Raw genomic sequence first — 144179 nt, 5'->3', positions numbered from 1 at the left:
AGGGCCGAATTTAAATGTTGGTTGTAGACTCTACAGTCATAAACATTTATTTCACTTTTAAATGGAATGTAACATCCTTCATAAAATTGTTTCCGATCTAAAAGTGCCTTGGGTCTCACAGGCATTAGGAAAGCGCTATTGAAATGAAAATAACAACACAATGTAACTATCATGCTCATTTACATCTTAAAGGAACCCTATGTTATCTACCCTTTTTAGAAGTTAGGCTGTGCCAAGGTACTACTGCAGTGTATTTGTCACTGGGGAGAGATATTCTAATGGAGTGAATCAATTGAGAACAGGGTTTTTACAGTGAGGGAAATGCTGGGCGCACTGCTCACAGTTGATGCGCAGGATGTTTAGGTATTGTTGTGTTTGACAGTAGGTGCATGCAGGTGAGGGGAAAAAGCCCTATAACCCCTCCAAGAGTGTGTGGCGGAACACACACTGTACATACTAAACAAAAACCTGTTGCACACTAAATTAAGCAAGTACAGAAAATAGATGTCTCAATGGACATTTAAAAGTTCAAGTTTCCACCGTTGAAGAAAGGGGACAACCAGTATTTCGGCTCCTCTTTTATTGCTTATGAATAGCCAGACACGTGTTTCGTCGCAAAGAAAATAAAATAATTCCGCGACTCCTCAGGGCTTGGGAGGATTCAAAATGAAAGGTGGAGTGCATGATAACATTACAATGAACATTAGGGTTTCTTTAGTGACTGCATTTAGTGCAAGTGTTGGGTGAAAGTGAATTCTGTGACAATGAACAGCAAAAATGTAGTGGATGCACATAACACCGTCCCCTGTTTCCAGTGTGGGTATAGAAATGTGTAGACGCAAGCAGGATGGTGGTTCGACAGTGGGTACATCTGTGACATGGTATATTGTTGTCTCTTCATGATTAAAACATCCTATCGAAGTGACGGAAAAAGTGTAGGTAAAGGTACGGATGTGTTAGGTAGAAAAGTAAGAGAAGGGGTAGAAAAGTCCCTGTTCTGATGGAGCGTAAATGTCAAGATTTCATGACATATGAAGAAGTTGTTTAGCGGGTGACATGTGTTTGTTCAGAACAGTTCCTTAAGTGTGCCAAAAGGTATGCATCCTACCTGTAGTAAACGGGTGCTGAACCACAGGTCTGTAGCGTTACCAGAAAGAAGAAAGCAAAAGGGAAAAGAAAGTAAAACTATGGGGTCTTCGAGAGAAGAGTCAACATCAGAGACTCGAATAGAGATCGTGTCTGCAATTCGGTGTTTACAGAGTAAATGTTAAAAAAGACCTCACCGCTGTGCCGGTGATAATTCCGACCCGGCCCCGCTCGAGACCAGGTTAAATGATTTCAAATCGTCGTACGTGGTCCAGTACTAATCATGTCCAATGAAAATTGGGAGATGCTAGAGGGGGAAATTAAAGGGTCAAAATCAGGGGACTGTATAAAATTTGCCTCTCTGATAATTATGTCTTGATCTTTGATAAGGGTATTTAGGGCGGCCCGTTCTCCTGTTGTTCAGTTATCATTATATCTAAAGGTACGTAGGTTTCTCTTATTATCTAGTTTTTCTGTATCCTCCAGTACCCGTTTGTGGAAGTTATTTATAGAGTTACCCCCTGGTAAGGTAGGGATCCATTTGGATTTAGACTTCAGCCCACTTACGTTGCTTTAGTCTGATTCGATGTTGAGTTCCTCTAGTAATTTCTCCATGTCATATGGAGTTTGTTCTTGGTCAGTTAAAGAGAGTAGGAGTTGTGTGGTTTGAATATCGTTAATAGTTAAAACACCAGGTTCAAACTGAGTCGGGATGTTCGTAGAAGTTTTATTAGACATATTCCGGTTGAAAAAATGCTTTTTCAGTTTTAAACTGCGTACAAACTTAAACAAATCAATCTTTAATCTACAGATGTCAGTGTTAGCGAAAGGGTTGAAGTTCAGACCTTTACTTAGAAGGGAGCTTATGTTGGGGGTCAGAGTTTTGGATGATAGATTAATAACCTGTACCTCCCCCTCTTGTGTGTCAATTATTTCTGGTTGTTCCCAGATCTGAGTTTCCTCCTGTAGTCTTCTACGTTTCCCCCTCCTGCCCCTACGGGTTTTGGATCTTGGATGCGATTGCCTCTCCTGATCCGTTGTATCTCGCATAAAAAAGGTGTGGTTTCGCTATCTGTTCTGTTGGCATCGTCCTCACTGACACTGACTGTGCTAAGTGATGTGTTGCTCGAGGAGATTGAGCTGGCGTCAGTTTCATTGGGTTTGCCTTTTCTTTTTTGTGATGGTTTGTTTATCATGTAATCATATTTCTTGGCATATGTGAATATCCTACCCTCAGTGTAGTCAGCCTCATCTCTTTTTAACTGTCTGGCTTTACGGCTTTTTATCTTGTTCTGATGTTCTAGTAGAACTTCATCTAATATCGTATAGTTTTTGACAGTGGATTCAGGAAGATTTAAATCTTTTATCTCCTGTTCTAAAATGGCAATTTCGGCTCGAAATTTGGTCACTTTACGGTCAGAACTCTCAATGAGAATGTCCATGAGGATGTTGGAATTGTTGGTGAGAGCTTCTTCCCACTTGCCTAAGAGATCGGTGTCTAGATCATCATAAGTGGGGAAGATCTGTGCCCTTAGACCTCTGGGTATACGTCTTAATCTTGCATATTGCTTCAAAGTGGTGCCGTCCCACCACTTTGAGTTCTCTTGTTTTTTAAGTTTCTCAAGTCTTATGAATTTATCCCTAAGACCTTCATATAAGGATAACTTAACAACAGGAGAACAGGCCGCCTTAAATACCCTTATCAAAGATCAAGACATAATTATCAGAGAGGCGGATAAGGGGGGTAATGTTGTCATTATGAACAAGAAAGATTACCAAGACGAAATACTAGGTCAACTACAAGACACTACATGTTATGAGTGCCTCGACCACAACCCCATAGCATCTCTGACTACTATCATCAATAGATTTCTTCTAACTTGGAAGGAAGATGGCCTAATCAATGAAGATGAATATCTCTATTTGAAAATATTCAAACCTACATACCCTTGGCTTTATACCTTGCCCAAGGTACACAAACACCTCACTTTCCCCCCTGGAAGTCCCATTATATCGGGTATGGGTGGACCGACAGAGACTAGCGGAGTATGTAGACCTATTCTTAGGGCCCCTGGTACGCAACCTTCCATCATTTATTCAAGACACGAAACATATATTAAGCATACTCTCTGATCTACAGTGGCAACCAGGCAACATTCTAGTAACTATGGATGTGGTAGCACTGTACACTAGCATCAAACCAGATCTAGGATTAGAAGTAGTAACCAAGACTTTACAGAATCGACCAGCTACGATGTGGCAACATACAAATATGCTGGTATCTATGATGGAACTCATTCTGAAGAACAATGTGTTCATGTTTAACAACTCATGGTACAGACAAATAAAAGGTGTCGCCATGGGTTCTAAATTTTCCCCTTCTTTCGCGAATTTGTTTATGGGTGCACTTGAAAAGGACCTGATTTAGGGTACAAAAGGAGCTACATTTATGGACTCTATAGTATTTTGGGGAAGATACATAGACGATTGTCTATTAATCTGGTCCGGTACACATGAACATTTGATGGATTTTCACAAACATTTGAACCATAACACATGGGATATGAGTTTCACCATTGAAGCCAGCTTGGACAGAGTAGAATTCCTGGACTTGTAAATCTACATTTCCGACAACAAATTAAACAGCAAACTTTTCAGAAAAAGTACTGCCTTCAATGCGATTCTTCACGCTAGCAGTGCCCATCCACCCCACCAGATCAGTACCATTCCATTCGGTGAATTCTTAAGAGCACGTAGAAACTGTAGTGATGACAAAGACTTTAACGAAAATCTGAGGGAAATGCAGGTACGTTTAAAAAAAAGAGGCTACCCAGATGATTTACTGGACAGAGCAACCGCTCAGGTCAAGAAAATCAAAAGAGTAGACACACTTAAGAAGAAACATAAAGACACAAAAAACGATTCTACAACAATTCGAATGATCACTGATTTCACTAGCCAACACTGATCACTTCGTAAGAGCTTCACTAAACACTGGAATATTCTCAGGGCAGACAAGAGCATCCAAGACTACATAGGAGAATTTTCACAGATAACTTTCAGATGGGGCAGAACCCTAAGAAACAGACTTAGTCCCACTATTCCATGAAGTATTACAACTGACACCTGGCTAACGGTACGCAATACAGGTTTCTTTAAGTGTGGGTTTTGTTCAATGTGTCGGTGGGCCAAACACAAAACAAACACATTTTATGACACAAAGGGAGAAAAATATATTATCAAGACCAACATCAATTGCACCACATGCTTTGTAGTATACATTATCAAGTGTGTTTGTAAGAAACTCTATGTGGGAAGCACCATCTGCCCTCTCAAAGAAAGAATAGCCGAACACATTAGAGCCATCCATAAACAGGACCCCAGGTATCCGGTAGCTTTGCATGCTGCTGCATGCTATGACCAAAGTATGGATAAACAAATTTCCTTTTTTGGGATTGAAACGGTACCACCTGGAATACGGGACGGAAACAGAGAACTGAAACTGAGACGTCTGGAAGCAATGTGGATTCTCCGTCTCCGTACGGTGGATCATGGTTTGAATTTTGACCAGGAGATGCAATACTTCCTAGGGGACTAATGTAACATGTTTTCCTGTCATCTCCTTCAGTAACATTAACCATGTGATTATTTAACTCTGCTCCGATCACACACATTAGCATTTGTCATCCACATTTTGTGTGAAGCAATTACCATGTAAACAACAAATGTACCACGAAACTGTAACCAAACTTTCCTTCCTACTTTTATTTGCACCCTCAATGAGTCATACGTGAGGTAATGTTCTGATAACTATATAGAGTGGTCTCCTAAGGGTGACCATCACAATAGAACTTCATCTTAATACTTACAATTTTTATAAATAATGGTTGAGCATCCACAATCTGCACACAATACGATCGACAATTGTGGTTTTGAAATGCCATCTATAAGAATTGTTTTGCTGAATTTTGTTAACGTCCAACAAATGACCTAAAGGATTTTTTATCAAAGATGACCTTATAATGAAAATGTAAACTTATGTATTATTCATTAACAGAATCGTTAGGATAATTGACATGAATGCATAACTGTAGATCTGATGCATGATCGTTTTTTTCTCTTTGCATGGGATGTGTGCCATGCACTATACGTAGTATAATGCATGCAACTGTTTCTCCTTTTGATGACAGTTCCCTTTCTTTCACTTTCATGGCTCGCCACCATCTATACTTTCACCATGAGATCACCATAATGATTAGGGAACTTGTACTCAACTCCGGGAGAAGTGACGCTCTAGTCATTTCAATCCGGGACTTTCTTCTGGCTATTTAACCATTTCCGGGTCGGTTATCACGTGTCCGTACCCGGAACCATTCTACAGGAGCACTCGTCCTGCCGGCTTTTCCCTGCATTACGGGTAAGAGATGATCGAACTTTTACTTTCCATTGCTAGTTCAATACTTAGATTCAAGTACAAACTTAGCGCTTAGCAAACTCTACAAACTATGGACACCAAGTAGAGAGAGTTAAAGGTCATGATCGATCTTACGATCTGATACACACACAAATGTATTATCATGACCAGTGAGAGCCTTTAAACTTACGCTCTTGCTCTTTTCTTCCCCACTCTTTGTTGCATTCCGGTCCTGGATTAACCCACTACGTATCCAGGGAATCTAATATTGAGGAGTCTCCACACTCCCCATGATTGATCAAGTGGACGCCTATACCATTCCAAGCAATCCATTACAGAAGTCAACCCACTGCACTAATACCCTTACTCGAAGGTGAGATGCTAGAAAATCACTCTTTCGAAATTGTGGCGTTTTTGGGCACTACACACATGTAATCCTCGAATTTGATACAGTCCCCTGATTTTGACCCTTTAATTTCCCCCTCTAGCATCTCCCAATTCTCATTGGACATGATTAGTACTGGACCACGTACGACGACGATTTGAAATCATTTAACCTGGTCTCGAGCGGGGCTGGGTCGGAATTATCACTGGCACAGCGGTGAGGTCCTTTTTAACATTTACTCTGTAAACACCGAATTGCAGACACGATCTCTATTCGAGTCTCCGATGTTGACTCTTCTCTCGAAGACCCCATAGTTTTACTTTCTTCTCCCTTTTGCTTTCTTCTTTCTGGTAACGCTACAGACCTGTGGTTCAGCACCCGTTTACTACAGGTAGGATGCATACCTTTTGGCACACTTAAGGAACTGTTCTGAACAAACACATGTCACCCGCTAAACTTCCTCTTCATATGTCATGAAATCTTGACATTTACGCTCCATCAGAACAGGGACTTTTCTACCTAACACATCCGTACCTTTACCTACACTCCCCCCCCTTTTTCGTCACTTCGATAGGATGTTTTAATCATGAAGAGACAACAATATACCATGTCACAGACGTACCCACTGTCGAACCACCATCCTGTTTGCGTCTACACATTTCTATACCCACACTGGAATCAGGGGACGGTGTTGTGTGCATCCACTACATTTTTGCTGTTCATTGTCACAGAATTCACTTTCACCCAGCACTTGCACTAAATGCAGTCACTAAAGAAACAGTAATGTTCATTGTAATGTTATCATGCACTCCACCTTTCATTTTGTATCCTCCCCAGCCCTGAGGAGTCGCGGAATACTTGTATTTTCTTTGTGACGAAACACGTGTCGGCTGGCTATTCTTAAGCAATAAAAGAGGAGCCAAAATACTGGTTGTCCCCTTTCTTCAACGGTGGAAACTTGAACTTTTAAATGTCCATTGAGACATCTATTTTCTGTACTTGCTTAATTTAGTGTGCAACAGGTTTTTGTTTAGATATTCTAATGGAGCTTTTCATCCCCGTTTATCTGCCCCCATCAAGTAATTGATGTGTTGCAAGTGGGCTGAAGAAAGAGGGACCACCGGGGGAGCAAGAAGAAATGTAAAAAACATAGCTCCTCCACTCTTTAAAGTTGTTTGGATGGTCTGAAATGCACAATAGCCCAGGGCACATTTCAGCAAAAAGAATCGTGTGTGTCCTGGAAGCTGCAGCAGCCAGGGCTACTGCACACAACAGGGGTGTGGAGCTGAAGCCCTTTAGCCCAGTGAGTCTTGCGCGCCTGGGAGGCGGCCCTGGAAGCAGCAAGGAACCTTAGAGCAAACCCAGCAGGGAACTCTGAATCTAACCCTGGAGTCAGTCCACCAGGGAAGGTAGAAAATGGAAGGTTAAGTTTACACAGGAAGAGGTGACTTTATTAATCCCCTAGGTGACAATACATGACACTACTGTATCTCATATCAAAGCTTGCTCTAACAAGGAAAGCTTTCTTGCAGTAAGACATCCTGAGCAAGAGTAATGAAGTGGCACCAACACAGGCTGTGGAGAGCTTAAAAAAGGAGAACGATTGCAAATACCAAACACAGACGTTAGCACACAGTAGACCGGCTGCCATGGAAAGGGAAGTAGACAAGAGCCACAAATGCAGCTGGCACACATAGAACAGCATATGGCAGGAGTGATTGGGTCCAAGCTTGTTTCTAGACTTGAAGGACCAAACACCAGTGAAATGAAAGACATCACAGCTCAAAGATAAGCTAACTCACAAAGCAATACACATGAATAAATAAACAAATGTGTAATGACATCAGTGCAAAAAAGACCACAAACTGTAACGTCTGTACTCAGTTCAGACTGGCAATGTGCCATCAGAGGGTAAACTTATCTATCTATGCATGAGGTGTGGCCTTTTAAGGACTGCTGAAGGTGAAGTGATGCATCTAGAATTTCAGTCATCCATTAGTTCCCAACAATGTATTCAATAATGGTCATGGTAACTAGCCTTTACTGTACTGGCATGGACATTTGCTTTACGATCATTTCCTTATTAAACTCAACTCATCCACAATTTCTTTATGAACAGTATCAGTCACTGATTCAGACTGCAGGTTTTGGATTACAGATCCTGTTCTAGAGGTCCATGCTTTAGAAGGACAGTCTTGGAGTATAAATGTCCATTGACATACTCCTCAATAAACAGTGTCTACATAGTGCGTTTCAACCCCTCAGAGGAAGTCTGGAGGCCTTTCTCAGGATTGGGATCCTATAAACTTTACCCAGGTCAATAGATACAGTAGAAAAAAATGTGCTTGTTTGACAGTAATGGTACACAAGTCATTTTAATAACATAGTTATTTACATTTTTATTTGAAATATATTTTTATTAATTATTCAGTTCATGTTTTTTTATAGTATTGTTAATTCTGTGAGACATTACCCTGTGAAAAACCATGGTATGATTATCTTACAGACAGTTAATTATGAGCCAGTTCTCCTCTTTGTAGCCTGTAAAATATAGAGTATAGAATAGTAAATCCATTATTGCAGTTTGTCAGGCTCCACATATGTAGTTTCTGAGAAAGAGAGGTGTACCTTACAAATGTTTCTCTGAAAGACTCACACTTCTTTTATAAGCCAGAACCACACATATTTACGCAATGCTCGGTGTTGTTCTTTCATCTGTTATTGTGCCTCTGGCTCGATTCATCAGGTGAAACGTCTGACGAGTCAAAACTGAGCCTTTGAAAGATTCACAAGCCTCTTATGCTGCATTGAGGTATTAGAGTTTTTGATAGCTTGCTGAAAGATAAATTGTTTTTGATGTGTATGTTTGAGATCCCTCTCAAAATAAAATAAAAAAATGCAGGTACTCGGTACTTAACCGCAACAGCCCAACTGAGTGTGGTATCCAATGATATAACTTAATTTTGTTTAGCTGCTCTTGTGTTAGCAGGATAGCCTCTTGTGCTGCATTCTGGAGAAAAATAAGTTTCGGCTTGTGTCTAGTGAAGTTCAGTGGTGCTTTCTTTGTTAGGTTTCCGTCCATTAAAATGTACCCAAAATAATATTTATTTCAGAAAGTTCTTTCAGTCCATTTTGAACCACGCATAGCTTGAATAGCCTCGGTGCTTCCCTTTTCAATAATGTTTTTTTGCAAGCCTTCCACACTAGGACATGAGGATACGTCTACCAAAATGCTTCCCTTTAGATCTTTCGTCCAGCGATTTTCATTCACAGTTGGTTTACTAGACGGGGCAGCTGTGCACCTAATTCTAAATTTCTACTGTACAATCCTTATGCCGATTTTGTGATTCGTCTTCTCTACTTAAAACCGCATGCGCGCTAGTGGAATTCCGCTAGCGCGCTGGGTTTTTCAAAATCGCACTTTGCGTGACGAGCTGGGCTCGTCATCAGCGTGCGAGCGGGCTACGCCATGACGAGCCCAGCTCGTCATGAGCGTCGAAGGGGTTAAGCCAACTCACAAGGACATAAGATGATATACACCATGTTTTGGAATTACACTCAGTAAAGTCTTGATTGGCTATTTTAATTCCCTGATGAAAAATAATTCAGCCCCCTTCAGTATTTGAACATACATCATACAGTTCCTGAACATTTGGTATCACTTTATTGAGTGTAGATTTGATATAGTAGTCACAGCCTGATCTTTTGAGTTCTATTCCAAGTTGGATCCAAAAATAAATGTATTCCAATTTTGTTTTAGAGAAAACATTGTTTGTGATAGAGTCAGAACCAGACTTTCCAGAATGATGCAATTCTTCATTATTTTTTTATTGTGTTAGTGTTATTGTTAAGGTTATGCATTCGTTTTCTTCTTGGGGACCAATCGGCTTTCTCTTGGAGTATACAATGTTCTGTTCAATGATCTGTTTAGAAGCCTTTAATTATATTGTTTTATTTCACTTTATCAAACAAGAGATCAGAGTTTTTGAAGTATTCCTCTTTTGTTAGAATAATTCTACCTCATCTCTAGAATTTGGTCATGTGGCAAGTTGACTCAAGTTTTTCGGGGAGACCTGTAATAATGCAAAACGTTCCTTTCAGTTTTTGATATGCAAGGATGTGTAGATATTTTTGTATTCATGCTTTAATATCAGATTCAGAAAATGGAATTCATCCGTACGGAGTACAAATGTTAAATTTGGAGCATGTACATTAAGCCAAGTGTGAAAATTTGTCAAACCTTGATGCATTAATTTCCAAATAAATAGGATGTCATTGTCCTCTTTGAAAGGACGATGTTTTGTTTATATGGCCTACTGTTACATTCCCATATTTCTTTGTGCTGAACAAGTGGGAAAAGGCAATTTCCTGGTCCAAGAAACAGTCCATTACTTTTTCTTTAAGTTGAAAGTATTCATATACAGGCACATTATGGTCAATTCAAGAATGAATTCCGTGGGGACATTGTGTGGTCTTTCACATTTATGAAAATAAAATACCAAAATCTCGCTTGCTGTATCTTGAGATATGTTAATAGAACAGATTTGCTATGTCCACTGCAGGCATAATCTGATCTGAATAGCTTACTCTGTACCTTCTAGTTTGTGGATTATATTGCTAGGTCCTGTGCTGCAGGTTTTCTTCACTTTTATGTTGCAAACCCAGTGCAAAGTGTAAGGGTGGGATATATTATTCAATACTAATTAGAATTTGCATCGAACCGTATCCCAAATTAATGCAAAGTTACGCTATGTGCTGCTTTAAGTGACTTTGCGCCATGGATGGTGTAAGGGCGGCCCTCATGGAGCCATCGATGGGTTTTGATACAAAACCCTTCGTACATACATTGATGGATAGGGATTGGAGCCAAAATCTTATGCCTTCTGGAGGCAGGCGTAATGAGACAAAATGTTTTGATTTCTAATTTTTCAAAATTTACATGTGTACTGCATTGTACAGCATGCACATAAAGTGTGGAAAACTTTGAAGCATAGTTTTTGTACTGTAATGGACCCCTTCTAGTATAAAACCTATACTTCCCAGAACGCACACACCCTTGCACTATAGCTAAAGGGAGTGTGCAATAGCGCAATGCTGCCAAAATTGCGCCAGCGCTGGGGCACAGAAAAAGTGTTCCATATCTTGGCTGATAGTGCATTTTTTTTCTATCCCTTTGACGCAAGGCAGAGCACCAATTTTGGCGCTGCATTACCTTGCACCAAAGAATAGTGATTCTGAGCCCTAGTATCTTACTTAGGTGTAGCATATCATCTTCACAATGAATGGTTTCATGAAGAAATATAGATTTTCACAGCTTAATGGGCAAAAAAATTAGATTTTTGATTGCACTTACAGGAGCAACAATAAAAAAGGATTTGGAACTTTTAAAACTTTTTGTGAGAGTATAAAACAATGAGTATTCTAGCATACTTCTTCTCCTCCCTGTGTACATTCACTTTTCTATATATATAAAAACGAAAGTATGTCTGTTTGTCCTTTATGAATTACTACACCATTCATTTGATCGCCATGAAACTTTGGGAAGTTGTTGAGTACACTTCCGCGAAGGTTTCTGGCAAATTTTTTTTATTAATAATTAAAAAATTGTTAAATATCGGAACCCCCGGAACCCAAGGTCCCTCATAATCTCTCCAATACTGAACGTTTACAGTTTACGGTGCGACTTGCTTTTGCAATGACTATCAACAAAGCACAAGGACAATCGCTGCAAGTGTGTGGACTACATTTGGAGAATCCGTGCTTCTCACATTACCAACTGTATGTGGCCAGCTCACGCGTCGGAAAACCTTCTGATTTATTTATGAACGCACCAGACGGAAAAACAAAAAATACTGTGTATCCAAAAGCACTCGAATAAATAAACAGAATTAAAACAACACTTTAAAATGTTTTCCATATTAAAATGATTAAGTTTCAATAAAAATGACACAATGTAAATTGAATGTTATCATAACAAGTTTCCTTAAATTTCCTTTCTTCTGAGATCGCAGCAACTTGCGACGGGTAAGCTAGTCCCATATTAAAAGTGACGCACCGGCGGCGCAAGGGGGTTGTAAATAAGTCACAGAATCTACAAATACAAGTGCACAGATTGGTGTGTTTTCACTTATTTTTTGTATTCCCACATTCTGTATTGTGCAATTTAAACAGGCTATATCATTCTCTTTGGAACATTCATCTGAGTCAGCGTTGCAAAGTCTTTCATCTCTACTCAATGACGTGTATTCACGTTCTTGCATGCGAGGTCACTTACACTAATTCGGTCACACATTGTAACATACTGCCATTTTGAATTGGTTTTGATCTCAAAGAAAATTATTGACGGGGGAAGTTGGAGCTAAGCAAGTTATTTGAGATTGCCCAGGTTTTGGAGTCAACCAATAGACCGATTGCTGAAGCACTCATTCCTGGTAATTCTGAGAGAAGTTCTACAGTGAGACATCAAAGACTTAAGATTACAAACTTATTAAGGACATGCCGTTTTCGAACTTGGAGTATGATCAGAATCAGAAGATTGGTTAAAATATGTCAAAAAGTTTGATATCATTCTAATGCAGGAAACGGGGACTACGAATGTGATGGAGATATTGGTTATAGTTTACCTGGATTTTTTGTCACTTCAGGCAGGGCAAGAGGAGGTCTTGCGTCATGGTTTTAGGTTACCATTGACTGTTGCATTAAGATAATCACTGTGGGGAAGAGGGTGATTTGGGATTCCCTTTTATTCAGGCAAACACATTTATATTTGTAGTTTTGAATTTTTCTAACAACAAATTCTATATTAAGGATAATCAAAACTAGCCTCATCTTTTTGGTTTTGTGGATCATGTTGTTAGTAGATATGCCAAACTGAGCATAAGATGTAACCTTTTGTTAGTGGGGGATTTCAATGCCAAGCTGGGCAATACATTGTCACTGCCTTATTCAATTTTATCTTCCATGAATTATGAGCAGAATTTCATCCACTTTCAGGATTCCAAGGGACACGCTAAATAATTACCTACAGCTATATGACCTGCACAGGTTTATGATCCAGCCAGACTGTTCAAACTTACTTACAAATGATGCTGTACCACTATTGCCCCAATCACCTCTATGTTCCCAGGCTCATCCTGGTGATACCGCTCTTCCCATTGAACATTCTAATGATCAGAATATGAGGCAGATGTAGAAGGTTCAGTAGATACATACCCTGCGGACTAAAAGATTATCTCTAGAAGTAAGGTCTTCCTGTAATGCAGATTTGTAGAGCTACTATCACCTGGGAGGATATCCTGGTGCTGAGCAGGTGTGGTGTGAGTCTAGTCAAACATAAGGCCTAGTGGGACTGCTCAAAAAGCCAGGTCTTCATCTTCTTGTGGAATTCAAGTGAGGAGGAGGATCTTATGTGTAGTGACAGGTCGTTCAACGCTTTAGAAGCGATGTAGGAGAACGCTCCACTTCCAGATCTGGTTTTCCGTATGCTTGGGATTTGTGTGAGCAAGAGCCCAGATGATGGGAGGGGTCTGGAAGATTTGTAAAAGCAGATGTGATTGTTAAGGTATGCTGGGTTAGTGTTATGTAGGGACTTGAAAGTGTGGGTGCGGTGAGGAGGTTGATTTATGCTGGTTTGTGTATGGGAAGTCAATGGACCTCCTTCAGGTGTGGTTGATGGGAGTGCAGGGTGGGAGGTTAAGAGTGATTATGGCCGCCAAGTACTGAATAATCTGCAGCCTTCCGGTTATTTTTTTGTTGATCCCGTAATCCAGCTTGCTTATGGTGAGGGCATGTGTGATGGTTTTCCAGATGATAATTTTCAGACATTCATAAATCTTCCTCAGTATCTTCAGGGTATGTAAGCATGAGGCGGTGACAGTGTTAACTTTGGCAGTCATATCGAGTTTGCTGTCAATGATTATTTTGAGGTTCTTGCTGTGGATGGTGGTCTTAGGTCTGCTGGCCCATGGTGAAGTACTCTTCCCAAAGATCACGATTTTGGTCTGGTTGGTGTACAGCTATAGACAGTTGGTCTTCATCGAGTGGGCGATTTCCGTCATGCAGGCATTTAACTTGACCTGTTACTGGGCATCTTGTCTGTGAAGGAGAAAATGAATTGCATATTGTCGATCTAGGAGAGGACATTGATGTCATGAGAGCGAATGATGCAGACCAGAGGGATCATGTATGTATTGAAGAGTTTCGGGCTAAGGGAGGATTCTTCTGGAACTCGGGACATGGGGTCATGGGTATCCGAGGTATATGGTGCAATCCTGGCTAATTGGGGAGTGCATGTCTATTAGAATGTCATGAAGACATTGGATAAGAATGGGGTAGAAGACTATAAACTGCTACAGAGAGGTCCTGGAGGATGGGGGTCGTTATGTCCCCTCTGCCCAGAGTCTTGTGGATGTCATCCTTGGTGGTGATGAGGGCTGTTTCCCTGCTGTGGTTGGGTCTAAAGCCAGACTACGTGGTGTTGAGAAGTTTGTTGTTGTTGAGGTATTCAGTGAGGTATCTGTTGATGATTTGTTCTTAAACCTTGGCCAGGAATAGTAGCAGGGAGATTGGTTCATAGTTGGCAAGCCCTAAAGGGTCTGCAGAGGGTTTCTTCAGCAATGTGAGAACAGTTTCATGTTTCCAAGCATTGGGAAATGTCGGCAAAGAAGTGGAGGCACTCAGGATGGGTTAGAGCTTGGCACTAATCAGCAGTAGTCCTTTGGAGTAGGAGTGGTGGTGACAGGCGTCCAATGGGACCCTGGAGTGGATGGACTTCTTGATGGTAGCGGCTTCTTCTGGGATGATGATGATGAGCCATGTGGTTAGTATTGTTTCTTTAGATGAGATAGAAACGTGTTTGGCGAGGTCTGTCGGGTCCGGTTACGGGTCAAAGTAGCTGCAAGTAATTTTGTTGCTGAAGAATTGAGAGAGATTGTGGCAGAAGTCTTGCAAAGAAGTGGTTGAGTTGGAGGCGGCCGCTGGTGTGGTGAAATCCTTCATAATGGCAAAGATCTTTCGACTTGTGTGGGTGCTGGCATCAGTTTGTTCTGCCAAAGCAGCCTGTTTAGTGGTTATGATCATTTGGTGTAGTGTCTTAGAGCATATTTGAACGAGTTCCTCTGTGTACCAACTGGCATGGGGTATATATATTGCTATGGTTGAAGGAGTGCAAGAGGTGATCCAATTGTTGAAATTCTTGATTGCTTTGGGAAGGCTGTTGCTGTGTTCGGGTCAGTGTGTTCCAGTGCTGGTCAGTGATGATGTTCCAGTTGCAGGCAGGTTGGCCTGGTGGTGGTGCCGATTGCTGTGGAGGGCCAGGTCGGGCGCCATCTTTGGTGAGTCCCGGACCCCGGCTGGTCTCGAGTTAGCGGTCCAGCTCGAGGAGGGGCTTGGGCCTCAAATAGGATCAGAAGTTGCGGGCCTTCGCGAATAATCAGGGTGGCGGCAGCACCTTGAGAGTTTGTTTGGGAAAGGTGAGCAGACTGCGAGAATCTCTCTTCTGCTTACTTACTCCGCGCTGCATTGTGCTCACTGATAATTTTTAATACTTCATTTTACATCCAATTGATTCGAGAATTGTGTTGTGTGTTGTATTTTAAACTGTACCTTTTATACTCCCTGCGCGCTGCCTCCCGGTCTCCCTGTGCCCCGTTCCACCGCGGCTTACCAGTGCCGATTGCTGTGGAGGGCCAGGTCGGGCGCCATCTTTGGTGAGTCCCGGACCCCGGCTGGTCTCGAGTTAGCGGTCCAGCTCGGTGAGGGTCTTGGGCCTCAAATAGCGATGCCTCATCGGACGCGCAGCGGCTGCGCGCAGCGGGCGCGCCGTCTGCGCGCCGAAAGAGCACCAAAGGAGGGCCCGTCTGTGCCCGTCCCTGCCCCGGATGGGCCCAGGGGCAGCCACTCTGCCCGACTACCTCCGGGTCCGGCCAGCTCAGAGAAGATCAGGTATTCTCGTCATGACCTCCTGAGACTTGCTCTCCCAGTTAGAAGAAGGACTTGCTTGCGCGCGGGTCTGGATTGCGCGATGGTGAAGTGCCCCAGTTGCGGTTTTCTTCCCCAGCCATCCTTACCCCCACGTTTAGTCAGTGGCACCGGCTGTGCGACCATTAGGGCTGGGCTGATTAATACCAGATCCGTGGTGAAACATGCCGCCGATATTTTTGAACTACTGGTGGATGGCCAGTTGGAGGCGCTGTTCATAACGGAGACGTGGATGACCAGCTCGTCCGCCCCGAGTGTGGAACTTGCCGTCCCCAGAGGTTTCAACATTGCCAGGGTAGATAGGCCTTTGGGTAGAGGGGGCGGACTAGCCGTCATTTATAAGGAGGGGTGGTGCTTCGCCTCTGAGCAGCCCGCTGCGGATGCTGAGGGCGAGGTTCTCCACTTTTCCCTTATCATCTCCCCTCATTTTACCTTAGGAGGGTCTTTGATTTACAGGCCCCCAGGCCAGGCTAGTCATTTTATTGACTCTCTAGAGGAATATATAGTGCTGCGGGCCTTAAGTTTTCCAAAATTTCTTTTGGTCGGCGACCTAAATATTCATGCTGATGCTCTTGACTCACCTGAAGCCCGTAGGCTGGGGGAAGTCCTCGACCTTGCACGACTCAAGCAATGGGTGACTTCTCCGACGCATGTGGGAGGTCACCTTCTTGACTTGGTCTGCTCAAACTTCCCCATTAAGACTGTGAGCGTAGAAAAAGTAACGTCTGATCATGACCTGGTCAGGTTCGCGTGGGAGATGGTGGAAATTGGCCGAGCACCCCCCACGAGCCACACCCAAAAGGTCAACCTGCCCGCGTCAGTAAGGCCCTATCTGGAGCCCGCCCGAAACCCACTGCGGTATTGGATGAAGCAGTCAGCGGGTTCAATGAGTGGGTGCTGCAGGCGGCTAATGTATCCACTAAACATACTACCGTGTCTAGACTCCGACGCTCTCCCTCCCAACCCTGGTTCTCCCCTGAGCTGAGGGAGCTGAAACTAGGCTGCAAAAAGCTGGAACGAGCATGGAGATGTGGGTATAGCTCAGAGGCCAAGTCCATCCTGCGCACAGCCCAAAAAGATTATTATGCCGCCATTAAGGTAGCTAAAGGGAATTATTATGCAGGGCGTATCGCCAAAGCAGAAAATAATAGTAGAGAGATTTTCTCTATTGTTAAAAGTTTTGTATCCCCTGTTGCTGATGCTGCTATTCTCCCTTCCTCTGCGCAATGGTGAGAGGATTTGTCCACTTTTTTCATCAGCAAAATAACTAGGATTCAACAGGACCTACTCTCTGCGCTGCCAATGGACTGTTCAGCGGCTGACTCCTGTTCCACACAATGCCCGTGCACTGGGCAACAGCTTATGAACTTTGCGCAAGTTGCTGAGTGTGATGTACTGCCTCTCCTTCAGTCTCTGAAATCCGGCTCTCCCGCTGACCCGTGCCCAGCCCGGGTGCTCTCGGAGGTGGCGGAAATTGTCTGTAGTGAGGCCACTCAGATAGTGAATCTTTCCCTAGCTTCAGGTGTGGTTCCTCTTAGCTGGAAATGAGCCAAACTTCTGCCGCTTCTGAAAAAACCGGGACTGGACGCTACGGTCCTTGGGAACTATCGTCCCATATCCCTTTTGCCAGCACTCGCAAAAATCTGTGAGAAAGTTGTCCTTCATCAACTGGAGAGTTTTGTTGAAACCTCCAATGCTCTTCATCCAGCTCAATCTGGTTTCAGGGCGACCTATAGCACTGAGACTGCGCTGGTGGAGAAGACGGAGTCTATCCGGGAATGTCTAGACGGAGGCGGCAGAGCGGTCCTGATTTTATTGGACCTCTCTGCCGCATTAGACACCGTTCCCTACGAGCTACTCCTCGCCAGGCTGTCTGCTATTGGTGGGGTTGTTCTGGCCTGGTTGTCCTCATTTTTATCAGACAGGACACAGCAGGTCTGGATGCCGCCCCACGCCTCGGAGCCTAAACCACTCCTCACAGGGGTCCCTCAGGGATCCACTCTTAGTCCCCTACTGTTCAACATTTACATCACCCCCTTGGTTTATTTAGCGGAACTGTATGGGGCTAAGATTATAGGGTATGCAGATGATACTCAGCTGCTGTTCACCTGGCCAGACGACAATCTGGATACTACAGCAGTTCATCTGTGTTTGTCCTCAGTTTTTCGCTGGTTAACCATGGCCCAGCTGAAATGTAATGAGGACAAATCCGAGGTGCTCTTCTATGGTTCCCCCCCCCCCTGTTCAGGAATACGCTGTGGCCCCCGAACATTCCCAGCCCCAAAGAGATGGGGAGCCCCGCGAAAAATCTTGGCATCTGGTTTGGGGAGGACCTAAGATTCGAGGACCATATAAAGAAGCTCTCGGGAACCTGCTTTGCCACGTTGAGAATGCTTCGCAAATTCTTCCCATTGCTCCCCAGGGATGCCAAGGAGACTGTGGCTCGGGCTCTCATACTGGCAAGGCTGGACTATGCGAATGCTCTGTTCAGTGGCATTCCGGCGTACCTGGTTAAACGCCTGCAAATCATTCAGAATGCTGCTGTCCGTCTCTTATTTAACGTCCCAAGATGGAAGAGTGTGCGCTCTGATTTGCGTACTCTTCATTGGCTGCCTGTTTCACAGCGCATCCTGTTCAAATCCTTGGTGCTCGCGTTTAGAGCAATCCATGATCAAGGCCCTGCGTATTTGAAAAAGAGATTTGCCTTCTATGCCCCCGCCCGAACCCTTAGCTCATCTACTCTGTTTAAAATGTCTTTTCCCCGCTTTAAGCGAGCCAGACTAGGCGGTCAGTCGATTGCTGTAGTCGCTACTCGGGCCTGGAACGCTCTCCCTCTTCATCTGCGCTCTTTGCAATCTGTTGCTCAATTCAAGAAAAACCTGAAAACCCAGATGTTCAGGAGTGTAACCTAAGATGTTTTCTTGTCTTTCTTTTCTCTGCCTCCTCCCATTCGCGCCAGGATACTCCCAAGTAATGGAGCGCGTTACAAAATGGTTTATACATATACATGTGTGTACATTGAACTGGAATTAGAATGCTGAAATTGGCGAGTCTGTCCACGAGACTGGTGTAAACTTGTTGACTCTGATGTTATTGAAGCTGGAGAAAATATGGTCCAGGAAATGTCCGATGAAGTGGGTAGATTCTTCTACTCGCTGAATGTGCGCCAGGTTCCTAAGGTCTTCAATAAATGCTTTTGAGTTGAGATCCATGGGGTCTACCAGATGGAAGTTCAGGTCTTCAAGAAGGATGGAATTGCTAGCAATGATGGCAATTGGTGCAATAAAGACAGTGGTGGTGCTGGTGAAGTTGGTGTGCTATTACAGTGGTCTGTGGATGAGAATGCTGCTTAGGGTGAAGTTGGTTGTGACATGGAACTTGAACAACAAGTTTTCCATGTTGGAGAAGGATGTGTCCGTGGAGGAGGTGCAGCTGCTGGTGTTTTTGTGGACGATGGAGATTCTGTCTCCAAGCTTATGAAGTTTGTCTTGCCTGGTGATCTCGTATCCAGGGGGGAGGACTGTGGGGATGTCACATGCCACTGCATGGTTCACCTATGTTTCCGTGAGCAAAATTAGGTCCAAGGCATTGTAGTACAGCAGGTCCCAGGTCTCTGTTGAATGAACGAGTGTTGAGGAGCATGCATGTGAGAGGGGAGTGTTGTCTGGGTGGTATCAGTACTATGCGAGTGCCGGAGAGTGGGATGTAGGGTGCGGTCACTGCAGTGAGTGTAGGGTGTAAGTGCATGAAAACTTGCTGGAAGCACAGGAGAATGCTTACTTGGTGTTGTGGCTAGGCAGCAGCGTGTAGAGTGAGGGTGGAGGGCATGGAGGGTCACAGTGGGGCAGCGGCAGGCAATCTTATAGACAGGGGAGATGGCTGTGGTGATGTAAGGCCCTTATGCAAGGTTCAGCCAGGTTTCCATGAAGAAAAGTAGGTCTGAGGCGTTGCAGTGCAACAGGCCCCAGATCACTGTGGCGTGTTTCCGGAGTGAGCTGGTGTTGAGGAGCATGAGAGTGTGGAGTGTTGTGTGGGTAGTTTCAGGACTGTGTGAGTGTAAGAGAATGGGGTGTTGGGTGCTCTGGTGAGAGTTGGGTGTGGGTAAGTGCATGAAAACTTGCTGGAAGCTTAGGAGAACACTCTCTCTGTTTTGTGGTGGGGTGAGGCAGAAGCATGTGGAGTGGTGGCCAGGGTTGAGGGCATGGAAGGTTGCAGTGGGGTTGCGGCAGGAGGTCCAGAGTTCCTGACACTGGGAGCAGACGTGTTTGCCAGTGGAGTGCCCGATGTGCATGCCGCTGCACCCACCATTAAGTAGGTCCTTGGAGGGGGAGGAGGGATGTCAATTCCTATGGAAACGGATGATGGGAAATCCTGAGATAACACTTCCTGTGTACATGGATAATGGGAAATGCGGTGGCATCACTTTCTGTGCAGATGGATGTCGGAAAAACAAGTGGTGTTGCTTCCTGTGTAGGTGGATGATGGAAATCCAGCGATGTTGCTTCCTGTGTAGATGGATGATAGGTTGCTGATTATTAACACTTTGTTCAGAAATTAAGGATTTTTAAAGCATGATTATATATATATATATATATATCAGGAACACTCCAAACTTCACCATACAAGAAAGGCACTGACTCCGTGAAATTTTGAATTCCAAATAAGTTTTATTCACTTATTGGCTGCTTGACGCGTTTCGGCGGTTAGCTCCCGCCTTGTTCACTACATCTCTGCATTTTTCACTTTAATTTATACCCCTGTGACACTACATTACATCATGTATGTTTAACTCTTTTTTCATGGTAGGATACAGCTTGTTTTACATTTCTGTCGCCCTGTTGCCATGGTTACAATAGCAACGCTTGGTTACAGCAGACATAGAAAAGTTCCTGAGGCATGCACATTCCTGAATAACGTCATCATCGCTTTCACGTTTCCCCGTTACTATAGAAACCTCCCAGCAGTAGCAGCCTAGTGAATCCTTCATTTCTGCAGCGCGCTTGGCAAGTGCAGTGCGGCAGTCCATGTCTGCGATGGTGTTTTTTTTAATAAGGTGAGTAATGCCGTGTTTGTATGACACGTTAAGTTCAGAACTCTATTTACGAGTTGAAATGATGTATTTAAGGCCAGCCGTTCTTCGTGAGTGTTCGCTGTCGGAGGGATAATAATTAATGGTACGGTTACTGTGTAGCATATGTAGGTGAGATTAGTGTGCTTGTGTTTAGAAATGGGGCCGGTTCAACATAATCCGAGACCAACCCTCAAGGGGCCCTGGTGTATTCCGTGTGCAGTCGGGTGCCTGAAATATGTGTATCGCACGGCTGTGGTGTTCGGCAATTATTTCAACTACCGCATGCGCCTCAAAAACGTCTTCTCCAAGTGGAATAGTGTCATGCCTACGGTTCGTGAAGTTTGTAAACAAAGTCAAATTATTTATGTCTACACACGCAATCTTTCTGTACAAACCCATGCACTGTGTATACAAATACATACATTTCGTGTTCCATGTAAATATACGATAATCTCCCCACAAACAAATTAAAATTTGGGGACATACAGCAATTGCAATGATGGAATTGAGACGACATGCCTATTAACACAGGCTAAGCTACCAATAGAAATTCTTCAGAGTCTAGGGGCCAGATTGTGCTCTTATGTACATTGTGACGTGAGGTTAAAATTATGAACAGCAGATGTTTCTAGGAAGGGGAAGGGGGGGGAAACGGAGATCGGACAAGGATAGGCATTCCAGTATTGGATCCTGCTGTGACTTACAGGTGTACACTAAGAGCCTCATCAGCGTTTAGGCCATTGGGTTTTTTGGAGTTTAGGAGGATTATATACCTCGATTCTAATCTCCTAAGTGTTAGGAGACGGTTTCCCCCCCTGATGTTTTTGGGGACACTATCGATGACATAGTACGACAGTACTCGAATGTCACCTGCATGGACCGTGTTGATGTGTCTGGCCACTGGGTAGGCCGGGTCAACATTAGTCACTGCTCGGAGGTGTTGGAGAACTCTAACATGTACTGGGTGAATGGTGCTCCCTACGTACCGTTTGCCACAAATACAGACCAAAACGTATACTGCGTAGTCCGTTTTATAGGTGTATTTGTCTGGGATGGAATATGGTTTAAGTCTGAAAGGTAACTCCACTTTAGTAGTATTAATCCCATGCTTACATGCCTTGCATTTAACACATTTTCTGAAACCCTTCTGGTTAGTTAACCAATCAGCAGGTTCTTTAAGGATTGGGGCATTGCATAACAGATGATTTCTCATAGATTTGGCCTTCCTGAATGCAATAGAGGGTCTGTTCCCACACATTTCTCCGATAGTAGGATCATTTCTTACCAACGACCAGTGTTTAGTCAGTATTTTCCTGACCTGGGTGTGGTAGGCATTGAACCCTGTAATACGTTTAGGGGGTTCTCTGATAGGTGTATGCGTGACAGGGACTTGTTTCTGAGTAAACAGAAGATCTTTTCTGTTAAGTGTTCTGCATTTGGTATCTGCCTTTTTACAAGTTTTTTGGCTGTACCCTCTTTTTACCAATCTGGAAAACAGATTTTCTTTAGCCTCAGTGAGCCCGGTTTTTGTACTACAATTTCTAGTCATGGTAGGCATTCTGCATATGGGATGGATTCCTTGAGGTTGTGCGGGTGAAAACTTTGTGCGTGTAGCACTGAGTTTCCAGCAGTGGGTTTGCGGCAAGTTCTCGTTTGGATTTTGTTGAGTTCAGTGTAGAGTTCTAGGTCCAGGAATTGTATAGAGGTGGTGTTAGTGGTACATGTGAATTTTAAATTAAGTGCATTGTCATTTAGCTGTTCAGCAAATGATTCTGCCTCTTCTTTGGGTCCTTGCCATAATATAAAAATGTCGTCAATGTAGCTTTTGTACATGACTACATGTTTGGTTAATGTGGCAGCGTGTTTGACTCCATATATATATATACATATATATATATATATTTTTTTTTTGATAATCAAATTTAATTGTTTTCGAACACATGAAACAAATCAGCAAATGCACAGAGGTCATTAAATCAATTACATTATTGTAAGCAATGCATCCCTCGGTCACAAGCCCCATATGACTTACACAGGTAAAGTATGAAATAGAGTTAATCAGAACCCTCCACAGTACCCAACCACTTCCCCCACACCCTGCGGTATTTTTTGCTGCACCCCCTTGCCATGTAAAGGGCTTTCTCCTGGGGCACGCACCAGTCCACCCCTCTACGCCACCTCCCAAGGTCAGGCGGATCAGGACTTTTCCAAGCCGCCGCTATGTCACGCTTGGCCACAATCCTAGTTGTATTAAGAAATAACCTTTAATTTCTGGACCCATCAAGCCCACCCGTGATCCCCAATATTGAGTGACGTGGCTCGTGAGGGACCCCCCAACCCAGTACCTCTGTAAGCTCCTCCTCAATAGCCCCCGAAATTGCTCCAGGCGGGGGCAAGACTAAACCACGTGGAAGAAGTCTGCTGGGACTTGATTACATCATGCACATGACGCGTACGGGCGCAAGCCTGCTCGGTGAAGGCGCTGGGGAGTGAGGTACGCCGCTTGCAGGTAGTAGAGCAGAATCAGCTTAAGTTTGGCAAAGCCGGTGACTGCCCTGGGGGCCATGAGAGCGTCGCGCAAGTCCACCTTGTCGAGAGGGCCCACCCATTCCACCTATTGTTCCCTCAATTTATCTAAGGAGGTGGGGGTGTTGTTAACTAAGGTGTGATATATGTGGGAGATCTTGCCTAAATCTCTCATCATTGTCTGCACTTCAGTAGGGCTATATTCCGGGAACCTCGTGTCGTCCATGAAGTGCTTCTGGAGGGCATGCCGCATCTGAAGATATTTATAAAATTGGGACGAATGTTAAGGGCTAGCAGGTTTGGAGCTCCTGGAAGGAAAGCATATGGCCTTTAGCCCATACGTCCCCTAGTTGTGAGATGCCAATGAGGGCCCATGTTTTGAACCTCTGCAGCCCACTAACCTCCCGGAGCCAGGCCCCATTCCAGAGGGGTGTACATTAGGTCAGCTTACGCGTCCAGCCGGTTTGACGCAACGAAGCCCGCCAGGCCATTAACACGGAGCGTGTCACATCAGGCAGTCGGGATGGAATGTGTCCCCCGTACATCATAGCCTGGATTTTAGGTAGTCCCAGCTCACTCAGCTCAAGACTATAGGCTGGATCAGACCAGCCCCCATTGAACCAGTCGTGGACCACCAGGAGACGTACAGCCAGAAAATAAAGATATAAATGGGTCATCCCCATACCCCCGTCGAAGGAGGGAATCCGGCATGCAGACACAGCCAGGCGCTCCCTCCCTCCGTCCAGATAAACTTGATAGCTAGACTGTCCAGTTCCCGAAACCAGGTCCTGTGAAAGCAGAAGGGGGCATTTTGAAGTACATAAAGACATCTGGGGAAGATCATCATTTTAAACAGGGCAACCCTCCCCAGGGGGTTCAGAGGTAGTGTTTTCCATTTATGGAGGTCCTCCTTGGCCTTCTTAAACAATAGGGCTACATTGAGGGACCAGCTCAGATCGGGAATAAGGGTAATCCATATCCCGAAATATTTAAAGGATTGTTGCCGAAGTGGTATGTTGGATTACCAGTCGTAGCAATCACTAGAGAGATGCAGGGGGACCAAAACTGATTTCCCAGGGTTCAGCCGCAGACCTGAGGCCTGCTCGAAAGATTGCAAGATCTGGAGGCAATATGGCCCAGAGGAGGCTGGTTCAGCCAGGAAGACCAGGACATCATACGCATATAGTTCAATCTTTTCCGTTTTGGTATTAGGCCACTCCCAGCCACAGATACGATCCTCAGCCCACATTAGGAAAGCCAAGGGCTCCATCGCCAGCGCGAAATGCAAGGGGGAGAAGGGGCAGCCTTGCCTAGTGCCCCTGGCAATGGGAAAGGCCTCCGATAGTACCCTTTTGACCAACACTCGCGCACTCGGTGGGCGTAAAGAACCTGAACCAGAGCTCTAAATTGGGGTCCCAACCCCATCTCGGCCAGCACGCCCTGCAAATATGTCCAATCCACTGAGTCGAATGCTTTTTCAAAATGTTATAGACAGGAGTGCTAAGTACGGATTAAGCAAGTGCCGGTGGGCTAGAACCAGCTGCAGCCTCCGGAGGCAATAGCGGGTCCCACATTGAGGCATGAACCCACATTGGTCTGGGTGGACCAGCAGGGTTAAGTAGGGCTTTAATAGTTGAGCCAGAATGGTGGCATACATCTGGAGTTCCGTATTGAGGAGGGAAATGGGACGATAGTCCACACATCTACGGGAAGGAGGCTGGGATTTCGGGAGAACCACAATGGTGGCGATCCCATTTCTGGCGGAAAGGAACCTCTCTCCACGGCCTCATGAAATAAGTCAGGCAGGTGGGGCATTAGTTTTGTGGTATGCCGCATAATACTCCTGAGGAAGGCCATAGGGGCCCGGGGTCTTACCCGAGGAGGTGAGGGTGATCGCTTCTTCAATTTCTTTTCGAGAGATGGGGCAGTCCAGATCCTTCTGGGCGGCCATTTCTAGCTTAGGGAGACAGACCCTACCTTGTTCAAGGAGAATTGGGAGCGATAGCTTAGGGGTGTGTGCTGTGTATAATTGTGGGTAATAGGCGGGGAAGGTGTTGGCCATCGCCACAGGGACACAGAGTACCGTTCCAGCCTCGTCCACCACCTCTGGGATAATGCGTTTCGCCCTAGGGTATGTCGCCAGCCTGTGCAGGATCGTACCATTTTTGTCCCCCCAACCAAAGATTCTCGCCACCGATGACCTCCAAAGGAGCTTAGCAGCGTCCAGGAATAATTGTTTAATGTTGTCCCGAAGGTGGGCAAGTTGTCGGGCCTGGGCATCATCGTATGATGGGGACAATAGCGGTTCCAAGCAGAGCACCTGCGCTTCCTTCGAGGAGCTCTCACGCAACTCTGCCTGCCTCTGGGTCTTGAGCTGCCCTTTAGCGTCGCCCCGTATGGTCGCCTTTGATATTTACGTTTTACAGCTTATTTTGCATATAGTAATATTTATAAATACTTTTTTTGTAGTGGGGTGTTGTATTTATAGTAGCATGTTATAGAGTTTACACCTCACATCATGCTGTTGATCGGAAACTAGGGGCTGAAATAATAATAAGGGAATCTTGTAAAGCGCTTGGTTACGCTAAGAAGCGTGTCCCTGCGCTACAACTGAAAACTCAGAGCAGAAGTGAGGAATGAGCCCGATTATCTTGAAAATAGGTATGTTTTTAATTTCTTTCGGAAGCTGGATTCAGATGAGTCCAGACGGAGACTAAGAGGCAGGGCGTTCCAGCTCTTCGCTACTAAATGGCGAAAAGAGCGTCCTCCCATGCGGGCCCTTTTAACCCTAGGGACCTTTAAAAGGCCTCCGTGTGAGGAGCGCAGAGCGCGTGATGGAACATACCTGGTAACTAGGTTCTGAAGAGGTGTTGGCGCTTTCCTAGCAAGAATACGGTGACAGGTACAGAGGGCTTTAAATTCCACTTTGCTTCTCACTGGCAACCAATGGAGGGTCTGAAGGGCAGCTTTGGAATCCGATCTTTTTGGGATTTTTAGGATGAGGCGGGCTGCCACATTCTGTAATACCTGGAGTCGGTTTATTGCCTTGCAGGTGGCTCCCAGGTACAGTACGTTGCCGTAGTCTAGGCGCGATGTAACAAGGGCATGTACCAGCGTTCTCCAAGCGGACATAGGAAGGAGGACAAGGACCTTCCGTAGGGTTTTTAAGACGCTGAAACAGACACCCGCCACCCGGTCTATTTGGGGACCAAAAGACAGGTCAGCATCGAGCCAGACACCAAGGTTTTTGACTTCCTGACGAGGCATAGGAGCCTCACCTAGGCATGGAGGCCACCACGCCGATGACCAGACAGATGGATTCCTCCCCACCACGAGCACCTCGGTCTTGTTGCCCTTTAATTTAAGGCAGTTGGTGGACATCCAGGTTGCAAGATCTTGCATGCAAGCCCTGAAATTGTCCATAGCAAGTCCGGGTGCACGGGAGAGGGAGATAACCAGCTGCGTGTCATTGGCGTATGACACAATGTTCAATCCATGGCTCATGGCAATCGGAGCCACTGGAGAGACAAAGATTAAACAGGGTTGGGCTCAGGGACGATCCCTGGGGAACGCCCTGGCCCAATCCTATGTCTCTAGAGTAGTAATCACCCTGGCGGACTTGAAAGCTTCTCCCAGTCAGGAAGGATTGGATCCATTGGAGTGCAGCTTCAGATATTCTTCCATTATTCAGACACTGTAGCAAGGTGGCGTGAGCTACAGTGTCGAATGCTGCACTCAGGTCCAATAGGATGAGGGCCATGGTGTGACCCTCATCCGCCCCCTGACGTAGGGTCTCCACCGCCGTTAGGAGCGCAGACTCCGTAGAATGGCGGGGACGGAAGCCAAATTGAGTATCGTGTAATAAGGCAGCCTTTTCCACGAAGTCCATCAATTGCATATTGACCGTTTTTTCGGCTACTTTGGCCAGGTAGGGTAGGAGTGAAATTGGACGGAGGTTCTCTAGTTTCTCAAAACTGATAGTTGGTTTCTTCCTTAGGGGTAGAACCACCGCCTTTTTCCAATCTTTAGGTACGGTCTTGGTGCTAAAAGACACGTCTAATAGAGGTCTGATGTAAGGTTCCAATACCACCAGACTATCTGCCAGACGTTTAGGTGTGGTAGGGTCCCGTGGAGAACCGGACCTCACAGATCTGCAGATTTTTAGGAGATCTTCTGGAGGCGGGGTAACAAAGTTGGTCAGTCTATGTCTGTCCCCCCATTCTCTGGGGCTTTCCACAAATTGTCCCATTTATGGGCTGCGTTGGAAATGCTGAGTAGATTTTGGATATTTTTTCTGCAAAAAAGTCTGCGATTTTATCGCACGATTCGGGCGAACAATCGTCTGGGACAGTGGCCGGTATTCCGCTCGAAAGAGTTTTGTAGAGCGAAAACAGCTTTCATTGAATTACCAGCTTCACTGATTCTGGACGTATAATATGCTGTTTTGGACTTTCTAATTAGGCCACGGTAAAGTCGCCTCTCAGTCAAGTAGGCGTTTCTGGTTTCTTTGGAGAAGGTCCTACGCCATTCTCTTTCGGCTCTCTTCAGTGCGGTTTTCAAGACTCTTAGATCATCATTGAACCATGGGACAGTTTTTTTAATACGGCCACCAGATTTGGCTTTTAGAAGAGGAGCTGTGTAATCCAGTGCCTCATTGATGCGCTTGCAAAGATTAGTGTTGGCCGTGTCGGAGGCATCCCCCCTAGGGCTCCCCCCTTTAGTCAGCGCCTCGCAGAATTTAAGCTGAGAGAAGGTAGCCCATTTTCGCCTGAGGTGATACAGTGCTGTTGGCTGCGGGGGTCAAATCCAGGAGTTCGTATAGAAAAAGGGACTAAATAATGATCAGACCAGGGGATGGGTATGGGGGGTCATGGCTTCTACTTCCCCCCAGTTGACAAATATGGGATCCAGCAGGTGACCCAACTGATGAGTTGGACCGCTAACAATTTGATTCAGTTGGAGGGCTCCTAGTGCCTGACTGAAATTCTTACTAACGCTGTCTAAGGGGTTATTGAGATGTAAATTAAGGTCTCCAAGTACCAAAAATGTATCTTTGCATAGTGCTGTCTCCATAATGCCTTCAACCAGACTCTCCTCAAACTTGGCTATAGGGCCTGGGAGTCTATAGATTAGCATGCCCTTTAGCGTATAGCTATTGTTCACTTTAATAGTGAAGCTCCATGCCTCACTGTCCAGGATGGGAAAGCAGTCTAGTTGGCATCGCAAGCTTTCCCGGACTACAATTGCAATGCCCCCTCCTCTGCCTATGGGTCTATCTTGTCTGTGTATTAAGTATCCTACTGGAAGTGCCTCAAGGACGTCAGATGTAGAATCATTATCTAACCATGTCTCTGTTAGAAACACAAGATCCCACTGTTTCTCAGTGAGTAGATCATATAGGTCTAACTTGTGTTTCCGTAACGATCGTACATTAAGCAGTCCGCAGTGCATGATGTAGTCCGTACTGGTCGTATTCTTACCAAGGTCATAGGAGAAGTGACAGTATTCGCAGCCTATGTTGTCCTCCACTCGTAAATTATGCTTGCAGGACTCATCGATATTGCAGCGTAAGGTAAGTAATTCCTGCTTGCTCCACCGTATGTGGTCATCCCGAGGGGCATGGGGTATGGCCCTGGACCGCGTACGATCGCGGACGGACGGGCGCAGACGGGCTTGACTTAGGCGCGACTTCGGCGCGATGACGGCGCGCCCGCTGCGCTCGTCCGCTGCGCGCCCGGGGAGGGCACATTGATGTGGAGGTGGAGGGCGTGGCCTCAAAGTGGGCGTGGCTTAAGGGTAGAGCGCGCGATGGCGGCAGTGCGGTTCCCCACCTGCAACAGCGCTGAAATCCGCTGTGCTAGTGCTTCCCCTGCTACTACCAGGTCAGAAAAGTGCTCAAAGTTGGTGCAAGGTGAATTAAAATACACGAAATACAAATTACACAGTTTTAAAATATCGAGCAGATTCTCCCGGCTTTCCGCCTCAGGAGTGCTTTGAGATTGTGGGATTGGCCCATGGTCAGTTGCTATCCGGATTTGCGCTGTGACAGGGCATACTACAATAATGGCAATACCCTTCCCACATAAGGTGAACAGCAAAACACACAAGATGATGGTCGGAATGTTGCACAATGGCAAAACACTCACCCCCAGTCACAGGTCTAGGTTGAATCCATTGTTATTTTGCTCACCATGCCACCCCAGTTCAGACATGGCCATTTGCAAATCAGTCTGGACCCTGTGCCTCATGGGAACAGTCCACCCTGAACTGCCAAGCCATGTCTTCTCTGGATTGGAATCAAGCATCCTAGGACCGGTTTCTGGCTATCCGCCGTCTTCAGCCAGGATAGCTTGACTCCAGTGGCTTAGTGAGCACAGGACCCACGTCTGGGCATGCCCTTCCCACATAGGGTGAACAGCAAAACACACAAGATGATGGACGGAATGTTGTACAATGGCATAACACTCACCCCCAGTGTGTTTTGCTGTTCACCCTATGTAGGAAGGGTATGCCCAGACGTGGGTCCCGTGCTCACTACGCCACTGGAGTCAAGCTATCCTGGCTGAAGAAGGCGAAAGACGGCTGAAGACGGCTGATAGCCAGAAACCGGTCCTAGGATGCTTGATTCCAGGCCAGGGAAGACATGGCTTGGCAGTTCGGGCTGGACTATTCCCATGAGGCAAAGGGTCAAGGCTGAACTGGGGTGGCTTGGTGAGCAAAATAACGATGGATTAAACCCAGATCTGTGACTGGGGGTGAATGTTTTACCATTGTGCAACATTCCGTCCATCATCTTGTGTGTTTTGCTGTTACAATGCATCAGGCATACGAAGTTAGGTAGATGAGGAAAAATGAAAACATTTCTCATTACACCTGCCACGAGGAGACATAGGATTTTGGCCCAAAAATCCCTGTATACCTATATAAATTGATAAGGATTTGCATCAAAACCAAAGGGTGGTTGCATGGGTTCACCTATGCACCACCCAGGGTGGTGCATCAAGCTTGCGTTACTTTTGCATATCTGGGCCGTGGTGTCCAGAGGCCTGCCAAAGTTCAGTGGGTCTACCACTGCTCCCGATGAGGTGACAGAAAATGTTGCTCTCTGAACACATTGCATAATAGAAAACCATATTCTACCATTCATACCCAAGCCATTACAAGCCTCTCTCCAAATCGGAGCATCTTCGGAGAATCCATCCAGAGCAACACCGTGCTACTAGCTTATTTTAGGGGCTCAGAAATTTGCTTTAGTGTCATCTCCGCTTATCCACTTGCCCTAATGTTCTCTAGCTGTCAATATTCAGTTCACCGTCCTGGGTATTAAAACAAGGCATTTAGTGTATTAGCCAACAAGTTTTGACAACCGGCTTCACACACTACTTTACTCATTGTAAGATGACAGTCCCCCATTTAAAAAAGATTTTCTTATACAGGCTCCTTCACTCTGGACTAATCTCTGTGCTCCCATAAAGCATACTTTTGATTTGTTGACCTGCTACAAATTCCTCGAGACCTGGCTCTTTGCCTGTGAAACGTGATTGGTGTTTAAGTATGTATTCCCTTTTATTCTAAGATAGCACTCATCGGTTTTGGTCCTGGCAGCATATAGGCATGCTAGAGTACTTCTACTATGTTTATGATCCCAGATTCGGACTCTTTTCCGGTTAAATACATGGCGGCATAATTGTATTTGTAATCGACTTCATTGAACTTACGAGCGGGACAACGCACTGAGTCGGTAAGCAGGCAATTATAAACTCTTTTCGGCTTGACGAAATTTAGCGCAAAGCATTTTATTAGCTCCACGTAATTCCCAGTGCTTTGAAGGACGAGAAATGCAGGCACCAGACTATTGGAATGGCTATGTTAGGCTGTTTTCTATGTGTTGGATGCGACGGCGGACACCCGTTTTTGTAATGGATTGTATCCGTTTTGGTCTTTGTGAGAGTTTGACAAACTTGGACCCATAGACATGTATGCCATTGCAGCAACATATTAAAATACTGCTATTGCGCAGGTCTCTTTGTAGGTTTCGCAAAATTTTGCTGACAGTAACTGCTGTATACATAATTGGACAGTATCTCCCCTTTCTTTAAAAAAAAAAAAAAAAAATGTATGCGCTGGTACTCTAAAAGAATTGTATCTATGATTTGATGAAGCTGTTTTTTGGCACATTTATAGTTGGGATCTTGTCATTAGTATCGATTACATTGATGGAATTACTCATGTAGTATGTATACACTGACGGATTATAGCTTCCAGATATTGATACTGCTGAGGCCAGGAGTCTGTTTTTCTTTTATTTCATTTCTGGGCAAAAAGACTTTGGTGATTTGATCTCCGTAACTTTGAATTCTACCCCCTGATGTGATGGATAGATACAATTGTTTGTCTATCCAACAGTGAGACCTGTTCAAACCAACACTTGCCACTGTTTGTAAGTTTCTCTACCTTTGGATTGTTTCAAATATAGTGCCGATGTAAACTGCGGTTATTTTTGATGATAGTTTTTCTTTTTTTCAGTAACCTTAAATTTCTTTTGGATCACCTTCAATGAAAGTTGATGGGATTGTTTTTATACAGGTGATGTTTATCTTGTGACTTCACAGCTTGGTGGTGGCATGTATACTTTTTCTCGTTCCACTAGGTGTGGAGAAGGAGTTTCTTCGTTTCTCAGTCTGTAGTTCTTCGGTTGCTGCTTTGTCACTTGAAGGTTCCTCTTCAATTCTTTTCGTCTTTTGAAGCCTTTTCTTTCGAAGAAGCCTACTTCTAGGAATTGTACCACATATGTATATTTTTTTACCATACAGATTTGTCTTCACCGCTCAAGTGAAATGAGAGTCCTGATGATGACCGTGTAATTATACAGTGGTCGAAACGCCGTTGACGCTTATGTGGCCAAAAATATAGGACCCATTATTTTTGTTTATGTTGTTCCTTTATTGTAATGTGTATTTCTTTGTTTGCCACTTGTCTGGTTTGTGATAGGTTTTGATTGTATACCAGCACTTGGTCTGGAGCGTAACTGTTCCAGTTGCTTTTACTATATGTAATAAATAATAACTTTTGATACATGATTTTTTTTGATTTAGGGGCTTCTACTGCTTCTCTTTCTGATTAATATTTGTATATTGATATGTTGAACTGTATGTTTCAAGTGATTATCTTCTGCTTATAAAACAAGCTGAAATGCCTTTAGAAACAAAGCCCATAATCAGAAAACAAGAAAAAAGATGTTACATTTGTTTGTGGTATTGGCTGTGTTTCTACTTCTAGTTCAGCTTGTATTGTCAGCAAGGCAACCCTGCTCATAGATGAAACTTTAGCTGGGCAGAGTGGAAGTGCACTGAAGTATGGGAACTATGAACACAGGTACAACAGGGCAGGGTAAGCGAGAGCAGGGGAGGGTCAGCAGATAGCTAAAATGAACAAAATGTTTTGTAAATACTTTCGTGGCATTTACCTACATGTAACTGCAAATAAAATGTAATGCACATACCTTGTATAATGAATGTAAGTTTAACTAATATCTGGAAATAACCTTGTTTTGATAGGAAAGAACAGTTTGATCACTACAGACTTCGATGTACATGGAGGGTCGTTACTTGAATCCTGGCCGATGTCATGTGTATTTATAGTGCTATTGGGTCCCATCCTATGACAGTAAGCACTGTGAATATGCAGTTTATTTAAAAATGTATTACACAGTGTACCATAGGCAACAAACCTTTTTTTTAAATATATGGCTTACACACAGTATGAGATAAGCTGCTGCAAACAGTGCAAAATAGACTTTTTCTACTATTCTTTAGAAAAGGTGCAGGTTTTCCTTCTGTCCCATTAAATCCCCACCTCGCTCTATCTCCCGCAGCATGCACTAGCATAGATGTGGCCCTCGGCACTCACCAGACTTTACTTCTTGGCCCCTGAGAAAACGTTTGTGAGTACCTATGCACTAGAATGAGGCAAACAGTCTGTCAACTGCTAGAGAAATGCTTCAGGAAGGACAGCTGATCTGATGGACGCATATGGGGACAAAAGACAACTTTCTGCTGTGATCAGAGGAAGCAGTAACCACATGATATAAGAACATAAGACTATGTAAGGTAAATTTATGGTCATAGAAAAGTCGATTCTTAAACGTCCGGGGTGGATGTTCACTACTGAAGTTTGGGTCACAATATTGAAAAGAAAAGTAGGCCCATTATGTATGCCTATGCTTTATCATGGCACAAGATTGGGGTGAGGACAGCCTCCAGAGACAGTGGACGTGCACTGCCTACATTCCTGTGGCTTGGGGATAGAAGCAAGTCACTGAAGTGTGGTAGGGTGAAGACGGCTCCACTTAGAAATTCACTGATGGCACTGAAGGTACTGGTGAATACATTTTTTTTCTCCCTGAACACTGCATGTTTGGTAGCTGGTATGTGAGAGGGACGAGACTGCAGTTTTATTTGTTCCAGGTGTGGAGGTTTCTAGCCAGGGTCTTTCCTTCTGTGTCTTATATTACAGCGAATGGAAGGCTGAAGACTGTCAGATTTAAGTACCGACAGATAGCTTGTCCCTTTTTCACACCTCTAGGCTTCTAGTAAAGCAGTATGCCTGAACCCAAAACAGATGCTCTACTTAAATTAGTACTTACGAAAAAGACTTATACAGTTTACTAACTGTTACCATCTGGGAGGATCGATAATAGTGGCGCTTGTTACCATCACCTAGCCAGTGCTCCGTAGGGTTTTGAGGACCTTAAATTAAATCCTGATTTCATGCAATGGGGGGCCACCACAGAGGCAACACCAATATTAGTATGGTAGTGAAACTCTGGTTGCGTTACAGTGTTTATTTGTTGCTGTACCTAGAAAATAAGTCATTATGATTTGGTCTAGAGCACCCCAGGGCAACCCTGACTGAGTGGCCAGAAGAGCAGTCAGTCTCTTTTATAAATTAGACAGTAAGGGCCTTTAGAAATTACAGGTCTGCTAACCATTTGGTTTTTAACAAAAGCCTTTGGACATGGATGTTTGGAGCGGGGCAAACCGGAAACATCTCATCAGGTGAAGATGACTTGAACATTCCACTTGTGGTCTGCCATCCTGAGAGCCAAACTACTTCGAGCTGCAGCTCCTTCCCAGTCAGGACTCGCAACCTCACACTGCCCTGATTATTGAGGTACCATATAGCGGTTGAGTTCTCGGTCATGACATAAAATAGTCCCCATGTACGGAAGGCAGGCCTTCAGAGTTAATGTCACGGAGCTGCAGCAGCTTGATGTGATGCATCTGCTCTGCTGGGGACCAAAGGCCCAAGATCTCCACCTCTCCATGAGGACTACCCCAACCCAGAGATGATGCAACAATGTTTACCGTGAGCTCCAGGTGGAGAAGGCAGAAAGGTCTGCCATAGGTAAGTTTTGAGTCTAACTGCCACACCTAGCATTCCTTGGCTGCTGCCTCCAAAATATAGACGTTGCTCTACAGGCAGTTCCACTGAAGGACTTGCATATGCCACGGGGGACCAGCAGGATTCATGAAGCCATGAAGCTGTAGAATTTTGAGTGATGAAACACGGGGAATCAAAACCTGAATGACCCAGATTTGTAGGAGGTGTGGAAAAAACTTTGCCTACCACCATGTCCAAGTTGGTCCCTATGAAATGGATCCTCCATGTAGACTGCAGGTGAAACCGCAACTCAGTGATGGAAGCTCCCAGGGAGGACAGAAGGGCGAAAGTTGTCTGCAGGTGCCCGTTCATAGCGAGTCCGTTTTCTGCATCAAGGTATGGGAATATATGAATACCTGACCTGTGAAGGTGGGTCACTACCACTGTAATCACCATTGTAAAGAAAGGGCTGATGTGAGGCCAAACGGCAGGACAATGAACTGAAAATAATCAAACCTCACTAGCGAACTTAAAGAAGAGTGTGGGACTGAGGAACAGGTACATGAAAATATGCACCCTGCAAGTCCAAGGACAGCATTCAGATCCCAGGGCAAGGGTCAAATATTGAACTTGGCCTTCCTAAGGAAAATGATCAGAGGTTGAAGGTTTACATTTGCTGAGTCCTCCATAATTTTTGGGCACCAAGAAAAGCAGAAACCCCACTCCTGGACTTTATCAGTCTCTAGGGCACTCTATGGTCCCAGTAGCACTGGCTGAACTTCCTGTGCCAGAACAGGGGCATAATCTTGTGAAGCCAGTATATAAACAAGTGGAACAGGAGAAGAGGCAGATGTGAACGGAAAGGCACCATGATTAACGATCGGCAGCAGTCACAGGTCTTAAGTAAAGCGCATCAGTTCGGAAGGGGTTGATGGAGTCAGAGGACTGCTATCCATGAAAGAGCCCACAGTCTCTGCTACCACCAAGCCCCCTTGAACCACAAAAAGGTTGTCCTGTCAGATGTATGGACATCAATTTACTCTGACCGCAAATTAGGGGAATGAGTTAGCATTTACCTTGCCGTGGAGAACTGAACCGCAAGGCTCTCAAAAATCACCTACAGATCAGACTTATCGGTTAAAGTAAACAACAAGCATTTACAATGCAATGGTCTCGGCAATATTATAGGTAGAGTTATTGGCATTGCTCATTATTTTTTTTGTATCCCTAAATAAATGGCATTGTCATTTATATTGGCAATAGCTTAAATGCTTGCATATGCAAGACCTATTGCATTAGCAGAGAGAGAGTGAGATAGAGAGAGGGAGAGGGAGGTAGTGAGAGAGCTTGAGGTAGATAGAGAGTGAGGTAGTGAAAGACTGAGGTAGTGATGGAGAGGGATGTCTGAGGTAGTGATGCATGATTGCTGATGCATAATCCGGTAAAGGCTGTAAACTTTAAATTGACCTATCAAGTGTTTATTGTGCGCAGACCTTTTCCTCAAAATAATTTCAGTTGAGGTTTTCAAACTATGCATAAAATGAGGGTGTGGGACTGGCTGAATTTACACGTTTCTTACTGGTGTAAGAAACTCGCCCATCTATCTCTACCTGTCTGTCTGACTGTTGTTCTCCGAGTCTCTCCCGGTCTGTTATCTATGTGGATCACTGCATCCGTGTTTATCTCATATTCTGACTTTGTCTGTTCTTTTGTGTAGCTGATGTTGCTGCTTCTCCATCAATCTGTCCTCTCTATTCCATCTAGCCTCACTCCATTGTATTCCCATCTATCTTTCTGCATCTCTGGTTCTGGCCATCAGCCTATCGATCTGTTTGTTCTATTTATTTTTCTATTTGACTCAGGATGCCTCTCTTCTTGACTCAGGATCTGTATTTTCAACATATGTGCTCAGATGAGGATCTGTTGGTGATTTTTCTCGTATTTTTCTGGACCACGTGACCAGCAGGGCTAACCCATTCACTAGGCCAGTCTGTGTGACTGTTCATGCATATCTCCATTTTGCGGAGTAGGGGCCAGCATATAGTATTGTTCCTCTCCCAGGTGCAAGTCCCTTCACAGCACCTTCTAAGATTCTATCACTTTCAGCTGCACAGCAGCCCTCTTCATAATGTGTGCAAGAAGGAATGCGTTACTTACCTGTAACTGCAGTTATCCAGTATTAGTGTCTTTCATAGATTCACATGCCTGAATCATTCCCCGTCGTCGAGACGGGAGCCTCCGGTATATAAAAAAGTAATGTCCTGAGACATACATATAAAAGAATAGGCCTAAGGGTCTCACCTTAGTGTCCTACCTAGGTCCTTATGCAGGAAGGACCAAACAGAGTAGGCCCAAGGGTCCCACCTTGGTGGCCTATCTGTGTCCTTTTGTAAAAAGGACCAAAGTAAAGAGAAACAACCAATCAGCTACTCCCTCCTTCCAGAACCTTCCTGTCAGGAGCCTCAGTCTCTCAGATTTTCGTACGCACCAAGGTATTTAGGCGTAAACTTGTTAGAGAGATAGGTGAGGCCTTCCAGGGGAGGCGGGAGGGTGCATGTGAATCTATGAAAGACACTAATACTGGATAACTGCAGTTACAGGTAAGTAACGCATTCCTTATCCAGTATTTGGGTATCTTTCATAGATTCACATGCCTGAATCAGAGTAGCAAGCAATACAATATGCACATTCTGTGTTGGTACAGCATATATAAGTCTGCAGATAATACATATCTGCGACTAACTCAACAACATACAATGTCATGTAGTAACTAGTAATAAAGAGATGTGCATACCAGTCAAGGATGGTGGGAAGCAAGAAGGCTCACCTTACTGGAATAGATGGCGAAGCACCGCTCTGCCCACTGCTGCATCTTTCGTCAGCTCAGCATCCAAGCAGTAGTGCCTGGTGAAGGTATGCAGGGACTTCCAGGTCGCCGCTCTACAGATGTCCAGGAGTGGCACTCCAGCAAACAGTGCCGTGGACATGGCTCCATGGCAGAAAGTTATCGCTGAAGAGATCCACCTTGATATACTTTGTTTCGTCAGGGGCATGCCCTTCCTTGGTCTGCTGAATGCAACAAAGAGTTGGGATGATTTTCTGAATTGTCTTGTTCTGTCTATGTAGAATTTGAGGCATCTCTTCAGATCTAATGAATGCAGCGTTCTTTCAGCCGAGGTAGTTGGGTTTGGAAAGAACAATTTTAGAACCACTGGCTCATTAAGGTGGAAGTCCGAGGGGACTTTGGGTATGAATCGTGGGTTAGTGCGCAGGATGACTGTCGTCTCTGAATTGTAAAAAAGGGTCTTGGATGGAGAGAGCTTGCAATTCACCAACCCTTCTGGCTGAGGTTAGGGCCAGGAGGAGGGCCGTCTTCCATGAAAGGAATTTGATATCCGTTTTGTGGATAGGCTCGAAGGGATGCTTCATCAGTTGGTGAAGGACCACGTTGAGTTGCCACGACGGAGGGATAGGTTTTGGCCTTGGAAAGGACCTGAATAGGCCTTTCAGGAATTGTTTGATAAGCCTGTCCGCCCACAGGGAAGAACCCCTAGAAGTTCTTGTGAACCTGGATATTGCTGCTAGGTGTACCTTGATGGACGCATGTGCAAGTCCTGACTGCGCCAGATGCAGTAGATATGGCAGCAGTTGCTGTGGGGTGACATGGAAAGGGTGTAGGCCTTCTGTCGCACACCAGACACAGAAGCGCTTCCATTTAAGAGAATAGATCTTTTTAGTGCTGTCAGCTCTAGCTTTAGCGAGGACATCTCTACACCTGCGGAATGTTCAGGTGGCTGAATTCGCGGTATTCAGGAGCCAGGCTGATAACTTCAGAGGGCCCAGGTTCGGTGGAGAACCTGTCCGTGGGACATTGTGAGCAGGGTCGGATGACTGTGTAGGCGTAGAGGTGGTTGGATAGACAGGCGATGCAGTTCCGTGTACCAATGCTGCCTCGGCCAGGATGGGGCGATGAGGATCAGGGTGCAGGGCTCCGACTTCATCTTCCTGATGACCCTGGGTATCAGTGGAAATGGCGAAAAGGCGTAAGCAAACACGTTCCGCCAAGCTATGGAAAATGCATTCCCTAGTGTTCCTGGTTGGGAAGCCTGCTTGCGAAGCTTGGGCATTTGGCGTTCTCCCTGGTGGCAAAGAGGTCTATCTGCGGGGTTCCCCACTCCGCAAAGATGTAGTTCAGCGCCTCCATGTCCAGTTCCCACTCGTGGGATAGAGACTGTTCCCTGCTCAGGGCGTCCGCCAGGACGTTGTCTTTGCCCGGAACGTATTCGGCCTTGAGTGTTATTCCGTGCTCGAGGAGCCAATTCCAGACTCTCTGAGATTCTTGAGAGAGTGAAAGCGAACGCGTCCCTCCCTGTTTGTTCAGGTAGTGCATCGTCGTGGTGTTGTCTGTCCGGACGAGCACTGGGGAGTTTCGGATTCGTGGGAGGAAAGACTGGAGCGCCAGAAAGACTGCCCTTAGCTCCAGAATGTTGATATGGAGTTTGGATTCCTGTGGCGTCCATTTGCCGTTGATCTGTAGTTCTTGCAGGACCGCCCCCCAGCCCTCTAGGGATGCGTCCGTTGTGACTACATGTGGTTGTGCCGGAAGCAGGAACGGCAGTCCCTGCGACAGGTGTTTGGTTGACCTCCACCATTGTAGATGGTTGACTATAGATTGTGTGACTCATATGCGGTCTTCGAATGATCCCGCAGCTTGTGTCCACTGTTTTGCCAGTTCTTCCTGAAGGGGGCGCATTTTGAGACGGCAGTGTGGGATGAGCAGAATGCATGAAGACATCATGCCGAGGAGCGACTTGAAGGTACGGACAGTCAGTCTTTTTGGATGCCACTAACGTGGCTAAGGAGATAAGTTTCGTTTTTCTCTCCTGCGAGGGGAAGGCTCTTGCGCGTTCCATGTCCAGGGTCGCTCCAAGGAAAGTGATGACTTTGCTTGGTTTCAATGATGACTTCTCTCTGTTGAGAGTCAGGCCTAGTTGGCGGAAAAGATGCAGACAGGCGCTGGAAGATGCGGCTGTTGCCGACGGGGCCTTTACCAGCCAGTCGTCCAGGTATGGGAAAACCTGGTGTCCCTGTTGGCGAAGGAAGGCTGCCACAGGAGAGAGGCATTTTGTAAATATCCGTGGGGCAGATTTGAGGCCAAACGGGAGAACACGGAATTGGTAGTGGGTTCCTGCTACTGCGAACCTGAGGTACTTCCTGTGTGCTTTGAGGATAGGGATGTGATAGTAGGCGTCCTGCAGATCTAGTGACGTCATGTAGTCGCCTTCTTCCAGGAGTCCCAGGATCTCTTGTGGTGTGACCATACGGAACAACTGTTTCTTTAGGAACACATTGAGCGCTCTCAGGTCGAGGATCGGTCTCCATTTCTTGCCTTTTTTGTGAATTAGGAAGAAGTGGGAGTAGAATCCTTCCCCCTTTTGGGCTTGTGGAACTTTATCTATTGCGCCCTTTGAAGCATGGAAGCTATTGCCTGAAGAAGCAGCCGTAGTTGTCTGTGAGGCCGCTTGGCTGGTGGTGTCGTTGGGGGATTTGAAAGAAATTCCAGTGAGTGACCGAATTGGAGAAGTTGTAAAACCCACCGGTCCGTCGTTATTTGTCGCCAATTCTGTAGGAAGAAGGAGTTTTCCTCCAAGTCTTAAAGAATGTGATGGTGGAAGGGCTGGCCAATTGGAAGAGTCATTGGAGATTACCAGCAGGTCTCTTCTGGTTTTTTCCCCTGTAGGAAGATTTGTTGTAGGAAGTTTGACGTCCCGTCTGGTGTTGACGCTGTTGGAACTGCGTCTTGCCCTGGGAGTACAAGTAGGAGGACCTATTTTGGTAGGAACCTCTAACGTAGATTGTCCTCTCCCTCTGTTGCCACGAAAGGACTGATTTCTAGATTGTAGAGTTCCCAGAGCTCTGGCTGTATCGGTGTCCTTTTTGATTGTGGTGAGGGCTTCATCGATCTTTTCGCCAAAAAGATGTTCGCCATCATACGGCATATCAATTATTTTAGTTTGAACTTCCTGGCGGAAGGAGGTGGCCTTAAGCCAACCCTGACGTCTTAGAACAGCGGCGCCCGCCAGCTGTCTGAAGCCAGTCATGGCTACGCCGATGGCACAGTCAATCAATTCAGAAGCCGATGTTTGGCCCTCTAGGAGTAGCGAGTGTGCCTCCTCTTTCAAATCCTCTGGCAGTTTAGCGAGGTAGGGCGCGATGTCCGCCCAGAGCTGACGGTTGTAGCGGCCCAGGAGTGCAATAGAATTTGCGATCTTCACCGTCGTTGCAGACGTGGTGGAAAAGCGTTTTCCGATGGCATCCAGCTTCCTGCCTTCTTCATCGGGTGGTGTTGATAAGGGAGACGCAGGGTTGCGCGAATTCTTCTGCGCTGCTTGAGTAACCACGGAGTCTGCCTTGGGGTGACCCGTGAGGCATGCTGGTGATGAAGATGTAGCTTTGTATTTTTTGTCAAGCCTGGGCACTATTACTTGCAGAGAAGCTGGCGTCTGCATGAGTTGCTTGCCCTGTTTCAATAGGTAGTCAATAATCGGGATTGATCTTGTTGCAGGTTCCTTAAAATCATAGAGGAAACATTCAGTCTCCTGTGTTTCCATGGACATATGGAACCTTTTGGCTGCCCTCTCAATGAGGTTATGGAAGCCACCAATGTCTGCGGGTGGAGACTCCGAAGACTGTGGCTCCGGAGAGTGAGTGACGTAGTCCTGGTCTGCGTCAGGGTCTGAGTCATCATCGCGGACTTCCCCCTCTTCGTGGTCTCTCTCATCGTCGGACGACGAGATGGTGTCTTGTGCTGGAACCTGAGTTCTAGGAAGAACCAGCGGAGGGGGCTTATGTCGTGGTACAGGAGCAGGTACCTGCGGAGCTGGAGGAGCAACAGGAGTGTTTTTTTCTGGAAACCGCTCTTTATAGTCTTGGATGAGAAATCGTAGGTCCGAAACTAAGGATGCTGGCAGGCACACCATTGGTGTCACTTGAGTGTGTACCCGAGTATGGACAGTTTGATCCACAGATTCCTCAACATCTTGTTCCTCATCTGTACTCTGGCACTTAAGCACCAGTTCCGAAGGGCTAGTGGCCTGGGTAAACAGTTCCTCATCCAGGTCCTGGTCTTGTAAGAAGCAGGATGGTGTTAGTTGTTGCACCTTACTAGGTGATGTCATGTCCGGTGTGATTGGCTTTTTAGTAATCTTAATCGTGACATGGGACGTCTGGGCATCCATAGCATGTGAGAGCAGCTCAGACTCCTTCCAGGTACTAGTTGCCGTTGACGCCTGTGTCGACGGTGCCACCAAAGAGCTTTCCGTCGTCGGCGGAATTCTACTCTTAGTCGACGGTATGTCCGTCGTCGATGCCCTCGTCGACGTTGCTCTCGCCGCCGACAACTTTTCCGTCGTCGACGGCTTCGTCGCCGTTGACGGGGTGCTCCTCGTCGACGAAGGAGGCTTCGTCGACTGTGTCGTCAATGTATTCGGCGTCGACCGCGTCGACGACGTAGTCCTAGTCGTCGAGGGAAGAGTAGATGGCAGCGGTCTACTCGTCGACGAAGGTGTTGTTCTCGTCGACGAGGAAGACGCCGACGAGGCCGTCGTCGTCGACACTGTTGTCGTCGACGTAGAGACGGTTTTCAGCGCTGAGGAGGCCATCGACGTTGGTGTCGTCGTCGGAATCAGCGGCTGCTTCCTGGGGACAGGAAGGTCCTTGTCAGACACAGGTGGCTTGCCCTCTGAAGACTTTCTGGCCTTCTTAGGAGGGGTGTCTGAGGGGCCAGGAGAGGAAGCCCTAGGCCTCTTCAAGGAGAACTGCGAGGCGCCAGACATGCTCTCACCTTCTGAAACCAGGTCGCTCTCAGGTTTGTTCTTAAGCCTGTTCAGCCATATCAGAAGACGTCCTTCCCGGTCCTTCTGGGTTTTATGTGAGAAAGTCCTACATATTCTGCAGTCCTTGGCCTGGTGTTGGGGGTAGAGGCAGTATAAACAGGTCTCATGTTTATCCTCCACGTGGAGCCTCTTTTTGCCACATGAGGTACTGGCTCGAAATAGTCCTTTTTTCTGGCTATCAGCCATGGCAAATAAGTTGTGAAAATATCGAGTTTTGATGAAAAGAATAAGTTTCCTGAGGAGAACTCAGGTGGAGACTCCCTAGCACAACGTGCGGTAGAAAATCTGAGAGACTGAGGCTCCTGACAGGAAGGAGGTAGTAGCCGATTGGTTGTTTCTCTTTACTTTGGTCCTTTTTACAAAAGGACACAGATAGGCTACCGAGGTGGGACCCTTGGGCATACTCTGTTTGGTCCTTCCTGCATAAGGACCTAGATAGGACACTAAGGTGAGACCCTTAGGCCTATTCTTTTATATGTATGTCTCAGGACATTACTTTTTTATATACCGGAGGCTCCCGTCTCGACGACGGGGAATGATTCAGGCATGTGAATCTATGAAAGACACCCAAATACTGGATAAACACCTTTTAACTGGATCCCTTTTATCGTATATATATTAAAGCAGCATTTAAATGGGCCAATGCATTCTGTGACGAGGGCAGGCAGCAGTCAGAGTTTTGCTAGCCGTTGATACAATACATGTGAAACTGGAATGTCAAAACTTGGTAATCTTGAGGTATGGCGCATCCTTTCAAAGGTGACAAAAAAGACTATTAGGTTGAGTTATGTACCAAGAATGCGAGATATTTGCAGGACTATAACGTTGCCTGAAAAGGAAATACTTTCTCTGCATTAGCAAGCAGCGCTCTCCCCCGCAGCCAGCGTTGAAAACAGACCCACTCCTACCCGAGAGGCGCAATGATGAAAGGTGGAGGTCTGCGAGGCCAGCTGCGAGTGCACTCCCCGGCCCCACACACCGCAGCCCCCACCTGAGCTCACCTTCCGCTGCTGCTTCTCCCAGGCGGGGTCCAGCAAGAGGTCCTGGTCGTCCGTCGTTGGTCTGGGTGTCGTAGTGGTCCATGCTTGCTTCGGTCCCTGGAGTGCTTCGTGTGGGTCTCAGCCTCCCCTTTCAGCTGCTGCCGCCGCCCCCACAGTGCAACTCACGAGGCAGCCAGAGCTACAGAGGACACGGACAGAGGGAGGGGGCGGGAGGGAGGGAGGACAGCGGGAAGCACAAACAGCGGGAGGGGGGACAGCGGGAGCCACAAACAGCGGGAGGGGGCGGGAGCTACGAACAGCGGGAGCAGGCGACCTACCTCATCTTACTGAGCAGAAAAATGGCGGCAATAAGCTTACGAAATTTTTCGGATTCGGGGGCGTGTTTTGCTGTCCTGAGTGACGGACGACGTCACTGGCGAAAGAACAGCAAAATATACGCCCCCGAATCCGAAAAAGACGGAGCCTATTCGGAGGGACGACTCTCTTCCAATGGCTGGCCTCCGTTTAGGAAGCCAGCCAATGAGAGAGAGGCAAAAACTGAGGCGGGACTAATAGTCCCACTAAGTAACATTGATTCTCGGACTTCCCGAGACCTAAAAATGTCTCTGAAGTAGCAAGCCCAAGCTGCAATATTTCTGTTAACAGATTTGCCTTCATCTCTATGGGAGGCCGCTCTAGATCAAAAACATCTGCTGTACTGTGGACAACTACCATGAAAGACACACTCCTCAGTCAAAGGCCCCGATTGGTGGTCAAATTAATTCTCACGAAAGTTTCCAGGCCACTATCATTCTGTAGTTCTAAATAGTAATGGGATTGGGGATGGGGGCAAATTATCGGTAACCATATCACATGGAGCCCATTGAAGCTCCTGAATGACGTCGGAATCCATTATGAACAGGGTCTCCGGCACTGGGAAAGAAGCTTGGGGGGGGGGGGGTTGGGGTCATACACTGATAATCTCATAACATGGCATATGCCAGGCGATTGCTGACATCGGACCTGCACAAGAGATAGGCATCTGGGTTGGATCCAGTGGAGGTGCAACTGGAGTAGAGGCTAGGACCAGAGTAGTCAGCACAAACAAGGCGTCGGAATGCAGGTGTTGAGGCATGGGTCTGCACCAGTAAAGGATGAACGAAGGTACAAATGAGATCATACAGGGTGCACTGCAGCTCCATGGGGTCTAAACGGTGCTAGACATGGAGCCTGCAAAGTTTTAGCAAGCTACAGCATTGCGTCCATGAAGGCTCTTATCTTTACCAGGCGTCAAAGGGAGCTAAGAGAACTGTGGATGCTCCATGATGAGCATCTGGGTGGGTTTGGACTTAAGACGATGGAAGTGGGATTGGGTCCTTTGAGTAACATCTGGGTGACTTTTCCTCAGTGTGGAAGTGACATGGTGGTGACTATCCCCTCTTAGACTTTTTGCTTTTGTATCTCTGCTTTATCTTCAACTTCTCCAAGGATGGGGACTTCGAGCAGAACTGGCCCGTGACCGGAGTGGAAACATCCCAAGCTTGGAGCGAGACAAGCCCCCTTTCTTTTGTTCCCCACTGTACAGCTTTACCCTCGCTCCCTGATGTCCTTTTGTGCATCAGGAACATTTATCACAGGACTTGGATTTAAGTCTACACCCTAGATACCACACACAAACATCATATGGACCTGTGACTGACATACACTTCCTTTCCTCGCACACTCAGGAAAAAGTTGTTTTGTAGTTGGAAAACACTGCAAACAAAATGTTGGGAGTGAAGCTCCAGATCTTTGAAAGGGCAAGAAAGTAACTGCTGTTAGTATGTAGGAGGGGCACCTTTGTACATCTAAATGCCACATCCTAAGACTGCCCATGGTTACTTTGTAGCCAGTATGGCGGAGTCTTACGAATCAGTCCGGAGAAGCAGTTATTTAGAAAAGTTTTGAATACAGTCTGGGACCCGAAGGAAATTCAGAAGGTGAAGAATCTATAGTATGAAGTATTCATCAGAAATCAATCTGCACTACTTTCTGGCGGTGTTGTCCCAGTTGCATGTGAAGGAAGCATTAATTGCCGACACATATGCGGATATGTACTGTGATTGGGAAGCTCGCAATGCCAGTTAGTGTTGTACTTGTGTGTGAGGAAAAAGTCTTCTGTTGCCTCCTGTTCGTTACCTATTTTTGGTAGAGAAACTGGCTACGATGCTGCACAGAACATCCGTTTACAATCTGAAAGAGACTCAATGGAAACAAAAGAAAACTAATATACTCTGTATGGAATGGATTAATTAAAACTCTGGTATTGTGGCTGCAACACTTTAATGGATAATCATGACATACAAAATTGGATAACGTAAATATGCTTGATCATGAATGTTTTTCAGTTTATATAGTTATACAAATCAACTACGTAGGAGAGACAGATTTTTAAAAGTCAAAAAAAGTATTCTTTGTCCAATCCGTTTCAATAACTACTAGCTAATTTCACTTTCTTACGGACACAAGTTTGGTTAAATGTTAAAGACACGTCTTGATGAATTTTTTTAGCATCCCAAATGTGCAAATTCAATTACATCTTTAACAAGAACACTCCAAATCGAGAACATGAGATTATCAAGCAATGTTTTTTCAATCCACACTGTTCAAGTACACTGCGTTACAAAGAATGTATCTGAAGTCAAGAGCCCATAAATTGTGCATCCTGTTAACTCACACTCGGCACTTTTGTGTACAGACCTATCAGCCAAGTGTAGCTTGAACAATTCAATTATGAAAAATGAGGAATGCTATCCTTACTCAAATTTAAGACCAACAGTTTGTTTAAATTAATCTTCAGAGAGTACAGCATATATTATCCATAAGTGTACATGTATTGATTTCGGCCCTTTGTAAAGCCTAAACAATAATTAAAATAAGTTTTAAAAATAATCAAAGCATTTAGGTTGTTAAACAAGAATAAGCTAACCAGGAAAAGGTTAACAGTTCTTTGCTAATTGAGTGGGCAAAGCAGTTGCCTTACTGATTAACACAACCTGATCAGCACCTTTAAAAGTTCAGGTATTCCGAAGTATTCCAATGTCACACGTTCAGTACAAATTCCAATGTCACACGTTCAGTAAAAACGAGGCACAACGCCAAGAGGCCTGTCAAAGCAACACAAACCACTTGTGAAAAATACTGACCAAAGGTCAAGGTTCTGGTCTTTGCGCTATGCCGCACTTTCTTGTACATGGGTGCAACAAATGCTTGGTAACACCTGTAGTTTTATGTGCTGGCGAATGGAAATAACTAGACAGTAAAATATTTGCTATATAAATACATTTAGAGAAAAAGATAAAATATTTTTTTCAATGCAACACTTGGGTCTATTCTTCTACAAAATTGCACTTAAATCCTATTGCATTCTTGCTGATCGCGGGGTGCCAGGGAACCCAATAAAGGAGCGTTGAACAGCATGGATTGACAAACAACATCTCCCAAAAAATAAATCTTTCCGAGGTCTGTAGAGTTTCAACCTGCTTTATAAGTTCTAGCCTTCATATCGCTTGATTATGGTTGGAAAAGGGCAGATGGTAAGGCAATTCTGAATAGATGACACGACTAACAAGGTATACTTATGATGTATGAGCACAAAAACTACCATGAATGGACACGTGTACATGGGACAAAAGTTCAGAATAGATCTCCATCACAAAGATCTAGCATGTGCGATTTTCAGCGTGAAGGCTAACTGGTTGTTCTAAATTTGTATAGTTCTTCACATCTACAAGAAAGGGAAAAAGCACATACGTTAGAACACCATAATTCACTAATTAGACAAAATCATCACAAAAAGTAGTACTTGTGATTCACCAAGAATAAGGGTTCATATAAAACAAAACACTCACCCGTGTTGAATCTTACTTTAAATTCAAGTGCATGTCATACAGAATATTGATTCAAAGAAACAATGCTATTCGGCTAAATTAAGATTTCAATAGCTTGCCAAAAACTGCTTGTACCCTCACACATTACTTCCCTCATGACATGTTCAATGACTATTGATAACATCCCTAATGATATTTGGAAAGACATGGATAACACTATGCATGGCAAAATCACGAGTTCTAGTTACATTACGGCACAAGTTATAATTACTTGACATAACTAAAACTGATTCAGTGATTTTGTTAGCTTAAAAGTTTTAATTGATATTTTCACTGAAATATAAAAGTCCTTTTAACTTTCTCAGGTCGAGCTTATGCTGTCTCTTCGAGACATGTTGGATACACTTAGTGGGCTTACAGCCGCCCATTGCTTTTTATTTGCAAGTTTGGTTGTCCTTCAAAAAGGGTAGTTTGCGAATTGTTAATCTTTCCTTTTTTGTCTCTCCTGGTCATTTGTTTCCTCCCACGGAGCAGCACCCAACTACTGGTATATTTCCACTTTGGTGCTCATCTGTTCGTATTTTTTTCTCCTTATCTTTTCTGCTTGTCTTTGTTGAAGCTTTCCTTTTGGCTGGTTACTCGTTGCAGCTTAAAGGCATACAGCCACTACCACGCCCCCCTCAGCACTCACTTGAGGCTTCCTCCATAAAAAGGCCTGTAAATATCGTTCTTATTGCATCACATTTACACAAAGTTTTCAGTTGTAACCCAGCGAGTAATGTCAGCCCAGACTTGCCTCTCCAGCGCTGCGGGCCGTTCCCAGGCACAACTTGTTGGTATCTCTGTACACCAGGCAGGAAGGAGCCAGGACAGCTGTGAGTTCACTGCAACGGTCGGGATCTGCTTAAAAGCATTGAGTCGCTACCGCACCCCATCATCCTTGCAGCACTAATACCAGGCTTCTTCTGTAAATACTGTTCCTATCTCATCACGCTTGCTCCCTGTTTTCCAAAGGCGCCTGGCCGGTCCAGACTTGCATCTGTAGCGCTGCGGGCCTCTCCCAGGCACAGCTCGTTTTAAGTTGTTAAGGAAGAAGACGGACTGCGTGTGCTGCTGATAGGATGGGAGTCACTGCCTCTGCTTTTAGCGCTTGACTACATCCCCTATTGCGGGGCACTTCATTTTAAGTTCAGCTGTACTGTATTGATAAGACTGTCGATTTGACATTTTGTTTTAGGCGATCGTACATACACTTCAGAAATCTATTTATCTTAAACCAATGCAGAGGTGACATTTTGCCTAGGATGGTACAACCTAAGTTTGAAAAACGCTGCATTGAAGTGAATACTTTGCTACTGAGCGTCCTGAAATATTTACATGATTCAATAACTTGCGTTGATCAGGGTATGTACTTTTTTTCACTCCAGGGGCTCTGGAAATCATCCTTAGTTGACATACGCTAAAGCTCATCCTTGTGGCCTTTAAGGCCAACTCTTGGGCCGAGTACCCCCTGCATCCATAGATTTCAGCAGCTCTAACTATTTCACCTTGGGGAAATGGTTCAGGCCTTGGCCACCCTTATCTCCAATTCTGCCCTATTAAATCTTGATATACATATGTAATTTTAGTTTTATTTGGGGATGTCAAGACTGCCTTTCCTGCAAGGATGGTAGAAAAAATTATGAACACTCAACTGGCAATTCATCCAATCATCTATTGAATCCCACACAAATTGGTTATAGAGTTGGGTACAGCAAGGAGACCACACTGATCAAAGTCTCCAATGAGTCGAGGACCGTCTTGGATGAGGGAGGTATGGCGGCACCCATCCTTCATTGCGTTTCGGTTCAGTTTGTGTGCAGAGGAGTTGAAAATGGATGGAGATGAGTGTTTAGTAAACAGATGCTTGAATAAGATTAATGGAGTATGTGATGTTAATTGATTTTTATTATAATAGTGCTTATTACAAGCGAAGCTTTGTCATTTAGCCTGCACCATGAATTCTTGTTTATGTACAAATGTTTTTTTCACCATCCTTGCTCAATGGATTTCCAAGTCCCTCTCCCTCTTGCCTTGTTCCCAACTGGTTTATTTTACTTTTAGTTTCGCCTACCAGACAGTGCATGGGGTCAGTTGGGTAAATTTGCAGTGAGCATTAAGGTTGCCCATTGGTCGCCATTGGTTGGCTGTCACTTGATTTTTATTTGTTGCCTTAACTGGGCTTTATTCCCTCTTCTTGTGTTCTCTCCCCTGGAGCATGGCCCAATAAATGGTTTCCTTCCAGTGCCTAATTTTCAAGCACCATTTGCTTTTTGTTTATTCACTCTTCCAGAGTGAGTGCGTTTACTTCACTTGGGCCGTTTAGTGCTGTGTAGCTCTCTCGCTCTCTGGTGTACTACTTTCACTCCCCTTTTTGTTTACTCACTCTTCCAGAGTGAGTATGTTTTCCAGCTGCCTACCAAGTGTACTTCACTTGGCCCCAGGTTGGTTCGGTGTTGCGCTCTCTCTCCTGTGTACTTCTTTCACTCCCCACTCCGTGATACATTTATTAAAGTGTTCCCTTCCTCTGCATTGCATTTGTACCTGTGGGCTTCAACTCCACATTACTCCCACACCAGTGTCTCTAGTCTCCAACCCACGCTCTGCGTGTCTCTGTAATGTTGATTCCTGCGCCACAGCGGACTTCGTTGCTTTTAACCATCCACATTCTCTGTGGTGTTTGCACCATCAGCCCTTAGACTATCTTTTTCACACAACGTATTTCTTACTATTAACGATCCACTTTGGATCAGTGAATACAAACAAAAACTCCCATAAATTTGTAGGCCTGGGAATATGTGGTGTGGACACAGAAAATGCATGGCTAAAAACTACTGGTGAAGTTAATAGGTCTAAGGAGAAGACTACTGGCTGTGTTATTTTTTTTGCGATTATCTATATGTACACACTTTTTTTTTTTTAAACACAGGAGTCTAGCAGCTTCTCAGCCCCCAAAAAAGTTAAACAAAAACCACGACGAAATAAGCATTGAAAAAGCCAAGTGGCCATATCAAACCTATTAGCTCTGCCTATGCTGTTTTTTTAATTGGAAGGACGTCAGATGAGAGGTAAAACTTCCCACCGATCTTGGACTTGTCCTTTAACAATCAATCATGATCTACGATGCAGCTAGGTAGACTATTGCTTGTGGTTATGTTTAAATTGTCAAATAGAGGAAAACTCACGAAAAGGCCATCAGTCAAAAATGGTTCCGAAATTAGGGAGAGGTTAATATGCCTGGTAACACTACCATGTCCTGAGAGTGGGAAGCCAAGAATAACTTTGCTTCACCCTCCCCATTGGCTTTTGGTTTTAAAAAAAAGGCCTAGAGGTCATAGTTCTCTGCATCACGGAGCAAGATCTGGATAGCATACACAAGGCACATCGCAGCCTGACCACACAATGGTTTCGCAGGGCTTGAACTCTATACAGGTTATCTCTATACTGACAGGAAAAAAAGTCAAACCAGTATGAAAAATGTACAGAGAACGCTAAGGAATGTTTCAAATCTTTCTGATCACAAATGCTGGTGATGCCTTTATGGATTCCCTATATCACTTTCAGGAATTACGTTAACGATTAGGAGAGTAACAATGCATTGTTTAGTTGCACTGTGAAAAAAAAAAATCTATATCCAATCAAGATACCTGGGTATACTTTGAGAATAAGGCAAAGGCCATAACTGCATTTCATAAATATCTCCAAGTGAAGTAAAACAGAATAGCTGTACTTAAAATCCAGTATGCAGCAGCTTCCTAGAGTAACATGAAAACGTTGTATAGATAGGCACTGTGAATGTGAAATAGTTGATACGTTTGGCAATTTTTCATCGTTCATTTTAAATAGTAGTTCAATAGGCCCAGCATAGTATTGGGGAACCTGCTTAGATGGCTACATTCTTAAAAGTACAGCTCGTTACCTTTTCTATGTCACCCCAAGCTCAAACCTCTCTGTGGGAGACTCACAAAAATTCAATGAGATTTACTCGCAAGAAACTGAATGATGTATCAAGAAACAATTCATCTCCTGAACTTCCATCTACCCATAACGAAATCACAGATCAAGAAAAGTGAAATTTACTCCCAAGAAAATGAATGTTTTGTCAGCACACTGCTCATCCCTCGAACTCCCAGCTAACCCATAACGAAAACAGATTCATAAATAATACAAAGAGCCAGGAGACTAGCCTATTCAACCTATGCTCCATGGCTGCTATGCTTCAACTTTCCCTCTTCTCTTGAAAATTTAACGAAGCAACTTACGACCTACATGTTCCTGTAACTCATACCTTAACTAACTTAATATTTTTGTATCCTGCGCCCATATGCTGTGTTGATTGAACCTACAATACAATGTCATTCACCATTTTTGATCATTTAGAATTGCCTTGTAACCAGATTCATTCTGTAATCACCATTCATATTCATTTTGCCTCTCTGCTGTGCATTATTGAAACCTGCATTAATTTGCAAAGTTCGTGCAAGATAAACCTGGCCATGCATGATTTATACCTAGTCATTGTTACGCAGAAATCTATTTTTGGTAACTGTTTCAACCACATACCGGTTCGGTGGTCATTTCCGTGTTGCCTCTGTTTGATTTTAGTTTGTTTCTGGAAAAGGTCTCAATAAAAATCTTGAACATTAAAAAAAAAACGTAACCCCTCACCTATCCACACCAATGCACTGGTCAATGTTTGGCTATTAGTGGAATTATAAAGGAATTATAACTGGTGTTCCATGAAAAGATTTAAAGCCATTTAATGGGTTTTTTTGGCTGTATAACATTCATGTGGCCTGAGGAGGACAGACTGCTCTATTTTAAACAAGGATCTTTATTACTAACTGTAATCACGGATCTAGAAATTAGGCATAGGTGGGTCATTTCCCTCCATCACAAATGACCTAAAAGTCAAACAAGTGCTATGATGCAGTTTATAGTGACATTCCAAAACTTCTTAAAAGAGGACTCCCTTCATCTTGATAAAAAGCATCAGATTGACTTTATAGTTTTACCTATCATGATTACAGTACTGAACACTCAATGACACCAAAATGCTTAGCAGGAGTCTTCGTTTTTCCTTGATTTTCACGTTTTGAAAACAGTGATATTTTCAGATGTCAATAACAAGTCGAGAAGCCACTAAGCTAACTTTTAAAATTAGATTGTACATGATTTTTAAAGCAAAAACATGTTTACCTGTAGAGGGGTGCGGTACAGCCATTGGTCTTTATCTGTGGCTAGTTTCAAACAGGTAAAAAGTTCACAGACGCTAGGCAGACTGTAACAGTCCTGCTAAAAAAGGAAAAACAATCTCTTTAAGAAATGTCCAGGTCCGTAGTGCAATCCCCGCCCCGGAAATCACAATTGCACTTGAATTGTTTTTTAAACATTCAGTTAATACAAGTATACATGATCCATGAAGTCTAAAATTCAGAAACTTGTGGCAAACTAGGTTCACATTTATATTAGACTTTAGACAATACTGGCATAAATGAGAAAAATCAATAAATACAGGGCATTCAATAATGTTGCACACGTCTATCATGGGCACTGTATCATGGGTTGGCTGCTTGTACAGACTTTTAGGTGCCCTTTGTTTTGTCATAGTGAGGTAAATATCACTACGTCAGACAAATTTGGTAGAAAGCGTTGATGGGCAGAGTGTTTTATAAGATAAAGCGCATAAGAAAAAGGAACAGTCGGCGTAAGTAAGAGGGAATTCAGCAAGGATCCATTGCTGCTTGTAGGGCTTTACACACACACACCTATGACAAAATTGTACCGAAGTAAAGATTATTTTAAGTGACCTAGAAGCTTGCATCTTCTAGTGCAATTAAAATGGTTATCTAAGGGCTGAGGACAGTGAGAGCATCCTGCCATGCTTAATGTCAATGTTACAGAATACCGAGGCTGTCTAGTTTTGATTTCATCCCCATCGCTCTAACCCCAGTGCCACTTAACTATTCAAGGCTCTTTGGTATCCCAGCTGATTAGGTTTCGCCTACAGACAGACCTATTGTTTCCAATTTGAGTACCTTAGAGTGAAGTATGGTTCATACCACCAAACCAATGCAGGAGGGAGGTGAGGCTCAAACGGTTTCTTCTATCTCCCCACTCCACATGAACAAAGCGACAATTATTAGCCTCTGAAAAAAGCTGGCTCACATGCTTCACTGCCCAACATTGGACACTACCATTATTGAGATTTAGAAAAATAAAAAAGGTGACTAGCGATCCAACCAGTTTAAGATTTTGCAGCAGATGTTTGCTAGTGCCATGACAAACTACTTCTTTAGAATGGGTCTAAAGGCTTGTTGTGTACTATACTAATCATTATGCCGCTTTTGCAGCCAGGGGAAAGTACGGGACACAGAGTGCTCTGCTCCCGGTAAGTGCTCCCTCTTATCTCACTATGTCAAACCTCCTAGCTTACTCTTCGTCGTGGGTCAACACATCCCTCATCACTGACTGCATCGGTCTGAACAATAATTACGAAGACAGTACATGCTTTTACATCATGCATCCTTACATAGCTCGTGGCTGCTTCTTATAAAGGAACAAAATATCAATCTTCTTTCAGCTTATTCATAACATACCCGTGGAGTAGCACAGACAATATTGCACAAAATGGCACATGATTCTAAACAATCCACGATACATAAATCAGTCACCAACCAAAGAGAAGAGTGGTTGGCCTAAGCATAGTTGAATATATTTCTCACTTTACTGCACTCAAATCGATTCCTAATCAAAAGCAACAAGATAGGAGCACCTTCCAGGCACTACACACACTACCATAAACGCTTCCCACAAACGCCACACTTTAATACAGCACTCTGGCAAACAAGCACTATAGTACTGTGCATTAAGTAACAGTCTGCATAAATGTGGGACCGAGGCAATCTCTTGGGTTCCACATTTAGTACTAAAACAATAATTTCACTAACTACTATTTCACAAATTGTGTGCATGTATATAACATTCACTTTCTTGCCAAGAGGGGGACTTGTTGATAAGTTTAGAACCTGCAGACCTAGATACTCAGCACAGCTCCCTCCAATAGCTAAATCAACCCACGGCTCTGCTGCTACTTTTTGACTACTGCAGTACGCCTGCCTTAACCTTCTGAACTAATATTCACTGTACCAAACCTCTGCCCGTCAGTTTTTCCTGCACTACTCCCCTAGCAGTCCAAGCACATTTTACTTCCAATCCACCCTCCGAAACTCAGTGCGTATAGGGGCAAAGTTCCTAGCAGCTTCGCAGTCAAACATCCATTCCTAGCCACTGAACCCTAGGCCTCCATCTCAACCAACCTTGGGACGACGGCTTTACACTGCTGAACTCCCCACCCGCTTTCCAACGAGCTCCAGTTGCAGTCTCAATCAGAGGACTTTATTTTCTTTGGTGTGGTTTGCAAAGGGTAAGTCGGTAATAAACGTAGTGCTCTCATGACAGTGGTCTCGTGCTTTTATCAACAATGGCCATGACACATTTGGGGACCAAGCATATCACCTATTCTGACAAATAGCAATCAATTGAGTAAACTGAACATAAGCAAACCCGAAAAGTCAAACTATATTTAGTTGACTTCAGACAGATTACCGGGTTAAGATGCTCAATAAATTGAGACCAGTTACAAGGTCACAGACTATACAGAACTTTTGACAAATCTTTGGCAAACTCACAAGAGACTTGAACGCACTTCTCGGGCAAATAAGTTGCCATGGTGGGTTGCAGTGCAAACCCGGACCTCATAGGATCAAAGCTTTTTGCATAACTATAACCAACATTTAAAGCACCTAATACTTTGATTACCAAATCCATGCCTCCTAGTTTTTTTTTTTTTAAACCGCTGATATATATATTCAATGAGGTCGGGTACTGGTTCCAGCCACTTAGCTGCGCCATCAATCATAAAATAATAACATATTGAAGTGTCAAACAACCTAGTTTGAAAATAAATATGGAGAAAGATTAACCCTAACGAAGCTGAGAGGTTCTTTGGATAAGAGTGGAAGTTTAAAAATAACATTTTAAAAACATTAAGCATAACAGCCTTGTATAATACTGCAACAGTTTGATTTATACTCGAAATTAAGCTAACTGAATGTTACTTGGGATTTGAGTTTCAATTCCCCGACGATCGCAGAACAATCTAGTTTTCTGATCTGAAACTCGTCTTTTTGAGAAAACTGAGTCTTGCTAGGAGACTAGAGTACTTTTGTAGAGATGACGTATTAATCAAATTCAAAACGTTTGTACATTTGGTCTTTACTACTGTAACATGCACAAAGGTAATGCCGCATCTAATTAGGCAAAGAGGGTAATACATTTAAATCAAGATACAATTCTTTACTGCAACGGTTAGCGATAGGTGTTCGAAGCTGAACTGTGCAGAATAAGAATGTAAAAATGTAACATGCAAAGGATACCTAAATTACAAAACTAGGTTAATTCAGAACGTTCGTGCAGCAAAGTTATCTGCTCTGTACACTGCCCAAATGGCTATCAGGGTATACTCACATGTGCTCTTTTACGTAGAAGCCACTTATCTTCTAGTGGAGTCTGCTCTGAACTTTGTGCGCTATCGGTATTCTTAGAAGACATCGCCCAAGTGTCCACATGTAGGGGGAGGTGGAACGGTGACAAGAAGTCAAGCCGTGGCCGCTTGCTAAAACTTTCTGGCAGCTCTTTATTGGTTTTCTCATCTGTGCTTCCTGCTGTACTTTTTGACTTGGTGACCCACTCGGTCAGAGGCGTGTCAAGGATTGCACGAAGATGGCTCAGCGAAGCCTCTCGAGGGACTTTGGTAACTCTCTGCTCTTCGGCAAATTGACTGCAGGGATGAAGCCAGATGTTAACTGCTGGCTTGGGCTTATCCACTTCCATGCTCTGTTTGGGAGAGCTGTTCAGCAGCACTCCATTTTTATCCTTCCCTTCTTTCTTAAGAAGCCATTTTCGAAGTGCCTCTTTTTCACAGCTTTCTTCACAGACACACTCAGAAAAGCTTGTACAAGGCTCATTTGCCCTGCATAACTCTTCTACTTTGAAGGCTGGCTGATGCAATAGCCAGGCATCATTGCTGGATGCCGAAGGGGACCGCTTTAGACTCAGATTCTCCGTCAGGCACCTCAGGCTGCCAAGATTTTCAATCTCGACTGTTGCGCTTAGAGCACCACAGCAATTATTGCAGGATTCAGCTTTTGGGAGCCAGTCATTTAGGTTATACTCTTCTTTAAAGGGCTTCAGCACACATTTCCACTTTTCCTCTGTGAGGGAACTTCTGCTATCTACTTCGGAAGGAGTAATCAGCCAATCAGATACATCCATATCTTCCTGTTCAAGCAACTCCAAATCATCAATCTTCTCAATCGAGAAAGTGGAGCTGGCAATAGAAAAATTTCGCATTCGGAAACACGCTCTTTCTGGATCTTCTTCCTTTGGCTGATGCTGAAGAAGCCAATTTTCCAGATCCTTGTGATGCCCCAAGATCTGATCCATGCTCATCATTTGCATTTTTGAAGAGCTTGATTCCTAGGCAAACAAAATAAGGGTGGTTGGTTTAGGTCTACAATACAAACTAACATATTACACTGTGTGCGGGTCACACCAGAGTGGTTACTAAAATTAAACTCTGGAAAAAAGTTACGTCCAATGTTTCAAATAGCAGCCCATCTTCCTACAAAATAAGTCTTGGGAAAGTGCACCTGACTGAATAATAGCTACAATAAACGTAGGTAAGCTACCTAGTAAGAGATCACTCAAAAACAAATGGGCAGCAGAGAATACATCTGACTGACCTACTTTCCTCAGAGAACCACCAAAGAGAGGGTATAAGTGAGCCAATAAAAATTATATTTCCCAACCGACAACATGGACCTCATTCTCTTGCACCATATTCTGTTTGCTACCTTCTTCCCACAACCCTTGTATATACTCAGCCATGTATAGTATATTGAAATGCATGCAGATTTTACCTGGCTTGAATCCGTGGTGTGTTTTAAGAGCCAGTCCTCTGTACTAGAAACAGGAATATGCAAAGCTGGAGGAGTGAAAGGTTTGCTTTTCAGTAGCCAATCAGTGAGCGGAGTGTCCTGCGTTTCAGGTAATTTCTGAAAATGGAATTCAGTATCAGAATAAATGATGCAACATGCTTAACAAATGCTGAAAATTACATTCCTTAATCAGTGCCTAACCAACTACATGCTAGTTACAGGTAATTCAATTGAATAAACTCTTATGGAGATTAAGGCAAGTGATGGTGATAGTCAAAACAGTGTAGAAGTTTATGGATTTACATTTTTGTACATAGTTAACAATGTACAGTACGAATTTAAAACCGGATTTCACACCAGCAGATTGATGTAATATAATTGCTTTGGAAACAATTTTTCTATAATGTGTAATAGTGTATTTTCTAATGTGTTTTAGTCGTGTTGCATTTCTGTGACAAACACCATTCTAGAAAAGATGGAAACATTAGTCAATCACTTAGTTTCCCTGCCCTGTGCCCATCTGCTCCTCACAAGCTCTGCAGTCGAGCTGCAAATATTAGGATACTTCCAGTGTTGTACTTACACTGAACGTTCTAACTGGAAACATGCTAACATGTCTTCTGCTTCTTTAATGACATCTATTCATTCACAGTGTGACACAGTAAATGTATCTTGTTCTGTTCGAATATCGACAGATGATATTAGCATAGAGCAGACGTCTTCAAACTGTGGGGCGCAACTCCCAGGGGGGCCATGGAGCCATGGGAAGGGGGGCGCGCATTCCCCCGCCTCATTTTGCCTGATTTCAAAAACATTTGCTTTGGTTTTGGAAAAGGAGAGCGGTCCTGGGGCAGCTAATTTCAATCGTTTGAAATGCTTCTGCTGAGACTGCTGAATCTCCTGTTCCGTGAAAGGCTTTTGTGTCAGGGTGCCTGGCCACCAGAAAGAAATGCAAATATGCCCCACAGGGCCGGCTCTCGTTCGGTGCGATCGGTGCCACCGCACCAGGCGCTGACTTGGGATGGGGGGGCGCCATGGTAATTGTTTAAAAAGCACCCGAGATCACCTTCCTTGTCCCAGAAATTTTAAAGCATCAATACAAATGTCAAAGTGATTAATGTTCTTCCTGGAGAGAGATTTGTCTGGTAGTATAAGTTTTGACTCATTGTAATATGCCTACTGCAATGAAAGTGTTGCATTCAGATCACAAAGTGCATATACTATAAATAGGTCACTAGGTTATCGTTTTTGTCAGAGAGATTCTTTTGTTGCTTCCAGTTTATAAACTAAAATCCTAACACAGAGCAGTAAGCCATTTACTGTCATCAAAGTGCCACATACGAACTGCAAGGAAAATATTAAAGCTAAGTTTTGTTTTGCCTAGTCTTTCCTTATTCGGATATTGCAAAAACATTTGGGTAGAAATCAATTCTTAATATTAAACAATGGCGTTACATTTTAAATACTGAATTTATGCTTTTCCAAACCAAAGACCCTTAAACTATACTACATACCTGTATGGATGACATGTGACTCCTACACCTTGATGTCCTCTGTCTTATGTACCATTTCCTGTACACTCATTTACACACGTATGGCTGTCTCGAGTCACTGTACGTTTGATGTAAAGTGTTCTGACACTTTAAACAGGTATGAGTGGCGTTATAAAACTAAACAAATCTAAGAGACAGTGGTTATGGAGACTTGGGGGTGATTGTCAAATGATGGTAGTGAGGAAGTCCGTGGCAGAGGGGGTCTTTGAGGGGGGCGCCAACTAACTGTCGCACAGGGCGCCACCAGAGCTAAAGCCGCCCCGGATTCCCCATTATTTAATCTGGAACTGTAAAGGGTGCTTGAGACCGGTGAATCACTCCAACCTTTGTGATGACAGAGTTCTTTTTTTGAGTGGTAGTGCAAAGAGTAAACAACTGGGCTGTGAAGGGTTTGCTTTTAATCATAACTGTACTTACACAGCCCTTGGTACCCCTACGGAGGTGTTGAACGGACAGTTATTTAAAAAAGAAATTGCTTTACATAAGCCCTGGGATTCCTAAAATCTAAATTTTGGAAGAACCATTTTAAAACTATTTATACATTTTGTATTAGTCTATATTTTACAGTGTGTAATGCAATGCAAGTATAAAATAACGACTTATATACTCACAGTGCTTTCTGTCACAGGCTGTGATCACGTAGCACTAAAAATACACTAGTCTCCTTTGTACCAACCAAGATTTAATTCCTTATAAATGAGGCCCTTTGTTTTTAGCTACACCTTTGACCATGCCCCCATGCTCCCTGACCTTTGGTTTGCCAAACACCGTTTGATATTATTTCCCCACTGTAAACATTTTGTGTGGTAATAGGCGGCGTTTGCGGTTCTCGATGATGAGGAGTACCAGGTTCTAGAACTTTTTATCAGGAGGGGGTCCTTACAACTAAAAACGTTTGACAAGTGTGTCTCAGCATCAAAAAGTTTGAAGATCTCTGGCATAGAGGGTGTTAAATAATTATCCATGGAGCTGGTTAGTGCTTAAGAGGTGCTCCCTTCTACTGGACTGTGGGCGTTTCAGGAGTGGGGTTGCCATATCTCATAACCCCACCATTTAAATGTTCACTCATACCATGAATTGCAGAAATTCTTATATTGTATGCAAGAATTGTTCATAAAAGCCCTCAATATTTGAGGTGAGGCAGAGGAAATTCCTTTTTTACTACTGATGATGTTCAATTCTTTTCGGATGTTACTGCCCTTCGGACTTGAAATTTTTAATTTGACATGTTCTGCACTTAAAAGCCCTGAAAGCATTGATTCTGTAGCGCTCATTTTTTAATAAAACCTTTTACGTTTTCACTGATCTAGAACCAAGTTACTGAGTGAGCCCAAATGAATTAGTGAAGTGCATTTTGATATTTTGGGAGGCGCCTTAACGAGGAGACATGATGCCTCGTGAAATGGAGGTTAACCGTTTCAGAACCAGTAAATTGTGAAAAGACTGCTGAGGTTAATTTTGAGGTTGCTCAGTTTTGGGGGTACCCTTTTGCTTCCACAAACATGCACATATTTAACCCCTCCCATGCTTGTGACGGAACCGTTCCGTCACAAGCCACGGGTGAGCTGTGCTTGTGGCGGAACGGTTCCGTCACGGCCCGCTCGCCGCGCCTGCGCGGCGCTGATTTTGAGCCTGCGCGGACGCTTTAATGGGGGGACGGGTTCGTGACGGAACCGTTCCGTCACAAGCACAGCTCGCCCGCGAGCCGTGACGGAGCTGTTGCGTCACTAGTATGGAGCCGCCGCGCGGGTGCCCCACCCCCTTAGCGCTGCGGCGGAATAGCCGCCGCAGCGAAGGGGTTAAAAGACAAAAGGATAGGTAAGGACGATCATCAGTGTCAAAATTGTTTGAGACTACAAGTCTCCACCTCAAATAAAAAACTCCTAACACAAACGACAATGGTGGATCATTCACTCTTATTCCCAGGTATTCGTCGGGAACCTGACATTTTGGCTTCAGACAGGCAGTCTAATTGTTTCCGATATTTGCACTTAGCACATGTAGAATGGCAAGAGAAATTCACCTACCATGACCACAAAGTGCTATATTAAATAAAAACTCTTCTCCCCTTAGTCTGCTTAAACAGTTTTAAGGCATCCTCTATGTGGATCAACTTTTCGTCATATCTAGGATTTACATAAATGCATGGCTAACTATGGAACATTTCTTATTTTACTCCTTGGATAGAGGCACTTCCAGGTCATGGTTACTCCCCAAAATGTTGTACTGCTTCTCACGCCAATGGTATGACTTATTATGAGAACAAAAGTAATGTACCTGTTCAACCGCTGGCATGAAACAGTTCTGCATCAGCCAAGGATTCTGGATCACAAAGTTACTGCGAGTTGGTGTGCTTTCTTGTTCTTGGGTCTATATTAAAACAAATTCAAACCTTGTAGTAATGCAATTGTTTTGGGTTGTCCACACAGTGCACAATAACAAACACAAGATCATGCAAAACACCAATAAATCACATATAAAATGAAATAATCACTATTTATGTTGTAACACAAAATCAGCACTACCCAGTGCCCCTTACAGAACTATTTAGATACTCACTGCGGACTTCACTGAGCCAAAAGAAGTGATAGCATGGCGCAAGGATGGAACATCTGCCTCAAAGTTTAAAGATGAAGACTCTTCAGGTTTAAGGGTCAGGTTACCAAGCCTGAAGAAATTGAAAAAGATAATCTGGTTTAATACACATTAAAATACATTAAAAAAAATACAATTGGAAGCTATATTTTCTTATTGCCTGTTTTGTGAATTCAAAATAAATAATTACAATTGCATTTAAAGAACCACCCCTAGTGCCTATCTGCCCATTGGATAAACTGGTCTAAGCTTTAGGTTTTTCCTTTTAGCGATACCAGGGTATCCTGCTGGGATTTGGTCCAGACCAAGTCGAACTTGTACAAAGTCAAATATACCTCAGGGCAAGTTCTTCATCATGTGAAACCAACATACACTAGATGCAGAAGAGCTTTTTGTTCATTCAGTCACAAATTGAACCTGTTTCGCGATCCAGCTGAACCATTATTGCCTTGACCACATTTACCAATGACTGGTGACATCACAATGCTCTTTGTTGGGCTATCGTGTCCATGGCCTGCTTAAAGTATGAGTATTGAAGGTATATTACAGACCGTGTCAAAATGCAAGGGGGAAAACAGCTTTGGAAGCTAAAAGCTCATCAGTCAGAGAATAGCTTAAGCCCTTGGACTACAACGAGCAAATTCTCCTCTTTTGAAATGGGTGTTGTAATACTGTAAAAATGAATAAATGACCAGAGACTAAAAGTAAGAGTATAAAATGAAGAAAACAAGAGTAACCTCAATTGTGTTCTTTCATGGTCTTTTAACTTGGCATTGGGCTAAAGTGGACTTTTAGCCACATTTTGGACAGCATTTGTGATTTTACAGCAAATTAAGATAACAAATTATTTATTCAAATTGGTGATAGGGTATATGCAATGCGTCCCAGTGTTGCCAACTTGGCGGATAGCTCTTAGCCAGGCCTTCCTTCTTTAACAACACTTAAAATTTGGACTTGCAGGCCCAACGTTTTTAATCAAGTAAATAAAACTACAAAAATGGTTCTCCTGGTTGCCAGTTGGGCATTTCTTGCTTAATTTTTTTAATGAGAAAGAACGTTCTTCCTACAGACAGTTCATTCAAACAAACATTGAAAACAAGAACAGTTTCCAAAGCAAAAACTAAAATCCAAACAAGGAAAAAATCGGGGAGAGAATTTATTTACTCTTGCCTGTGAATCAATCATGACCTAGCCACTTTGCCGAAGGTTAATTGTAAGCTGTAAAATTTTAATAGCTCCTTTAAAAGGATCAATGCATTGAAAAAAGAGGTTTTGTATATGCATTGTGTTACTTACATGCTGTTCGAATAGAAAATGCAATTAAAAAAACAAAAAACAAGATTAGGCAGCTTGTGCAAAACCGAAGACTAATTAAAAGTAAACAGTACAGGGATCAAGACAGGCTGCAACACAACATGCTTTGTTTAAAATCTCAATGTACAGTTTTCTGTAAATTACTTTGAGCTCTATTAAGTTTTTCCAATATACTATAGGTTTGCACTCTTGCTAAACGTATACCCAGAGCAGAATGAAAAATAGTCTAGTACTATGTTCAATCGTAATTTGCAAGAACATTTAGAGTGTTCAGTACACACACAAAAGCGTAGGGGAATATGCCAAAGGAAATGTTCTGGTAGTTTTTTAAAACAAGGACATAATCAGAAATACATAAACACTAAGGCAATATTTTACCTCTCTAAGCAGCAAGAGATCTGATTGGTTAGGTCGTTGCTGTGAGGGGTTTCCAGCTGGTGGATCAGACAATTGAACTGTCCCAACAACTGCAAAAATAATTACAATCATTCAAAATATAAAAATACTATTACTGCTTCAAATCAATCTAGAAAGTTTTGAATCGTGATTTATTTTGTTCCTTTCTAAAACAACTCATCTAAAACGTAGCTTTCCAAATAAATACAAATGAACCAGCACGAGGTCCACATAGGTAAAAAACACAGATATTAAGCTTTAATTCTTACCCAATAAAGTTGCTGGGCTTGTTGTTGTAATGCTTCTTCTTTCAGCTGTTGGATAAGGTCTACTTGCTCAAGCAACCACACTTCCCGACTGCGCAGACATTCCAGGTGTCGGCTTATACAACTGTGAATTTGGGCTTTTACCTGTCAAGCAGAAATGGTTTTAACATGCAGAAATTGAAAAAATAGCAATATTGAACAATGCACGGACACTACCCAGCCTTACTTCTAAAATGCTGCTCAAATTTAAAGTGACCAACAAAATTGTATGTGAAGTCATAGCATAACAGGTTTCAGCATAGTGGCTTACACTATGTAACGCACCCAAGTATGCGATCAAATTGAATGGCCTTTTGCAATGGATGTTAGCAGTTACAAGGCTGTAGCTTCATATGCCAAGAAGTTAACTAAGCCAGCATTTATACAGCCTCATCTTCATGTTACGTGTGCTAGGCTTTCTAGTTTAGACATGTAGTTTAAGAGACTTACTCTAGTCCCTCCCATTGCCAAGAAAACAGCCAAATATTTTCAATTAAAAGATTTCCGGAATTATGGTGAAGTCAGCAAAACAACACTAAAGATTAGTGGACTTATCCTAAAAATGATCTCACAGCAACAGTGAGCCCCAGCTGTCACCAAATGCTGCAGGTCCGAAAGGGCACACGATTAGGTGCTTCATAAACAGATCTGTCACTACATGTTATTGCTTGAAGAGCTAAAACTAAATGAAAATGACTCGGAGTTGCTTGAAGCACCACAAACAATGAATCACCACCGGATGGAGGTAACCACTAGTCTAAACTTACCATTTGCACGGGCAAAAAAGAACTAAATCAATTAAAAAAGACGATCGTTATATATCAGGAGTAAAACATATCTAACATTATGCTAGTGAAAGGGAAAAGAATTCTATAGCTTTTGGAGTTTACGACAGTTTCAGACGTGGGGAAATAAGGCCAGCAGTCTTCCTACTGAAGGATAATTGTGTATGTGAAGCTACAAAAAGTGCTTCAACATCAAAGTATTAATAAAATACATGTTGTGCAACAGAACTACTAACAGCACAGAAAAACAATGAATTTCACAGGTTCCCTTTGTGGCAAGCAAGAGCAGCAATAGATTTTTAATAAAAGTTTATCTAGTGTTGTCATTTCCACTATGACACACCCCGACTAGAAGTCTGGGGCTTTAACAGAAGAGTATCCTCCTTTCATTATCGGGCAAAAATAGTTCATTTGAACTCTTTTTGTAACAGATAATAGGTTTTCTGGGATCCGTTTTTATGTATGCTCTTCTGAATGTTAAAACCCACGATACTGAGGTCACAGAGAATGTGACGGAAACCTCAAAGGCCCTTATGGCTTCATCTTTGGAGAAAGTTTTATGTACTTCACCTGAGAACGGTATGTGTTGAGAAAAAAGAGGGCCACGGAACACTACCTTATGAAAATATCATGAACTCCACCAGTAAACAGATATGATAACAGCCAGTCAGTAAGCATGTTCTAGGACTTATCTAATGGGACTTAGCTGGGATCAGTGGAGCGACAGCACATGGCCTTCGTGCACAGGGAAAACGCACACAATATATTTGAGCTAGAATAGGTAGGTGTCCCTTAGAGGGGGAATTGGGTACTCATTGAAAATATGGGTCTCCTTTTGGTTTGTGAGCTGCAGGAGGAAATGGGGAAAACCTGATAGGGTTAATGTTATTCTTGCTTGTCAGAGCACAGAAGGAGAAACACTGCTTCAGTTTTTGCAGCCTGATTGGCAATGGTGTGATTAAATACGTTCACCTGCCACCAAAAGTTATTAAACTTTTTTTGCTGGGTAATGCTGAAGCTAGCACTCTTGCTACTACTAGATGATGTTTTTCGTTCTATTTTAATTTTTTAAGATGAAGCAAACTTCAAAACCGGGGCTGGAGCATGTAGAATGCCTTGAGAGGAGCCAGTTTAGATGCAACGAACAAGATGTTATTCTACCAACTTGCATGCACGACAGGACCTTCTGAACATGCTCTGCCTTTGTAGATATCTCCTCGAGCCTTGCTATACTCCGAGACCTTCCTTACAAATCATGCCATATGTAGAAAGAGCTCTACTGCTTTTTAGAAGCATTTTGACAACTTCAAAAACACGATAAGAATTTGTTTATTATTACCTCTCTTCCATTGTCTTTAGTCTGCTGTTCTGCCTTTAAGATTCCACAAATTGCTTCCTCCAAGTCTTTCCTAGCTTGGAGGCACTTCAAGAGGGGATCCCTGTTGCAGGATCCTCCGCATGGGTCCTGTGTGGCGTCCATTTTCCTCTGTGATTCTAAAATTTAAAAAACATGACAGTTATGTCAATACAATAAACCCAAGCATACTGATCAATATGTTCCTACGAAACAGTGAAGTCTAGCATATTTGTATTAACTCCTTCAATGTTTTCCAAAAAACACAAACTGAATGTCGAAAAATATAAATGTTTTTCATGATGATCAAGAAACAGAGACAGTCTATAACCTTGAAGGAAACAATGGAAAAGTGTTACCGCTATGGTGTTTTGTCACAAGCTACATTCCCCCTCATCCTACTCCTAAAGACTGCTCCCGTTTGATCTGCCTTACAACATAGTTCTAAAGGACGATGATCATTACCAGTACATTGTAAATAAAGCTGGTAAAGAGAAAACAAAGTAGAGAGATATCTTCTACAGGCGAAGTAGTAGTATCAACTGTAATCATACTTTAATGCACAGCAGAAATACAGCAAGAAGTGGGAAGCAGATAGGTCAGGAAATGCAGTTTGCAGGATAAGATATGGTGCATGAGATCATTTTTAGGTCTCGCGACCTATCGATGTGCGCAAGCGCATCGAGCGGAGCGAGAATTCAAGTGGCGAAAACATCGTCAAACCAAAGGGCTTTCAGCCCCGCGGTTTTCATGCAGTTCACGTGAACCACGTGATTAACATGCACGCGCATTCAGGGCCAGCCCAGCACATCAAAGGGCTTCTCCTCCCCTAATTATTCATGGCCGGCCGCAGGCCGGCCGTACTTTCAGTTTCCCGAAACGGCTTCTCCTCACCTAATTAGGGGAGGAGAAGCCCTTTGATGTGCTTCACACCAATGCGCCTCACAGTCATTCCTAAGTCAGTACTCTGCCTCTGCCCAAGACCTGCCTTCTAACACTGAGCCTCACAGGCAGGCCGTGGCCAATTGCTGCTTGTTTGTATTTGCTTCGGCTGCCATTCTCAGACTCCACGATCTGCTCATGTGACATGGTTGCTCCACAAGACGCTTTACACATTACACTCATCTGCCTGAAGTGGGAGAGCATATGTCATAAGTACATATGTCCTCTTCTTTTGCCTCTGAGTTTTAAACAAGCAAAGCTGGTCCTTCTGTACTTGCAGTTTCACTTCTAATGTGTGTTGTTATTTATCATGATTTTTAGCTGAGGTGTATCACGCTCGTTCATGAGTTTGATCTTTTCATACTGTGAAATGTTTTCTACGTTGTTTTTGATTGTCTTACCGCTGGAGGTCTCCCTGTGCTACATTTAGCCTCTGACACATGCAACGCCACTCAACAACCCAACGCCACTCAACAACCCAACGCCACTCAACAACCCAACGCCACTCTAACACGCAACGCAAATGACACACGCAACGCCACTCACACACGCAACGCCACTCTAACACGCAACACCACTCACACACGCAACACCACTCACACCCACGCAGTGCCACTTTTACCCACACAGCGCCACTTTCAGACACACAACGCCACTCACACCCACGCAACGCCACACTCACCCATGCAATGCCAATCACACACGCAATGCCAATCACACACGCAATGCCAATCACACACGCAACGCAAATCACACACGCAACGCAAATCACACACGCAACGCAAATCACACACGCAACACCACTCACCCACGCAACGACACTCACTCAAAGCCACTCACACCCACGCAGTGCCACTTTCACACACACTGTGCAGTGTACAATAGGTCTCGCAGTAGGAAAGTTGGAGATATTGGTTTTGTAAATGACAAAGCCCTTTATGTTTTTAACATGCAAAATAAAAATAAAAGGCATTGTTATTTGCAATTGTAATAGCTCCAACTTTCCTACTGCGAGACCTATTGGCAACGCCAGTGCTTGTTATCACAAGTCATCTAAGGTGAAAACATGATGGTCTCAATGTAAAGACTGTTGAACAATATTTTCTTGGTGGGTGAAGTATCCTTTATAGTAGAATTTTAGGACTATTAATATACGTTGACACTTAATGACCAAAGAACGATGTAAATATCTAAACACTACACCCCGCTATCATAGCTATGTTGCTCCTGGCACCAACCAATCCTACATTCACAGCTTTGTGAGCTGCATCTAAGCTTTAACTCTGCAAAACCCAACTAACCTTGGTAGAACAGCGATAACAAGTGCCTCAGTAGTCTACCTCAGTGCACGATATTGCACAATACAGAAACAGGCTATCTGCAAAAAAAGCTTTCACTCCATTAATACAGTTGATACTTTTAGGTATTTAGTAATGCAAATGCATATAAAGCGTCTTTGTGCACAGGTGGCTTCGCAAATATGAGAACTGAGAATTTACTTTTCAGACTGGAGGTGGGACAAAACCAGAAAACAAAATTACACGCATCTGGGACAAAAGGGGGAAAGGAAAATAAACGTTGAAATGTCATTCTAATAAACGTCAACCTTTTCATTTAAGTATGAAGTCCAAAAAATGGGCCAATTACTGGGAGGCTGCACGATTAAAATCACCTGCTCCACGTAGAGACCGAGAAGAAAATACACTCGATGGGTTAAGAGATTTTTTCTCATTGTAATTGTATGTGCACAAACCCCAGCCCATCGTTCAACAGGGCGTACCATATCAACTTAAACTACCGACACAAAAGTGACAGCCGCGGTTATAAATGAAGGATTCTTATTAGACGTCTATAAATTCCGAGGAGCAGTCACGAGATTGACAGAGACCGCACATACTTCGCAAAATGCAGTGTTCCCCTAACATTAAAGTATACAATATTTTAGGAGATTCTGAAGAGGCAACCACGTGTAATATTTTAAATTTGATCAACGCAGTATCTAATCAAAATAGAAAGAATCCGAGCACAGACTTGAGCAGCCAGTGCCAGGCCTGTCCACACCAACTAGAGGGGTCGGACTGCACATGACACCCCCCCCCCCCTTCCCCCCTCCCTTAAACTCGGCCAGCTGCGATTGCAGGTTTTCCATAACGCCAATGCTAGATTGCGGGGTTACCGGCGAGGATAAGTGGAAAGGGAGAGCAAGAGAAGAGGGATAAGTCTGCGTACTCTGTACACCCATGTCGAATCCTTACTTGAGCTGTGTATGTTAAAAAATAAAATACAAAATAAATATATAAATAACAAAGGGTGTTCCAGGCGGTGTGAGGGTTCCGCGGCTAACATCTTAATGCTCGATGTACACGGAAGGTCTTGCTGTCCAATACGTGTGTCCACATACAAGTCGAGCGAGTAGCCGCTCGTCACACGCCGGTAGGATTAGAGGCATACAGCTGGGTTTTACCAATGTTTCGCATACCAAGAACGCAGTATAGTCCGATATAAACACCAACCCTACCTCTTTGTTGAGGTCCCCTAATCGGTGCTTACTGTGCACAAAAAAACACCAAGTTCAGATGAAGTGCACTCGTTCCATAAATATTAACCCACATAGGTCCCTCCGTGGTGGCTGACGGCCCCCGTTCACCCCTCACCTGCGCTGCGATCCCGGCTGCCGCTCCGGCTCCACAGCTGCCGAAACAGGGCCCCTCGCCCGTGCACAGCCCCTATCAGCTGGAGCTAGCGGCAGCGCGCACGGACAAGCGTCACTGCGCGAACCGTCTGACGTCACTGGCAGACATTGCTTGGGCAGAAGACTCGCACGTCCGCACAATGAACATAGAAAAAGGGTTCACCGCAGAAGAACCCACGGAAAGTAAACCGAAGACAGACTTCTGTCACACGACCACAAGGCGCATTAAAAATAGCGACTAGACTACGCGTGGGGCGCTATAGCAAGCATGATAAACGTACTGATTTAGGCAGCAGACTACTTTACTATTTAACATTAATAGTCCGTAAAAGCACAAGAGTTTAACTTTCTCACGCGGAAAAGAACCAGGACAAGCGAATGGAAAAATTAATTTTACAGCTTCTTTTTTTCAAAATGCCTCACAATTGTCAAAGGCTGTCAGGTACCAAAGAAATTGCATCTGTACGTGCCCATCCCCACACCATCGAACATTTTCTAAGCACCGGGGCAAAAGTCACTTTCGCTGCTCCGGCACTCGTAGCAGAACTACGAATACACTGCGCCGAGTCCAGCCTCCATAGGTGCTGAATGTACACATACATGACAACACTCACGACTAAGGCGGGAGACTAACGATTTTATTAAGTCAAACAATGCTTTCTACAGTTGGCTCCCTCATAGAAAAATATCCACGTCAATGGTGAATTAATTTGCCCCCGAATTCCTTTCTAAACCTCCTGTTTGCTTTTCCCCACAATTGGTGCGTCTGACATATATAGAGGGCATGGTGATCACGCAGACCTTATCTTACACTTTTTAGTATACGTGTTATTAAACTCATCAGAAACTACTCAAAGCAGAGGTGAGGACAAAACATGTAATTGTTATAATGTGGCACTCACTGTCTGTTGGGCGCTAGTTAAACACAAAAAGAAACATTTTAAAAATTGAAAAGGTTTGTAGATTCTTGCCCTTATTATTTAAGGGCGGAAGATATTGGAGCTCGAAAATGGACAAGGGGGATAATCACTTTTTCTTTAAGGACTACAACAGGAACGATTACAAACAAGCGCAAAGATGCACAGGTTGAAATAAAATGTATGGCACAATTCTGTTGTGCAGTCACTACTGCCTCGCTACAGACAAGTCCACTCCACACAGGAGCACAGTGCACGTTATGAACTAACCTCCGGCCTCGGACAGAGATAGCAAGAGAGACCATATGTGGCTATGAATGCAATACAGACATACATTAACTTCCTATCACAAAACATCCTAATCCTGGACTGGCTACGCAGGGACGAAGCCGTCTGCAACAGCTCATCTTGGTCAATCTTCTACTTTTACCAGAGACCATTCTGAGAAATCCATAACCATCACAAAACAGCCATGCACGGGGAAGTCAAAACAGTTTGAAAGTGCATACAATGTTCCGGTGCACGACCCTGCACTCGTTATTCAGTAATTTTAATACAGGACACATATTTGCTTGGTAATGTTTAAAAAAAACTCGAGCGATGCCATGTCTGTGTTTAAAAAAGCATAAAATCAGCTGCCGAAAGCTTTAATAAAATCTATATGCACTCCATTATAGAAACCTTGATTCATGAACGCTTGCATGAGCGCTAGTAGCCGAGAGCTCGAAAATAAATTCTTTGGGAAAAGCGTTGCATAATTATTGTAGATATCAGAACCCCCACTAAGAAGTAGAAAAGAAGTGTGGCTTAACTGCTAGATCTGCCACCCATGGAACCAATCCTGTCTTGGCTCAGACTCAACATTGTGGGCAAATCCCCATCTCCATGTGCCTAAAAATTTTAAATGTAATAATGCAAGCAAGAAGTATTTGTGTAAAGTATACTTGATGTGCACGACCTTGTAGTTCATCTCCCACAACCCAAAGTACTTGTACAGTGCTCCGTTGCTTCATAGCTAGGTTTGTGCTACGTAAATACATAATACACGTGCAGTTTAGGTCAGTAGACACTAACTAACGGAAAATTCAACACTTTAACATTAATTCGGTCTACATCACCACAAATATTTCTAAAAACAGAGCCACATTACAAGCCAATTAGAAATTGTTCTTTGCTTCTGTCACAATGTAAAAGGGCAAGTCTTAGTTTTAAGAGACGTCACTCATGTGACTTATTAACAACATGACTGTCTTTGTCTATACTTGCACATATCCCTGGGTCATTCCAAATAGCCTTGTGCCACTTGCTCATTCCATTAGTCCAACATTCAGCAGAGGCTAATATTAAGTCTTCCTGTGAGAAATTTAGGGTTTGTTAAAAAGTCTTCTCAAATGAAGGACCAGACAAAAAAAGTAATCTACATTTTTTTTAACCTTGGAATTTTCCACTGTATGCGATTAAACATATTTTAAACAAGGGCAGGAATCTTAACACGAAAGGCGTAGACTTTACTACATCGCGGATGTTTTCCAAGTCCACCACTGACTAATTCATATAGTACATGACGTTTTCTATGCATTCCGGTTTTTACAGTCCTGTTTATCCCATTATTAAACTAGGGAAACAAGTTCTAGAATGGAAGTACAAAAATATGTATAGAATCAGCAATTTACGCATGGACCTGTTTAAACTTGAGACCTCTACACTATGGTGGTGCAAAAATCCAGTGAGAGATTCGTGTATCAACAGCTCAATGCTTGGTCAGCCAAGTGAAAGGGCCGTGGTAGTACGAGCAGCAGAAAAGTATTTGCATACCCAAAAGCCTTTAAACATTACTGTGTGAACTTGCTGGCTTCCCTTTGCCCCACCAACATAATGGAAAGGTTAGTAACAGGCACTTAAATTTAGGAAAAACTAGGGCCAGGCACGCTAATTTGGAACAGCAGAGCCGAATGACAAAATACTATAGAATTAGTAAGCACAATTCACCTTTGAAATTCAAATTCATTAACAATTGCTCGAGTAAATTGCACAAAACTAAAACAAAATATTTACCACGGTTGCAGACTCTCATTACGAATTGAGTACAGCTTGAGTGACTGCAGAAACAACTTCACATGGAGGGAGGTTTTATGCAACAAGGTCAGCTTTTATTGGTTTAAGAGCCTTTGAAAATATGCCACCTTTTGCAACTACAGGGTAGGTCACAGTTAAGGTGTGGACAAGTGGAGCGCAAGTGCTTTAAACACGTACCATCAGATTATGCGGCTGGCAAAAACAACTGGATTTTGTGACACAATTACACCACCACCGCGAGCTTAATGAGTAACCCTTCAATGATCACAGAATGTGCATCATGTATATTCAATTCGCTTTCACATCTGGTACATTTGGTTCTTCTGCACCATACAAACATTTGGATTTTTAAAGATTAGTTACTAAACACACAGATTTCGTAATCGCATGCACAGCTGTCACCTGGCTGGCCTCTCCCAGAGTACCCCAATCCACCGATTGGGGCCAGGAAAGGGCGAGCCCATTACGTGTTAAAGGTGAGGGCGAGATATTTCAGATGTGGGACATTATTCAGAGCAATGAGAATATCCTGCAGGTCGCAAGTTTACATCATGGCATGTCCAACATAGCCACTCATCCTTCAGTGGTCGATAATGTGAGAACTATCCTTTATTCAAGATATAACAATTTGGAGTGAGCTCTACAAAAAACAAGATTGGGCCTGCATTCTCCATTTCAGTACCTCTCCAACAGAACTATCTTCTACCAGCGGGAAAAAGTTAAAGTTTCCACATAGTTTAAATACCAGTTAAACAGCATGCCATCTAATTAGTTGGCTCCATTCACAACCACCTATCAAGGTTTTACCACACCCCTAAATGGAGTATCAACACCCACTTACAGGGAAAGTACATATTGTTAAAGATGTTTCACATAGCGCAAACTGCTGTTTGTACCCAATACCAAACAGACTCGAAAGACCAGTTTTATCCACAGCAAAGGCAAACAGAGAAGAAGGCCTGCCATCCCCTTGAATGCTAGGAAATATAATTTTTTTGCTGGTTTATCCAAGACTGCATAGTGCAATGGGACTCAGGAACTTCCATAACCAATGCTTGTAAGAATACATGTTGTTTGTGCAAGTCATAATTCGAGCTTGTTAGGCCATATGGGTTGGGACCCATCATGTTGTGCATCAGATCCGGTATGAAATTAGTGAGCTAGTCTTTGGGCAGGTATGGCACTCTCTCTGTGACATCATTCTGTGCACCGTGATGCTGGCTAGCTGTTTAGTCAATCAATCAAATAGTCTTTATTTGACCTAAATGAGGCCATGAAAAAAAACACAGAATACATACAATTTAAATAACATATTATACAATTCTTTAACAAAAAAAAAACAACACACTTAATGAGACTGATAATTATTGTAAGTAGGTACACGCAGACAGAGATGCTTCTTCAATCTTCTTTATTGGATAAGTAACAAGTAGTACAGTGACATGAACACAGGTACATCCTCCGCCTTCCCTTCCAGTAACTGACTCCCCCACCACATTCTACCAGCATACCTTCCACGCACTCTACACGTGCACACACATACACGCGCCACACACATACACGCGCCACACACACGAGACACACACGCACGATACATAAATCAATACCACACACCCTCCTCCTCAAAAACTTAAGAACCATCGGAAAGAATCATCCTAATTTGAAATCAGAAAACCGGGCTGGCATCTTCCTTACTCTATCACCACGGAGAAGACATTCACCTCTAATACCAACATTTGAACGAGATGATCCGACATCATCAACGTCTCTAAGATCTCTAGCACCAGATGAACCAACGTCATCAACATCTCTAATACCGTTACCAGTCTCACAATTAGGCTTACATGTACCTGCATTGCCAGTCAACCCCAAATCTTTTACCAGACCAAAATCATCACCTAACAAGTAACCACTACAAGACCCACCATCAGAATGTACACCTACCACACCACTCCTCTCATTACAAAAGCTCAATTGGCGAAAATTCCACCTTTTGCCATCTTCCGTGATCAAATTCTTATGAAGACCAAATCGAAGAAAATTCAAGAGAAATTATGTTCATCTGGGAGTACTTCATTAAAAAATGCTATTGCAGTAGCTAGGGGTGTAGAAATTTCAGACCAATGCATTCGTGAAGTCAGGAATGAAAAGAATGATTCTGATTCAAATTCTATTAATGTTGTAAATAAGGGTGACAAGTCCAAATTCAAGAGTGATAGTAAGATGACCAATTATTCATCTTATTCCAGTAAGAAGGGCAATGAAAAGAGTTTTGAAAGAAATAATGACCCGAAAAAGTTTGCATGTTTTAGATGTGGGTCTTCTACCCATTTGGCAAATTATAAGTGGTGTCCTGCTCTCGATAAAATTTGTACCAACTGTAAGAAAAAAGGACATTTTACCAGAGTATGTCGAAATTTCAAAGCTAAAGTTAATTATTTGCAAGATGATGAGCAGGATGACATTAATTGTGTCCAGGGCGAAAATCAAGATGATGTTTTCCACGTAGTGGGTGACATATGCAGTATACATGATGAAGTAGCTAAAGGGACGAGTAAGGTTAAAAAGTTACCATCATGCCTTGTTGATATTGATGGGTTAGAAGTAAAGGTCATGGTTGACTCTTGTGCCTGGTATACCATTATGGGTATGGACTTATTCAAATCCCTTTGGCCCAGCAGGCCATTATTAGGTCCTGATGTACATCCTGGAAGTTACACCGGACACAGAATACCTTTAGAAGGTTTTATAATAGCCAAAATAAGTTTTGGGTGCAACTCTTGTCAGGGTAAAATTTATGTGGCCAACAAAGGTGCGACTATTTTGGGGTGGCCACACATTTTTGATTTAGGTATGAAAATTGACCCTAGACTGGAATGCCCTGTTTATTCTATTCAGGATGAGTGTGTTGAAAAGGATGCTTACTCAAATCTCCAAGAGAAATTCCCTGATGTATTCTCAAATGGAATTGGTAAAATGGTTGGATTCAAGCACAGAATAATATTAAGGGAAGGTGCATGTCCCATTCGGCAAAAACTTAGAAATGTCCCAATTAGTTATAGAGAAAAATTGGGTGAAATACTTAAAAAATTGTGTAGTGATGGTATTGTTGAACCAGTTGAAAGCTCTGATTGGGTTTCGCCAGTGGTCATTTCGCTTAAATCTAATGGCGATTTGCGCTTGTGTGTATAGTTCTAAGATGTTTAAATGAGGCTATCTGGGTTGACACATTTCCTCTTCCAAATTTGCAAGAGTTGACATCCTCTGTTGGTGGTTCTTCTTGGTTTTCCAAGATAGACTTGACTAGTGCATACCATCAAATCGTGTTAGAGGACGATTCCAAACACTGCACTGCTTTTATCACCACAGAAGGAATGTTTAGGTATAAACGTATGCCTTTTGGTCTCGCCAGTGCATCTGCAGTGTTCCAAAGGGAAATGTGCAGGGTTTTACAGGGTATTGAAAATGCTAAAGTGTTTCAAGATGACATTTTAATATACGAGAAGAACAAAGAATGTCATGATAAAAGTTTGCTTGCAGTTCTGGAAGCATTAAGGAAAAGTGGACTAACTATTAAAAATGAGAAATGTGTATTCGGAAAATCTGAGGTAGAATACCTAGGGCATGTCATATCTAAGGATGGTATTCGGCCTAAAATTAGTCATGTAGATGCTATCTTAGCTGTTCCAGAACCTACAAGCAAAGAACAATTGATGTCATTTCTTGGACTGACAGAATTTTATTCACGTTTCATTGAGAACTATGCTTCAAAGGTTGAACCTTTGAGATCTTTACTAAAAAGAGGTGTAACGTTTACATGGGGTGATCAACAGAAAACATGTTTTGAGAAAGTGAAGAAGGAAATAGTTACAACGCCTTGTTTGAAACCCTTTTTACCAACGGCTGAATGTGTCCTATCTGTGGATGCGTCTGGGTATGGTATAGGCGCTGTGTTTTAATCCAAAATTATTTTTTTTTAAAGTTAGTGCTCAATGTCGCTGTCGCTGTAGATCCCATCCTCGTCGCCATATATTGTAAGTAGGTACACGCAGACAGAGAGGCTTCTTCAATCTTCTTTATTGGATAAGTAACAAGTAGTACAGCGACATGAACACAGGTACATCCTCCGCCTTCCCTTCCAGTAACTGACTCCCCCACCACATGCTACCAGCATACCTTCCACGCACTCTACACGTGCACACACATACACGCGCCACACACATACACGAGCCACACACACGAGACACACACGCACGATACATAAATCAATACCACAATAATAGCTGTTTAGTCTGTCACAGGGGTGTAGACTTCCTATCGCTAGACGCCCAGGAACTATTGTATGGGGTCATGGACAACAAGTTTTCATGTTTAATTTGTCGAACAAGTAAGCATTACTGACAGGCGTTTCAGTATAAAAACATGTAAACATTTTTTAAAAATGTAACAATTTTTGGCTAGGTATAATTCTCCCAGAACGCTTCCTGATTAACCTCTTCCGTGATCATGACGAGCTGGGCTCGTCATAACGGCTGCGGTCCGCCCACGCGTGATTGATTCCCCGCCTGTGCGGGCAAATTAATCAGTGGGTAGAGTCGTGACGAGCCCAGCTCGTCATGAGTACAGCTCCACTGTGACTCATGACGAGCTGGGCTATTCATGAGCACCGCCGCGCCTCCCCCCCCCCCCCCCCCCCCCCTGCACAGTGGGGGAATTACCCCCGCAGCGAAGGGGTTAAATGCAGAAGCAGGAGTGTTGACTTTTTGCTTTAAAAATAAAACACATAAAAAATTGCAACTTAAAAATACGTGTTTTGTACAATTTTTTTACACCAATTCTCTAAGGTATCTTTTCGTAAAATGTGCTTGATGCATTAATATATTTAAACAAATTGAAAGATAATTAATGTAAAACCATTGTGGACAATTTTCAAATAAAAACTTTAGGGCCCAGTCCCAAAAAAATACACAAAAGTGTATCTGAAGATATGTGTCCTTGCTTGGTGTCGATTTATGACTTTCAGGAATTTGCATAAGTTGCCTGACTATGGGCAAACTGTACTCCTAGCAGACTTCTGTGCATTCTATGTCAGGACCGGAGGTGAGGATTATGCTATTCTTTCTTCACTTTATTGAATAGCAGCCATTTAAAGTCAAGTAAAACAACTACTATTCCCATGAAACATAGGGAATAAACAGTTAAAGCAATTGAGTGTCCACAGATAGAGTGTCTCTTCATCTGCACCAATCAGAGGTCCCCCGGTTGCTGTTAGTCTTCTGTCCCAGTCTACTCTTCCTCTTTCTTCGCTGCTTGCAGCCAAGATAAGCCCTACTCTTTTGTTCTCTTACTGTTTTTCAGTCAATGCTAAGGGCCATATGTATCGAGCACTAATGCGTTCTCAAATCCTGAAATTTCGGCGTTTGCGAACACATTAGTGCTAAAATGGTATGTATGAAAGAAATCTGCATGCAAAATAAGGAATCGCAAAATCTGCGATTCCTTATTTTGCGATTGCATTTAAGGAATCGCAATTTTTTTGATTCCTTAAATGCAATGTAAGAAGCATTAAAAAAATGCAAATTGGCCTTAAGGAATCGCAAATTACCACCAACTTCAAGTTGGTGGTAATTTGTGAATTCCTTGAAAAATGCACTTTTTTGCATTTTTCAAAGTGCAATGTGAAGCACATACATGCCCTTGGGGCATGTATGTGCGCCACATGTGCACCCATGCTAATTTCAGGGGTGCAACAGGGTGTCCTTTGGACACCCCTGCACCCTTGAAATGATTCTCAATTTACGATTCTCAAATTGCGAATCGCAAATTGAGAATAACTTCCCATTCATTTGTATGGGCCTCCTGGCCCATAGAAATGCATGGGAAAGTATTCCTTAATTGCGATTCGCACTTTGCGAATCACAATTAAGGAATACTAAGAAATCGCTAAAAAAATGCGATTTTGTACATACTTCCCTATTTGCGATTCTCAAATAGTGATTTCTAAAAAAATCGCTATTTGAGAATCGCAAAACAGGTTGTTGATACATATGGCCCTTAGTCTGTTAATGCTTTGTACTCAATGGCAGTTCAGCTTATGTTTTAATTCTGTGCACTGCGATGTAGGGGGTTCATTTAATTGTTTTTCCGTGTTCATTGCCAGTGCTGTTTCCCTCACGGCCGCTTGTGGGTGGCGCGCGTGCCAACATTCCACTTTGTGGACGCGCGCCCGCCTCAGCGTTCTCGCTAGTTCGCATGGCTTTCTACATATTTCCTAACAAGTTTATTAAGGTTCCTGAGCGAGTCCGCCACTACTCGGCAACACATTCGGCCGCGGGAGCGTCTGAGCTCCCTAGCGGCCACATATTTGGTGCCGGCTTGCGGTGACCGCGGCTCACCGTTCAAGAGCGATTGACTACGCATCAGGCTGTGGCGTGAGTCCGGAGGATTCCGCGCATTCCTAGCCCTTCAGAATCCGGAGCCGCATCGCCGCGGGAGCTTGGTCTTTTGCCTGCTCAACACCCCTGATCCGGGTCTGTAATTGTTTGCCATTAGGCAATTCCCTGTTATTGACGCTCACGCCCCCTTGAACGCCAGAGACTCTGTTCTGTACCTGGCATTAGGCAGTTGGTGGAAGTTCTCCCTGCCTGGGGGTCCATATATTTTTGGCCAATCAATGCTCTATAAATACATATAAGAGTCAGTATTGCAGACAGTGTCTGCTGGGACCTGTTTTTAGCAGGCCACCCTAAGATACATTTGGCACCAGGGATGTTTGGGCCCTGGGCTCTCTACCCTCTACTTATTGCGAGCACTGCCAGCCCCTACTACAGGCTGACACCCAGACTCCCCTTTAACCTGAGGCATACCAGCTCTTCATATTACTTACCTCGTAGACCCTACCTATATTTCATGAATTACCTGGTATAACACTAACTTAAGTCATGGAGACTTACCAGGATGACTTCTACCAAGACGATCAGTGGGAGGACGACCCACTTACTGCCCTTCAATGGGACGAAGACTTTAATGAGGCTGTGGACGTATCTGTGGAAGTGTGCCTCCTGCCAGACACACTGGTGCAGGGTCAGCCTTTGTCCACGGTGTTCAAACAAGTAAGGAGAATCAACACTGGAGTGAAGTAAAGATCAGATCATTTATTAACACTCATGATCGGGGGCCTCGTCCAACAAGCACCAAGAGATACTCGAGTAAGCACACTGGGCAAAGATTACCATCCACAAAGCGGTGGAACAGGCCACGACACCCCTTGAGGAAAGGTTATCCTGAAAAATCGACCAGGCCTGTGACAAACTGGCCAAGGCCTCCCAGACCTTACGGACTATCCCTTCCCTCAGCGGTCCTCTAGCAGACCAGCTGCCCCCACCAGCCAAATGCGCTAGGGACGCTGGGGTGGACCCAGATGCATTAGCCTGACTTAAACACGCTTTCCTGGTCAGCACTACTCCCCCATCGATTCCCGCTGCCACTGGGGACGGGGGCCAAGGAGATGCGGACTATGCCGCTGGCCCGTCCAGTCCTTGGCGTCCTCTGACGGGCAGAATATATGTGCGGACATGTTGGACCCGGACGGTATCTTCCACCCGAGGTCCTCAGACTGGGCCCTTTTGGACAAGTTTGCCCAATACGTTGCCAGTCTGATCCGCCGCCCGCTTGAAGCCACAGTCCGCAACTGCCTTAGGGCGGAGTGTCCGCGCCCCTCCCTCAATGGGAAAGTAGCCGCCACTCCGGACTTTGGCCCCAGAATGGCCACTTTTCTCCCAAAATTTGTCTAGGACCCTAAGAAGGGCAATGATGGGTCCTGGCGCGCTTGTCAGGAAAAGGTACTTGGCGCCTTGGGCCAAACCACCAAAATCTTGGACATGGTGGAGCAGGCCAAAGTGTCAGGATCACTAATATCCCCGATCACCTCTCATCTTGGGCCCAGCGCACAGTGGTGTTTCATGGAAACGCCAAATGTGCGATATCCTCAGAGCGGCACAGGTCCCTCCTGATCAAGGTCGACCCCAAACTGGGGAACCTGGCCGACTCCGAGGCGGGTCCCGTTGCGCAGGAAAGCCTCTTTGGCGAACCTTTTATTAAAGAGTTAGGGAGGTTCGTAAACACCATTACCTCCCTAGATAAAGCACATTCCTCCATTAGGAAAGTGTTTCACACTCGGGTTTTCCGAGTGTCCGGCGGTCCTAACCAACACAGGGGACAGGGTTCCAAACACAGGCAATATCAAGACCAGGCTCGCTTTGGCAACTTTTACCCCACCCGCGGACAGCCAGGCACGAACAGAGGAGGCAGAGACGGTGGCACCTCCAGCTCTTCTGGTGAGTGTTCTCCCTTCTTTCCTTCTAAAAGTGAGGGGCCGTCTGGCACATTTTCCCCCAACTTTGACTTACATCATGGGGGACGCCTGGGTCTTACAAACTGTAAGGGGTTTTCACATAGAGTTTCACTGGCACCATAGCTGCCCATGGCTCCCCGGCCGCTCTGTTGTTCCGAGGCAGACTCCGCCTTGGTCGATCAGGAGGTCCAGTCTCTCATGGACAAGAAAGCAATCGGAGAAACCCTGCCACACCCCAGAGGTTACCTCAGCAACATCTTCCAAGTGGACAAGACGGACGGGGGACAACGGCCTGTCATCAACTTACACGAGTTCAACGAGTGGCTGGTCTACTGCCACTTCAAGATGGAAGGCATCTATCTGCTTCGCGATATTCTTTGTTCCAACGACTGGATGGCTCACCTCAACCTCAAGGACGCCTACCTTGCGATCCCCATTTGCCAGCCACATCGGCAGTTTCTGCAATTTCCCTGGCGGAACAGGACTCACGTGTTCATCACTCTCCCTTTTGGCCTGTCCTCCGCCCCTTGGTGTTTCACCAAGGTACTTCGGCCGGTGATCGAGCGCCTACAGGCCTCGGCATGAGGCTCATCGTCTATCTAGACTACATTCTTCTATGGCTCAAGACCCCAGAACACTCTATCGTCATCTCCAGACAGCAGTCGACCTTCAGAGCCTCGGGTTTGTGATCAATGAGGTCAAATCCACTCTGACTTCATCTCAGAAAGTGTTTTTTTTCGGCTTTTCGATAAGACTCCATGGAGTTCACCCTCAGCCTTCCCTCTTGCAAAATGACAAAAATCTGTCACGAGATTCGGAGATCTCTAGCCCAGACCCAGATATCCCTCAGGCAACTAGCTAATATTGCAGGCCTCCATTCAAGCTATATTTCCGGGCCCACTCCATTACAGAGCCCTCCAGCACCTCAAGGCTACACACCAACACAAGGGCCTCTCTTATTCTCACAAAGTGATTATGTCAGCGGACGTCAGGGAGGAGCTCCAGTGGTGGCTCTTCCGCATGGAAGCCTGGAACGGACGAGCCATTTTTGGTTTCACGCCAGATATCAGAGTGCGAGAAGATCCGGCTGGGGCGTGAGGAGTGGCGACTTCACCACGGGAGGTGTGTGGTCTACGTCGGAGCAACGGTTTCACATCAACTGTATGGAGCTTTTAGCAGGCTCATTCTCAATCCAGTGCTGGACCAAGGACTTGATCCGGTCCTGCGTCCTTCTCAAGATGGACAATATCTCAGTGGTCTGATATATCAACCATCTGGGAGGCACACGCTCGAGGGCCCTCTCAGACCTCGCAGCAAACTTCTGGCAGTACTGCCTAGATCATCAGTTTTGTCACAGCGGAGTATCTCCCTGGTCCGGACAACCAGGTGGCAGACTTCCAATGTCGCCATTTCCACAACGTGCGTCTCTGGAAACTACACCCAGGGGTGTTTGCGGATCTCCAAAGCGTCTGGGGACCCTTTTCTGTGGACCTCTTCACCTCCCGTTTGGATCACCACCTACCCAGGTTCTTCAGCTGAAACCAGATCCCCTTGCTGAAAGGTCAGACGCGTTCCTGCAGAATTGGCAGGAGGAAACAGGCTATGCCTTTCCCCCCGTTTGCCATGATAACACGAGTCTCGGCCCAGGTTCAACGACAGAGACGAGGTGGTGCTCATTTCGCCGATTTGGAGATCGCAAGTCTGGTTTCCGGTTCTCCTGGAACTTTATTGGGATTCTTCAATCCCACTCTCCCGCTTTCCAACTCTTCTCCTCAATCCGAACGGGATTCCTCACCCACTGATCGAGCAGGAATCTCTAACCCTGTTGGCTTGGCGGATTACAGGGGACGATGGGAGGTCCCAGGCCTTTCAGGAGCGGCTGAGAGATTCATGTCCAAGGCCTGGGCCTACAGCACAGTCAAACGATACTGTTCCACCTGGAGAAGGTGGTATCGTTGGTGTCTGAGACGGAGTATCAATCTTGTGGCTGCTAATGTGACCTCCACCCTAAATTATTTGGCCTCCCTAGTGGAAGGGGTCTGGCTTATAGGACCATCAATACCTTCAGTTCCGCCATCTCTGCTGGGCGCACCATGGTTGATGGTTCTCCAGCTATGGGATGTCAATCTGGTTTTAAACTTGTTTCTGTCGGACAACCGAACGAAATTAGCTATGCTGCTTTGTCTAGTCTCTTGCAGACGGGTTTTGGATGTCAGAGCCCTGGATTTATCTGGTAGGATTTTCTCCCCAACGGGGGTTACCTTTACTATCCGTAGACACACCAAATGCGGGACGAAATCCATTTCATATCCCGCTTTCGCAGATTCCCCCAAGTTATGTGTGGGATCTTGCCTCAAGGCATATGAGGAGATGTCAGAGGAGTTTAGACCTCCCAGGGGAACGCCAGTTACTCATTGCACTTAAAAAGCCTAACAAGGCTGTGTCCTCCCCCACAATTGCCTGCTGGGTTCGGTGGGTAATGCAGGAAGCTGGTATGCACGTTTGGAGCGCATTCTACTAGAGGGGCAATGGCCTCCAAAAGCATTTACCCTGGGAGCTCGTCTGGAAGACATTCTGAATGCAGCAGACTGGTCTTCAGAAACCACCTTTAAGCGGTTTTACTTTAAACTGGTTATTGATATGGCTCACTTGGTTGTGAGCAAGCTTTAAACTAGCGTAATCCTCGCCTTCAGCTCTGACATAGAATAAAAAATGTCCTAGCTAACGTAACGGAAAGTTTCAATTCTATTAAGGACTCGTAGGCGAGGATTATCCCACCCAGGGTACAGGTTCCTTGACTGCCTTCCCTCCCTCGTATTGGAGTAAGTAAACCTTTTCATTGATTTGTTGGAGCAATAGTCCAGTTCTCATGTGACTGTCCTTGAGATTTTTTCCCCACAGGGCCAAACCTTAACCACTCCTGTCGCTTACGCTCTACTTTGATCCTTGCAGGTGATTCCAATAAACAAGATTCTTGATGCGTTCTTGATGGCTGACCGAGCGTCGAAAGAGGAAGAGTAGACAGAGACAGAGGACTAACAGCATCCGGGGGACCTCTGATTGGTGCAGATGAAGAGACACCATCTGTGGACACTATTGTTTCAACTCTATTCCCTATGTTTCATGGGAATAGTAGTTTGTTTAACTTGACTTTAAATGGCTGCTATTCAATAAAGTGAAGAAAGAATAGCATAATCCTCACCTCCGAGTCCTTAATAGAATTGAAACTTTCTATTACGTTAGCTTGGAAATTTTTCATTCTGTTTTCACATGAGCAAATCTACATGGTTACAGGCTTGGATCCTGGTGGGTCCACTCAGCCTTTCATTATTCCATGGTCAATAAAATGTGAGCTGGGTGACAATAAACATGGTATTTTCAAAACCAAGAACCCCTAAGGCGAACACAAATGTTACATATGCTCATGCGAAAGTCAGCTGAACGATTACAAATTCACTTTTTCTACACTCTTTATTCGCCATCCTGACAAATGTTGTAGCCCTGCCCTTGTCAGAAGTAAACTTCCAACCTTTTTTCATGTGAGAATAGATTTTAAAGTAGTTGGGGAATACCCTTCAACATGAATGCTAGTGGATGTTAACAGGCTAAACAGGTCATACTGGCACTACCACTTCTGACCTACCTCAACATACATATATTCTACGTACACTTGTGGAAATCTGGGAAAACAGAGCCTTGTGAGAATCCAAACCCCAATATAATGTAATTATAATAAGACCGGCAGGTATAATAACTGCGCTGCCATAATTTATCACCTCACTACATGCCAACAAAATAGTAATGAGGATTCTTTTAAATAATCACAAGAGAATGAGGATTGAGAGGAAGTCGTCCCTCCTCGACCTCCCGCACAATATTTCAATCACAATCTGGAAGAGGGACCGGAAATAAGATAATAGAAAAATCTGTGTGGGGGAAATACACAAAAGTGATTGAAACTGCCCTCACACACAGCAAGCTGTGTCATGCTTCATCATAGGGCTGCTAACACACCACAGTGCAGACCAACGCTGGAGGTGGAGCAATAGGGAGGGGGAAGACAATACAACATAAATTGAAAGAAACGGGATCACACGTGAAAAAATGTGCAGATATAGCGGTTTTAAAGTTGGTCTCAGGGAGTCCCTATTACAATTTTAATACTAGGTATCCTGTCCAGGATAAAAAATGGACTTGTGGATGCTGGGTTGGGGAGCTTATAATGAGACACCAACCCCTCCACTCTGCAAAACCGTTGACATGTTTCAGCCGGCAAAATGTACTACCCCAGCTTTCATCAGTACTCTCAACAATATCTCACCGCACCGGGAGAGACGAAAGGTCTGGGCCACAGCTACCCTTGACGAAAGTGTGACTATAGGGAGCTGTGCTCACTCCCCGCCAGTTCAAGTCTAGATTTTAAACGAACTCTGTTCCTCTAAGAGAGAAAGGGGCTCTACCACACTAAAACTGAGCAGTGACTCAGTAGGGTGACTTGTCCTTTACTCCTGGATCAGAAGGAGGTAGGGTCAGTGCCATTAGGGGTCAAATTGAAGCATGACACAGCTTGCTGTGTGTGAGGGCAGTTTTAATAACTTTTGTGTAGTTCCCCCACACAGATTTTTCTATCATCCTATTTCCGGTCCCTCTGCCAGACTGTGATTGAAATATTGAAGAGGATTATTTTAACAGGACAAGTACATTTCCGAAGCTCCGCATCCCTGGGTAAAGGAGATATTTTATTACATTACACAACACTGGTCACTTCAATTCTGTACCTACTAGCTAAACTGATGTATAGGGGGCAGCAAGGACCAGTGTAAAAGATGGTGTTAAACTGTTTAAAGTTAGGTGAGTGAGCTGCTTGAAAAGTCATTGGTGGGATTGTCGGAAGAGAGTAGTAATGTGGACGATTAATTAGCGCAGATAGTGACAGCCTGTACACAATATCAAACGTTTCTGGACAGCATTATTAAAGTCCTGTGCATCTAATGACAATGCCAAGGATGGTACTAGATTATAAATTAATCCAGGTCTGTCTGAAGAGGATCATGGGCCTGAATCCTGTAAAACTGGTCAGCAAGGCTCTTAGTATTCCCACGAAGATCCCTTGCCAGTTTCCCTGCTTAATTTCTTGTTAAGTTACTTGGTTATCCTTTCCTTGAACCCCACGACTGTTGGTCTGATGCCTGCTTAATGGTGGTACAATTAGCTACAGGTAATTCCATACTGAAACGAAAACGGATTCTGTGCTCTGCAAAAAGCTGTCCGAAACATAACTGCATCGGATAGAGTAGGAAGCATGCTTCTACCTGTTGTGCAAGCTGGTTAAATATGCAGTGCTCTAAATATTATGCAGGATATGAGATCTAGATGGACCTGGGAGAGTTTAGAGATGGGTTTGAGTGGTTGCAGCACCTGTGCATTACTGTACTCGTATGGTGATCACTTGAAGCGCAGAGATGAACAGAGTGCGGAATTGTTCTAAAATCTTACACCTTTCTTTTTAATATAGTGATTTAACCACAGTTGGCTTTGTCAATGCCCGTTTTGTCATGGGCTTTGCAGATGTTTATTGTTGGGGAAGATGTTAGTCCTGCCTCAAAAAGGAACAAGCATTTGCAATGCAATAGGTCTCGCATTAGTAAAAGTTTGAATTTTTGGCATAGCAAATAATAATGCAACACCAATAGCTCGAATTTTTAGTAATGGAGACCTATAGAGTGTAGTGTACTATGTATTATGAAAATAAAATGCAATGTGTGAATATGGGCCACATGAGAATGGTAAACAGTACCCCCCCCCCTGAACATGCCCAGCACACAATACCTGTTACACATCACCACAAACTAAACCAGGTATGAGTGCCACTTGGCCTGTATTTCCCAGCCTGAACAGTATGCTTATCTCCATGGCATTAAAAATGAGCATTAGCATAGCCAAATTGTCTGGCCTTGACATGCCTGCTTTGTTTATTTTTTTTGCAAATATATGCAATAGACATTAAAAGTGTAAAAATGATTAAAGGCAAAAATGCCTCTGTTTACATGTGGCATGCATATATTTGGAAAAGTGAGTACAAATTGGCAAAATAACTTCAAAAACAATGTTATTAATGCAGAAAGTAATGGAGAGGTTGAAATACTACACATGACACCCAACAGACATTATTTTCAAGTGGATGAGCACATGTACAAGAACAAAATATAATTTGCAGTTAATAGTCAATGGCCTAAAAGTGAACCAACTAATTGTCCACCTGCTTTAGGCTGGTGTAGGTGGAAGCAAACTATGAAAGACATCTGAACAGACAAGTGGGTGAAGATGGCTGGCTGAAAGACACTATACACATTTCAGGTCAAAGTTTGTTTGTAAACATAGAGCTGATGAGAGATCGAACTTTCTCTAGGTCAAACTTAAAAAAATTGTGTGAAGCTGTGAAATCCATTATTATTTCCCATTTAAAATCTAAATCCGGACATCCTTAGAACGCTGGGTGGTCTTAAGAAAGATGACCGCAGGCTTATTTCCGACTCTATGCCCTCATCATGAAGCGTCCACACACACAGCGCACCAAGGCGCAGGTCTGATGGGAAACAGAGACAGGGTGCACTATCGCGCACACCACACTGCCACTAATGTGGCTGGGGCCGAAGCGGCCTACAAAATGGTGTCCTACTGGTATCACACTCCGGCTAGGATCCCAAAAGCTGGAGTCTTTGCTGGAGGGGCTGCGGAGCGACGGGCACCCTGACACATTTGCTTTGGCACTGCCCCAAATTAGTGCGCTACTGGCAGGAGGTACTGGATAACATAGACAATGCCTTTGGCATTACCTTTCCCAGGGCCCCGGAACATGTGCTACTAGGTCTCCCTCACCCTAAGGCGTTCCCCCTGCGCACCCCGCGAGGTAGACAGATAGCCCTAGCTCTATTGGTTGCGCGCTCAGTTATCCTTGCGCAGTGGCGCTCCCCCGCCCCGAGAGATTGGATTAGGCGGCTTTGGCTGCTGTTGGGTATGGAGAGACTTTCCCTTTGTGTGAATGGCAAGGGGGAGACGTACGCGGAGCTTTGGGAACCTTTTATACATTTGTTGTCGCGGGACCAGCGGGAGGTTACATGCCCCAAGTTTCTGCAGATCTTGCAGCTCATACTCTTGCAGCTCATACCCTTGGAAACGGCCAAGACGAGCTCGTGAGGGGCCGGGAATGGCCTTCTGAGGACGGTGATCAGACAGGGGGCAAAGGTTGAGTCGGAGGCACGAGTAAGGCTGATGCGGAGTGGGAAGGAGGGTGGGGGAGAGGGGGGGTCCGTGGTGGGTTGTTGTGGGTGGGGGTGGGTAGGATTCTTTTCCTTTGTTGGAGTTTATTTTTTCTTTCCTCACAAAAACAGCATCGATGTACGACGTGGTTGCACTATCTGGCCAACAGTGTACCCTCGCCGGGTCGCCCTCCGGGAAGTAGACCTTCTGGCTGTGTTTCATTGTTGTCTAACTACGCTCTGCCGGCCGGTGGATGTAGGCAGCCCAGCTGTGTGCTTTGACATATCTCTGGTGAATAAAAAACGTTTTGATTCTAAAATCTAAATCCGCGAACACATGAAGAAAGAACTGAAAGGTATTTGAGTGCGGTCTATTAGTTCTAAATGGTTATTAAAGTAAACAGAGGTATAACCGACACATTTCACAGAGTACTGGGAATTTTACACCAATTCTTTTCCACCTAGAACAAACAACTTTTAACCCTGGCCAGTCCGGATTGTGGTAAATGTACCCTGGTAACCCAACCACCTGTTATAACTTAGGAGTAGCACTTTTCGGGCCTGCCATTAGGTGACAGCAGTGACCGGGTCTTGAAAGTGGGCGACAGCGCACAGAGCAGAACCATGTGCACGAAGGCAGCGTAGTCTTCGTTTTAACTGTGTTTCACAATCAACAAGCATTTTCAATGCAATGGTTTCGCCTTTGGAAAAGTTTGAGCTATTGGCATTGTTAATGACCAAATTTCTATTTATGTGTTGGTTTTGAAAACAGATAAATAAATGGCATTGTCACTTACATTGTTATTAGCGTAATCTTTGCAGTCTGTAGAACTCTATAGCACTCCCTAGTTACTCTACACTTCCTAGCACTGTGCACTCCCTAGCTTCCCTAGTCACTCCGCACCTCTTAGCATTGGGCACTCCCTTGCACTCCCTAGTCCCTAGTCACTCTGCACTCCCTAGTCACTCTGCCCTCCCTAGTCACTCTGCACTCCCTAGCCCTCCCCAGTCACTCTGCACTCCCTAGCCCTCCCCAGTCACTCTGCACTCCCTAGCCCTCCCCAGTCACTCTGCACTCCCTAGCCCTCCCCAGTCACTCTGCACTCCCTAGCCCTCCCCAGTCACTCTGCACTCCCTAGCCCTCCCCAGTCACTCTGCACTCCCCAGTCACTCTGCACTCCCCAGTCACCCTGCACTCCCCAGTCACTCTGCACTCCCCAGTCACTCTGCACTCCCCAGTCACTCTGCACTCCCCAGTCACTCTGCACTCCCCAGTCACTCTGCACTCCCCAGTCACTCTGCACTCCCCAGTCACTCTGCACTCCCCAGTCACTCTGCACTCCCCAGTCACTCTGCACTCCCTAGCACTCACTCCCAGACATACTCATCAAAAAACCTCCAGGGTGCAGCCACCTTCGGGTCGTGGCGTCAGTCCCAGGTGTAGGTGTGCACACTCCTTGCCTCCCACTGTCCCACACTACAATCACACACAGATCCGACTAGCGTCGTGCTCTAGTGCTTATGTGCGAAGAGTACCCCCCCCCCCCACACACACACACACTCAATCACGGCCCTGTGTGCAGCCCCCTTCATTACGCTCTGTCACAAACTGGTGCCTGTGAGGTAAGAGGCCTTGCTTTGACGCCCCGACACGCAACCCTGTGTGTGTAACCGCCTCCGAAATGCAGGGTCAAGCTTTGCTGCTCCACACCCAGCCCCCGCAGCCCCGCCCACCACAAGCGTCTGTGGGCACCTATGTCATTGGAGGCGCAGCGCTGAGTTCACGTGTGACCTTGGTGTGTCACACCTGTTTGCCATGCTAGTTATCCATGTGTTTCAATCATGTGGCGCCTTGGGTAAAGTGAACGCGTCTGAAAGATGTGAGATCCCAGCAGGTAAAAACTCATTGGTGAGTAAAAGTGTCCCCTGCGTGGGGTGCGCAGAGGAGTCCATGGCGCACATCCATGGGGCCTCAGCACTGCACGGCCTCGGACTATCACTGAACACAAACTGGCATCTCCTACCCTGTTTAAAGGTATCTGAGCGTGACCTACATCCAACCCCCCGCAGAGCCACGCTCAATTAGCTGCACGCTCACACACCCCGCATTTTCGGTGGTATTTCGGAGAGTGTTTGTACTGACAGCCAATTAATCCTGCTCCCCCCGGCAACAAGTTGTATTCTGCGGTGTGTGGGACATGAAACGGCCCAGCCTGCGGCGCCCGCCATCAATATTTCAGGCTGTGGGGAGCGCACCTCGTCCCACAGAGGAGGAGTGCCTGGGGCCCTTTACGTCGACTTCTCGCAGCCTCTGCAGGCGCCATCCGCCCGAAGCCAGCCTCTCCCGAAGCCTGTCTGCAGGGGGCAGTAGTAGGGTTCGGGTGGCGCGGTCCATATCCGGTCAGTGGCCGTACTGATCGCTGCGTGCCAGGGAGCACACCTCCACGCGACTGGCGGCGCCTTGGCAATTGGATTAACAGCTCTCAGAAATACAGTCAGAGAGAGCTGTGTCTGCCATCTGCTGGGCTCCTCGCCGCTCATTGCATCTTTACACTACTTACACTACAACCACAGGCTGCGCTGCTCGCACTGCAACCCACAGACATTCTACTTGCCTAAAGTAAGTTGTTTTGATGCCACAACACACGTGCTGTGTGTTCTCACTTGCATTATAGCTCGCAGATGTGCTACTGCAGCTCTATCCACGCGCCTCTGTTTACACTACAGCTCACCGGCCTCTTACCTAAAGCTGCAGCCAGATTGTTGCACTACTTACTCAGCCCACATGTTGCAGTACTTGCACTACAACCCCCACGTTGCACTATTCACGTTATTGCACACGTCAGGCTGGTCTTTTATCAATGCAATCTGCGAAGTCGCCGTTCTACATTGGCTATCCAAAGGGTCTGCCTACACCAGACCCCATCCATTGGATGACTTGCCCTTCAGGCCACACGCTTCCCTACTTCCAGTACAACGTTGCGCCATCGCTGCATCTTAGGGTTGGGGGGGGGTCGCTTTGATGAGGGGGTGGAACGCCCCACCGACCACGCGCGTCGGCCCCTATGAAGACGGCGGAGCACTACCTCGTGCCATCTACGCTCGGGCCGCCCGGGCAAGCCTCCCCATAACCTCGGAGAAAACGACCTAAAGCGGCAATCATTAGTGATGTGACGCCTGTTAGGGAAGCGACACACCATCCCTGTGCTCCTCGCTGCACGGCCCCCACATGGGACACCAGTTCCGTTCCTCGGCCACACCACGTGCACCGAATCCCCACCGCAGAAGGTGGGGCTTGAAACCACGACCTCAATCATGAGTCGATGCCTACACACAGAGCTACTCGACACAACAAAACAGTGTGAGTAGCCCAGCGGACACGGGCATGAACAGGCGGCCACAAGAGACGACTGAAGCCACGAGCCAAACACGAGCGCATGCTCTGAAAAACAAAACAAAAAACGTGTTAGGAACATACTGTGCAAACAGAAACATTAACAACACAGGCATGTACAGACAACAGCAAAAAACAAACAAAAACGTAAAACCAAAGACAACATGAGACAACCACTTCAGCCAAAGGCTTTTCCAAAATGACGAAAACATCACGGGACCAAAAAAAAAAAAAAAAGTACACGCCCACCGCCACATGACGTCAGAAAAGAGGAAGGATGAGAAAAACATTGCCGAAACGCCCACGAATCGCCTCGAACGATGACAGGCAGATCTAACTTCCAATGGCTAGCCTCCATTTATGGAGGTTACCAATGGAAGTGAGAGGCGTGACAAAGCACCATACTCTTGACAAAAGATTTCGCCTGCACGAACGTTGCTGTGCAGCGGACGCCAGGCGAAACCTAATAAACAGCGTTTTTTGAGCCCCAGCGTGACGTGGGCAGGAATAAGGCCGAGTTGGAGTACCTCCACACTTCTGTATAAAATAGTAATGTTAGAGGGCCGAAGCCCCTCTTTAGGTAATTATCACAGGGACCTTCCCAACCATTAAAAAAAAGGTTTTACATAATCTTGCCCCAAAAATTTGAAAAGCCCTCTATAAAAAAAAACAAGCCGCACTGAAAAGAAAAAAAAAACAAAACACACGACCGCGAGTGGTACGCGCGCCACAGCGAGCCATATTTTTTTCAATTATCACGTCCGTGTCTGGGCACGACAATTGAAACCACATGGGCTTTGGTGCGCGTAACAGACACAAATAGGCCATGGGCGGAGCAATGCGCCCGCCTTTGGCCTATTGCGTGCTCTGTTTAAAAAGACAGACTCAAAGCCCAAACACGGAAGCCAAAAGGAAAAGCACGCGCGTGTGCGATTCCAGTCTCCGTTTTCAAACCCCGGACAAAGGAGCTTTCGCCTGCGCGAGCAGTGCTGTGCACTCCATCGCTAGGGAAGAGCCCTAAAAATGACTAAAAGAAAAAATATGCTTCAAGTCTCGAAAACAAATATAGAGCCATAGTAGTTCCTAGCACTGAAGGGAACTCGTGTGTGGATGTGCTTCTCATAATAGGGCACAATGAAGCCTCTCACATCTAAGTTAGCCAATGGTTGAAGTGGGATGACCTACTGCCCCATGCTGTATGTTATAGGTGGCAGAAGAAAAATATGAATGACAAAAAAAGACAAACAATGAAGAGGGGTGGCTGAAAGCACCTATACTTAACTATATTATACATATAAGATTACTAAAATTAAAAGGTGTGGCTAATGCAAGATCTAAAAAGTGAGAGGCTGGAGCTCTAAGAGTCCTCCCAATCTCAAGTTACCATCAACTTTCCATTGTCTCTACTAACTATAATAGTGGAAAAAGGTGGATGAGTGGTGAAGCCAAAAAGTGCTTAAGCACCAAAAGTAAGGGACACAAACGTTTCTCTGTGACTGAAGAAGGTATAGAAAGTCAGGGGAAAATGTTCCAGAATGTTTATGGCTCAGCTTGTCTTACTAACACCAGCAGCAGTGCAACTCTATGCAGCAGTGAAAATCCAAGTCTTGTGATAGGGTTGGTTAAATTATTATTATTATTATTAAGATTATAAAGCACCTAGTTACTCCAAAGGAGTCTCCAGGCGCTAGGACATCACAGTTCATACCAAAGCCCATCCTAAGGCAAAAGCCCTGTAGCCTAAATGCTAACACCAGTCCACAGGGGGTGCTTGAAAGAACCAGGTCTTCAGTTTTTTACGAAAAATTGTTTCACATAGGTGGATCCTTAGTTCGATAGGTAGGTTATTCCAGACCTTAGCCGCAAGAAAACCAAAGGATCTACCTCCTGATCGTGCCTTGCAGACCTAAGGTACTACCAACATAGCAGTGCCCATAAATCTCAGGTTTGTCTATACGCAGTGAGTAATGGGCGCAGGCACCTTGGCCCTTTCTCGTTGATCATCCTGGGGCAGAAACACAAAGCCTTAAAGGTAATTCTGGCCTGTACCGTGAGCCAGTGTAAATCCCTCAAGGCAGCCCCCACCGCGCCCGCCTAAGGATGTTCAATATCACCCGGGCAGCTGCATTTTGTACCTTCTGTAAGATCATGTGGTAAGAAACGGAAAATTGTGTATTGCAGCTACACAAACATTCAACATGCTTTTTATGTCGAGCCTTGTTCAGTGCGCATGCACTGCTCTATGGGAGGCTTATTGTAATCACTCCAAACGTCTCAGTGTGGGTTAGATTTCTCCCACACAGTGGATTGGCCTTTGCTTGTCTCTTTCAATAATGAAAGCACGCAAATGGCCAAAGGCGGGTGCATGGACTACCTCCTTTCCAATGTTCACTTCCACTGCGTTTTGCTCTCGGGAGTGAGCAGCGGCGCACAGGGTGGCAGCTGCATTCCTGGTGGGTCAGGTTACATGCAACGCGCCGTGCTTTTGATAGTTATTGACTGCACTCCGCGCATTATGAGCACGCTCCAGCGTGTGGTTCACACAGTATACGGCACTGGGTGTTTAATAATTCTTTATCTGCACCCCCACGGCCTGTTCTTGCTGGATGCCTCCATAAGTCCTACGACGTGTCTGTTTTTAGCATACAGTGGCTCTTTTCTCGCCAGCCCTTACTGTTTGCTGTGCTTTCGCTGGTTATGGACTGCACTGCTCGCATTAAGAGCGCGCTCCAGCGTGTAGTTGACATAATATGCAGCACTAGGCCTTTAATACTTCATCTCCCCCGTCCCCCCCCCCCCCCCCCCCCCCCCCTGTTCCTGCTCAATGCCTTTATTTATTAGAATGGCTCCATAAGTCATATGACATGTCTGTTTTTGGCATACAGTGGCTCTTTTCACGCCAGTCCTTACTGTTTTCTAAGTTTGCCCTCGGACAGACACTTCGTTTTTCCCCTTACGTTGGTAATGAAGGGACAAAACATTTCACCCATCCTGTAGCCGCACCACAACCTGCCTCTGTTCTTTTCCAGACATAATCCAGAAGATGCACTGTGTCCGAATGGTTTTCCCATACAGGTGCAGCGACTATGCTCCTGGCATGCTGTGCCCTGCTTGAGGGGCACAGGGACCCTGGCGCCTGTGCCAATGGTTGGGTCAGCTGCTGAGGTGTGATGGCGAGGGGAGATACTGCCCTGCCGCAATGCACTTCTAATGCTGCCTTTGGCACTGCCTCACGCACTGTTTTATGAAGAAGTTATTGGCACCCATGTATCTTACCTTAATAGGAAATACGATGAGTGTTCCCTCGGCTCCTGCAACCGGAGGGGCTTTTTGTAAAACTTGTCACTCCTTTTAGACAGTTTGAGGGAAGGTCAAAAACTGTGCATTTTCAAATCGCACAGTGACAAGTTGGTGATTCAGTTTTACTAAAAGCACTTACGACTCTTTTTTGCTACGAGAAGAGAAGACGTGTCTAACATATGCCAATGTAAAGCACGCGCCACAATGCTAGAACAGTGGGGCTTGGAGCTACACAAATGTGGATGCCGTCATAAACCTGAAACTGAGGGGGTTTAGTTCCTTTCTGTAGAAACTGCCACAGTCCTCCTTCACTACGGTCTACAGCTTGCTTACACCCTGTAATGCCAGTCAGCTTTCCAACTCGTGCAGCCTTTGCATTTATCAGCCTGGCTAAACACTTAAAAGGTCCCAAAAGCGAGACCTATTGGCTATGCCAGTGCTTGTTGTCATTATCATCTAGCTTTTTTAACACAGTTCTTCTTGGGAAAAAAAAAATCACAGGGATATAAGAAACAAGTTTCCTATGAAAGATAAACATGCAAAATCAGCAGAGCCCACACTAAAAAGTCATTCAACTACAATTAACAATTTTGTTTTGTAAGGAACGATAAGAACATAATTTCATTATCATAGTTCTTTCTACCTTGCACAATAAAACCGATTATGGAAAACGCATACAATGCTGCACTCAGCAAAAAAACACAAGCCTACAAGAGGCACGCCTTTGTAATTAAAGGTGTGCGCTGTAAATTCAGCACATTCCAGTAATGCTCTAAAACTATCCTCAGTTTCGAATTTACCCTGTGTTCCAGCTAGGCCCCTGGGAGCCCTTTTTTTAATTACGAAAAGGACTCGCACAATGGTTCTGCACTTTTTTTTTTATTTACTATGCATTTGTCTGAAGACACTTTAATATTAAAGCCACTTGACTTGAGATGCAAAATATTTGTGATTCTTATTAAATCTGACTGACACTTTGAATAGCTGCTACTTTGAGAACAGTGTCTAATGTAAACATGGATTTGCATGAATATTGAAACACCAACTGGTTCGGGACAGAAGAAACCATATTTTTACCTTGATCAAAATAATTGCATATTTAAGATTTTTTTCTCTCCTGCTGATGGCAATCAAACGTCCAACAAATGGACATTTTACAGATTGCAACCAGTATTGTGTGACAAGTAAATCGTACGTCTGGCCCAAAAAGAATTTAGGGAGGGACCATGCGGAGTAAAGGAAAGACGATACATTAGGAATCCAGATTAGTATTTGCTTATCTTAAAGTTATGTTATATTATAGAAGTTTTATATCGCGCACAAATACTCAAGAGTATCCTGGCGCGCAAAGTTACCGTGACCTGGCGAAGCAAAGGAGTTTAGACTGGAAGGTTAAAAAAGAAGGTTTTGAGTTGTTTTTAAAATAACCTAGAGTACTGGATGTCGCATAATTCCAGGGGGAGAGAATTCTAAGCATTAGCTGCTTTTACAGGGAGGACTGAACCCAAGCCGCGTCCTAAGGAATCTGGGAGTCACCAGCTGGTGTTGGGTGGGAGAGCGCAGCGCCCTGCTCGGAGCATAGAAAGCAAAAAGCTTCATAAGGTACATTGGACCAAGGCCGTGCAGGGCTCTGTGGGCCAGAGTGAGAGCTTTGAATTGTATTCTGTGTGCCACAGGGAGCCAGTGTAGATCTCGCAAGTGCTGCTTTACGCTTGATCTTCTGGAGATGTTGGTCAGAAGTCTGGCCGCGGCGTTCTGTATGGTCTGCAATTTTTTAACCAGATAGCCTGGAATGCTGATGTACAGAGCATTGGTATAGTCAATGCTGGAGAGGATAAGGGCTCGAGCGACCGTTTCCTTCGCAGGCCTGGGAAGAATCGTCTAGAGATTTAAGAGTGCCAAAGCACATTTCGGGGAGTTTCTTAATTTGCGTCACGAAGCTAAGGTCTTCTCCAAACCATACCCCCAAATTCTTGGCTGGGAAGCCCACAGAATTTGGTTGGGGAAAGTCAGGAGGCCACACAGATTCTCTGAAGGCAGGGGGGAACTGGCCGTACAAAAGGACCTCCGACTTGTCCTCATTGCACTTCAGTTGAGCAAGTGCAAGCCACTGAAACACCGACGTAAGACATTTCTGGGCCCCTTCGGTTGACAGGTCAGAGTCTTTCCAGGTGAAAAGCAGCTGGGTATCATCGGCATAGGCTATTATTTTTGCTCCCAGCTTCTCTGGCAAAAAGATCAGCGGAGTCAGATAAATTTTGAAGAGCAAAGGGCTCAAAGTGGAACCCTGTGGGACTCCTGTAGATACTATCCTGGCAGCCGAGGGAAAAGGTGGCATCCAGACCTGCTGGGTGCGTTCTTCCAGGAAGGATTTCAGCCAGTCCCAGGCCGGGCCCACAATGCCAATGTCTGAAAGCCGAGTGAGAAGTAGATGGTGGGGCACTGTATCGAAGGCGGCAGAGAGATCGAGTAGCACCAAAGCTGCTCTGCTGCCTGCGTCCAGACATTCCCTAATCGCCTCAGCCATTTCCACCAGTGCAGCCTCCATGCTATATGATGCCCTAAAGCCAGATTGCGCCGGGTGTAAGACACTGGATGCTTCCACTTATGCCTCAAGCTGTCGAAAGACCACCTTTTCGCAAACCTTGGACATTGCCGGGAGGAGAGAGATGGGGCGATAGCTGGTGGGTTTAAGCGGATCCATGGAGTGTTTTTTTTAAAAGTGGCAGAAGCTTAGTCTGTTTCCAAGCCAGGGGTACAGTGGCAGTTTGTAGAGAAAGATTAATAATTGTAGTAACCTCTGGGAAGACCACCTCCGCCACCCCAGCCAGGACTCTAGCTGGGCAAGGATCAGTTGGAGAGCCTGACTTGAGAGATCTAAGAATGGACAATATATCAGACCCAGCTATAGGCATAAACTTCGTAAAAGAAGATACTGAGGGGGAGGGGACTGAGGGGAGCAGAGAAGAAAATTTCCTGGACTCCCGGAGACCCGTCCCCAGGCTGTCTTGGATAGCTTGTATTTTTTCAATAAAGAAGGATGACAGCTCCTCGCACCATTGTGATGAAGCTGGAAGGACTGATTGTTCAGCGCAAGGAGTTAGAAAGCTTTTAACAATGGTGAAAATCTCCTTACTATTATTGTTGGCCTTGGCAATCCGCTCCGCATAAAAACTACTCTTCGCCTCCCTGATGGCTGCATAGTAGTTGCTCTGGGCTTTACGGAGAGTCGTTTTGGCCAGGGGGCAGCACTCCCGACGCCATCGATATTCACGTTTTTTTCAACCCAATTTGAGGACCCTAAGAGAGTCCGAAAACCAGGGTTTAGATGGAAATTGTCTCAATCGTTTATTTAACCCCTTGCGTGCGGGGCGTATTTTCCGCCTGTGCTGACTCCGCCTTGCGCGGGCGGAGTCATGACGGAACGGTTCCGTCATCAGCACAGCTCACCCGTAGCTGATGACGGAACCGTTCTGTCATCAGCACGCAAGGGGTTAATCGGAGTTTGGAAGCAGAGTCAGCCCCTTGGCTGATCCAAGAGGTGAAACTCTCAACAGCTCCTTCAAGACCCGAGGCTGCCGGGAGGCGAGAGAGTAGGAGGGCCTTAGAAAGGGCTGGGATGTCAATCTTCCGAACCGACTTACTTTGGGCCGTGCCAAGCGGGCCCGTCAATTTAGTTGTCTCAAAGTTTACATCACTCGTTCCGGCTTGGAACTAGCTTTAACTACAAAGTCTGAAGTAGCAAAAGCTTCACTGCTGGAAGCTGAGTTTGACACAAAATGGCTAAAGAAAGCCTACTGTTCAGCTTGTATTCCAAACACGGCCACAATTTGTGAATGAAATTCATTGCTATTATTACATTAAACATTCACCCAACTAGGAGAAAAGCTACTACTATCATGCTACTGTTACAATGATGTTCATTTACTAGAACCCAGAAAGGAGAACGTCTTAGCTGGTCGTGCAGCTACAGGATACATACACAAGGACGTCATTACCAGCGCTTACCCCACCCAAATAGATTACATGCCTTACTATTCTATATAGCAGCAAGCAATATATCCATGAATCAAAAAGATGAATACTATCAGAAAACCAGTGTTAATTACATTTTACAGCAATACGAAAAAGGTCTATTTTACACAATTGTTTTCAACAAAATATAAAACAACATCTGTAGCAACAAACACATTTTGGAACTCAGTTTAAAAGTAGAAACATGTATGTCCCGAAATAAGACCACATTATGGGAAAATAAGGGTATACAACGTTTACAACGAAGTTTTTACCACGCACTACCACTACAACGCAGGCATTACCACGCATACCATTACAACGCATTGCGCTGGGGGGCGCTCTAGGATAGGGAATAAGTATAATTTTATATCCAACACCTTCCCTAGTGTCCACGGGGACTGGAGTTGGAATATAAAATTATACTTACCACTATCCAGCACCTCTAAGCGCTATGCGTTGTAACGGTATGCGTTGTAAATACCGCGTTGTAATGGTATGCGTGGTAAAAGTATGCGTTGTAACGTCATACATCCGAAAATAAGACATATGTACATTTTATGTTTAACTTAGGGTTTTGAACTTCGAAAAACAACCTTTTCGAAGTTCAAAACCTTATCCCATTATTCAAACATCCCCCCAAAGCCAGAAAAAGCTCCATGCCATTTTAATAGGAGTTGAAGTATAATGCCGTTTAAGAATTGAAAAGTAAATCTGAGGAGCTTCCACATGACAGCATTGATCTTTAATACAGGGTATAAAATACTTTATATTTAAGCAGATAATTCTACCAGTAAACACTGAGTCACTTCAGCACAGGCCAGGCAGAATTAACAGATTTTGTTTTTTGCAATTATTTAGGAAAATATGACATCAGATGAAGAAAACGACTACTGGGGAAACAAATCCTCTATTTGCACTGAACCGTGACATGGGTGGACTTACTAAAGCATGGTTGCTTATACCCAAATAGGAGTACTGTTTTGTCAATTTATTTTATTTTGAATATAGTGCTAATTCCGTTCAGGGTCTACTTCAACTCACTTTGAACGGGTGAAAACGAGAGGGTTACTGAAGGTTAGATGGCGGGGTTATCGTAACCCCAGAGATTGCAAGTTTTTGCAGAATGTCGCAGCACCAGGAACAGCCGCATTGATATATTTCAACAAATTTGTTTCAACATCCATTGTAACAGTTTCCTAAATGTCAAAGTATTTTATTAGGATAGCAACAAGTTAAAGAGGAATGGGCCTTGTATGGATCATATATTGCCCCAAATCCTTCTCAAATCCAAGAATCTGTTTTGTGGCTGATCATGAATATTTGGTTAGGCAAAAAAACAAAAACAAAAAAAAAGATGGGCTTCTGATGGGGTGCCAACACGTGGATGGCCTGGGAGTGTCAGAAGCAATAGGTTTATGTTAGGGGTGCATGGAATCCAGGGTGAGGGGGCAGGGCGAAGGAAGTTTGGGAAGGATGGTTCAAGTGCGCAGTTAGTATGGTGGAGAACTGAGGGTAGCTGGCTCAGCTGACAAGGTTGTGGGCCTAGATGGGGGTAGGGGAGAGCGGGAGGGGGGAGATAGGAAAAGAATCCTCCTACAGTTGGACAATGTTCCATGGAGAGGAAGGGAAGGAAAAAAGAGTTCCATTAAAAAAAACACAACTACATTTTCATTTTGCTGGTGGCGGGTTGCTTGAAGTTGATGGGATGGCCCAGGCTCGACAGAAGCCTGCTTCCAAACAGCAATTGTAAGCTGGTTGGACACTCAACTTCAGGAGTCCGCATCCTAAGAAAGTCAAAGAGACACCCAGGAGAAGACTGGATATTATGGACCTATATGATATGACCAAAATTTATAGAAGCCCAACAAATGCCCTAGGCGCTGTAGTTTTGCTTTGCTGCTTGGTAAGAACTGGTACTACAGGCTCCCAGTGATACTATTCCAAAGCCTTGCTGCCACGACTGAGAAAGCTCTACCTCCCCATCTCTTCTTCCAAAATCTGGAACCGTCACCCAGTTATGATGTCCTGAGTGAAGATTTCTAGTAGTAACATACCATTAGAACATGGCTTTAATTCTAGCTGGAGTTACCATATAGAGCTTTATGTACAATACAGAGTGCCTTGAACATAATGTGCTTCTCTACAGGAAGCCAGTACAGTTTGAGTAGACCTTTTGACACAGAATGCCACTTAGGAATATCAAAGGTAATTGTCATTGCATTCTGCACAAGTTGCAGCTTTGCTTGGGCCGTCTTTTTGGTCTCAAAGTAGAGCGCATTACATTAGTCAATCCTTGAGGACCATTAATGGGAAGATTTTCCTTCCTCAACATTCTAATTGCCACAAGCAGTTTGACACTGTACAGTTCAAACACAAGGAGGTACATGGTAATCCAGTGACAGCTCGCTATCCAGGATGACACCTAGATTCTTAGCTTTGTCCGGTGGATTGGGTAAGGTACCAAGCAGGTCTGGCCACCAGTTGCTGTTCCATATCGTAGATTGACATCCAAACAACAGAAGCTGCGTTGTGTCTACATTTAACTTCAGATCGTTTTTGCCCATCTATAAATCCACTGTCTTCATACAGTGATTGAAGTTGACTGCTATCTTTAGAAATAGACACAATTATCTGGGTGTCATCAGTGTAGGACACAGCCTTCAGCCCAAAGGAATGTGTGAGTTTGGCAAGTGGGGAGAGACAGATTATATAATGTAAGGCTCAATTATGAACTCTTTGGTATCCCACATGGCAAAGAAAAAGGGTCCGATTTAAACCAATTGGTCACCCTCAGATCTGTCGGTAAGAAAAGAGGACAGCAGTTTCAGAGCTCTATGTTTGAATCCCAGTTCCTGCAAGGGCTCCGTCAGCAGGGTTGGGTAGATGGTGTCAAAGGCCACAAAAAGATCCAAAAGGATCGAAGCCGCTGCCTGCCCTGCGTCGATTAATCAGCTAATACTATCTGTCGCAGATACCAAAGCTGCTTATATTCTAGGATTACTTTGGAAACCATACTGAGATACACCCAGCAGACCCTGTTCCTCCACAAGCCCCATCAGATGTGATTAAGTTGTTTCTTCGGGTTCTTTGCTGGGAGCCGGAAGCAAAGATATAGGACAATAGTTCTTGAGGTTGGTTGGAGCAGGACTGAGCTTCTTGAGTAATGGTCTTATTACGGCGTCTTTCCACAGACATGGATAACACCCTGACATAATAGCAGTGTTCATGACCGAAGTTAGAGGACTAAATGAAGTTGTAGAGTTTTTGGAGCACATGGTTCAAGCAGGGAGCCCAATTTGTTCTTGAGGAGATGTGACTCAGTTAGTTCTGGTGACAATGGAGGGGAACCAGCAAGCATACGCCTGCACTTCTCCTAATCCTCGATGGATACTGATGGACTCTGAAGCAGGTCCCTGCTAAGACGCAGGGGGACATTTATTAACTGTAGTGGGGGCATCAAGCTCCTAATAGAAGTTTGACATTTTATGCTGTAAGAAATCTGCTAGCTTGTAGCAGAGTTCTTGTGAACCCTCTATTTCTGAACAGGCCGGGGGTGAAGATAGCTCATGAATAATTTTACAGATCTCTTTTGGCGGAGTTGTTCGACTCAAATGTGTTATTACAGTAGAGTGATTTTTCTTCTCTAATGGCAAGTTTGTCTGATATAAAAGACCTTTCTTGTTCCCCATACAGTTTCCTCCAGGCACTTTCCTGAGCACTACAAGCCTGTGTAAAGGAGCCTTAGCCACCCTGTAAACCAATTTTCAGTCTACACTTTTCTCCAAAGTTTGGTTTCCTTTAAGGAAACTACCATATTAGCCGCCGAACACAGCAAGGCTGAAAAGTCTTTGAACCCTCTTTCTACATCGTCATTGAACATGAAAGGTCTGCTATTAAGGGCACTGGTGAAGAAATCAGACGAGACCCTCGTCCAGTTCCTGCTGAGGTTTTTCTTACATGTCAGATTTTCCTTCTTCAGGAAAGGGGGAAGAGTAAGAAAGAAGGGCACTGCCTTGTGATCTGGCCAGGTAAGGGAGAGTACCGCTTGTACTGACAAGTGGGCGTCATTAGTAAACATTCCTTTGAGTGTATGTCCTGCTGCATGGTTGGGGTTCATAACCTCCTGAAACACCCCCAGAGAGGAAGTTTCCTTAAGTGTACTGGAGTCTCGATTGTTGGGGACCTCCAGGTGGAAGTTTAAGCTGCCCATCACAGTAAAATTGTTTTTCACTAGGTATCGCTCTATATAATTTGCAACTTCCGTTGCACACATTGTATTCTGTCTTTGGGCCTATAAACTAGCATACCAGCAAAGAAGTTGGTGGCTGTGATTTTATAAGTGAAGTATAGCGACTCACAGGGGCCAACGCACTGTATCCTCTCCTAGTGACATAGGTACTGTAACTTGTGTATAATGGCTAACCCTCCCCCCGGACTGCCTGCCCTATCTAATCTAAAGATTGCATACTGTTGTAATGAGGCTCAAGGAAACCAAGTAGAAGTTAGGAGATTTGTTCCACAGACAGCTTGTACAACCACCTCCAGCAGGAGCCCAGCATAGAGTGGCTCAAGGTGCATAGAATGTTACAGAGCAAGTGTACAATAACAATTCCAACTGAGAATGCTGAACGTGAATTACATGGATACTACACACCTTCCCCCTTTGAAAGAAAAAAAAAAAATTAAAAAAAACTGGAGGGGAAAGACAAGGAAAGAGAGGGGAAATAATATTCAACAACAATAATCAAGTAACTTTACAGGAATTTGTTTAACACGAGAACTTTTCCTGGGACCAGGTTCAGGAAGAACATTCCCATGGGTAGTAGGACCTGGAGGTACAGGTACATCCGCTTGAACACCGGAATTGTCGACATTGCTAACAATGGGAGAGGGAGGTACATAGTTCTCATTGACAGATGTGACAGGAACAGATGTGGAAGGAACACACTGAGAGGAAAAGTCGCTCACAGGCACAGGCACACTAGTATTCTGACCCACCGGTATGAAAGTGTCAAACATAGGAGAATAAGATGCAGGATCCTCCAAAGTGGGATCAATGGGTGGAGGAGAAGACAAGAGATTCGGGTTCTTGCACAGAGAGATTCTCCTGAAATTCCATACTTTCCCCCCTTCAACACGAACAGCTTTGGAGAAAATTTCAATAACTTTGCAAGGATCAGACCATTTGTTCCACCTGTTCCCAATAGATTTGCCAAACTTGACACGAACAAAATCACCTACACTGATTTTCTTTCTGCAATTGCCAGAAGACAAGGCACAACCTTTCATTTTCTGTTGATATCTCAGCACTCTATCCTTAACTACATCACGGTCAAAGGGAGACCCAATAGGAAGTTTAACTTTCATCCACCAGGGAAGAAGTTTCGAACCAGGTTTCCTACCTCTAAGCATTTCAAAAGGCGAAAGACCTGTAACAGAGTTAGGGGAGGTGCGGTAAGATAAGAGGGTAGCACCTAAGGTCTTCTTCCAGTCAAGGTTACTCTTGACCGCTAACTGGATAGACTCCTTGATAACCCTGTTAAAGCGTTCTGTCTGGCCATTGGCCTGGGGATTATAATTGGACACTCTTTTGTGGACAATGCCACATCTCTGAAGAAAAGACACAAACTCCTTACTGACGAACTGCGGACCATTATCAGACACGATCTCGGCTGGAATACCTTCTCTACAAAAGACTTCATCTAGAAATTGGACAACCTGTGTAGAGCCAATCTTATCAACAATCTTGAGCTCAGGCCATTTGGAAAAATAATCGATTAGAACTAAAGCAAAAACTTCTTTGTTCGGAGACAAAGAAAGGGGTCCCAACGATATCAATGCCCAACTTCTTCCAGGGATAGTCAACAAATTCAATAGGAGAAATATCAGTAGACAAAGGTTTTACAGTTTTGTCACTATTGGCACAAGGAGAGCAGGAGTTTACCCACCTATCAACCATCCGGTCAATGCCCGGCCACCAGTAGAATTCGCGGATGCGCCTTTTGGTACTGGACATGCCCATGTGACCCTCATGTGCCATTGAGACAATTTTTTCTCTTAGGGAGGAAGGGGGAACAATTTTGTCACTGCAAGACACAAAACCCTGGTTAAACATGAGTTCATCTTTAACTTTAAAGAAAGATAGAATGTCACCAGATAAGTACCTTTCTTGAGGCCAACCATACTGTAAATAATCTACAACACCAGATAAACAGGTGTCATTACACATTGCCTCTCGCCAAGCAAGCTCAGAAATACCAGTAGATAAGCTTGTATTGTTGCATTCATTGACATCACCAATGTTAAAAACCACATCAGAGTCAGAGTCAGAGGAAAGAGGCCAAACAGAATTGACAAGAGGTAACCTAGACATGCAGTCGGCATGTACATTTAAGCGACCAGGGATATATTCTACAATGCACTGGAACTCTTGAAGTTTGGCAGCCAAACGGGCCAAACGCGCAGTCAAAGTTCTGCCACCATTGGCTGCCAACATATGTATTAAAGGCTTGTGGTCGGTTCTTAATCGAAAACTGGTACCCCAAATGAACTGTCTAAAGTGCTCACACGCCCAGGTACAAGCCAGAAGTTCCTTTTCTATGGTAGAATAATTATATTCAGCACCACGCAGTGTCCTGGAGGCATAAGAAACTACACTTTCTGCACCATCATCTTTCTGGATTAGAACGGCACCCAAACCGGTATTGCTAGCATCCACACATACTATGCATTCTTTACCCAGGTTAAAAGGTTTGAGGAAGGGGGCATTAGCTACTTCTTGTTTCATAGTGTCAAAAGCAAACTGCTGGTCCTTGCACCAGTTGAATTTTACATCTTTCTTTAGTAAAGACCTTAAGGAGTGTACCTTTGAAGCATAGTTCTGAACAAACTTGCTATAGAATTCAGTTAAGCCTAAAAATGAGACTAGTTGTTCCTTATTAGACGGTGCAGGAGCTTTTAGAATACTCTGTATATGGTTGAACTTAGGTTTAATGCCCTCCGAAGAAATCTCATGACCAAGATACTCTACTTTGCACTGTCTGAACTTGCATTTAGTTAATTTCAGTGTTAAACCTTTTTCTTGAACAGACTTGAGGACTCTCTCTAGATTAACATCATGCTCCTCGTGATTCTTACCATAAATGAGGATATCATCCTGAAATGCAATTGCACCCAAACAACCCTCTAGCACAGTTTTCATCAGCCTTTGGAACACCGAGGCTGCGCTAGCTAAGCCGAAAGGCATGCGGCAATACTGGAACATGCCTTCCGGCGTGATAAAGGTTGTTAGGAATTTTGATTCTTCGTGTAGCAATACTTGATGGTATGCACTAGTTAAATCCAGAGTGGAGAATACTGATGCTCCAGATAGAGTGGAAATAAGTTCATGGATGTGGGGTAGGGGATGTCTGTCAATCCAAATTTCCTTATTTAAACTCCGTAGGTCGACACACAGGCGGAGTTCGCCATTGCTTTTAAGTGACAAAACCACTGGCGAAACCCATGGAGAGGACTCAACAGGTTCAATAATCTTTTTATCAACTAAGTCAGAAAGAATATCTTTCAGCTTTTCACGATAAGCCAGGGGAACGTTCCTTACTCTATGGCGAACGGGTATAGCTGAGTCCTTAAGGATAATGCGGTGTTTGAAATTCACAAAGGTCCCCAAATTATCTGAAAAAATGGATGAAAACTTGTTTTTTAATTGTGTGGTGAAATCATTTTCAGGGGAGACTACATATACCGGAGGTGAAGCATTGGGGTCAAGTTTTATTCCTAGGTCGAACTGATGGGGCCAACATAAGATGGAAGCTCCTTTGGAAGATACATAAACTTTCCCTTTAATGGATCTATCCTTGAATTTGATTTCAGCCCACATGTAACCCTCAATATTAATCTTCTTACCGGTGTACCCACCAGGATTTATATCTGATGGTAATAACTTGGTAGCATGCCAATGTCGATCAAAAATATTTTTCCCAATGATGGTGTACCAGGCACACGAGTCGATTAACATTGAGATTTCTCTACCATCAATGGTGATGATATCAGTGGGAAAACCTTTGCATTCGGAGTCACCTACACATAACAGAGTGTTAATTTCAGAAGGTTGTTCAGTATCATCGAATTCATCATTGGACAAGAAATTTACCTTTTGAGGGGATCTGCACATTTTGCTAAAGTGGCCAGACTTTTTGCACTTTATGCAAACCTTATTCCAAGCTGGACAACCTCTGTAATTACCAACGTGATCATTGGCACCACACCTATAACAAATAATCTGGGATTTTCTAACAGGAAACCTACTTTCTCTGGTAGAGAAATCTTTTCTGGGAGGAAAAGAACTCTTCTTAAAATTGTTAAAATTTTTGACTAAAGAAACTTCAGGGATGACAACTTTAGTTTTGGTGTCCTGGCCTCTGATCTCGTTCACAAAGAGTTCGGACTGTTCAATGCCTTTGGCAATGTTCAGTACAGCACTAAGAGAGGAATCAGTACCCATCCAGAGGCGTTCTTGGATTTTTTTACTTTTGGTACGCATCATAATTTGGTCTCTCAAAACCTGTTCAAAATTGATGGTTTCAAAAGCACAAGAGCCAGCCAGGGTGCGTAAAGCGGCTACGTAATTTTCAATTGACTCATCTTCTTTTTGTATTCTTGAATAAAATTTAAATCTTTCCATTACAATGTTAATTTTTCTGCCAAACCTAGAGCTTAATTGTTTAATAACAATATCAAAAACATTTAGATCCCCAGCACCAGTACTATCTATGGGAGGTAAACTTTGTAACTCTTTTAGACCAGCACCACCCAGACAATTTTTTAACAGTGCTAGCTTCCTTTTAGGAGAACAACCATCCTCTTCAACGACGTCTACATAAGCCAAAAATGTAGGGAACCAAAGATCCCATTCCACTTTAGGATCACCTGCTGTAGGTAAGAAATGTGGAGGGGAAGGAATGTTGTTAGACATTGTGAATAATTCCAATACTAATTCCACAAAACAAGAAAAAGTCCAAGAGGGATAAAAGAACTAATGACTAAAAACTAATGACTAATTATGGAAAATAAAAAAAGTAGTCACCGTTGTCTGAGAATGTCAGTTGCAGTCTGAATCTTGTTGTCAGAAGTCTTTCTTCAAAATGTCTTTTATTTTCTTGATAAAATGAACAAAAGTGTAAAGGAAGCGCTGTAAATGGCTTTAAATAAACTGTAAATGAGGCGAATCATGCAGAAAACGATCGTGAAAGTTGCATGTAAACGATCGTAGTTGTTACCATGGTTACGCTGGAAACAAAATGGTTGCTGAAACGCAAGCGCATACACGTGATGCGTGCGTGATGACGATGAGGAAGTGACGTGCGAAGAGTCACCGACAGGAACACAGCTTTGCGGAGATCGAAACAATGGAAGGGAGACGCTCGCGTAGAAGCAGCGCTCGTGTAGGTAGATGCCGGTGTAACCAAGAGTGCTCGAGGAGACAGAGAGCGCTCGTTAGGTGAGTTTCGAAAAATGCAGAAGTAAACAGTTCTTTTGAAATACAAATAAAGTCACAAAACTGTAACGCGTTGGAATATGAAGATCGCGTTAAGGTGAAAAATGAGATAAATGAATGTCAATAAGTTTTTAAAATATATACGTCCGGTTAAACAAGAGGAAAGTCCATAAATACATGAAATAAACTCCCGCTGGTGCAATCAAAACACTTAAGGAAGTAAACAGCCGCTGGTGCAATCTTTTTACACTAAAGTTACAGAAATACCTTAATCTTCTTTGAACTGCATAGGTGAACGCTGTCAGGAATGTCTTGGCTTCTTCTTTAGGAGGAATCCTTGAATGTGGGTTCTTTTCTTTTCTTGAGGAAAAAAATAAATAAAAAGAACTGAAATCTTGACAGTTCTTGAGTGTAGAAGAAGATCCCGGTCGTCGCCAAATTTATGTTGTAATGAGGCTCAAGGAAACCAAGTAGAAGTTAGGAGATTTATTCCACAGACAGCTTGTACAACCACCTCCAGCAGGAGCCCAGCATAGAGTGGCTCAAGGTGCATAGAATGTTACAGAGCAAGTGTACAATAACAATTCCAACTGAGAATGCTGAACGTGAATTACATGGATACTACACATACCTAGACAGGATAGGATCTACTGATTCCAGGCCAGAGACTTCACTGGCGCCCAGAACTCCGTATTAAACACCAATTCCGGGCAGTGGGCCAGCGTGAATTCTAGTTTGTGCTTGTGACCTGACATTAATTAAGAATCCCCATGAGTATTAGTATATTGTCAAGAACAGTAACTTATATAGTGAGACTCAACACCAAGTGTTCTTAGGAATGGAAAACTATCCACCAGAATCTTATTTTGTGCTCTTTCATTAATAGGTTATGAATGAAGAAAACATTGCTAAGTTTGTCCCTACTTTGAGAAGCTCAAGACTTGCAAATAACAAAACACCTGACATAAAAAAAAATGTAAAACAGCTTTGCGAAAGTTACAGTGAACACATTAAGCAACTATGTGCCATCTGACTACAGGACTGGTCACGTATAACCAGATCATTGTGTGCAATCGAACAAGCTGTAAACAGTACCAATTATAAACTGGACATTCTTTAAAAAAAACCACTTATGTTTTCGTACAAACGTATTACTGAGGTCGGACTTTAGTCTGAATGCGTACAGAGGAAAGCAAATATATCAGAACACGAGGTCCTCTGCAGCTGTCTTTGGTATACAAGAGGTCATAAAGCTTGGAATACATATATTTCAAAGGTCATCCCATAATAGGAATATTTCCCCCAAAAAAGAAAAGCACTGATCTATGTAGTCTGTAATTGTATTGCTCCTAACTCCTTCCTTTTGGAGTGGGGGGCGTCCACTCCACATCCCCCTTTCCATGTGTTTCCTAGATAGTCACGGGAGAATTAGGGATCTCTGTACTGGTTTGACCTGGTCTCAGCTTGGAATTCCAGTTCACATCTGTTCCTTTCTAACTGACCCTTCATTAATGTTGGTTAATCCAAGGTGGTAAGTTGTACTCCGCTTCTTTCTAGGTGCTATTAAGTGTTGTTCCAGTAACAATTTCTTGCTGTTTTACCACGTCTTCACTGGCAACATTGCACCAGAATATTTGCTGATCATGACCCTAGTTTAGTGCTTTCAATATTAGCGGTATTCGTACAAGCACCTTGAGACCCTTGTGGGTGAGTAGTGCGCTATACAAGTATCAATTTACATTTTACATTTTTACGCATTAATTAAAGTCAGCATATGACTGCATTGATGGTTCAACCCCCAAAACAAGTAATTTCCAAAGGGGTTTTCATCAGGGAAAATGAGGTAGCAATCGCTCATTAAAAACGAATCGCTTAGGAACTGACGGCGTTTGGAAGCCCAGTGCGAATACTGAATTATCAGTCACTCACGATCGCTATAGCGGATTCGGACGGAACTCTCCCTGCTTTTATAGCATATGTGGCAAGAGATTTTCCTTGCTCCTGGTAATTTCCAGTGAGGTTGCTACCTCATTTGTCCCGATGAAGACCAGGTTAGAAATCTTTCAGTTTTGTTATTATTGTATACCCAGCTTCCAAGGAATACCGAGTTGCCCCATATGTTGCTTAGAATTCTCCTCAAGGGACACATATGCATCACCAAAACCAAATAAAATGAGAACCTCCTTATTGAACCTCAAAATAAATATACTCCACTCATGTCCCACTTGTGAGCCCTGCATTTCAGACATAAAAATATATACTCTTTTTAATACTGGAAAGGGCAAATGTTAATAAACAATCCCCCAAGTCTATCACAATAAATCCTGAGGGCAACTCTCAAGAACAATGACAAAAATGTTTCTCTCTCATCCTACTCGCGGGACTCAGGTGACTGTTTCCACAGCGGCGTTGTCCACCCTTTTCTCCTATAGGTCTCAAAATGGACACCCAGAGTTCGTGCCTGGTCCTTCAACACAAACATATATGCAAGTCCAGAGTACTCCCTGTGATACTGCATACCCTGCCAAACTTCAAAGTCCCCTTTTTTAGGGGCTTAAAATTAATACAGCAGTGTTTCTTTGCCGGACCTCAAATACTTCTTAGATCCTAGTTATAAAGCATCCCACACCATATCAAAGTGCTTTAATTACTTAATCTCAAAATGATTGGATGTGCTTTGTAACTACCAATTTTTTTTATTTGTCATGAGAGTGGCAAAGGAGCCCTCAAATGAAATGTGTAAATTCTTATTAGGTCTTTTAAACTTTTTTGTCCAAAAAGTATTTTTAAGCCTCAGAATCCACCAGCTTACTATGAAGGGCTTTCTTCATTTTGGCTGAGACAATATTCTAGCGAAACGTTTTATGTGAAACAATACTGAAAGGCCATTATGTTATCTAAAACTATTTTGTGTAATGATAGCAGAGTTTCACCTTTTATGTTTCTGCATAGGTCGAGCCAGGTCGCAGGGGAGCGGCACGCATATGATGGCCCTAGAATTGAGGCCTGAGATCTGCTTGTGTGTACAGAACACAATATCCTTCCAAAACTAGAATGGGAGGAGTAAAAACTAAAAAAACAAAACAAAAAACACCACTGTAGGTGATCAGAGGGAAGGGGAAACTGAGCTGGTGTCCGGTCTCAATGGGAGAGCCAATGAACCATCCTGGGCTTTTCTAGATATTGGGGTCCCAGGTGGTACCAGGTATAGAGAGGATGGAGCAAAGGTCACATTAGTTCCAAACTTTATTTGTTTGAACAGAGAGATTAAGGACGATACTTTCCCCCGATGATCAGCTATCACCATGGTGCCCTTACACTCTGTGATAATCCAAGGAGAACGCTTGAAAATTCTGCACTTTCCTCTGGGATTCCAATCCTGTACAATCACTCCATTTCATTAACGGACTTAAGAAAACCTCCTCTGAAGCTTGTTTGGGTGTTTCGCTCTCTTCTTCTCAGTTCTCTGTATAAAGGAGTTGTTAGTGGGCATTCATTATTGGAAGGATATGCACACAGAAAACAATGGGCTGACCGTTCCAAGTTCTTGTGCTGCTCAATTCCTATCTTCACTGCCTTTTCATTTAATAGGCACTACTTGTGGGCCATGTGGAATGTCACCCTTCTGATTCAGAGATAGATGGGTTTAACTGTTTCACAGATGCCGTCTCTCACAGGATTGGTTTTGAGGCAGCCTTCTATAGAGAAACTGTGTTCATAGTCCTTTAGTAGATTCTGTTTCACAAGCTCTCACATTGAGCACAAAGAGAATCAACTGTGGGTTATTAACAATGAGCAACTAAGAGTGTACAACTGTCATACACAGTCACAAAGAACTTGTGTCAACTCATCTGTACTGGGCTTTATTTTTGTCTCAGAAATGATAGCTGGCAGTGGAGGATTAAATGCCTCATATGCATAGATTCTGCTGCCTGCTTAGAGAACTCTGGGTACGTTTTCAAGTTCAAGAACTGCTCTTAGACCATTACATTTATGAGACACTGATGCCTATTAGGGCTCAGATACCAAGGCAACAAACTTTTACTCTATATGTGGGTTCGGACCTTCAGGTGGGTAAGTTATTTCCAAGAAAGAGACGAGGAACACTTCATTGTAGGAGGAACACTTCATCTTCACAATGTCGCTAGTAGCAAATTGTGACGTGTAGGGGTGGTGAGGTAGAACGGTGTCCATTCATCATTGTGTGACGATACTACTTATAGCTTAATTTACTGATGCATGTTTTCAGGTGTACCCTGAAAGCTTCACAGTCTGCAGCATACATGCATGAATCAATTTTGCATCGGCTTGAAGTACAACCTTTCCTTCCATTTTAAAGACCTTTACAACCGCAATTCTCACGTCTGCTTTCACAGCAAATCGCCAAATTGTTAGTGATGCCCTTTTTATATCCAGCCTAAGCAGCGCACATGCGCGCTGTCTTTGAGACATGCTGTATTCACTGTATGCAAAAGACACAGTTGATGGACGGAATGCAGACCAATTCAAAACATTCACCCCAGTCAAGAGATCTGGGTTAAATCCATCATTCTTTTGCTCACTATGCCACCCCAGCAGACCTGGCCATGTGCAAATCAGTCTTGACCCTATGCCTCATGGGAACAGTTGAGCCCGAATTACCAAGCCAGGTCCTCCCTAGACCGGAACCAAGCATCCTAGGACTGGTTTTGGGGTTTCACTATATGGGTTTTCAGCACACCCTCACTTAATTGGTTCCTTGTAGTGCCCCTCATAAAATCTGGCTTTTCTATGGTCTCTTTGTTGTCTTTATCCCGTCTTTCGGCTCTTCGTTTCCGCTCTGGAGACCTGTTACATAGCTCAATTCACTTTTGACCATTTAGGTGGGTTTGGTGCACAATTCTTTTGTTTTGACTCTGCTTGCGGTGCTGTCCCCCAACCACCTCCCGCCCGTCGCTGCGTTTCCTGCTGGTGTCGGCGCCTGTTGCTGCTCGTAATTCACGCAATCTCTTAAAGAGCAGGCAGAGCAGGTGGCATGTTTGAACTGCACAACCTTTGTTCATTAGTATGACTTGGGAGGTCACGCTGCCCTTATTTTATCAGCAAAGCACACGTGCTGCAGGTCGTCGTCTTCTTTCCTCACCGGCGTGGCTATATGCCTGCCTTAATCCCGTTGGGATTCGAGGGCGTTTAGAACTCTGCTACATGGTTTCTAAAAACATTTATTCACTTCACGTTGGGGCTCTGGGATAGTTTTTTGGCATCGGGCCTATAGTAGTCGTGAATATGGGGACGAGTAAATCTTGCGAGTGGGCGTAGTCAGATCTGACAGGCTGTCTCTTTCCTTAACTAAAGTTCATCGGCGCAGCAGCCCGCAACATCTTGGAGCAGTGGCTGCCATGTTCTTGATAGGCGTGTGCTGAGTGCTCACACCAGTACTCAATTTCACTTTACTGCTTTAAGCTTTTGCTTAGGTTATTTAACAGACATGTTGGGTGAAACAAAGGACACAATAAAGCTTCTTGTGGAAACAAAGGAGTCTAGACAGCTGTTGGAGCATCTTCTGGTTGCTCGGAGGATAGTGGGCTTTCAAAGAAAACAAATGATGCCATATTAAGTCGCAGAAAGCACCAGAAGCCTTTTTTAGCCCCTTAAATATGTAGTCAAGTTTCCATCTTTTTCTGAGACAAGGCCCTTTGGATCACAGTCCTTGTTCCCTTTAGCCTAACTTACAACGTCATGTGAACAGCTCTCACTGGGTTTGTCATAACCAGACTGCCTGATGTTAGTAATAATTAAACACCTCGTAAATAAAATACAGTATTCTTACAATGTACTACCGGTTATTAAGACAAGACACAATGAATGTTTATTTTTCCATGGCCATCCTACAGCTGTACATTTTTTTTAGGAATGTACCAGAAACCTGCATGCCTTTCATAATGTATTGTAAAAAGATTAGTGCCACCTCGACTTCATGTACTGAATGGAGAGAGTATCCATCTCTGGTTTGTTGCTACCAATAAACGTTGCAGAGTAGCGACATTGATAGCTTTCTAACACCCTGTCATGGGAAACAATTGCTTTCCCTCCAGTACACATTGTGCATTTGTTCCCTAAGCGTTTGTAGCCTATTCTAGTTTGTGTTTTCCAGACTAGAGAGTTGTACCAACACCTCTTCTTCCTGTTTTTAATTGCCTGTCACTGGAGTAGTTTACCCTCACTGAGATAGCACATTGGATGACAGCACTCCTGGAGAATGCCCCTCAAAACAGGTCTGCCAAGAAAAATGCGCTCGGAAGACTCGTGATGTTAAACACCTGAAGCCCTCAGCTGTCCAAGTTAAGTGTTGCTACATTTAATAGGCACAACAGACCAATCACCCTTTTCTCCTCCATGTTTTTTTAGAGGAAGGCAACTTTCCTTCCTCTGAAATAATATGTGCAATATAAAAATAACTTGTAGGATTAGTTCAAGAAATCAGAACGGAGTGAGTAGTGCACACAGAATTGTGCCCAGCAGATGCTGCATGCTAATATTGCTGGAAACCGTGCTATATTGGAATCTTATCTAATAGGATGTTTTTTGTCCATTTCATTAACTTTGTTAGTGCTGGTGATGGAGCAAGGATTTGCACGTTACACGACTTGCTTGAATTCAAAACTCTCGTATAAATGTTTAACGTAATAACCAATTTGTTTCGTTTATAATTTTGCATTTTTACACTACACGCGGGTGTCCCAGAGATGCTTGCCTATGTGTTTATTAATCTTAACTACGCTTGCAACTAAGATGGTTGCTGCTATGCGGGATTCCAGTCTGCGCATGCGTCGGTCATACCCATGGGATGTGACGCACTCGTAGTTCTGGAGGGAGAATTTCGCTCATGCGCAGTATTGCTAAATATGGCCGCTTTGTTCTAACATGCTCTTCGCTTGCCACCGCTGCTTTTGCTCAGCTGTTTATTCTGCTTAACTCCTAATGCTATAGTTATTATAAAGTAAGCGGTGTAGTGAAGCCAATCATGGTATACAGTGTCTTCAATGTTTCCTATGTTTCTAATTTGTTTTCGCTAACTTTTCATGTATCGCTTATTGTGGGCCTGGGGGACGGGGAGTCACTCCATCTTTGAAGCCCGTGCAGCCCTAACCACGTGATGAAGGAAAACCGAATCATGCAGTAGTGGAACTTAGCCAGCTGGCTGCTGAAGCTGAGATGCTCCTGGGAATCAACCTATGCCCCAGCGAGAGGAGCCGAACTGCACCTGAAACTGTTACAAATTCGATATTTTACTGTGTGCGCTATTGTCTCTGTATGCTTATGCCATGGGAACTGGAATGCAAGGGGTGGGTTCAAGAAATTGAATATTAATTGTGGGAACACCAAATTCTAGGTGGTGACAATGACCTAACCACCTCTCTTGTCCAATCCGAAGTTGGGGATCCTTACACTTGCAACATTTGTGGGTGGTCTACTGACCCGAAAACAGTATAACTGGCCTAGGTTTAGCTAGAGAAATTGTCCGACTTGTCCGAATAGCCGACCTGTCACTGACCTTACGAACTCTATAGGTGATTGATACAGAGAGCTGCGGAGCACTCTGTCCGTAATTTCCACAAACTTAGTCTGGGGTGGAGAACCTTTGAGTGCTGGCGAAGCACTTTTGCTGGGAGATTTGAAAACCCAATCGGGGTTATTGGCAGATTCCTTGCAGAGAGGGCGTAGCGCAGGCGTTGCATCCGAAGCTGCAGGTGTTGGTCGTACCCTTCCGTGAGCCCAGTCCTGATCCAATCCTGGGGTAATCCAGTCCTGACTGTCCATGAGCTGTACCTGCTCGCCTACTGGCATCCTAAATCCTTGAGGGTCCTTTCCTCGCCTTTCCCAACTGACCCGTGGCCAGGGTTAGTCCTCATTCCCGTCCTAGGTAAATATATTATAATATGTGGGTGTTCGTCTATTTATACTCTTTCCTTTCCTCTTCTGAATAAAGCATCATTGCCTACGTCATCTTCCCTGTCTCTCTCTCTCTACGATTTACATGAAAGCTGTCTTATTAGTTATGTTCCACTTTTTCCCTTACCTTTAGGAAAATATTGAATCGTTTGCATACTCAGTATGTTCCATTCTTACCCTTCCCTTAGAATCTAAGCCTTCAATTTGAGTAAATAGCTTAAGTAGCGTCTCCTATAGATCATCAGCGAATTCTAGAACTCTGCTTAAATAGTATGTTCTCTCTTCTTTACCTACCCTTAGTATCCGTATGAAGAAGCCTTTAGAACTGAATAGCGTGTTCCTTGTTTCCCTTTCCTTTAGTTATCTGGAACTCAATGGTGCTCACTCTCATTCATAGCTACATTATAGTCCTAATCTTAGTTATTGATATTCTAATCTGTGTAAATTTCATTCTCATGGCATATGGAAATTAATTTTTGATGACTAGATAAAGCTTTGAAAACTTCTGGTGTTTGTGGTTATTACAAAAGTATAAATCATTATTTAAATGTACATGGTATGTTGTGTAGTGCTATCTTCCTACCCCTGCTAGCTCCTGATCCGTTGTGGTCCTAGGTACCTGTGACAAGGATTGGTAAGTCAGGTACACAGAGATAAATAGTAAGGAACAAAAGAATTACTGATAGTGGTGTGTGAGTTCACCCGGCTCATAGAACACAGTGATAAACACACGTTATGGGCCCAAGTACGTACGTTTTGGTAAATTGAAGAGTCGGGTGACCTGCGCGCTCTATCACTGGAACATACTTTACAAGACTGACTTAGTTTAATGTTCCCCACATAGGGGTTGCCACCGTTTCCAGAGGAAAATACCAACTGTTTATTCTTGTTTTAAGATTCTGTAAGGACTGGGCATTATACCTAAATATAAATGCTAGTATGACCCTCTGCATTCTTAATGCCTTTATTGTATGTTTAATTATTAGCTAGGTAATCTCTAACTGGATTTGCTCTTTTTAATATGTAAAGATAAGGTGAAAGTTTTGGTGATTTCTTTTATTGTTTTTACCGTCCTTGGCATGAAATATTGCTCACTCCATTACAAAGAACTGTCAGGTGGCAACAAACAATACATACACATAAATACATGAGAGAGACCTTTTGGAAAAAATAAGTGTTGGCAAAGCTAATAGGTCTCGCCTTTAACACCTATTAGCTTTGGAAAGGGTTTTAACCAGACAGCAGTGTCCCCAATGATGTGCTGCATGCCTAAAGATTTTTTTAACAAAAAGGTTTTTGACGTGGCGGATGCATTCTTTTGTAAGCTTGTGCACCATCCCTGAGCATGTTAGCAACTATTACTTATTGAACTGGTCAGCTTCATGGGTATTAGGCAAGAGGGCGGACAAGAAACAGGTCCATTTTTACCTGTAGGGCTGTAGCTGACAACGTGCATCAGTTTGTGACATTGGTTAGGAGGGATGATACAAAGAGCTTCCATTGAAGTTTCAGCTATCACGCACCCATCTAGTTTAGCTCTGTTGCGACTAGTAGGGGGACAGCAGAATTCTATAGCAAGCTGTGGTCCCACCTGATTCTTGTGTCTTAAACCAACCCCTGATAATCGTGAACTCCGTGTGGGTCTTCTGTGGGGTCCTTGACAGATCTGCAACACTGGATGTGTGGATTTATATGCTTCAAAACACCGTAAGCCTTTAGATATTTAAATGAAGCTGCCCTGCCGGTTATATTGCAGTGGGTACGTTTCTTATCTAAAGTAAAGAGTGTAAGAAAGGTGAAACTAATCTGTTAACTTTTCCATTAAGCAAAAATCTGTATTTATTGTGTTGCTCTTTGTGTGTGACTGCTGTCATCTGTATTTTTGATATTGCTATCCGTATGGGCCCTGCTGCTGTCTGCCTTTGTTATGTTACAATTTGTGTGCATATGCAGCAGACTCTAAACAATGGCAATGTGTTAACACCTCAAGAAAACATCTATGCACAGGCATGGATATCTCTTTAATAATCTCTTATAAGGTCCCAAAGGCAAGACCAATTGGCTATGCCAATGATTGTTCTGCTGGGATCCGATCAAATGGTTGGTCGTGGAGTTCCATAATAGCATAGTCTCCTGTTGGTTTTGTTTTTCATGGGCATATGGACAATTGATGATTCCATCTGTGGCATTCACGTGTAACAACTCAAGAGGCGAGGGTGAGGAGGGATCTGATGTTACTACTGCTTCTAGGCTCATACAGAATTAGGCATTTTAGTACTAACCAATAGCACTGCCTATACAATTTGCACTCTGGCTTGCCTATTAAAACCAGAAACAAAAGAGAAATTCCTCCGGGTAAAAAATTGCATACTCACCTCCTTCAATCACACACCAATCATATCAAGATGTATTCTAAGAACACTGTGAAAGCAGCTACTTATATTCCTAACATTTCTTGTTAAATACTTTTTTTATAAAAAAGTGATCTATTAATTAATTTTCTGATATATATACACTGTTACACCATAAAAACCACATACAACGTATCACAAACAATAGCAAGACACTTTAAAATCAAGCTTGTGCATTAGCTATTAGACAAAAATACGTCCATCAATTAATTTAACTATAAAATCATGAATTGATTTTTCATATACAATCGCTCAGTGCCAATGGATTATGGCACTGTTCGCCACCGATGCATTTTAGTGGGAAAAAAATACTTGAAAACCACTTTCTTTAGGACTTTTGCATTTATATTCTTCAATCCAATCTGTTTTATGATCAGATACTGTCAATTATATGTAGGAAATCTACTAACAGAACAAAAATACAGCATTACCAACGATACATGTAAAAACACAATTCTTAATGTGTATTGTAATGGGTAATTTAAATTGACTAAAGGATCTTTTTTACACATTCATTCTATCGAGCATGTCATTTTTAGTTTTGCCTGAAGTTAAGATGGCGCCCGCTTTGGGACACTGTTATTAGATCACTTAGAACAGAGAAGCTTGTTTTTATATATAATCCAAAGCCTAACGCCCTGAGGTTTTTTATTTTTAGGTAGAACTTCCAGATTATATGCCATTACATAAATGAATTTTTGATTTTTGCAAGCAACTGACTGTAATTAACAAACTAGGCAAGATAATCAATCAAGGATTTATAAAGCGCAGCAAATCAAATGTGAGGGTCTTAAAGCGCTGGAGTTGCTAACTGCTTGGCAGTGCTCTGTTCAATCAAACAGCCAGGTCAAGTCAAGTCAAGTCAAATAATTTATATAGCGCACTACATACCCAGAGGGTCTCAAGGCGCTTGAAGGGGTGGGGAATTACTTGTCGAATATCCAGGTTTTCAGTTGCTTTCTGAATGCTAGATGGTTCTGAGTGAGGCGAAGGTGAGTGGGAAGTGAGTTCCAGGTTTTAGCTGCCAGGTAGGAGAAGGATCTTCCTCCCATATTAGTCTTGTTAATGCGAGGTACGGTGGCAAGGGCTAGGTTGGAGGAGCGTAGCTGGCGGGGGGGGGGGGGGCGGTGTAGAAGGAAAGTCGAGTGTTGAGGCATTCGGGTCCAAGTTTGTAGAGTGCTTTGTGTGCGTGGGTTAAGAGGCGGAATGTTATCCTCTTATTGACGGGGAGCCAGTGGAGGTCTTTCAGGTGACCAGATATGTGGTCGTTACGCAGGATGTCTAGTATGAGTCTGGCTGATGCGTTCTGGATGCGTTGGAGTTTTTTCTGAAGTTTTGCGGTGGAGCCGGCGTACAGGGTGTTCCCGTAGTCTAGGCGACTCGTGACCAGTGCGTGGGTGACCGTTTTTCTGGTTTCGGTGGGGATCCAGTGAAATGTTTTTTTGAGCATGCGAAGAATGTTGAAGCAAGATGATGAAACGGCGTTGACTTGTCTGTTCATCGAGAGAGAGGAGTCCAGGATGACTCCTAGGTTCCGTGCGTGGTCCGTCGGGATGGGTGCTTTTCCAAGGGCCTCTGGCCACCAAGAGTCATCCCAGGCAGAGGGAGAGGTACCTAAGATGAGGATTTCTGTTTTGTCTGAGTTCAGTTTCAGACGGCTGTGCTTCATCCATTCAGCAACTTCTTTCATTCCTTCATGTAGGTTGGTTTTGGCGGTGGACGGGTCTTTGGTGAGTGAGAGGATAAGTTGAGTGTCATCAGCGTAGGAGATGATGTTGAGGTTGTGTTGGCGTGCGATGGTCGCGAGGGGGCTCATGTATACGTTGAAGAGGGTGGGGCTGAGTGAGGATCCTTGTGGAACTCCGCAAGTGACTTCAGTGGCCTCTGACTTGAATGGTGGGAGGCGGACTCTTTGAGTTCTTCCGGCAAGGAACGAGGAGATCCATTCCAGTGCTTTTCCTTGGTTCCGATGTTTCTGAGGCGTTGTAGGAGGGTGCTATGACAGACTGTGTCGAAGGCTGCGGAGAGGTCAAGGAGGATGAGGGCGACTGTGTCTCCATTGTCCAGTAGAGTACGAATGTCGTCTGTTGCTGCGATGAGGGCAGTCTCAGTGCTGTGTTTGGCTCGGAAGCCGGACTGTGAGGAGTCGAGGGATTTGTTGGTTTCGAGGAAGGCGGCGAGCTGGGTGTTGACAGCTTTCTCGATGACTTTGGCCGGGAAAGGTAGTAGCGAGATGGGGCGGTAGTTTTTTAGTTCGGTGGGGTCGGCTGTGGGTTTTTTCAGGAGGGCGCTGAGTTCGGCGTGTTTCCAGCTTTCCGGGAAGGTGGCGGAGTTGAAGGAGCCTGAACTGCCAGAGCAATGAGGTGGAAATGGGGTGCAGGTGAAGGTCATTCCAAGCTTTGGCCACCAGATGTGAGAAGGAGCATCCTCAACTGTTGCTTCGGCAGTACCAGGGAGGAAGAGGGATCATAAGAGTCTGGTCTGTTGGTGTATGGTCATGCGGAAGATAAGGCATAAAATGCGGGTATCCTCTCTTTAGGTTTAGAAAACAGTGAGTTACTGACATACTTTGTGATCGCCATGAGTCCTATATCTCTGTTTGCATCAGTGAAACTTGTCAGTAAACAATGAGGAACAGCTGAGGGAGAGAGTCATGGGTAATAAATAGCAATCTACTCAATCCTCCTTTTTAGGTCGAAGCCTGCATTGCAGGGCATGGCCCTACTGCAGGCAAAGAGATATTGTGAGCAGGGGATTTCAGTATGGCATGAAGCCACGCCCCTTTTTTCCATTGGCAGGCCTCTTGAAACGGAGGCCTGCCATTGGAAAAAGCTCCTGTTTAGCAGATTTGTCGGCTCTGGATACCGCCTCTCGAGGACTCCATGACCTTGCCTTACGGTAGCACGACAATATTTTCAGAAATATTACCTTGGCAACCATGAGGCAGGTCAGGGAGTCCTGGAGAGGCGGGATTCAGTATCCGTTTCCGCCTGTTTTTTTTTGTTTGTTTTGTTTGTGCCGTCATTCCTGAGCGTTCCTCGGCGGTGGAGGAGGTAGGGGAGAAACGGTGCTTGTATTGTTTAGGCTATTAGCAATTTTTGATGTCATTTGGGCTATTTTCAGTAGGTTGTTAGTTTGGTTTGGGGTTTTATTCTAAGGAAGATTGGGCTAGTTTATTATCTGTTGCAGTCAGCAACGCACAGGAGCATTAATCCTTTTTGCCTGCGTGCACTATGGCTTCCAGTGTCATACAGGCTCAGATTTATTTTTTGCAACTGCCATGCGCAATGTGACAAGCTTCGCCACACAAGGGACGACATGAGAGGAGTACAGTGCACTGCGCAGTAGCCGGGACACCGGAAGAGTTTGGCCTGTGTGGCATTGAACTTTCGGTGTGGTCCAGGTTTGAGGTTCTGTTTATAAATTTCTAATTGTAAGCAGAGCGCAGTACAAAAGCGGGAGTGTAGGGCAAAAAACGGAATGAAGAAAAGAGGTGTTTGGCGAGCGCATGTGTAATAAATATTAGCATGTCCCTCTTTAAAAGTAAATCGTTAGTAAACTGCAGTTTTTGTTGCGAGGCTAACCTCCTCGATGAAGTGTTTTCCTACGACCAACTCAAGAAGCATTTGTATCGCAGGATAAATGCTTTTTAACTGCTTTTAAGCAGGGGTGCTCCAATATTGTCAGCAGGGTCACATTGTATCACAGGCCTCTTGCACTTGACGAGTTCCGAGTTACTGGCGTCTCACGGGGGAGGATAGCCTGTGCTGATCAGAAACTACTAGTTTTGCTGAGATCAGAGGCAGTTGTGCCTACGTGCTGGCAAGAACTCTCCGCAGGACAGCACGTAGGCACAACTGCCTCTGATCTCAGCGAAACTAGTAGTTTCTGATCAGCATAGGCTTTCCTTCCCCGTGAGACAACAGTAACTCGAGTTTCTCTACCTCGCTTAATTAGGCTATTGAAGGGATGGACTGTAAGTATATAGTTTGGTCTCGGGGGCCTAGGGTTGGGTACACGTTAGTGTGTGTATACAGCCCAGGTTCCTCGCTTTTTTGGTCCTGACGAAAACCTGGCACTTTCCACCACAGGTTGAAACATGTAGACCGCTATTCACTACCACATAGATACTGTTGATCTTAATTATCAACACCAGTATCCTATCACTAATTTTAACATTATCCAGGAACTTCAGAATACATTTTTTTCAAAGAAGCTATATCTGGATAATTTTTAAACACCACTATTTTTGCACTACACTCAGGTGTCGTAGCACACCCGGACGGCATTCGGCTGTCCGGGTGGGACCCCGATGATGAAGCATGTCACCAACCAGGTTGGTGAGTGAATGGTCTTTTAACAAAAGATAATTATTTTGTTTAGTTCTTTCTCCATTTTTCCTCCCTTTCCTTTTGAGACAATTTCTGTGATTTGGTCAAATGGTGATGCTCTTAGTTTTGGTTGTACAGATTTAGGTACAGGAGTATCTCCTTCCACCCACGTGGATAACCCCTTACTCTCTCCTTTTGTTACTTTACAACAAAGAATAGTGACATAACCCATTAATTAGCACTGAACAATAAGATATGAAAAATCAATTCACTATTTTACAGTGACATTAATTGATGGCTAAGAATTTGTCTAAATGAGCTGGATTTTAACGTTTCTTAATATTGTTTGTGGTGTTTTTTTATGATGTAACATATCAAAAAATGAATAGATGACTTCTATAAAAATTATATTTAACAAGAAAATTTAGAAATGTATATGGTTGTTTTTACAGTGTTCTTAGGATATATCTTTATGATGGTATGAATATATGAGTGGTTGTGTGATTAAAGGAGGTAAGACATTTTTTACCCAGGGAAATATCTTTTTAGTTTCTGGTTAATAATTATAGCATGTTTCCTTGATTTGAGGGGTTGCTCTAATTTATTGCTCGAGATTCTACAGATTCAAATCAGCAAAATTGCATCTGCTTGCAAGGTTGTGCAGTCATTCCACAAACTTCCTTTGTTTCAGCTCTCCTCATCTAAGAATGAACCTTTCATAGTCAATGTAATTTCAGGGTTAAATTCAGCATCCAGCGCAGCCAATGCTTTCCCGTAATAATTTTTGCCATTTTGGGGAGGGTGTCAGATTTAGAGGCAGACTAAAACTTTCCTCACTGGCAGAGTGGATAGGAAGGACATTCTCCTACTTCCTTTAATCTTCATAAACACATTTTCCATCATGCTGCCGGAGACGCTGATGCCAACAGCTCACTGGATGCCAGGAATTAAGCAGAGGGGCTTCTTCAGGCGCAATAGGGATCAGGTTTACCCATTCTTTGGTCATGCACAGCACCAGGGTCGGATTGGGATCACAATTTGGCACGGGCACTGACGAAAAAAGTGGCACACATTTGCGGGACGTGGCCCACATTCGCGGCCATGCCCTTTCATGAAACACACAAGGAATGTAAGTGGGAGGATATTATTCTTGGAGAGGACACAGGGCCAATGTGACAATGTCTTACAAGCTAAGCACCTGAAAATCAGGCAGGCCCCTTTCTATTACCAAATTATTTCCAGCCCTCCATTGCAGAAGCATCTGAAAACAGCAAATCCCCTTTCTCTTAAAAAATTATTCCCCAGCCCTCGAGCGCATGAGCATCTGAAAACAGCAAGGCCTCTTTCTATTAAAATGTTATTCCTCAGCCCTCCAGCGCAGGACCATCTGAAAACAACTAGGCCCCTTTCTCTTAAAAAATGATTCCCCAGCCCTCCAGCGCAGAAGCACCTGAAAACAGCAAGGCTCCAGCTATTTGTAAATGACTCAATTCTCCCCAGCCCTTCACTGCTTCAGGGCAATGGGTGGCAGGAGAGTGGATAAAGCAAAAACATAGCTTCTGGGCCTTCCATGGGGGGGGGGGCTAAGGTGAAGATGGTGCAGTTTCCCACATCGACTGGCCCCCATAGTGAGACCCATTCTTCCCCCTCACTATGCCCTGAATGAAGGGCTGTGGGCGAGGTGTTAAAGCAAACACTGTGTCTGGGCAGCGTGGGCCAGAGGTGAAAATGGCTCATAGGCCTGAGCAACACCTGGCCCCCTGGGAGGCTGAATCTGGCACACAATCACCCCTCACCAGTCCAACATCAGCGTGATTGCTTGGCAGGGCAGGGGGTGAAAGAGAGGCCACAGCTGATCATCAATATCCCCCTCTCCCCCTACTCAGAGGGGAGCTTACAAATACAGCTTTAGGCTAACTAGATGCTCTCCCCCATCGGTTTGGTCTCCCCCTACGGGGCTTATGGGAAGGGGGAGATTATCCCGATGGGGAGATTAAAACGACGGAACACCGGGCAAGCTGCTTTCCTCTCCATGTCAGTGCTCTCTGTGCACTAGTAAAGAGGGAAAAACCAGCCCACAGAGTGCACTGAGACACCGGCCTTTCGGCCCAAGCCCCAGTGCCCGCAGTGCCAATCCGCCCCTGCACAGCATACCACTGTTATCCCCCCCAAGCACGGATTAGACTCCATATTGTCTGTGTTGTGATGTGCCACACTGATGGGTCACAATGTATGTAGGACATTTGCACATCATATAAACAGTGCCGTCATGTTGAGATAAACCCTTTACGCTTAAGTGGGCTGTGTTCTAGCGTGCCAAAGTCTCCTTTAAATATACTGCATACTCCGAATTATGCCATGGAGGTGTGGCACGCGTATGATGAATTGATATAATGGTGTGACGTTAGGTAGAACGTATCAGGAAAATCTAAGACAAATACCCCAGTCTCCAAGAAAACGAGCACAAAGCCCCTTAAGAGAACTACGAAAATATACTGTGTATATCTCAGTTGCTTTGTTTTTTTATTGGCAAGTCGATCGAGCCAAACATCATCAGATCACAGATTATACGTGAAAAGGTTTCTCCCTACGGGCCCTCAAAATAATCTCATTCTCCAATGCATTAAAATACCAAATAAAACTGTACGTCTCTATTGGCCTCTCAATAAATGCCAATGCTCTGTGATCCAAACATACTCAGTGTTCTCATGGTACTAGGGTCCTCAAAATAATCTGATGATCCAATGCATTAAAGTACCAAATAAAACTGTACGTCTGGGCCCCTCAATAAATGGTCTTCTCATATAATTTACATGCTCTGTGATCAAAAAACAAACACTGTGTTCTTATTATGGTACTTCAAATAAAGAATTGTTTACCACCCCCACTTTAAGCCAGGTATGCCGTAAAATAGGCCGTCGCTCAGCGGGTGCATGCTGGGATACCACAAGGCAGTTGTCGAAACAAGTTCGTCCCCAACAGAAGTGAAAATACAGAGATGCCAGACTGTGCCGTCAAAGTTAAAGTCGTTTTCTCTTTCGCCACGAAAGGCAGAAATGGCACCGAAATAAATAAAATAAAAAAATACTTATATTAAGACAAGAAACAGGATAAACTATTTGACGCCCTAGAAAAAAAGAAAAATACAACTGCGAACAAAAGGTGCTTCCTCCAATATGTAGACAAACGAAATGCGGGTTTATCAACTTATACATAAACAACGTAACAGGCACAAGAGACCAAGAAAAGGAAAGCCGCTTCTGTGTGTGGTAGCCCGCACTTCATGTCTGAAAACACTTGTGCCTATTGTGAGCTTTGCAGGTTCCGCGGCTTGTGTCGCAACCTGGAAAGCACATACAGGACGCCGACACATCTCTATCTCAAGGTGGCTAGCTGTTTTACGGTTCCGAAACATACCTCTTGGAATCTAACAGAACATTTCCAGCCCCCTTCCAACAGCCGAGCTGGCACCGGAAAGAATCCGGAAAAGACGAGCCCCGAAGATCGCTGAGCGGCTGTAAACACAGAAAAGGGACAAAAGATGCTGCACGTATATGGAAGTGCCAAAGAGACACAGCATAGGCACTGAAAAAACACCACTGTGACGGGAGAGAAACAACCAAATAGGAGAACTTGGATTTTTGTTTTGATTGCTCGAGTAGTTGAACGCGTAATACTTTTTTTTACCTCTTCCTTTTGATTCACAGTTATTTACCACTACATTAATTTACTATCTGCAGTTTACACAAAAAAGCACAACTAATAAATAGTGCATGCTACTTAATATGTTTCTAATTATTTAAGTGATAATTGTTTTCCTCAGGTCCTTCTCCCATTTACTACCATAGGATATCAGGATTCACTGCACCGCCTCACTGGCCCTACAAAAGAGCAGCTGTTTGCTAATCAACAACTGCGGTGTCTAGATCAGAAAATATGCTGGATCCACGTAGGCTCACCTGGAAGCTGTTTTTAGGACTCGTCTATGCGTCGCTCTGCTGTTTTTGGAAGCACATACTCGTGCTTGTGGCGGCATCCACCTTGCGGGAGCGAGCAGCGGCGCGCATGCTAATTGGCTGTTGCTCGCTCCCGCAAGGCGGATGGTGCCACAAGCATAAGTGTGCTTGAAAACAGCTTCTACTTCTTAGCGCGATCCCTTTCACTTTCACAGCTGCGCGGCCGCGTCGCTTTCACGGCCGCCTAGCCAATGCTTGTTTTTTTTAACCAACATCCTGGTCATGCCTCAACCAGGACTTACTAGTCTCACCCTTCGGCATGCCCACTCAAACATTTATCAAAGGTTATCCTTGTAGCAACTCTAACCCATTATCCAAATTCACGCTAAATGCAGTTTAAAGCTCACTTCTATTCTCCAGGCAACTTTCTAGCAGCCACACCAGCTCCTCTGCCTCCTGTGCACTTTGCCCATTTCCTCACCTTCCCAGCTCCATATATCACTCCTTCTTAGACTAAACACATCAGGTGAGGCGTGGGTAGGCGCATTGTTGGCTTCTGCAGACAGAATGCTCTCTCTCAGTTACTGATAGCATTGTAACATAGACACAATATTGGGGCCCCCTCAGGTCTGTCTCTTATTCACCCAGGACCTTCTGTCTCGTTGTGATGTCCTCTTATCTATGGCAAAAGTTCAAGCGCCTAGAAACAGGTTTCACACTTGTACAATGCGCTGCATAAATAAAGCATTTAGAAATGCAATTGGTTTTGCCTTGCTCAACCCACTCTCCAAAACCAAGCATTGGCAAAGATGCATTCGTGCTGGGTTTTGGAGAGCGGATTAGCTGAGCATGTTCACTAGTGCACACCTTCAGTGTGTTCACCTGCAGTGACCTCTGGTCTCCCAGCCTGAGACTGCTTGTACTTTAATGTATTGAAACTGATTTACATTCATGCCCTGTCACCATCATATCATGGCGGTCTGGGATATGCAAAGAATTGCCAACATTATGTGAGATCGGGCACTATCATGCTTTGCATGCCCGCAGTATGCCACAAGTTACCCCCACAATACAGGGGCCAGTGTTACAGCAGGGGTCGGGGCCACGGATGCGTCAGTGTGTCAAGAATTACCATCATTGTGAAAAGGTTATCCACAATATGGAAAGAGTCCTCACCCTGCTGTCACAAACACACCTGGACCACGGATGCCCAATATATATATCATTTTAAACAAGCTTTATTGGTTGTTTTTATTTTTCCTACAACACTATGCGTCACCAGTGGCGGAGATCGAATTTAAAGCAGTTGTATCGAACATTACAATATTAACAGTGAAGGGGTTAGAATTAGAAATACTGCGAATATAAGGTAAACTCTGGTTTTACTGCCCCCTCTCGTATGTTCTGAAGACTGAGGGTTGGCATCTGTGCCCCTTCAGCTAACATCCCTGGACGTCCACAATCTGCCCAGAATTCCCATCATGCTGCAAAGAACAGGGTGTACTGTAGACAGCCGGAGAGGGGTTGGGCGGGGGGGTATTGTCTCCGAAGGCTGGGGGAGGGTCGGTGCCAGCAGGCAACTTTCTGTCTCAGGAATGGGGGCAATACTTCCTGCTAATGGGAGACCCTCTGGAAAATCGGGCAACTTCTCATGCAAAAGATGACTTTTAATGTTTTTTTCTTCTGTGTATTTTTCGCCCATTTCGAGCTCCATGAGGGGGACTAATAGCGGTGTGTTACTGAAGCAAAAGGGAACAGCTGTGTCTTTTCATAACACAAACTGTTCAAACAAGCATTCGCATGCAATAGGTCTCGCATTTATGCAAGTTTAAGCTATTGGCATTCTAAATAACAATGCCTATTATTTATGTTTTAAACCAAAACATAAATAAAAAGGCATTGCCATTTACAATGTCAAAAGCTCAAACTCGCGTAAATGCGAGACCTATTGCATTGCAAATGCTTGTTAAATTGAGTGATGAGCTGAATCCTGTGGCCTGGTGGAAACAAATTAACATGTTCTTCTAAGCCAGCCTGGCCCAGGTCGCTGTTGTAACCTTGAATGTATTCTTCCTTGAGTATTGTTCTTTATACTGTAAAAAGAAAGTTCTGTTATGAGCATTCCTACATCTGATGCATTACATGCATTCTAACTCGAGGATTCTGCTTAACCCCTCCCCTGCTGATGACGGAACCCCTCCGTCATCAGCTACGGTTGGGCTGTGCTGATGACGGAGTGGTTCCGTCAAGGCCCGTCCACCGCGCCTGCGCGGCGCTGATTTCGCGCCTGCACGGCCGTTCTAATGAGCGGGCGGGTCATGACGGAACCGCTCCGTCACCAGCACAGCTCAACCGCGGCTGGTGACAGAGCGGTTCTGTCACCAGCATGCGGCCGCCCTGCCCCGTTAGCGCTGCGGCGGAATAGCCGCCGCAGCAAAAGGGTTAATGGCATTTGACAGTTGGAGCTGGACTGCATGGATGCAAACTGATGGGTTCGCTTTGCATGCTTATTAACTGCAATAAATATAATATTAACCCCTTCCATCCTCCCGTCGGCCAGCACTACCTCTCCAGTGCTGCCGTCGGCCAATGGCGACGGAGCTCCGCCCACTCAATAGAACGCCCACACCGCGGCAGAAAAACCGCTGCGGTTTAGGCATTAAGAACTCACTCTTTGAATAGTAAGCAGTATCTTTCCACAACGTATGGGCAATTATTGATGGAAGTGGAAGAAGCGTTTAATCAACACTGTTGAAACTTGAGCAAGCAGCTTTTGGGGTCACCATCGCTGCAGGGTCAAGAAATCCTTTCCGCCAGAAGGATTGGTGTTAGCGACAAATCCATAAATGGACCGATACCACATGTAAGATCGGGGAGCATTTGGCCTATTGATTACGCCAGACTCTGTAGAGAAGTGGTTGCTCCCAGCAAACTGCACGACACGTCAGGCTGTTGGCATGAGTGGAAGCAAATCATCCTGCATCAGGCACTGCCTGGGACAAATTAGGCTACTGAATTAGATTTATTTAAGAAAACAAATGGCTCCTGTGGAATAGTATGGAAAAATTGTGATATAATACAGCATAATGGCTATAGAAAAGGGCTGGAGGGATGTCAAAAAGAAAAGTTGACTACACACTTTCACGATTTAGTGACATTTTTATGTGATGAATTGTAAAGAAATTAAGTAAATAACACAATACATATACATGAGTATTCAAGTTCATAATTATGACTGTACAAAAATAGAACAATTAGAAAATGGTGTTCGGTGTCCCAGTGAAAGCACTATTGAACCTATGCTACAAAAAGTGACATATAAAAGTGACAAATGAGTAAGGTTTCAAATTGAGTAAGGTGACCATATAAATTATATTCCGTTGACTAACAACAATTTTAACAATTAGAAAATGTTGCTGTTGGTCCGCCTTTTTAAACTGTCAACGGTGTTTCAACCCAGTTAGGGTATTGGGTCTCTTCAGTACCTGGAATATAGGAACACCTGAAGGGAGGGCTTGTACTGCCTAGTGGATTAGCAGTGGCACCATGGAATAGGTGTAATAAAAAGACTCACAGGGACCCATCCGGGTGCCCAGGTGAGGGTAGTGAAGGTAGGCAGGTGTTACGATGGCGCTAGCCCAGGAGCTCAATACAGAGTAAACCAATCTGAGAGTTCAGAGTACGAGGAACTTAAAGCGCGCAGTGGCGCTGTGTGTTTGGTGGAGCGCAGAATCGTAGTGATATAATCGATGCTTGGCCAGCCGCCGCTGAAGGTATATTTCATTTAGGGCGGCGCACGCAGCAATGAGCGCGGGTGTGGCTGCGTGTGCTCCCCCAGCGTCCTGAAGCAGAGGATCGCCCTTCCATGCTGATGCGATGACCGACATTGCAGCTTGTGCCGCCCTTGTACTCTGGACTCTCACATTGCTTTACTCTGTATTGAGCTCCTGGGCTAGCTCCATCGTACCACCTACCTACCTTCACTACCCTCACCTGGGCACCCGGATGGGTCCCTGTGAGTCTTTTTATTACACCTATTCCACGGTGCCACTGCTAATCCACTAGGCAGTACAAGCCCTCTAGGCAGTACAAGCCCTCCCTATAGGTGTACCCACATTGCCAGGTTCTGAAGAGACCCAATACCCTAATTGGGTCGAAACGCCGTCGACAGTTTAAAGAGGCAGACCAAACAGCAACATTTTCTAATTATTAAAATTGTTGTTAGTCAACGGAATATCATTTATATAGTCGCCTTACTCAATTTGAAACCTTACTCATTTGTCACTTTTATATGTCACTTTTTGTAGCGTAGGTTCAATAGTGCTTTCACTGGGACACCGAACACCATTTTCTAATTGTTCTGTTTTTGTACAGTCATAATTGTGAACTTGAATACTCATGTATATGTATTGTGTTTTTTACTTAATTTCTTTACATTTCATTACATAAAAATTTTACTAAATCTTGAAAGTGTGTAGTCAGCTTTTCTTTTTGACATCCCTCCAGCCCTTTTCTATAGCCATTATGCAGTATTATATCAGACATTTTCCATACTATTCCACAGGAGCCATTTTTTTCTTAAATAGCTTATATTCCCAGGTTCCCAGTGAGTAGGGTTCCCTTGTTTCCCTTTCCAGTACTGAATTAGATTGGCAGCGATTTTTCAAGGTACGTGATGCACGCAACGGGTTGCATGCCACCATAGGCTGGGAAACGGTTGGAAACACTCGGGCAAAGACACACGTATTCCAACATCACAAGCACTACCATGCCTGCCTTAATCACGCATATGAGGGGTTAAGGCAGAGCCCGGTTTAGCTACTGCCTGCAATGGGCGGAAGCAGGAAGGATAAAAAATTTGCTAGCATTTGCGCATAGAATTTTCAATTCTATTAAGGACACGGAGGCGAGGATTATTGCTTCTCTTTCTTTAATTCACAGCGGCCAATGAAAAATTTTCAACATTAAAATAAACAACATTTTCCATGATGCTTTACAACCAATCATGTCACATCAGACCCTATAAGAGCCACCATCTCATTCCCAAGAGCCTCTTTATTTGCTCGATAGTCTTTTAGTCCAAGTGCGTAAAATCATCAATCAAAATCCAATGTTGTTTATCATCCTACATTTAATAACATCCAATATCTTCAACCAGAAGAAAAAATCAATCTGCTTTCTTTTCTGAACCTGGAATAGACAAAAGAAGAAACCCGTAATCTTTGCTGAACGAAATGCATACTACATACGGGTGGGTCACTTTATTACAAGTATCATTGAAATACAACCAGGTGGGATAATCTTCACCTCCCTGTCCTTAATAGATTTGAAAATTCTTGGGGCTAATGCTAGTAATTGTTTTAATCCATTACAGGGCCGGAGGCTCCGATTATGGCTTGTTTAATGCTTATCAAATAAAACAGTAGTTAATCACCCACCGGTTTATAATAACATTGCTTAAATGTAGATTCAGATGAGCAATCAGCAGATTTCATAATGTCCTGAATGGTTGAACCTAGCATAAAATGTTTGGATGCCATGGCTCCACGTACAGAATGAGCACCAAAAACTTGGGTATCAATACCTGCTTCCTTTATGACTGATTTTAACCATCTGGCCATTGTAGCCGCCGATACTGGTTCAAATGGTTTTTTCAAATCAATTAATAATTGTGTTGAACCCTCTGGTCGCAAGGACTTTGTGCATTCTTCGTAGGATTTTAGGCATTGAACTACACACAAATTAACATTGTTTGGAAAAGCATTATACTCTATGCTACGAGTACATTTTTCGTCCTGCCAGTAAGGGGTAAAAGAAACACCTTCTGGAGTGAATATTCTACCTGTAAGATCCAGAACTCTTACATCTGAAGAGCATCTGCAGAGTGATAAACACAAAAGCATGGCTAGCTTAAGAGACAATTATTTCCTGGATAAAAGTGCATTATCCGGCCATCTGTCAAAGAGGGCTAGGACCAAAGAGATGTCCCATGAATATGAATACTTTGGTTTTGGAGGATTAGCCACTCTGATTCCCTTAAGCAACTTACACACCACTGGGTGCATACCTACCGATTTTCCGTCCACGGGGTTATGACCTGCAGAAACTGCTGATCGGAAATTATTTACTGATTAATAAGGCAAACCCTCAGAAGCTTTGTCTGAAAATTCACAACATGGGATAACTCTGCCCCCACGGGATCCACGTGCCGTTCCACGCACCAATGTACCCAGCATTTCCACGCTGAAGAGAATCTCTTTCCATGGAAGGGGACCAGGCCTGCTGAATGAATTTGGAAGCTTTGTCTGAATTGCCTGGCATTTCCCATTGTTGCCGGACAGCCTCTATGCCACCAGGGACAACTGCTCCAATATTATCATCGGAAGTAGTTCTCCGTGAAGACCCTGGAGCATTGTCTGAGACCAAGGGAGCATCCTGGGAAAGTCGCAGCTCATCTCCAACAGTATTGGGAACCAGGGTTGTGCCTTCCACAGAGATGTTACCAAAATCACCTCCACCTGTTGACGGACTATCTGGGTTGTCACTCTGGGAATAAGAATGAATGGAGGGAATACATAATTCAGATTCACTGACCAGTCTTGGGAGAACGGGTCCGTTATTCTCGTTAACGGTTCCGGCCTCCAACTGAAGAACGCTTGCAGTTGAGAGATCTATTTTGCAAGAACCCCGCACTGCCTGTAACCATTGGAACAGGCGAGGGTGGAGTTGCCAGTCACCGTAATCCTTCAGATACCTGGATTCCAATCCGCGACTGTATTGGATTGGCCCAAGATGTACTCCACTATCATCGATAACTGATGATTCAGGCAATAGTGCCAAAAATCCTTGCCTACCTCCAGCAGAAGGAACGACCTCGTACCGCCCAACTTGTTGATATATATCACTGCTGAGATATTGTCCATCCTGAGAAGGATGCAACAAGAGATTTGTTTGGGAGAGAGTGTCCGTATGGCAAACAATACTGCCAACAGCTCTAGACAGTTGATGTGTAGAGATAGTTCCTGGAGTGACTACCTTCCTCAGGTGGAGACATCTGCATAATGCGCTCCCCAGCCCCATCTGCTGGCATCTGACTCTATTATGACTTCTGGTTGGGAGCCGAAGATAACTCTGCAATTCCACGCTTTTACGTGGCCCAACCAACATTGAATTTCCACCCTGTCTTCCTGTGTAAACTGGACCAGATCTGTGTAAGACAGACCCTTCTGAAGGTGTTGGATTTTTAATCTCTGAAGAGCCCAGTAATGAAGTGGGCCCGGAAAGATAGCTTGTATTGAAGACAACAGTAACCCCACTATTCTGGCTATTGTACTGAGGGAGACCCTCTGTTTGGCTAACACTGATGTCAGTTCCTTCTTGAGATCTCGTAATTTTGATGAAACCTAGGAAGTCTGTCGTCTGCGATGGGCAAAGGACTGACTTGGTTTCATTGATGGGAAATCCCAGTTCCAGCAAGAGTAACACAGTCATTTGTAAGTGCAAGTTGGCAAAGGCCTATGTCTGGGCCATGATAAGCATGTCGTCTAGGTACACTATCATGCAAATGCCTTGTTCCCGCAGACGGGCTATCATCAGCTTCATCACTTTGGTGAAACCCCAATGGAGCCGCGGATAGCCCGAAAGGAAGGGCCAAGTATTCCAACCACCGGTACCTCCATCAGAACTGCAGGAAATGTTGATGAGGAGGAGAGATAGGGATTGTCAGGTACCCATCTTTTAGGTCTAAACAAACCATCCAATCGCCTTTCTTGAGAAGATCTGCTAGAAGATGGATACCCTCCACCTTGAAGTGCTTGTGCACCTTGAAGTGATTGAAGTCTCTTAGATTTAATATTAATCTCTGCCCACCACCCTTCTTCCGAACCAAGAAGACCTTGCTGCACAAACCGCGCAGTCCGTTGTCGCAGTAGGCAACTGCACATTTCTTTAGCAATTCTTCTATTTCTGAATCCATAACCCCTTCGAAGCTCATGACGAGCTCAGCTCGTCATGAGGTACACCTCTCGTACACTCATGACGAGCTGAGCTCGTCATGAACAATGGGTTTTTAAAAACTTCAGCGCAGGGGAGGAATCTGCAAAGCACCGATGGTGTTAAAAACACATAGTTGTTGGGAAAAATTCCGTTGCCTTGGTTAAGAATCCTGATGAGGAATCTGGTAGAGCTCCAGATGAAAACCTTGTATCGTCTGCAATATCCATGCATCCTGGGACAGGGACCCCAATTGTGCAGGAAGAATTGGGTACAACCCCTCAAGGGTAACTCTGAGATATCGACAAATCTTACATGTGGAATTCTGAGATTGGAATCCCGCTCTTTTTCCACCTTTATTGAAGCAGCGTTTTTTGAGTCTTTGTCATGTTGGATAGAAGGTGCCGCCTCTGGTAGAGTCCCAATCACCTCAACCAAGTCTGTAATCTTCTCTAGGGGGACCTTGGTAATAGGGACGGCCGGGCGAGCATCCCTTGCCTCACCCTGTTAAATAGGCCTGCCTGAAAGACCCTCTTTATGCTAGATGGAGCTTTATATAGAGACGTAAATGTACCTCCATATTTCGAGACGTCTGATGAAATTATCTCCGAAAAGATTACCCTCAGCTAAGGGACCTGGTTCAGCTGAAGGCAGTTCTGTTAAATTAGAGTCCATTCTCATGAGTAGGGATTTGTGACGTTCCGTGGAAATGGCGCAATTCGCGTTCCCCAGAAGGCATATTGCATGTTGCGTCCAGCCAGCTAAGATATCTGGGTCCACTGGATTATTCGATTCTTTGGCGACCAGGGCCATTTCCAGGATTTTGGCTAGTGGATCTTCCACATCTAATAGCTTGTCTTGGCCGCCCACCAGGTCCAATTGATACCTTTTTTGGGGTCTTTTGCAAACATTTTTTAGGAACGTTAACATGCTGGCATCAATATCTGGTGTTTCTGCCACTTTGTCTGGAATGTCTGGTCTGGGTGACTCCGGCCGCATTCGGTTACGTATCTCTTCAGCAACACCTTTCCTGAGGTTCTCATGCAGATAATCCGCTACCTCTGGCACTGGAGCCCAGTCTGAGGAGCGTGGATGTATAATGTCTGCAGGGTTAAAGGTAAATGGAGTGGATGGATTGTAGGTTGCCGTATCAGGTACTAGAATGACTGTTTTCTTTGCTTTCTTCTTTTCATGGGAATCACCATCGTCTGACTTGGTAGAGTCAGTGTCAGTGTCGATGTACACTTTTTGCTTTCACTTCACTTTTCCCCCACCAGTGGAATCTGGAGTAGAATAACCATGCTCATCCAAGGGGCCTTGAGGTAAATTAGCTAGGGCACCTGCATGAGGCCACGCTACTGGTTTGGCCTTGTCCTTATTGTAACTTGGGGTATCGGTTTGGGGTTCAAGGAAATGAAGGTTCTGAAACCTGTGACATTTAGAGAAGCTCTCTAACTGTTTAGTGATGGGTTTTAGCGCTGCTGCTAACGCCTGTTGAACTGTATTTGGTAAAGTATTCTCAATGGCCCTGTTGACGGAGTGCTGGACCGAGGTGTCCACAGTGTCAACAATGTTATCCTCCAATGCAGAGTCCTGCAGTTCTTCATAGTAAGATTCATTCCCTTAATCCTCAAATCTGACCCAATCATCCATTTTGTGTTAAAAAATATTAAATCGAGACAAAAATTATATATAAAGTGTATTTAGTGGAGGAATCAAGGAGGAGCTAACCCACGTGCACTCAAGATATTATGAATGAACTTAGCTCTTCAGCAGTGCTGTAGTCTCCAATTATTACAGCCCCAGCAACAGGACGTCAAGAGCAGTAGCGGCCCGTGGAGGGAGTTCCGTGGGGCAGTAAGGCAGGGCAGGGAAGGGGCATGGTGGAGGGGGGACGGGGTAGTAAACACCAGAATATGGATGAACAGAGGTAAGTAAACAATTAAATAAATAAAACATTTTTTTGTTTTGCACGCTGCATTGCATTTTGAGGGGTTCACAGGTACAAGGTAACCACAACAAATCGATCATGCAGATATGCCCGTCAATATGTCATATACACATCAGCAGCTGGTTCCCTCAAGCGCAAACGCGCGTGGGGAGCAGCTGGCAACCAATTAACATAATACAGTCCGAACAATAGTATGAAGTAATAGCACTTATCTCCGCCGTGAGCAACAAAGAAAGAGGCTCCTGGGAAGGAGATGGTATATATATAAAGTGTATTTAGTGGAGGAGTCAAGGGGGAGCTAACCCACGTGCACTCAAGATATTATGAATGAACTTAGCTCCTCAGCAGTGCTGTAGTCTCCAATTATCACAGCCCCAGCAACAGGACGTCAAGAGCAGTAGCGGCCCGTGGAGGGAGTTCCGTGGGGCGGTAAGGCAGGGCAGGGAAGGGGCAGGGTAGTAAACACCGGAATATGGATGAACAGAGGTAAGTAAACAAATAAGTAAAACAATTTTCGTTTTGCGCGCTGCATTGCATTTTGAGGGGTATACAGGTACAAGGTAACCACAACAAATCGATCATGCAGATATGCCCGTTCAATATGTCATATACACATCAGCAGCTGGTTCCCTCAAGCGCAAACGCACGTGGGGAGCAGCTGGCAACCAATTACCATAGTACAGTCCGAACAATAGTATGAAGTAATAGCACTTATCTCCGCCGTGAGCAGCAAAGAAAGAGGCTCTTGGGAAGGAAATGGTGGCTTTTATAGGGTATGATGGGGCATGATTGGTTGTAAAGCATCATGGGAAATGTAGTTTATTTTAATGTTAAAACGTTTTCATTGGCTGCTGTGAATTTAACAGTAAAGAAAGAGAAGCAATAATCGGAGCTTCCGGTCCTGTAATAGAATTGGGAGAGGAGGCAGGATGCAGGAGGTAAGTGGGGCTTGGGCCCAGTTTTGGTGGGTGGGGTAGTTTTTAAGGGTTGGGGGTCAGGGTTGTTTTCGGGGCTGAGAATTATTTAGGGCTCATGGCAGGGGCTTGGGGACATTTTAGGGCTCTGGACAGGGATCAAGATACTTTTTAGTGCTGGTGGCAGGGTAGTTTTTATGGCTCGGGTGGGGTAGTTTTTGGGCTTAGGAGAAGGCGGGGTAGTTTATAGGACTTAGGGGGGTCAGGGATGTTTTTAGGGCTTGAGGGCGGAAGAGATTGGATTTCAGGAGGAAGTGGGGTAGTTTTAGGACTCAGGGCAGATGGCAGGGGTAGGGGGTAGCACTTACCTGAAGTCTTAACCACACATATGTCTTTGCGACTCATGCCTTAACAACACATATTTCATTGTAAAGGCATGCGTGGTAAAGGCATATGTGTGGTTAAGACTTGCGTGGTCAGACCTCATGTAACCGGGATGTGTGGTAAATGCATGTGTGGTTCCGTCACACAACCCCGTAGGAGCAGCTGTTTCGGCTGGGGTGTGACAACATTCTAGTGTCTTCATGACATAAAGACGCACACAACACATTGGCGGCCAACGTAGAAGCAGCAGAACAGCAACGCGTCACCCTTTCCCTGATCTGGGACCTGCAGCTTATTATTAATATTGCATGAGACAGCAGAATACAGCAGGCGCTAATACAGAGCTGCCTGCAGCAATTTATTGTGCTGCAAAGAGCTAATAATGCATGACTAATGCAGTTTACTACGCTGATGCTGACACTAGTACTAAAATGTGTTAGTATAACTTATAATGAGTGGTACTTGGCAGGGATGCTGTAGCCGTTGGCACACACTCGCATTCCATGATGGTTTCTATCACTGCTTACATGCCAACACAGCAGAATCCAGAGGGGAAACTTTAGAAGTTTAAGACTAAAAATATCTTTAGTCCAGTTTCTCCTGCCTGAAACTGCCCCTACTTCAATAAATTCCCCAATTTATTTTTCTAAATCTCCCTTTTTCCAACTTGTGACATATTGTTATATCTGTAGTGTGCCAAGGAGGCAGCCATAGCCATAAGCACACACACATACACGTTTCTTGATGCGGGGCCCAGTGGCAGGGTATAAATGAAGAACGTCTCAGCACATGGGCTTCGATGCTGTACTACCTGACCAATATGTCCATATCTTCTTTGCCAGGCTGGGTCAATCCACAAATTTCTAAAAATTTACAAATTACCCCTCACAGTACAACCCGGGTCCCCCTGGCATCATTGATGTTTGGTTGATCCATAGCTGAGACCATCCCCATTTCCCCAAACTGGTCAGTGACACACCATGATCTGATCCTCAGTCAACAACGGAGGCGGGAGAACAATGAAGCTGCAAGCAAAGTAAGAGGGTCAAAACAGAATAACTGACAGGCATAAGACATCGTATTAATCAAAAATCGACTTATAGCTGGCAAGTGCCAGGTACCCCTTGTACCTGAACCATGCACTGTCATTAAAGGGAGGAGCACAGTGATCACTGCCCAGAGGAGAAGAGACGTGGTAACCAAGAACACGCCTTTCTTCAAAAGATGGTGACAGCAAAGTGAGACCTAGAGCTCAGAACCAGCCACCATTCAGAGCTCTGAGATGAGTGAGTGGGACAAGTGGACTTATCCACCACTGGATGTCAGCCATCGAGTCATATTCTTACATTGAAGAGCCCAACAAGGCCTCATCGACCAAAACCTCCAGAGATACAACCAGCAGCACCCCCGGTGTGAGTTGATGGCCTCTTCAACCTCTGCTTGAAACCATGGCCATTCCAACAGCTACAGAACTATGCCTGGTGACTACAACTGAGGGACAGGTGTATGAGAGGACGATATGCATTATTCATCAGTAAATAACTCTATGTTTGGATGGAATGTAAAGTACTTCTGAAGCACCTGTTCCCACATGCACACATGCATCCATGCACTGTGATGCCGGGTGCAGAGTCAGTGTACAAATAAGTGACATCTGAAAGCATGGACTCAAACACAGTACAACTCAACCAAAGTGTCTGTGTTTTCTTTCCCTCAACGAGGGTAAACTCCACATTATTTTATTCTTCTAGAATGACCAGAAAGGAATGCAATAACTTATAAATAAACAACACAAAAAGGTAGGAGGGGGCCTGAGGGATTTTAAAGACCAAGACACATTCCCTAACTGAATGTAGAAAAACAAAAGAGTGTCAGAGGGTCTATCCAGTCTATGTGTGGTTCATTAAACTAATAGAACAGTGTCAGCTCATCTAACCGTGATGGAGAAAATTGTTGGATACCAGTGATCACTTACAGGATATCCATCAGTCACCACACGGAACCGCCCTTCATCATTTGGCATTCCTGTTGGCCACAAAGATTGGTACAGCACTGGCTCAAAAAGGGAGGTCAGGTGGTATAACCTCCCAAGAGTCAGGTGGCGGCCAAATAGTGGTAGAGTGTCACAAACTACCCATCAATTTATTTGGTGGGTGACTGATTTGCAGTGCTGTGAAAAGAGGTGTGTGAAGAAGGTGAGTGAAAATATATAAAATTGGGTGAGTGAGCAGAAATAAGAAAACTTTATTAGGTTCTATGCTCGCTCCACCAATATTAAAAAAGCAGCATAGGTAGATTTAACAAATATCTACTCTGGTATCAAGATGGTCAACATGTTTCAGCAATATACTAGGGACTGTAGAGTCCATTGCTTTCATCAGGACCGGTGGATGTTAGAATGCTACTGCAAATAGTGAAGTGGTGGATAAAAAACTTTTTTTAGTAACTGAATATGTGCATTACTGCAACATGAAAAAAGATCACCTGATGTTTGAGGTGTATTCCTTTATTTGCAGAAGGTATATTCGTCACTATAAGGTAAAAAAGAGAGAGACACAGACTAATACATGTAAAATGACCACATACATATAGACAAAGCATTATGTTGTATGATGTGTAATAATTTTTTACCTTATAGTGACGAATATGGACTCTACAGTCCCTAGTATATTGCTGAAACATGTTGCTGCTGTTTTAATATTGGCGGAGCAAGCATAGAACCTAATAAAGTTTTCTTATTTCTGCTCACTCACCCAATTTTATATATTTTCACTCACCTTCTTCACACACCTCTTTTCACAGCACTGCAAATCAGTCACCCACCAAATAAATTGATGGGTAGTTTGTGACACTCTACCACTATTTGGCCGCCACCTGACTCTTGGGAGGTTATACCAACTGACCTCCCTTTTTGAGCCAGTGCTGTACCAATCTTTGTGGCCAACAGGAATGCCAAATGGTGAAGGGCGGTTCCGTGTGGTGACTGATGGATATCCTGTAAGTGATCACTGGTATCCAACAATTTTCTCCATCACGGTTAGATGAGCTGACACTGTTCTATTAGTTTAATGAACCACACATAGACTGGATAGACCCTCTGACACTCTTTTGTTTTTCTATATAACTTATAAATAACCTTGTTGTACATTTGCTACACAACACTAAGAAAATATAGACATTTCAATGCTTTATTCCTACCTGAATACCTTGCAACCTTTTGAGTCTTGAATAAGGGTGAGGTTGAGTAGGTATGGAGGGGTAACACATTGACATAAGTGGAGGTTAAGATATTTTAGGAAACAACCTTTACAACACAACTTTTACAACGCACTACCATTACAACGAAACCTTTACAACGCAACATTCATTACAACGCATGACACTACAACGCATACCACTACAACGCATGTCATTACAACGCAGTCATTACAACGCATACCAGTACAACGCATACCATTACAACGCATAGTACCCTTAAACTATCCAACACTTACCCTACTGTTGCACCCCCTGGAGTTAGAATAGTAATTTTTACCCCTACACTACCCAACACTTACGCTACTGTTGCACCTCCTGGATTTAGAATAGTAATTTTTACCCCTACACTATCCAACACCTACCCTACTATTGCACCCACCTGGAGTTAGAACAGTAATTTTTACCCCTTCGCTATCCAATGCTTACCATACATGCAATGTAATGGTATGCGTTGTAATGGTATGCGTTGTAAGGGTAGTATGCATTATAATGGAATGCGTTGTAAAGGTAGTTTTTAAAAATTTGTTGTAATGGCATGCGTTGTAATTGAATGCGTTGTAATGGATGTCGCGTTGTAATAAATGCGTTGTAAAGGTATACGTTGTAAAAGTATGCGTGGTAACGTCATGCATTCAGATATTTTGGCAGGGTGAGAAAGGTATTCTGGGTGGTTGATCTCTCTAAAGCTATGGACCTAAATTTGAGTCCTACTGGAGGGAAGCATGTAATTACACGCATTCTGAGTTTTTTCTAAGTAAAGGGGAATAGCGTGGAATTTGACATTTACACAACCAGCATATGCATTGTCTGATGATTACTGGATCTTTAACCCATTCTGCCAAGTTTGATCTGTCAAAACCCAGGGTTGTGATGACATTATTGCACTCAGTAATAACTATGTCACAATTCGCTTCCTGTGCTCTCGTGCCCACCACCAGGGGGGTCACATAGTGGGACTTTCCAGTCTTCTAATAAGCTTCCAGACCCTCCCCTACATGCATATCCTGACCTCCAGCCAGTTGGACACCTATTGGGAACTGACATCCATTCCCATTCCTTGCCATGTTTTGTGAAAGCCAGCCTGCTTGTACTTGAAGCCAGCCTACTCATGCCTGAAACTCCATCACCCAGAATTCCCTGCTCCTGCTTTGTCTCCACCCCTGCAGGCCAAGAATGGGTGGAGGAATTTAGCTCACCTATGGCTGGCTGCTACTAGCCTGCTCACACCTGATGCATATGATTACTGTAAGCTCTTTTAAGCCCCAGCTCCAGTCAGGCCAAGGTTGGTCATTGTAGCTGTTTACTGGTGAGACGGATCCTTGTTTCCAGTGCTCCCTGAGTTTTTGCTGTTGTTTCCAATGTTTCCTGAGCTTTAGTTATGCCTTGTTCTTAACCTGCTGCTGTCTTCCTTGTTCCTGAATTAGCACTGCCTGCAGTGCTACCGTGACCCCCTGAGCCTTAGCATTCCTTGTTCCTGAACTGCAGCCATTTGTAGCTGTTTACCGGTGAGACCGATCCTTGTTTCCAGTGCTCCTGAGCTTTTGCTATTCTTGTTTCTTGAGCTTTAATTATGCCTTGTTCCTAACCTGCTGCTGTTTTCCTTGTTCCTGAATTAGCACTGCTTGCAGTGCTACCTTGTTCCTGAGCTATAGCTATTCCTTGTACCTGAATTAACACTGCCTGCAGTGCTCTTTTTTGCTTTGTTCCGGAGCTATAGTTATTCTTTGTTCCTGTTCCTGGGCTTCAGCTAGTTCTTGTTCCTGAATTGCACTGCTTGCAGTGCTCCTTTGACCCGTGTTTCCTGAGCTGTAGCTATGTCATCTATCTTGAACTAGCACTGCCTGTAGTGCTACCTTGTCTCCTGAGCTAACGTAATTTCCCTGTTCCTGTACCAGCACTGCCTGCAGTGCTACCTTGACTCCTCAAACTTTAGTAATTCCCTGTTCCTGAAACAGCACTGTCTGTAATGCTATCTTGTCTCCTGAGCTAAAGAAATTTCCCTGTTTCCTGAACTAGCACTGCCTGCAGTGCTACCTTGACTCCTGAAGCTTTGGTAATTCCCTGTTCCTGAACGTGCACTGTCTGCAGTGCTGCCTTGACTCCTGAGCCTTAGCTCTCTTCTTGTTCCTGCCCTAGCACTGCCTTCTATTCTACTTTGTTTTCTTGATTCCTTAACCTGCACTATTCTAGTATACCCTTGTAGCCTCCCCCTCTGTATATCATTTCCAGTCCCTGCCCTTCTTCCCATTTCCTTGGTTCCTGTTCTAGTTTGCTGTCTTTCTATTCTGATATCTTGCTTCAGGTCCCTTGTATGTGTTACCTGCTTTCTGCCAAGTGGGCCCTGTGATTTCTTTCCTTTCCTGTTAAGAACTCCTTCTTGCTAGCTCCTTGTCTATTGTACTTGTGTTTAGTTCTACCCCCTTGCTGTTACTGCCTTGCGTGTTCCTCTTTGATCGCCAGGATCCGTGGGCACAGCTGACTACCTAGGTGGTGTTTCTTGTTCACTGTGAGTATTGTCTTTGAGTTACATTTATAACATCACCATAGGTATAATCTCCACAGATCCTGCCTTTACATGCATATCCTACATTTGGGTATTTGCAGTCAGTATCTGTAACAGCAATTGTGGGTAAGAAACTTACTGAGCTTCAGTCTTACCCTGTGGAGCTCCTGAGA

At 44.3% G+C, this 144179-nt stretch overlaps 1 protein-coding gene across 10 annotated transcripts; it reads right to left on the bottom strand.

The window, feature by feature from the left end:
- Window positions 1–46022: 46022 nt before the first annotated feature.
- NCOA4 (nuclear receptor coactivator 4) lies at window positions 46023–126591 on the bottom strand. Of its 10 annotated transcripts, none has more exons than XM_086922060.1 (10): window positions 126466–126591; window positions 65914–66068; window positions 63754–63894; window positions 63467–63555; window positions 61739–61847; window positions 61457–61549; window positions 57609–57743; window positions 56155–57165; window positions 52825–52920; window positions 46023–47483 (listed from the first exon to the last, which is right to left on the bottom strand). In XM_086922060.1, the coding sequence occupies exons 2-10, from the start codon at window positions 66052–66054 to the stop codon at window positions 47478–47480; spliced, it is 1821 nt and encodes a 606-aa protein (XP_086778186.1). In that variant the 5' UTR covers window positions 66055–66068; window positions 126466–126591; the 3' UTR covers window positions 46023–47477. The 10 variants fall into 10 exon arrangements, with proteins under 10 accessions (XP_086778186.1, XP_086778188.1, XP_086778181.1 ...); XM_086922062.1 differs by having other exon boundaries at window positions 52825–52917; window positions 126466–126588; XM_086922055.1 differs by lacking the exon at window positions 126466–126591 and adding an exon at window positions 104827–104959.
- Window positions 126592–144179: the final 17588 nt, after the last annotated feature.

The sequence above is a fragment of the Lissotriton vulgaris genome, chromosome 5 (assembly GCF_964263255.1).
Source record: "Lissotriton vulgaris chromosome 5, aLisVul1.2, whole genome shotgun sequence".
NCBI lineage: Eukaryota > Metazoa > Chordata > Amphibia > Caudata > Salamandridae > Lissotriton > Lissotriton vulgaris.
This window is presented reverse-complemented; position numbering and strand designations above follow the sequence as displayed.

What these genes read in the sequence shown, in the direction of transcription:
- NCOA4 (XM_086922055.1), bottom strand. Translation starts at nt 104,911, where the DNA reads ATGAGGGTCACATGGGCATGTCCAGTACCAAAAGGCGCATCCGCGAAT. An exon ending in CTAAAGACAATGGAAGAGAG is followed by an intron (nt 63,895 to 65,913) that starts GTAATAATAAAC and finishes TCTGCTTGACAG; the next exon opens with GTAAAAGCCCAAATTCACAG. An exon ending in ACACCACGGATTCAAGCCAG is followed by an intron (nt 57,166 to 57,608) that starts GTAAAATCTGCA and finishes TTGTTTGCCTAG; the next exon opens with GAATCAAGCTCTTCAAAAAT.